This window comes from Microplitis mediator, chromosome 5 (assembly GCF_029852145.1).
Source record: "Microplitis mediator isolate UGA2020A chromosome 5, iyMicMedi2.1, whole genome shotgun sequence".
Classification (NCBI taxonomy): domain Eukaryota; kingdom Metazoa; phylum Arthropoda; class Insecta; order Hymenoptera; family Braconidae; genus Microplitis; species Microplitis mediator.
Window position 1 is genome coordinate 299,254 of NC_079973.1, and position 123,531 is coordinate 422,784.

General features: G+C 29.6%; 7 protein-coding genes, 2 long non-coding RNA genes and 4 other non-coding genes across 17 annotated transcripts in view; 8 read left to right on the forward strand and 5 right to left on the reverse strand.

Annotated features, from left to right (window-relative positions):
* Window positions 1–1,942: 1,942 nt before the first annotated feature.
* On the reverse strand, window positions 1,943–3,457 carry LOC130667987 (uncharacterized). 2 transcript variants are annotated; one of them, XM_057469950.1, is made up of 4 exons: window positions 3,278–3,457; window positions 3,004–3,201; window positions 2,649–2,928; window positions 1,943–2,566 (listed from the first exon to the last, which is right to left on the reverse strand). In XM_057469950.1, the coding sequence occupies exons 2-4, from the start codon at window positions 3,174–3,176 to the stop codon at window positions 2,321–2,323; spliced, it is 699 nt and encodes a 232-aa protein (XP_057325933.1). In that variant the 5' UTR covers window positions 3,177–3,201; window positions 3,278–3,457; the 3' UTR covers window positions 1,943–2,320. The 2 variants fall into 2 exon arrangements, with proteins under 2 accessions (XP_057325933.1, XP_057325932.1); XM_057469949.1 differs by having other exon boundaries at window positions 1,957–2,566; window positions 3,004–3,185; window positions 3,278–3,455.
* A 4,592-nt stretch (window positions 3,458–8,049) lies between these two features.
* On the forward strand, window positions 8,050–9,026 carry LOC130668258 (uncharacterized). The gene is made up of 2 exons (XR_008989978.1): window positions 8,050–8,317; window positions 8,798–9,026. It is a non-coding gene; the product is annotated as an uncharacterized LOC130668258 (long non-coding RNA).
* A 7,216-nt stretch (window positions 9,027–16,242) lies between these two features.
* Window positions 16,243–62,218, reverse strand: LOC130668236 (protein vestigial). 2 transcript variants are annotated; one of them, XM_057470418.1, is made up of 7 exons: window positions 61,676–62,218; window positions 61,019–61,589; window positions 31,459–31,684; window positions 31,224–31,376; window positions 27,246–27,366; window positions 26,923–27,149; window positions 16,243–16,705 (listed from the first exon to the last, which is right to left on the reverse strand). In XM_057470418.1, the coding sequence occupies exons 2-7, from the start codon at window positions 61,214–61,216 to the stop codon at window positions 16,659–16,661; spliced, it is 972 nt and encodes a 323-aa protein (XP_057326401.1). In that variant the 5' UTR covers window positions 61,217–61,589; window positions 61,676–62,218; the 3' UTR covers window positions 16,243–16,658. The 2 variants fall into 2 exon arrangements, with proteins under 2 accessions (XP_057326401.1, XP_057326400.1); XM_057470417.1 differs by having other exon boundaries at window positions 61,019–62,218.
* Trnas-uga (transfer RNA serine (anticodon UGA)) lies at window positions 42,701–42,782 on the forward strand. Its single transcript has one exon. It is a non-coding gene; the product is annotated as a tRNA-Ser (tRNA).
* On the forward strand, window positions 43,163–43,244 carry Trnas-uga (transfer RNA serine (anticodon UGA)). Its single transcript has one exon. It is a non-coding gene; the product is annotated as a tRNA-Ser (tRNA).
* Window positions 43,383–43,464, forward strand: Trnas-uga (transfer RNA serine (anticodon UGA)). The gene has a single exon. It is a non-coding gene; the product is annotated as a tRNA-Ser (tRNA).
* Window positions 43,603–43,684, forward strand: Trnas-cga (transfer RNA serine (anticodon CGA)). The gene has a single exon. It is a non-coding gene; the product is annotated as a tRNA-Ser (tRNA).
* A 2,533-nt stretch (window positions 62,219–64,751) lies between the features above and the next one.
* Window positions 64,752–84,378, reverse strand: LOC130669114 (HIV Tat-specific factor 1 homolog). Its single transcript, XM_057471829.1, has 6 exons — window positions 83,274–84,378; window positions 82,843–83,205; window positions 69,942–70,108; window positions 67,166–67,352; window positions 65,714–65,850; window positions 64,752–65,106 (listed from the first exon to the last, which is right to left on the reverse strand). The coding sequence occupies exons 1-6, from the start codon at window positions 83,985–83,987 to the stop codon at window positions 64,974–64,976; spliced, it is 1,701 nt and encodes a 566-aa protein (XP_057327812.1). The 5' UTR covers window positions 83,988–84,378; the 3' UTR covers window positions 64,752–64,973.
* Window positions 79,041–83,806, forward strand: LOC130669116 (uncharacterized protein DDB_G0287625-like). The gene is made up of 5 exons (XM_057471830.1): window positions 79,041–79,456; window positions 81,094–81,381; window positions 81,454–81,690; window positions 81,766–82,027; window positions 82,110–83,806. The coding sequence occupies exons 1-5, from the start codon at window positions 79,420–79,422 to the stop codon at window positions 82,348–82,350; spliced, it is 1,065 nt and encodes a 354-aa protein (XP_057327813.1). The 5' UTR covers window positions 79,041–79,419; the 3' UTR covers window positions 82,351–83,806.
* Window positions 84,379–86,265: 1,887 nt separating the features above from the next.
* LOC130669117 (solute carrier family 25 member 16-like) lies at window positions 86,266–89,221 on the forward strand. The gene is made up of 8 exons (XM_057471831.1): window positions 86,266–86,519; window positions 86,616–86,832; window positions 86,962–87,054; window positions 87,133–87,266; window positions 87,708–87,893; window positions 87,958–88,114; window positions 88,380–88,521; window positions 88,593–89,221. Exons 2-8 carry the CDS (start codon window positions 86,772–86,774, stop codon window positions 88,765–88,767), a joined length of 948 nt encoding a protein of 315 aa, XP_057327814.1. The 5' UTR covers window positions 86,266–86,519; window positions 86,616–86,771; the 3' UTR covers window positions 88,768–89,221.
* On the reverse strand, window positions 88,157–94,528 carry LOC130669118 (serine/threonine-protein phosphatase 2A catalytic subunit beta isoform). 2 transcript variants are annotated; one of them, XM_057471834.1, is made up of 7 exons: window positions 94,205–94,528; window positions 93,266–93,475; window positions 92,811–93,074; window positions 92,466–92,638; window positions 92,241–92,348; window positions 92,067–92,172; window positions 88,157–88,505 (listed from the first exon to the last, which is right to left on the reverse strand). In XM_057471834.1, exons 1-6 carry the CDS (start codon window positions 94,304–94,306, stop codon window positions 92,100–92,102), a joined length of 930 nt encoding a protein of 309 aa, XP_057327817.1. In that variant the 5' UTR covers window positions 94,307–94,528; the 3' UTR covers window positions 88,157–88,505; window positions 92,067–92,099. The 2 variants fall into 2 exon arrangements, with proteins under 2 accessions (XP_057327817.1, XP_057327815.1); XM_057471832.1 differs by lacking the exon at window positions 88,157–88,505 and having other exon boundaries at window positions 90,397–92,172.
* Window positions 94,529–95,274: 746 nt separating this feature from the next.
* Window positions 95,275–97,307, reverse strand: LOC130668351 (protein phosphatase 1 regulatory subunit 7-like). Of its 2 annotated transcripts, none has more exons than XM_057470597.1 (5): window positions 97,124–97,307; window positions 96,845–97,029; window positions 96,577–96,773; window positions 95,929–96,400; window positions 95,275–95,865 (listed from the first exon to the last, which is right to left on the reverse strand). In XM_057470597.1, the coding sequence occupies exons 1-5, from the start codon at window positions 97,155–97,157 to the stop codon at window positions 95,692–95,694; spliced, it is 1,062 nt and encodes a 353-aa protein (XP_057326580.1). In that variant the 5' UTR covers window positions 97,158–97,307; the 3' UTR covers window positions 95,275–95,691. The 2 variants fall into 2 exon arrangements, with proteins under 2 accessions (XP_057326580.1, XP_057326579.1); XM_057470596.1 differs by having other exon boundaries at window positions 96,845–97,032.
* Window positions 97,308–107,806: 10,499 nt separating this feature from the next.
* LOC130668007 (uncharacterized) overlaps window positions 107,807–123,531 on the forward strand; it is a 34,326-nt gene continuing 18,601 nt past the window's right edge. The window contains exons 1-2 of the long non-coding RNA XR_008989943.1: window positions 107,807–108,814; window positions 109,498–109,808. This is a non-coding gene — a long non-coding RNA (uncharacterized LOC130668007). The remainder of the gene's footprint in view (window positions 108,815–109,497; window positions 109,809–123,531) is intronic.

Here is a 123,531-nt window from a genome sequence, read left to right on the forward strand (position 1 = left end):
GCTATTTCTTTTCTCTCTTTTTTTTTTTTCACCAATTAACTTTTATTTTTTTGGTATTAGGGGAGGGTGGGGCAAAGTGGGCCCCTTGGGGCAAAGTAGGCCCCCCTAAAATTTAGAAAACCTCAAAAATTTTGGGGCAAAGTGGGCCCCCCTAAAATTTGAGAGCAAAGTGAGCACCCTGAAATTTTCTATGAACGAGGCTCATAATAAGTCACCGTTACTTTTTTACGACTATTCATTTATTACTTATTAGCTTATTTATGTCTTACCCATTTTTGCCCACTTTACCCCATATTTTAAAATTCGTAATTTATTATGAACGCAGCTTATTCATAACATTTTTAAAGTGAAGAATTTAAAAAAAGTAAAACAAGCAATAAATTTGTCTCACACAATTTTTTTAGATGGGGGCCCACCTTGCCTCTAATTTTCGATTTTTCAATTTCAATGGACACAGCTTATCAATGTTAAATAACAAACAAGGGCCTATAAAGTAGTGTAACGAGTAAAAAAAGTAAAGATAATCCCATTTCTAGCTTACGGGGCCCACTTTGCCCCACCCTCCCCTACTATCGAATGAATTTTGGCGTCTTGATTAGGCAACTACTTTCTAATGTGAAAAGTCTTTGAAATTAATATTTTTAAAAAATAAATGAGATGCTCATGCAAATTTTATGGTAAAATTTCTCAATTAATAGGTCAAGTGTACTAGGAACAAGTTATTTCATAAATATGTCAAGGAGTTTTCAACGACAATATTAATTATTGTGTACGTTCATTTTAATATCCAGTACGTTGATACATATTTGAATAAAATCATGTATAAATTTCTTATACAGATAAAATAAAATTTAAAATTTTTCTCACCATTGAGGAGGATAATGAGACAACTTCGGGCGACGTTTTTTCACTAGACTTTTATGTGAATGTGAATATCTGTGCCATTGTGATCGGCGATATCCCCAAGGTTTTGGACGATAATATTTTAAGGATCTCACAGGTTTGTACCCCACTGACAAATCTACCAAAGCCACAAAAATAATCACCAGTCCTAATATATATAAAAACTAAAATAAAAAAAAACACGTCCAATTTAATACACAATTTACGTTTTTTACTTTTATTTTTTGTACCTTTATTTTATATCACTCATACATACATTTTTATTCATTCTCTATCTGTATTAAAAAGTCTATCACCAGTAATATATTTCACTCATTTTAAAATATTTAATAATAATAAAATGTATTGATAAAATTAAAATGACAGAAAAAAAAAAATAAATAAATAAGATGAAACAAGTTGCCTGTTTAAAGTGCCAATAGATTTTAATAGTAAGTTCAGAATAGTGTCTTGGTTTTATACTTCCCCCTTTCGTGGTTCATTCACTACTCGACTATCAACTAGATGCTGCTGTTAGAATAGAGAGTTTTGTTTCTATGTAATTTTAATTTTTAGTGAAATAAGGAAATACTTCAATCAATCGTCTATTAAATTTCTATCCAATCTGATAGTTGCGATAAATATTGTCATTTTTAATTAGCAAATAATTATCAATTAAGGAAACTTATATATAGAAATATAATTTTAACAGATAAATAAATAATTATTTATTATAAACTAAACAATTACTATTAGGAGAAAGCAAATTTACTTTTATGTTGCTGGATATTTTTACTACTTTTGTTTTATAGCTGTTATAACTCAAGTCTTTTGAGTCTAGCGAAAGTCAAGGTGAATGTTAAAAATGTTTTAATAGATTATATTTTAGTAATGTTTATCCGAATGTCTTGTTATTTATAGTCTTTATATTTAACAACAAAAGAAAAGTTAAAAATTTGCTAAATAAATTAACTCTACATTATTCATTATTTGATATGATTTTTATTATATAACAATTAACTGGCATATTAATAATTAAATAAATGACTACATAATATTTGGTGTAATTAATCAGTTGATTGCAACTACAAATTGTGTGTACAACAATTATTTATTTAAATTATTAATTCTACTAAATTAATTAATTAATTACTAAATAAGAGAGTATAAAAATAACTCTCATTTAAATATTGCGGAATGACTAGATTTTAATACATATATTTTTTTTTTTTATCAAAAAGCAATTCTAATAAAAAAAAGTCTGTACTGTTATTATTATTACTATTAATAATAATAATAAATATATCAACGGAAGCAGTACGATATTTATATAAATTTAAAAAAATTATATTCCAATTGTATATAAGTCATTTACGTCCATACTTTATGTACTTTCATTGTAATAAATAAAAAATAATAATAATAATTATTATTATTATTATGTTGCTTGTTGATTGAGCTCAACGCAATCAGTTGGCTTTATTTCGAGCCACCAATTATTAGGATAGTGATACTTTTGCAATTCAATACCCTCTCTCGGAACGGGAATAAGTCTCCCGCCAAATTGCTTGGCCGGCAATGGCGGGATTACCAACTGTGGTGGGAAGCACTGAAGACTTGGTGATAATTCACAGTCTGGCGGTAATACTCTTCTTGTCCAACCAACTCTTCTCATCATCTGAGTCTTTTAACGATAAAATATTATTAAAAATAAATTTACATTCATTTCTGATTGGAGTAAAAAAGTAAAGAATAAGTAAACTTACCACAGTGTCTTGTTCAAAAACAATTATTTCAACTCTGGCTGACGCCTCTCCTATCTCATGCTCCTGAACACGATAAATACCAGAAGTATACATATAAGTGGCACTTAATCCAGCATCACGGAAGGCTTTTGTGATTAATACATCATCTCTCATTGTGTCCACAAGGCAAAGTTCTATTTTACGAGCCCAAGGAAGAGCTCGTCCAATTCTAACTTGACCCCATAGGGCTCCGAAACAAAGAAAATTAACAATACCCAATTTAGTCAACACCAAATGTACTCTGAAATTTATAAGATCGATGCCACTTATTTTTTTATTTTTTTTTTTCTACTAGGATGTTGTATTTTTTTATTACCTGTAAACTAATTCATGTAATCTCTCGGTAAATTCCTCTGGTACACTACACGGTGGCGGTGGTAAGTTTTCTCTTCCAAGATTATACCAGAAAAGAGCACTGATGAATAGAAAAGCACATAGCGCTCGTAGAGGTGTCACGCGAAAATATCTGCGTGAAGACCATGGACTCATTTTGATAAACTGTATCAAAATATTGCTATTATTATTTAATTTAAATAATTTTTGGTAAAAAAAGTATTTAGCTTTTGGAGCAAATATAAAATACTACTTACAGTTGTAATAGATACTCATGACCCAAATATATAATTGGGCCGAGAGTACTTTCTCTGATAAATAATTATTATGATCACTTAAATCTGACGGAATTATATTTTAATAGTTACTCTGTTGTGATTCGCCTGATCAGGTAATTAAAATAATCTGGAAATTTGACAACGCTGTCTCGCACGTTCAATCGATTTTTTTTATTTTTTATATATATATGATAATAGACGTATATATATACTCAATATTATCAGCGGATGGATAAAAGTTTTTCCAAGTATTGATGAAATTTTCGGATGAAAATATAAACTACGCTACGTCCTTCAGTCGTTAAGTCTTATGTACAAAATTGAATTTCAAAATATACCATAATGTTTGTGGTAACTCCAGAATGTGGCGCTCTCTATAGCTAGCGGGTTAAATTTATTTGTTGTAATTTTTTATGGAAAAAAAAATTTTTAAATTTACGGTATTAATTTTATTAATAATTAACTTTATCCTAATATATTTTTCATGATTTAAAATTTTTTTCTGTTTATAAAATGTTTTACAACCGCTTAAAAGTGATAATAAAAAAAAAAAAAAAAAAAAAAAAGAATAAATATTTCCTCACACGTGCCGCGAAAAAAATAAATGAAACAATAATGAGTTATTTTGGTAAATGAAATAATTAAAAAAATTATTAAATATTTAAACGAGTAAAATAAAAATTCTTTTCCTTGATATAAGATTTAAGTAAACAATAGATAATCTTATCAATGCTTTAAACTATTCTTTCTTTTTCTTGTATTTAAGGTAATTGATATACTCCAATATTTATTCAAGACTTATTAATACTATTATCCGTACTTGCTGTCGTCACTGATGATACGGCTTAGTAATTATAATTAAACAAAAAAAAAGTCACCTGACTAATGTGCCTAATCATTATCATTTTTATTTTATTAAGGTTTTTTATACATATATATATTAATCATTAACTCATTAATTGCGCCGTACATAATTTTAGCTGTGTGCGAATAACTTTTATTGGAAATTTCTAGAAAAATCGAGAATCGTCTGGTACCTTAAGCAAATAATTACTTTTTTTTATTACAGAAATTATCAAGATAAATGATGTTTAATTATTATAACAATTGACGGCAAGATTTAATTACTACTAGCATAATTACATCGACGATTGTCATCAAGCAGTAAACTATTTACACTCGGTATTTTATTTTTATATTTATCAATTAGTCTATTAAAAAAAATGATAACAATAATTATAATAACAATATTAAGTTGGTATATAATGAACATATCGTAGTTGTTATTGTTGAAAGGTCTCTTTCTCTTTCTCTTCCGCTCTTTTAATAAATGCCGACTGGTGGTTAGAAAGCGCGAATATTCGCATTAACAAGTATATATATATATATATATCTATATAGTGGAGTTACATTGCCAAGTCTGAATGGTATGTCACTACTTTAACCTTGATTAATGATACAATAAAAATTCCCCGTTTTCTCAAACGCAGTGCATCCTTTGATTCTTACAACTTATTGCGGAAGCACTCGTCAACTGTCTAGGTCATCGTTTAGGTCAAGTCAAAGGACGTGTACTGTATTTTTTAAAAATTTTCTGGCTCTAGTGACAATTATGAAAAAAATAAATAAAATTTATAAAATTTTTTATTTGGCCTTTATAATATTTTTTTTTTCAATCTCTGATATATACACACTGTCACACAAAGTACAAAGTCATGGTTATATTCTCTCAAACGATTAAACGTCGCTGCAATACTTAAAAACTACAACGTTGTCAACATCAGGGCATCAAATGCTGCAACAGGATCATAAAAAGTCTAAGATTGATCATCGCAGATCGCAGAGAGCACCCGAACTCACTACACGATGAGGATTAGTGGTTTATCGTCCAGTGAATCTTATACATCCACACACATGTATATAAATACGTTCTATAGCTAAATAAAAGTTGCGGGTGAACGAAAGAGGGAAAGAGAGAGCTCCTAAATGTATTAAGCTGGAGAAGGATGAGGGCTATAAAATGGACGACGGATGAGTAGGTGAGGGTGATGGACCAGTATAGGGAACGCGAGTTGCATTTCAATGGGTTTGAGCGCGTACGTAAAAGTGTTTCGTGGATTCCAACAGTAAGGGTAAAAACCCTCTGCCATGCCCGTACGAAAAGAACGACAAAGGACGCCGACCACTCAAACATCTGAACTATAATACTCTATATACTCCATTACATATCATCCATATATTCGATACATACTCAAAATATAAACAAATTTTGTTTTTGTCAACTCTATAATTATTACTATTCATAAATTACGCAGCAAGGTTAGCAATATTGAAGCTGACATATAATTGTCAAAAGATAGTTATACTAACAAATAATAAGAGATGAGTATGTGTGTTATCTATCTAGTCAATGCACTGACATTTTTAATATATAAGTATGTCTGTTGGACCAGATACCTTCGCGAGTATTTAACGTTCTTACCAAATATATATCAACACACACATACTTTAGTGTTGTGTAATGTTATATGTCAAATGCGTAATGCGTCGTACATTTATCTTTACACATTCCCAATAAAATTATTATTTGTTTAATTATATTAAGATTTTATTTATTGCTTACAGTACGTCAAATATTTTAACAACCGACAATTCATTTAAGTATTTTATGAATAAATGTACATTAAAAAAAAAGAAAATTGTTATTATTATTCAACTTAAATTTTCCATATTTTTTTTCCCTTGTAGGGGAGGGTGGGGCAGAGCGGCCCCCCTAAGCCAATGATTATTTTTTGTGGCTTTCAACCATAAGATCACTTTACTTTTGTCCTATTTCGAACAAATTTATGGACATTTTGCCAAAATTCTGAAAAAAAAAAATTTTTTTTGTGGGGCAGAGCGGCCCCCCTCCAAAAAGTGATAAAAAAATTTTTTTTTTTCGTTTTTTTTTTTTTTTTAAATTGTTTTCATCATTAAGAATGTATTTCTTTCTCTTGACAACTATTTTTGGCTTTATATTACTCGAAAAAAATTTTTTAAAGCGTAAAAAATCGTTCACTCTCGATTACCTTAATTACTAATTGTTATTTAATAAAAAAAAAATCAATTCTATAATTTTACTTTATTTCAAAAATTTATCAACTAAAAAAAAAAATTTAATTTTTATAAATTTTTAGTGACCAAATTTGCCTCTTACATAAAGAAACGGCCGAAAAATATGAAAAAATAATTTTTTCGGAAGTTTCGGCTGGTCCATTTTGCCCCAGGTGTTATGCGTAGGGCTAGAAATGTGGAATTATAATAATTTTTTTTTAATTTGACGATAAAAATATGAAAAAATCACTTTTTCGAAATTTTGGGCTTGTTCATTTTGCCCCAAATGTCATGCGTAGGGGTAAAAATGCGCAAACATATCGGATTTATAGTAATTAGTCGAAAAAAAAAATTTTTTTTTTGATCAAAATTTCAGGGGGGCCGCTCTGCCCCACCCTCCCCTATATTTATTTACAATAACGCCAATTTTTAAGTAAATAAATGATATTCACGCCAATCATTCTGAAAGTATTTTATTATTTTCATAAAGTGATAAATAGTTGAAATAACTTAAATATTTAACATGACACAACCTATAGGCAATATTAAAGAATTTACAATATTTGTCAACTTTGAATTTTTGATTTGATATAGACATAATCTATATCATGCTAACGATTAATAATGGAGTTAAAAAAAGATTAGTCAAAGTGCATCAGGAGTTAATTACAGTAATGGAAATAAATTTAAAAAAATAAAAAAGGAGTCATTATGGGATTTCGTAAGCCACTAGATATACTTAAAATAGGAGTACGATTTAATATATTATTTTATGACGGATTACGGGTGACGGGTATGTTTCAGTAGAAAGACCTATAGGCTATATCAGTACTGGTTGCTCTCATTCCGAGCCATCAACCCTCATAGTGCGTTTAATTTACGTGTTTTCACGAGTTATTCGCTTATTCTCGAGCGCTGTTTTCTCGTATATCTATATATCTATATATTGTATTGTATGTGTATGTGTAGTTGTGGTGGTTGTTAAAAGTGGTGGGTATACATTGAAATAGGGGTGAGTTGTTTCCATGGCGACAACAACCCTAACGCCCAATCGTATAGCTCGTTCTTGTCGTTGACGTGACCCATGTTACGATGACAACAGCAGGGATGAGACAATAAAAATTTATCAAAAAAATTATAAAAAAATATTTTTAAAATAAAGAAATTTTTTTTTTCCAAATTGAAAAAATATTTGTCACGAGTTGATTGCCTGCGTTGAGAAAAAAAATTTATGATGTAATGGCATTGAATTATATATATAATATATTTTTATGGTTCCAGTAAATCACATTGAGTGTAGCGACATGTATGTGACGTAATGAGGTTTAGTAAGTAAACTTGTTTTCTACTCTGACAGCAAACATCTAAACTTAGATTTTAGTAAATCTCTTACGAAATAACAAAGATAGTAAACTGATAAGACGTAATAAAATAATTAATCTGTAGGCTTTTAATTAATTTTCGTCGATTTTTTTAAATATTAATACGTTTTTTTTGTGCAAATTATAATATAAGTTCAAGTTTTTTAAAAGGAATTTAAAATGTGAAAAAAAAAGTGACTTATTGTTATAATTCTCAGTAAAAATTATACGTTTCAGAGAAATAAATATTTAGACTGATATTGTAGTGATCACTGACTAAATAATAAAATACGAAATAGAAGTGATAAGAGGCACTAAAATAATTAACCCAGCTTCCAAACTAAATTGACGTAGATAATCAAACAAATCCTACATGGGGGTACCGGAGGTATATTCACTTAAGTACACGTGTATCCATATATATATACTATAGATACTTATCCAGCGACAAGTCAGTATCAGTTGAAACCTCTTCAAGTGAAATACGTTAAATAAATCTGTGAAAATAATAATTACGATTATTTTAATATTTTGAATCCCAATTACTTGGAAAATTATGTCTCGCGTGAGTGTCATATTAACAATATATATTTTAAGTATAGTTATTAACGGAGTTTTAATAGTAATTAATTGTTAAAAAAAAATAATTGTGTAATGTGATTGCAGTTATCAATAAATTTTCTAAAATTTTAAATAAGTGAAAAATAATTTAATTGCACAAAAAAAAATACAGATGGATAAATTTAATTTTCGAATTATCATTTTAATAAATTATTGAGCTAGTAAAAAATTTTAATGCTGAGAAATTATAGTTTACTTTTTTATTTTTTATATAAAACTGCAATTTTTTAATTTTTTTTTTAACATTACGCCGAATTTATTAACGAAACATTCCACATTATTATTAGATTTATCTTTTTGAGATCTACTCATTTAAAAATTTCGTATTTTATAAATAATAGAGTTAATTTTATAGAATAAAAATATATTTTAGAATAATTTAACAAAACGATTCATATTGATGAACTTTTTTTTTTTTTTTCAGTTTTTGATAATTTGCTTAATCGCATTATGCCTACTTACAACATTGATGGCATTGCCACAGAGAAAATATCGACATGCAAATTGGGGAATCAGTCGAGACGATACAACAACTACGGAATGTCCATTGTGCCCTTTTAATATAACAAGAGTCTAACATACAGCTGCAGTATAAAATATATATATATATATATATATATATATATATATATATATATTTTTATTATTTATTTCAACCAAATATTTTATTTTATATTAAAATATAACATCACATCTGATCATTTAAGGCTTTTTGAGACAACACTTAAGTTTATTTAATCCAACAAAAATCAAACAATCCAGTTTAGTCAATTCATAATCCACTAAAGTCATAAATTTTTATTGTAAATTTAGATTACATTAACTAATGTTAAGTCAGTATAACAATAATTATATAATAAGCAATAACGAAAAATCTTAACTGCAACAAAAAAATATATATATATATTTAAGAAAAATTAAACAAAAAAATATATATATTTTCAGCTAAAAAGTATTAAATATAAATAACATATTTAAATGTATTTCAACGTATTTAAAAATATGTATTTTTTCTTTATTCAATGAATATTCGTAAATAATGAAAAAAAAAAATACATACATAATGGCGCTTTTAATTTACAATAATTAAATTTATATTTCTATGTTTTTAAGAATGAGCAGTTTTATTGTAACTATTATTGTTAATATTATTATGTATAATTAAATGCATATTGTAAAATAAAATATTGATATAAATCAAGTATTTAAAAAATATATGTATTTTTGTTTTTATTACATGAACTAAAAATAGTACTAATTACTCCTATTGCTCTAATAAGTATAGACATAAGTATTTTTCGGAAATTCGCTGGCTGAGACAGCAAATGAATTCTTAATTAGTGAATGAACTGTCATATTCTTATGTATAGAATATTTTTATACAGAAGGATTCAACAAAATCACAAGTTAACTTCTAAAAGTTGTCAATTACACATTTTGTGTAATTCTGATTAAAGTCTCAAAAATAGATGGAAGTAAAAATTAAATGATGTTCATTTACGAGTCGTGTTTATCCACTAGACTGATCCCCATAATAAAAATAAAAAAATTTTGAATATTTGGTAACGCATATACTTAGGCAAATATATATATAAACCTAAAATGTAAAGCATTTAAAAAGTATTTGTATATATTAGCGATGAGACATGTTGTAGACACCACAAGTAGCGTAAAGTACAAAAATAATAATCTGATGGTGTCTATCATCAACATGAGTGAGTGAGTAAATTTATCGTCGTATATGGTTTGCACTTATACGTATTTAATGTTATCTATATCGTAGTAATCGAATTCATCGTCTGGATTGTAGTACGACAGGAAGCTGTCAAGTCGGACATATACACAAGCATGTAGAGTTTAGCGTATACAAGACAGTAGGAGTAAAAGGAGAAGGATATGGGGAGGAGGAGAACAGTAGAGAGGCGTACAGAGACGTAGAGAGATATAGAGAGACGTAATGTAAGGAATGTCAAGCCTCACTATCGCGGTTTTCGACATGGACGGATGGCTTACGTCTCATTGTATGCATATTCCAACAGCTGGACGCCACAACCCAAACGGACTTTGCTATGTCGTCGTCGTCATTGCCATCATCGTCGTCGGCGTCGTTGGCGCTTTCCATATCCCTGATGCTCATACTCTCTTTCCCTCTATCCCTTACCTACTACTCCGCTGTTATGTTGAATTACGACCCTAACTCGTCTCTTATCACCCACTATCGCCCACTTTATGTACTTCCTATTATCATCCATCTCAACTCTATATAACTCACCAACAACTACCATTACTACTACTACTGCTACTAGAATATTGGGATACTATAGAGAATCTCACTTACTCTCATGACTGACAATAGCTTTTATCACTAATTCCGAAATATTTTATAATATTGTGTTTGGTGACAATCAATTTATTTAAAACAAAAAAAAAATTACAAAATCGATACATGAAATAACTAACAAGCAATACCTGATAAGAAACACGATAAAATTTTGAAAATCATGCGTCCTAATACTGAAATATGTAATAACATGGATCTTCCATCTCATCTTGATCTTGATCATTCTTTTTTTTTTTTTTTATGTATTCACTTGATGATCAAGAAACGTCTCGAGATTGTAGAGACTGTTGGAGACTGTAGAGACATGCGTCCCGTCGCGCTAGTCACCAAAATCTCGACGGGAGTTAGAAGTGACTTATCTAACAGTCGTATCTCACACTGATATTCTTGCTTTATTAAAGTTCCTAACCACTTAAAACTATATAACACTCTATATACACGTCATCATTATTAATAATATTTTGTTATCACTGTAGTATTTTTCTCTGTAATTATTTTTTCCCCGTGCAAATTTGATCCAATAATGTTTGTATATATCGGTATTTTATTTGAATGTATTGGTTTATAGTAATAAATCGAACTGATGGGAGAGTATGTCTTAACTCGTGTGGGGTCTATCGCAAAGACACAGGTTTTAGATAGATAGACACTAGAGGCCTGCTCAGACCAAATAAATAACAGATAAAATGTATTGATTTAGTATGCGTTATTCAAAATGAAAGGTAAGTAAGATCGATGATAATAATGACGATGATGATGATGATGATGACGATCGAGAGATCACGATGATTCTATAATTTTATTGCATTATTGTTCCCACGCCATCATAATCGTTATATTCATTATTATTTTTTATGACAAAGATAATAAATAAAAAGGGTAAATTAAATAATAATTCATAAGACGTGTATATATAAAAGTAAAAGCTTGTGTAGTAACTGTTGGAGCTGGTGATGATGGTGGTGTGATGGTGATGGTGCTACTGCTTTAGCATCAGCATCACTCTGCTCGTTTTTGCTCTGCATAAATGATGAGCTCGGGTATTTTAATGAAGACATTCCACGGGTGCTTACCCAAGTGGATGCTGCTGCTTCTGGTGCTTCTACTGCTGCAGCAACTCCTGATCCTCCTATATAGAGGTAAAGGTAGAGAGAATATAAACGCATTTTACGTCTTTCTAGTACGATAGAGAGTAAGGAAAAATAAGAGAGAAAGAAAAAAAAAGGTTTGTAAAGAAGGAGCTTGTATTCATGAGCACTCGATTTTTCCCTAGTTTTTAGTCTTTTTAACCTCATTCAATGTCCTTTTTTTTATTAGAAATAATAATAATATCAATTATTACAATTAATCACATTAATTTAATTTAATAAAAAAAAATCAATACGGGGTGATTTTTTTTTTTATTAAAAGTGAATTGAAAATAGTTTGAACAGGGAGTGTAATAAATAGATGAATCGTGTTGCACGTGTTTCTTATTAACTAGAACATTTAACATATACACCCTTCAAAAGACACTCGTCGGGGATCCATTCAACTGTTAAATGTATTTATACAAAAGACCATAAAAAATTCAATAATATATACAAATGACAGGTGTATCATGCATTGAAAGAAAAATTATTCAAATAATAATAATAATTATGATCATTATACTTTGGCATTATAAAATTAAAGTAAAAAAAAAAATGTAAATTAAATAAATTAAAAAAAAAATATGGTTCAAAACGGCGATCGGTAGTCCTTAGATAGATCGCCATAAAGATAAAACAAGAGGCGCATGGGACAGGACCTCTTATAGTAGGTGACACTGTTGAAATATGTCCGCCAACATTCCTAGACGTTTTTTCGTTCTTTGTTAACCGCGGCAACGTTACTACGTCATCGAGAGGATTGCCGACAACACGGCGCGCGATTAAACCCTCTCAGTTCATTTCATTATTATTATTATATTTTATTTTCTTCCGTCTACTACTACCAACTCTTACCAACTCCTACCGACTCCCTCATTCTCTCTTTTTGTTCATCAATAATCATTTTGCTGTCTATTTTTTATTTAACGCTACTTTTTAACCTGTAATATCATCATTCTGCATCAATAACTCATAATAATATAATGTTGTAGTATTTATTGTTTATTACATATAGTACTAATAATAATAATGTCAGCGGTTGGATCATTATTCTCATCCTCCTGATCAGCAGACATGTCTGCTGGGCAATATTCAATATTATTAAACCCCTGAAATGTATTCGAGGTCCACGCGAGGGATGTTTACACCCCCATGGTATTTAATTATCACAACCTCTATGTCTATTCAATCGGATGCTATCTATTTCACTAATGCTTTAATTATTTTCATTTATTATTTATCTACACGGAAAGAAAATTATGGGAAGTTTTGCTATGCATTATGGGAATGGTTCCCATAATGGTATGGGAATAGTACCTATACTACTATAGGGATGGTTCCCATATATTATAAGAACCATCCCCATAATAGTATGAGAATAGTTCCCATACCATTATGGGAATGGTTCCCATATCATTATGGGATCCATCCCATAATGGTATGGGAATCATTCCCATACTATTATAAGAATGGTTCCCATATTGGGATAGGAACTATTCCTATAATATTATGGGAACTATTCCCATAATGTTATGGGAACCATCCCTATAATATCATAAAATTTTTTTTTTGCACAATAGTGTAGAAATTTCCCAAAATTTGAATTTTCTTGAATGTTTTGTGCTGACAAAAAATTCTTGTTAAAAATTTTAATTTTTTTTTGCCAAATACGATTTTTTTTTTCAATGTTTGAATTTTTGTTTTTATGTATAATAATATTTCTGTGTATTGTAGAAGTGATTACCACACTTCTTTAAATTAATTTTTTCATGATAATATGGGAACCATTCCCATAATATTATAGGAATGGTTCCTATAATAGTATGGGAACTATTCCCATAATATTATGGGAATAGTTCCCATACTATTATAGGAACCATTCCCATAAATTATAGAAATGATTCCCATAATATTATAGAAAGTATTCCTAGAAATTATAGGAACCATTCCTATAATTATAGGAACCATTCCTATAGTGTTATGGGTATCATTCCCATAATTATAGGTACTATTCCTATAATTATGGGAAACATTCCTATAATTATAGGAAGCGCTCCCATAATTTATGGTCGTAATTCCTATGATGGTATAGGAAAAAATTTCACAAAATTATGGGAACCACTGCTATAATTTTCTTTCCGTGTATAATTATAATTGCCATTTAATTGAATGATCCCAATAAGTTATATTATTTTAATATACAATCTGTTTTAATGCAAGCATTAGTTATATAACAAGTCAACATATGTATATATTTAAATATTATAGTTTTATTTGTGTTCTCTGCACGTGGGCCTCACGTGGTTTCCTGCACCCGGTTTTTCCATGTCTTAAATACCAACATCGCACAACACACATGCTTTATTTCATAATACAAATGTGTCACATATTATATGCATCAATGAATTATGTATTTTTAAAAAATTCATATAAAAAATAAGTGTTGAAATAAAACTGCAATAAAAAAATTTGTCGCAAAAAGACCGGAAATTTGTATGCAGAAAAAAAAAGAATGTAATATATTAATTAAAAAAAACAAACATGAAAAAAAAATGATTAAAATTATGAATTTTTGGTAATTACAAAAGTGTGAATTTAAAATTAAAGACTCACGTAAATCTTACCGCCTATTATTTGTTTTAAATTCTGGACTTAAAAATTTCTCATGTTAGCCGGTATTTCTTTCTCTACATCCTTTTTATTTTTAATTCTTATGTCCGTTCTTTTATTCTTTATCTCTTAGCATCAAGACCACTATTTTCCCCTGCCAACAGCTTCTCTAAAACTCGACGACGATTTATTTTAGTGTCCCCGTAGATTTACCGGCCGACTACCGTTTATTAAATTTTTTTTATTACATTTAATATCATATTAATATAACCTATATTTTATTATTTTCATTATTAACGTATTTTTTATAATTAAAAAAAAAATGAATCTATTTTTAATTTATATGGTTCGCTATCATATACAACACACGAGTAAATAACACAAGTATAATTATTATTTTAAAGATAATTAAGTTGTTAAATATATTACCGTATCAATAATTAAACATTTCTTAATAATTACGCAAACAACAATTTATTTTTGTAATCTTAAATTATCGAGTATATTTGTACACCTGCCATAAATATCTATTTCAGAAATTAAAATGGGAAAAAAAATTAATTCATTAATTACTATTAAGCCAAATTAAGGGATCTTATGATAAAAAAAAGTAGAACAAAATTTCATCGAATTTAGATTTTTGAGATAATAATGAATTATATTTTATTCTTGAGGTATTTCCTGTATATTAATATTTATCATGAGAAATTTCTACCAATAAAATAAACTAAAGATATATTATATTAGGAATATTATTTCTAGTACCTGATTAATGATGATGCAGGGTCCTTTGAATATGGATTCCCGTGTGGAAAAAGGTCTGCTCGGGGATTGAGTTCTTTGTCATCCCTTTTCTCGGTCCACAGGCGGCATTATTAATACTAACGATTTTACTAAAGATGGATAAAGATACGAGCAAACAACGGTCAATTAAATATTTATCAACTGATATATGTTACAGTGTCGTCAAAAAACTAATATTCTTCCGGTAGAAGTTAAAAAAAAAAATTAAATATATATATGTCCCTTGAAATTGCTGACAAGTGAACAAGACAACACGTTATCCATGAGGCTTACTTCCGCAATGAGGTGTCCCAGTTAATTGCTAGTTTTCTCATCTCGTTAGTAACATATAATTATATATATATATATAGTCGGATGGTCTTTGAGGCTGATGCATTGACACTGAAATCCCAGCTCTTTAATTTAAAACCATGTGTGCTGAATGAAACGTCAATTTGACATTTGATTTTTAAAGACCAGATGTTTGTTTGAGCGGTTGAAATCAAAATTATATCATTTTTTTTAAATTTTTTATGCTTTATATATATACTGAGATGTATATTAATTAATAACTAAATTTAAAGAGCAAAAAAGGTCATTAACATTGACGACGAAATTTTAAAATATATTTTATCATTTTATATGATAGTCGACGGTTTTGTTTATTCAACACATATATGACGATAACATGAGATAGAAATTATTTATTTTAACGCCACAGAGACGCGTGGATATAATTAGAAAAGAAAAAAAAATGATTCAATTGTAGATTTTATAAAATGAATTTAAAAGAATTTCAACTGTTTTATTTTATTTATTTTTGTTTAAAATAATAATCTATAATATAAATTAAAGTTAATAGATCTGATGATGATATTTATGATAAATTGATCGATGAATAATTTTAATTAATTGATAACAAATTATTTTACTACTTTGTTACAGGAAAATTATTACACAGCGATAAGTGATATACATGGCAAAATTATTACTCAATAAATAATATTTTTTTTTTGACAATTTACAAATTTAATTTTTTTATTTATTTATTTAATCACTAATTTTCACACTACGTTAAATCAAAATCTCAGCATCAGTTCACAGCAGTCATTTTTGATAAATAGTGCACGCAAATTTACTAATATGTATTTAATAGTCTTAGTTTATGAATAACTAACACATTTCTTACAGTAATTAGGCAACACTATATACACTTGACATTACAACTTATTTTTTTTTCTTTCGTTCATTCACTTTTATCGATATTTATAACATTTTAACAAACAGTTCTTTCACTTTTGCGTTTTTCAAATTAAATATATATAAAAAAGTTTTTTATTTTATTCATTATTATTATTATTCAATTAATTAATTAATTATATTTTTCTAACTGCATCCTTTTTTATGACTCAGGATATTTTCTAGAACCAGTAGAGATCTTTGGAATCTTGAACTTGAGGATCAAGACCTGAAAAAAAAAACAAATAATAATATTAACACTTATAAATTTATAAAAATGATTTTATTATTACATATAGGGGAAGGGGGGGGGGGCAAAACAGGATACTTAACGAAAAATTTAGTTTTCAGGGACATAAATATCGTAAATTGGCTTCATTTTGATTCTATTTGAAATAAATATAACGAATTTTAGACTGCCATCGGAAAAAAAATTTTTATTTTCTGCGGGCAAAATGGGATACCCCAAAAAAAAGTAAATTTTTTTTTTTTTTTTTTAAGTGAATAAAATTGATGTAATAATGTCCTTCTAAATTGATGTAAGTAATAAAATTTACTCTCAACATATTTTTAAAGAAGTTTTTCCTTGTTATTTCTTTTCAAAATTTGAAATTGGCGCCAATATTATACTTTTCGCAAAAAATATAAAAATGTTATTTTTTAGCTTTTAATCGTGTAAAATGATACTAGATGTCATTTTTGACCATTTTCGAAAGTTTTTCGAGAAAAAAAAATTTTGACGAAATTTTGAGGATATCCCATTTTGCCGGCCTATCCCGTTTTGCCCCCCCCCCCCCCTTCCACTATTTTACAACAAATAAAAAAAAAGTGAAAATAAAAATAAGTAAATATTTGAGTGATGGTACGGAGGGTAAGTCTTTGTTGATGGCACCCGCTGTGAGACATGAGAGATAGTAGAGACCAAAGAAATCAAACGGACATTTTAATTCTCATACTCTACTCATCTATAAGTCATCGTATCATTCAATAAAAAGTTTAAAATAAAATAAAGATTGACAATCGAGTTAACATCTTATTTATGAGATCTGCTTTATATGTATATTCAAATTTATAATCTTGAATCTTTGAATAAAAGGTTCATACAAAATTTCGTTGTATTTATTGATACAAATTTTTGATTTATTATCGTTAATGATAATCTGCTATTTGGCATGCGGTAAGTGACAACTCTGTGACGATCTCACTAAAAACTTAAATAGACACCACTATATAACATATATTTGATCATTATAACTGTTTCAATGACTAAATATCATCATCAAGAACGAGATTATTAAAGATCTATATGATATATATCTTTTTAGCTCAGATGAGCACGTGTCGACTCGTGTCTAAAAATACATCCAAAAATACCTGCTCAACTTTACAAGCTATAAAATATAAAAATATATATATACAAATAAGGCTATCAATGGGAATTAATTTCAAGATGAGTGAGTTAATAAAACGATAGTTAAAACTCGACATAAAGTATGCACGTGTCAAACGCGTGCTCTATATATAAGAAACGTTTTATACCTGCTGCTGTTTCTATATGATTCTGTCGGTACTTTTGCTGATACGCTACTGATAATATATATACCACTCATCGTCATATTATTATTATTATTATTATTATACTTCAAAGTCAAAGCTATACATATATGTTTTATATACTATCTATATATACATGTTAGAAAATAGTCAAAAACGATTTTATCTTCAAGTGTATGAGTGATAAAAAAGAATGTCGGTGAGTGTTATTTGATTGAAATTCAGTGAATCGGAAAATTGATGATAGATATGCGCTAGGGGAAGTCGAGCTGAGACATTTTATTATTATATTTTAATTTTCATATATTTTTAGAGAAAATATTTAAATTGTTCAGATATTATAGTAAATGATGACAATAATAATAATAATAATAATGATGTCAATAAATATATGATTAGAATATTTAAGAATATAATAAGAGGAAATGATTTATGGGGATGATGGTATTACCAGCCCTATTAATTTCTCTCTCCCTACATCTTCCTGTACAATTATATATAGAGTACATATACAGTGTAGACACTGGGGTTGACTCCGTGACTTAGCAAATAGTAGCAATATTGTTCGGGTTAGCCAACACCCCTAGTAAATACTATTTCCAACCCTTAAAGGATAATAATTATAATAATAATAAGAGAAAGAAGAAAACACGATACACCGGCAAATAATATCAATGCATATCTATATATTTATATACAATTTAATGGATCATCAAAAGATATATTATCTCATCATTCACCATTATTATATGTAATCTGTCAAATATTTGTCTCTTCACTGCCATTATCTATCTCACGCATGTGTGTAATAAAATAATATTTTCCCAACTTCGACAAATTACAATTCACACGAGTATTTAACCTCATAACGATTGATATTAAATTAAAAGTTAAATATATCAGTTTTTATATATTTATTGAAGTAAACCTCAAAGCCAGCAGAGTTATTGTGTACAGAGGAATGGAAAAGCAATTGAAATCCTGAGGGTAAAGGAAATGGATTCACTTTAATGTTGAGAGTTGGTACGTGAATATAATATTCCTGTATATATATATCAAAGATATGAATGAAATTTTATTATTTATTCTTTTTATTTATTCCAACATTTAAATAATTTAGAGTATAATTAATTAATAGGTGTATTGTTACAAATCACTTGTTTTTTTAAAAGGACGATTTGACTATTTTTAATTCAGAAGATAATCAACACAAAGAAGACAACCGAACAAAGTATTGAATTTAAATATGAAAAAGTTTAATGAAATGTAAAACCCTCTGCTTCATGTCGAGTTTTTTTTTTCTTATTTCAGTCAGGGGTTGTATCTATGGAAGCATGATTATGTATATGCATGAGCATAAAAAAAAATAAGAACCATTGTGATGACCCTTATCAACAGGGGTCAAAAAAACTCTTGAGCTTAAATTGGAATCCAATAAACCAACTACTTGAATAGCGCAATAACTCTTTACTCATAAGTTGTTTTTTTTTCTAAATACTGTTAAATTATACCCGTATTACTATTTATCTGTATATTATTTAAAATTAGAGGAAGGGGGGCAAAACGGGATAGGCCGGCAAAATGGGATACCCTCAAAATTTCGTCAAAATTTTTTTTTATAGAAAAACTTTCGAAAATGGTCAAAAATGACATCTAGTATCATTTTACACTATTAAAAGCTAAAAAAAAACATTTTTATATTTTTTGCGAAAAGTACAATATTGGCGCCAATTTCAAATTTTGAAAAGAAATAACAAGGAAAAACTTCTTTAAAAATATGTTGAGAATAAATTTTATTACGTACATCAATTCAGAAAGACATTATTACATCAATTTTATTCACTTGAAAAAAAAAAAAAAAATTTACTTTTTTTTGGGGTATCCCATTTTGCCCGCAGAAAATAAAAATTTTTTTTCTGATGGCAGTCTAAAATTCGTTATATTTATTTCAAATAGAATCAAAATGAAGCCAATTTACGATATTTATGTCCCTAAAAACTAAATTTTTCGTTAAGTATCCCGTTTTGCCCCCCCTTCCCCTAAATAAAATCTTATTTCAAGAGGCCTCAATAATTAAAATTTTTTTTTTTAAATATGTATATGTATATATTTATGATGTTATATATATGCATAGAGATAGCAAAAATATAATAGAATGAGTGCATGAGTAGAGAATCGAGAGATCGATTTAGCGAAGCCCGTTTGCGACCACTCCCTCCACTTAAGCTGCTGACCAATCCTCGAATTGCTGGCCATCCCCGGATACGAGCTCATACACGCTTTTATTTCTATTCTCTTCTCTTTCTCTCCTCACATACATTCACACACCAACACCCCAAGAACCCTCATTTACTTGCTCACTAACCCTTACTAACATTTATACATGCACATGTAGATGGATGGATAGATATAGTAGTTTTTCTTTCTAACTTACTCATGGCGTTACCATCATATCTTTTTCTATCATCATGCACACTTACGTACTTGTATATGTATTGAAAACTTTACAGGAATCGCGTGACGTCAAGACGACGCCATTTTTGAGGCGCGTGCCAGGACGTGACGCCCGGCTGTATCAACACTTTCATATGCTATCAGGCTATCACCTTTCATCACTTTTCAATTTAAATATATATACATAATTTGCTTATGTTTTTTTTTTATTTTACACATTATAAGTTTTTTTTGAATAATTAATAAATATGAATATATAAGCACTGTAAAAAATCGGAAGTGAGTTTGGAGTGAATACGGATTTTTTTTCAATCCGAATTTACTCCGTCACTTGGAGTTCCGGAATTTTATAATAAACTTCACTCCGGAGTGAAATTTACTATCTAAGGAAATTAAATGAATAAAAAATCATCCACTTCGCATTCACTCCGGATTTGATTCGCGTTTACTCCGCAAATTTTTCACGGTGTTTATATACTAAGTATTTGAGTGTCGGTATCTACTGCCGCGTAAGTAGTAAGAGTACCACTTGTACATCCACTCTTTCGCCCTCTTTAAAATAATAATCTAACCCACGATGAGCTAGAGTTTTAAATTATATCGCGTCAAATGCCATAAGGGCGTACCAATAAATTTTTTTCGGGAATCGATGTAGTTATGCCCAAAACAGGCGGAAATGCAAAAAAAATTTTTGTACGCCCTTAAGGCACCCGGGATATCCACTAAGGGCCATAAGGGTGTACAAAAAAACATTTTTTCGGGAAACAACGAATTTTTACTTTAAATGCATAGAAATGATGAAAAAATTTTTTTTTCAAATTTGAAATTAACTTTGATCCCTTTATTTGTGATTGAGAGTGATCAGTTTGAATCAAAGTATTCCAAAAAATTTTGATCAAAGTTAATTTCAAATTTGAAAAAAAAATTTTCATCATTTCTATGCATTTAAAGTAAAAATACGTCGTTTCCCGAAAAAAATTTTTTTTGTACGCCCTTATGGCCCTTAGTGGATACCCCGGGTGCCATAAGGGCGTACAAAATTTTTTTTTTGCATTTCTGCCCGTTTCAGGCATAACTACGTCGATTCCCGGAAAAATTTTTTATACGCCCTTATGCCTTTTCAAGGGTATTTTTTTCGGGATACGCCCTTATGGCATCAGTAACGCGATATATTTTATTATCAGACCCCTTTATTTTCCTCAATCGTCACACTTAAATAACGTATTTAGTCTTATATTTTATCCACTCTATAATTTACGAAATTACATAATTACTCGAGAGTTTAAACGAGTACATATAAATATATGTAATGATTTGATGCCTAAATAGGTACTTGTGATGTATACCGAATATCTACTTGGGTAATGAAAGTTGAGTATTTAATTTAAACGTTAATTACTTTTCTAAATTAAAAAAAAAAACATGTTTCTAGCCGCAGAAATAATAATAAAAATAATGTTAATTTATATATTTATTTATTTATCGATTGTTCTACTGTCACTATTTATTTAGTATCACATGCGGAAGTACTTAATTCTTTAAGAAATAATTACATTATTTTGTATTAAGTACATATATAAGAAGTAAATTGTGAAACGAATATTAATCAGTAGCAGCAGCAGCAGTAGTAGCGGCAGCATCAGCACCAGGTGGCAATTGATCGAGAGATTTCTCGAGAGTAAGACACGACGTAATGACTATTACCAGGAATGACAGAGTAGTTGGATCCATACTACGGCAGTAGCGCACGCCAGTTTAAATAGTGAACGTAGTTTACATTCCTATAAGCAAATTCTTCAGAACCCGTTTGGTCAGTCTTGTATTCTGTATACCGTATATATATCCTACACCTATATATATGTATATATTGCATCGTGTATATCATGGTATAGACTTTCGCGAAATAATACCATTTTACTATTATCAGTGAGGAGATAAAACTCTTATTTAGTTGGACCATAATGAATCATCTTCAGTAATTTATATAATATATATTTGCTGTATCGTATAGGGGAGACCGGGGCAAGACGGCCCACCTGGGGCAAGAAGGCCCACCTCAAAAATTAACCAAAAATTTTTTTTCTTGTTTTCTTTTGATTATCACAAATTTAGATTATTTACTCATTTTTAGCCCGATACGTGAAACTTGGGGCAAAATGAACCACTCAAAAATTCTAAAAGAAAATGTATTTCATAGTATTATAACCTAGTCATGATTAATTTAATAGAAATATCATTTTTTGGTTAATTATATGGATTTGGATTAAAATAGAGCATTTGAAAAAGTTAAAAAAACCAATAATCAATTTTTTATTCAATAGAAAAATAATTATTAATCAATTGTTATTTTTTATTAAATAACTTTTAATTTGTTCATATAATTGGGGCAATTTTCGGCTGGAAAAATCAGTATCTAAGATAGCAATTCTTAATGTGACCAATCATTACTTTTTAATAGATTATGCCATAAATTCATTAACTTTCACTAATAAGACACGTAGTATACAAAAATCAAATTTGAAATCGAAATTCATTAAAAATGTCAAATGAAGTTTATTTTCAATTCACCAAAACACTCAATTTTTTTCTACAGAAGTGAAAAAATGACTCGTATTATATCAAAAAAGGTTATTTCGAGTAATATTAAAGTAAATACAGTTGTTAAAGAGAAAAATATAAACATTTGTTACGCGGGAAATTTTTTTACAATTAAAAAAAAAATTTTTTTTTTCATTTTTTTTCTGAGGGGGCCGTCTTGCCCCAAAAAAAAAATTTTTTTTTCAGGAGCTTCACCAAAATTTTGGTGAATTGAGTTCAAGTTGGACAAGAGTAAATCGACTTGATGGTTAAAAGCCACAAATAATAATAACCGGCTTAGGTGGGCCGTCTTGCCCCGGTCTCCCTACCAGTGACTTGAACTACTGATTTTAAAAAATTGGCAAATTTCAGTTGAGAAATTTGAATAATCAATTATGGAAGTAAAATTAACAGTAATATAAAAAATTTGGCTTTAAATGACAATAATTAAATTAAATAAATAAATATTTAAAGTTATTATAAGTAGAGTAAAAAATTTAACAAATCGGCAATTATATCAATTAGCTTCTCTGAAAATAAAATGTTACTTTAAACGAAATTATAAATTGTTGTTATTATTTTTAATCTTAATCTCACGTAACAATAAAAATAAAAATAATTCAATCGACATATATGAGCGTACAACAGGAAAGTAATGTGCAACAACGAGATAGGCGTGGTTTGTTTTCTCTGAAGGCGTGTCTTTGCTCGTCCTGAGTTAACCAAGTAGGAGAACGACAGCTGCTTTTACTGCTACTACTGATACTACTGCTATTGCTACTGCATTGCCAGAGTTTTCAGTTAAGAAAACGACGATACAATAAAGAGGAAAATATGGAAATAAAAAAACCCACCAGAACATCAAAAGCCCAAGAAATGATATAGCGATACACCCGCACCCGAACTGACCCCACCGACTGCCGGCAAACATTTACACCCTTTCTCTCTTTTCGTTCTTCTTCTTCTTTTCCATCTCCTTCTTATCCTAGTTCTCAATCTTTTTATTGTTTTAATATTGCTATTATTATTGGATACTTTTTTTAAGCACCAGCCCACCTCGTAAACTAGTTCTGGTTCTGTCTGACAAACAGGTACCGTATCTCCTTTGTCTTAAGCCGGCTCTTTGCACCCTCAATTGGCTGTCGCGTCGGGTTCTACTACTTATAATCCACGATATACTTTATGACACATTTATATATCGATCCATGTATAGACTACACGTATGATAAATTCAATAAAAAATTTAAAAGACAACTTTTTTGACGACTATCCAACCGGTTCCTAATCCTTAATCCCTAATACTTGTACATATTTATTTAAAACAATGTATAATATTGTATCTGGATGTGGCTGCTGCTTCCATTAGTTTCAATTATTCATTCGAGTTATTATTAAGTTGTTATGTTAATAATTATATTTATTGATGGTGATTTAATTGAGTAATATATTTTTTTAAATAACAAAAAAAAGCTGCATAAATTTAAAAATATACCTTTTTGATTAATGTAAACAAACATAAAACTCTTGATACAAATAAAAATAATTATGTGATGGACAAAACTGGTGCCGTGGGAGCAAGATCTTTAATATATATTAATAATAATAATCGAGCTGCTCGTGGTCTTATATAATCCTTAATAATATCGAGTTATTTGTGCTGTTCAGCAATGATGGCGGGAGACGCCTTTTTGCGGACGTGTCTCGAGCACCTTATTCCAGCTAAATGTTTTACGATGACCACACATATATCCGATCTAATACTACTACAACTACTGCTACTGCTACTACTCCCTTAGTCTTTTTGTCGCACGCGATCATTTTCGGTTGAGAAATAAGAGGCCGATATCGCTGAGAGCCTTCAAGAAGGAGATACTTGTTCCACAACGTTGATACACGAGTTGAGGGATATTGTATTATAAAGAACATTCGGGACAAGACAAACAAATAAATGACAAAAATCAACAATAACAAAAACAACAACAATAATAATATTTAAGTCTTTTTAGATAAAAATTTTCTCTTTTTCTCTCTTTTTCCTCTTACTTTTTCAACTAAAAGTATGATAAAGATAAATATATAATAAAATAAATGTCATAGAAAGAGATGAGTGTGGCTATCGGCCGCGGCCTCCATTAAGCTCTTATTAATTGCGGGGATCTGAAGGACCGCCCGTCTTTCTTGTTCTCTTCTACCTGTGCGTCAAGCCACACCGCGCCATTCTCCCATCATCCTCAAAATAAAACCCATCTTGATGACATATAATCTTATACACACTAATACTATATATACCAACACATCTCTATATCTTTATAAATTGTTATTATTATTGCCAGTCATTACAATTATTATCACTGTAATTACCCTGCTTACTTAACCCTCATCTGTAAAAATGAGTGATTAAAAAAACAGCATAGGGGAGACTGGGGCAAGACGGCCCACCTCAAAAATTAACCAAAATTTTTTTTTTCTTGTTTTCTTTTGATTATCACAAATTTAGATTATTTACTCATTTTTAGCCCAATACGTGAAACTTGGGGCAAAATGAACCACTCAAAAATTCTAAAAGAAAATGTATTTCATAGTATTATAACCTAGTCATGATTAATTTAATAGAAATATCATTTTTTGGTTAATTATATGGATTTGGATTAAAATAGAGCATTTGAAAAAGTTAAAAAAACCAATAATCAATTTTCTATAGAAGTGAAAAAATGACTCGTATTATATCAAAAAAGGTTATTTCGAGTAATATTAAAGTAAATACAGTTGTTAAAGAGAAAAATATAAACATTTGTTACGCGGGAAATTTTTTTACAATTAAAAAAAAAAAAAAATTTTTTTTCATTTTTTTTCTGAGGGGGCCGTCTTGCCCCAAAAAAAAAAAAATTTTTTTCAGGAGCTTCACCAAAATTTTGGTGAATTGAGTTCAAGTTGGACAAGAGTAAATCGACTTGATGGTTAAAAGCCACAAATAATAATAACCGGCTTAGGTGGGCCGTCTTGCCCCGGTCTCCCCTATTTATATTACTTTAATTTTAAAAAGTATTGTTGTTATTATTGTTATTGTCGTTGTTATGGTATTTAAGTTTGTGGTTGTTTTTATATCTAAGGTGATGTCTTTTATTATTAGGATTCAGCATGTCTTTTATTTTTTTATTGCGATTGTGATCAATAGCCATGCGGCCTAGCCGGCTTTCTTAATATCTCAATGCAGCGATCTTTAAGAGAGGACAAGATATATGTTATATTATAATGCTTGTTTTTTTATTTTATTTATTATTTTGTGGTCACTGATTGTTGGACGATCGACGATGTCACATAATGATGGGAGACTTTTAGTGAGAGGGATTGAAAAAAAGACTCGGGGCAAGAGGATCGGGGGCTGAGGGGCTGAGGGCCTAATAGGAGTAAGTGGGGCCAACACAACCCCACGCACTTGTTTCTGCACTGGGCTTAAGTTATTTTAAGATTGCATTTTTTTTACCTCTCGTTTAACAAAACCACTCAATAATAATAATAATAATTGTGAATTAAAATTATTTTAGTTTATGAGAGATGAAACAAAAAAAAAATAAAGACTAAAGACAACCTCTGAATAACAATTAACAATAATTATATATTTATATTATAATAATGTTTTACAAATAACAATTTTACAGAAAAAATAACCGGTAAAATTCTTTTATACAGCAGACATGGGGTTGGTGTTGGAAAAAAACCCCGAATTATTATTATTAATAATTAAATAATTGTTTAAAGTTAAAACTGTACATGTTTTTTTTTTTTATGAAAAGCAATAAACGTGTGTGTCATATATGTGTAGATCAAAAGGACCGTTTGATATTTAGGTCCAATACTCACCAGATAGGGGTGCGTAAGGGCCGTGATAGGGGGGTGCTGAGGATGCGTCTACGAGGGATTGCGAAGGCGTCGCAGACGTCCAGTCTTTGTATGAAGCTGCTGCTGCGTGTGCGTGATGAGCCGCATGATGTGACGTATGATGGCCTAGACTTCTTGCACCCCCGAGTAACAACCCTCCGTAGCTTGCGGCTGCCGCCATATTGTGATGATGATACTCATGGACGGCTCTAATCATAAACATTTCAAAAAAAATTATTAAACTTAAGCTTGTTAATTTTTTTCTTTTTATTATTTCTTAAAGTCAATCCTTTAAAAGTTTGTACCTGTGGTGATACTGAGGATAATGAGGATGCCAAGGATCCGTTGGGTATTCGTACACGTCACCCGGATGCTGACTATTCCAGAAAGACGGTGGGAAATTCCTCGTCGACATTGGAATATTTTCTGAAAGTCAATAATTATCATTTTTTTTTTTATTTTATTGATATAGAAGAATAATTATTTTATATTATAGATTTTTGGTTCAGAATAAGGATTAATAAACATAATATACATACATAGATATATTAAGTAAACGAATAAAAGAGAAAGAATTTTATAAAATAAAATAAAAGCACGCGAGTGGTTGTTTTACAAGCCGGGCACTTTGGAATATAAGCCAGAAGCTTGTCGTCCCTCTCTTTCTCTCTTTCTCTCTCCCATCACACGGATTTTAGGATTCCTATCTTTACTTATTTCACACGGGGCCATTCCTCTTCCGGCGATATCATCGAACCTGTTCCCTTACCCCCTAACTCGTTATTGTCGTTTTCGTCGTTGTCATTGTCATTGTCGTTGTTTGTTGTTGTTGTTGTTGTTGACTCATCGAGCTTTTGCGTTAACATCCAAGCCAACATATTTATTAATGTTGCCTTATATTAGCATCTATTGCGACTAATAAATAATATAATAGCAGCAATGAGAATACACTAAATTTTCCGGCAATCGTAAACGGCGATATTTTAATTCGCCGCGTGGCCCAGAGAGGGAGAATTAGAGTCCAGTCTGTCTGTAAGAAGATACAACCACCCGCAATAACAGATACTATAAAGAAGAACTACAACGGAGATAGACCGAATAAGAAAGAAGGACGAAGAAGCCAGGTCCGCATTGTTTCCCACGGATGGAATGCAGGCACTGGGGGAGAGAGAGACAGAAAGAAAGAAAGAGAGTCACGGGCTTTAGCTGCTGTTGCTGCTGCTGGTGATGGTACTGGTGCTGGTGCTGCTACACGGACATGCTTTGAAATATTCTTCTCGGACGCGCCGCTACGGATTTTGCGGATTGGCTTATTCTCTTATTCGTCTACATCACCACTATATTGCTAACTCACTATTAGTATAGATCCTTCCTCTTTATTTATTGTTCTCTTTTACCAACTGCTACTTTTATTTTTTAACATTTCAATACAACCTTTAACACCCTTTACTTTCCCATATCTTATTTACCTTCACGATCTCTTCTTATTGTTATCATCCAAAATTTATTTACTTTATTTAATAATAATAATATAATACTTGTACAAGTAACATGGTTGTTAATTATGATATTATGTATGTAGATCCTATATAAGGATTAATATAATATGTCTTTTAGTAGCACCCTTAATTTATCATTTGCTTTATAATATTCATTATGTTGGGTTATTACTTTGTATATGCATATATATATACTTATACTTATTCCATGTTGGTTATTTACCAAACTTTATTTAATTTTATTTGATAATACTTTTTCTTTTCTCCAGGTCTGTTGTTTTTCCTGCGGCGATCTCTCTCTTTAAGTACTGCCACCACGAAAGACGGTCTTTTATTTATTAACGCAATTAAAGAAACAGAGTGTCGGTTTTATCCAGTCGGCATTATTCTTGTGTCTTGTGTATGCATGTGCAGCATATCTTAACTGCGTGGTCTCAATGGGTCTGTTAATGCCCAAGAGTAAGACAGCCACACATATAAAAGGATTCCCATCAGGATTATTCCTCAAGAGATTATTTTATTTTATTTAAATAATAAGGCGGATTTAAAGACTACATATATATTTATATTAGAAATAGTGAAATTAGTGATGCGAAATGGCCGTCATTTTTGTCTTAAGTCAGATCACGAAAAATTTACTGACAATTGACGTTAAAAATTATTCGGTCAATTTTTCGCTGATCAATTGACATCAGTTAGTCAAATAGTTAAATTCAATGATAGATTCAAATATTATCGAATAAAAAAATGCATATGCAGATAAATTATAATATGACATCTCATTGATGCACACACACAGCTCATTTTATTTTACTGATATATATGTGTTAGTTAGATATATGCTTTTGGCAGCACTCCAAAAGTAGTTCACCATTATAAAGATGTCGTGAGTGCTGTTGATGCGTGCATGTTATTCATTTACTCACACTTGACAACACGTTCACGTCGTCTTTTGCCATATTCGCAATAACGACAATTAATCAAAACGTCTTGTGTGTATATCTATATACTTATCATCCTTTTTTTCTCTAAAGATTCATAATATTAAGTCGTTATTTATTTATTTTTTTTTTGTTTACTTTATTTTGCACTGTTGAAGACTACCAAAGTAGAGAAACCCAAAATTGATGTCCTCACACGACTCGATGGCTTGTTATTCCGATTTAGAGCGTTGTAACGTATGTCACCCGGTGTCTTTGATCGCAAGCCGTCGCGGCGGCGACGTCGTCGTTGTTCTACACTCTGTATGTGTCGTCAAGTAATTGCACATCCCATAAAATCTACACACTCATGCTGTACAAACTTAAATACCTTTAAATTTCACTCTCGTGATTTCTCTTAGTCATAAATCTTGATCGATATTTTTAAAAATCAGCAGCCAATAATATTACGAGTGAGAAACAACAAGAGCTCCTCTACTCGATGATGATGGCAATATTCATCAAGATGCACGCAACACCCCTCTCATCTTGTTATATATTATATATACACATGTCGAGTACATATATTAGTGAGGCGTTAATTTGACGCTACGACGCGTAACGACTACGCGCTCAATTTATCGGATAGAACTCGGTATTATTACTCAGTTTCAAATGCAACCCAACCGTAGCGAGCAAACGTATGTTACCCATTATAATCAACACATGCCCAACAAATAAATGTTTTTAAAAATAATACCCCTTTCTCTGGTTGTTATCCGTCATTTAATTACGATTTTTTTTTCAGAAATCAGTGTAATTTAGAAACTTTTACATTTATTGTACCACGACGTCATTGATAAATCTCTAATCCCGAAATACTTCAACTAACATTTATTTAAATTTGCGTATATATAAATAAACACTGGAATTAATTAACGTCATTTAGACATCATCACATATTTAATTGTGGAGCATTGTTGTAAATGGAGCTAAAACTCGATGCAATTCTGAAGTCGAGATAAAATCGCCAGCTTTTTCTGATACCAATTTCTTGAGTGTTTCCATTGATCTTATAAATTATATCATTTGATGATAAGTATAAATCAATTTAAAAGATTTTCAAACGTTAAACTGTACGAAAGTCTAGTGCATATATAAATATATATATATTCGTTCATTAGACTCTTGACATTCCACAGGCTAAAATCGTTCCTTAGTATTCATGCCTCCTCATTCTGCTCATCTACGTCACTTTTGTGGCTTGCAAGTAGAGACGAGAAGCTCTTAATTTACCGCTAGTGCGTGTACGGAAAAAGAACACGGAAAAATAAGAAAAAATAAATTGAGAGAATAACGTGGAGTGAAAAGAATGGCGTTTAAGAAAAAGAAGAATAAAAAAAAAGGAAGTGATGGTGAGGTTGGAAATAAGGGATGAAGGAATATAAAATAATGGCAGGAGTAAGGATAAAATGAAAAAGCAGAAGAATAAAAGCTAGGCACGTAACAATTAGGTCGTGTTGTCTTGAATTCTAACCAGGATAGTGAACCGATGATCCTGAGTTGCGGCCGGATAAATGTGGCCTTTAAACGACTCCGATATAGCCGCAATGCTGATCGTTTGCCAACCCCCTTTTTTATTTTTATTTATTTTAAAACACTTTCTCATTGTCTTCTTTGGCTTACCAGCTACTTACTTTTTTTTTTCTCTTTATATGCTTCTAGTGGTGACGTGGGTAGAATTTTAAGCTAGACATCACCACTCAACAATTAACAATAAAATACTGGGAGGCTTGTTAGTAGTGTTGTTCAAACAATAACAACAATAATACTAATAATGATAATAATAATTTTTTAAACAAACCTTTAACTTTGTCATGGGCTAAAGCTCTTTGAAAGTGTTCTTCAACTTCAGATGCAGCATCACCGCGGTAATGTGTAAAGACAACGCAATTAGCATTAACATACTGCGCTCTGCTTTCACCATCATCTGAATCATCGGCTGTCGTTCCTGGGCCTAGATTATTTATAGTAATTAATTATCCATTTTTATAAGACAAATCCATGGATTCAAAATATAATTATCAAGTTTACGTTACCATCCGTAGATCGGTCATCGTCTAAAGTTCTCGATGGCTGTGATGCGGCTGCTAACGATTGTTGTCTCGATTGGGGTGTAGGTCGTGGTGATGCTGGACTTGGTGCTGATCCTACTGATCCTGCACTACTTGGCTGACCTTGAGGTACACTACCACTTGCTACTGCTGCTGCTGCACATAATTCCAGGCCTGCTGCTGCTTCTAACGATCTTTGATGGACATTTATCTGTAATACATCATCATCATCATCATCCTTATTTTGATTTTAATTATTATTATTGTTGTTGTTGTTCTTATAAAAGTATTTCTAATCGCGTCAGTTGACATTGAGGTAAAAAGTTAATGAAACTGTTGATAAATGACAATGACAGAAGAATTGTGCGTACAAATGTATAGAATAGAATAAATAATGAAAAGAGGAATGTAAAACTTTCATAGATAGTTAGATCTTAGGTATCCAATTCACAAAGTTTAGTAGTCCATTGTCAAGTAGCATGCTAATAATACATACATTATATAAATCTCGGACTATTGCTTAGTAAGAACAATGGAATTTATTATAATCGTTACCACGGATCTAAGAAAAATAATTTATAACATAATTTTGAGATTTCAGAGCTTCAATCAAGTATTTAATTTTTAATTTATGTTGACACAATAGTTTAACGGATTACTCATTAACTATTCACTAGATGTCATCACCAGCAGCAGGAACGAAAGTGGTATCAAGTAAACAAAACAAAAAAAGATAATGATAATAATGAAAATAGCGGCTGTAAGCTCAAAATAGCTTTGACCAAATTCCTCGACGATTTAGTGTATTTGAAACATGGCATATATACCAAGGAACTATTCAACCATACCCAGCATCAGTATCATCAACATCAGTTGACACTTGAGGATTGTCGGACAAGAGAAACGATAAATGTGTGATATGATCACGATGTTAAAATAACGTCCAAGCATTTATCGTAAATGAAACGAGGAATAGTCATATTTATGTAGCGGTACAGCAAATTTAGCTGTTGGAGAGAGTTTCATTGAACGCATTGCGATGCTCACTGCCCGCCAGCGTCCATTGTACCTCGGGTACAGTTGGAATTAGGGAAGGAAATGAGTAGGATGTAGTGTACGAACGGGAAATTGCTGCAAATAGCTCTAAATGCTTATTCTATTTGCCGCAGGACTATATATATGTATATATGTACATAATATAATGGACATAATCTATTGGTTGTATGGGAAAGGCCTTTGGCTGAATACTAGATTTTGCAACACCAGAGACATGCTTTCGCTATTAATTAAATCCTACGGATGGAGATGATAAATTATTATGATGCTGTGGTGGTCTTATAAAATACTGGTAATAATCTATAAAGATAAAAAATATTTAAGTAGACATCATAACAGACATCAATCAGTATCGCTACAAACTACACGTAATATTATTTAACCCGACAGTTTTCGTATGTCATCAAGAGATACACAATCGCGATGATTAAGCGGCAGTAAGCATTCCTTTGAGGAGCTTCTAGACATTATTTTCAGCAGACTACAGATTTATACATGGAGACTGGTTTAGCTAAAAATATCTCTCTCACCTGTCTCATGACTACGCTTTCTCTCTTTTTCTCTCATTTCGGTTCTTGGGGGCTGAATATACATACGACTAAAGATTAAACCAAACTCCGTGGGCGGCAGTTTATCTCCGTGCTAAATACCGACACCTGGGTGTGGACACTAGTAAGCTTTGAGCGGCAGCTTATCTTACACATTTTAAGGGTGTTTATATTTTTATTTTATTTTTATAATTTATTGTTATTCATTTTTATTGTGAGTTTAGATATTTTTTCGACATGAAGCTCGTGCTGGGGCATCAATTAAATGTAGTCACCAATTATGTTGATGCTGAGTAGTGTCGCGTTATATTCTGCAGCGTTACAGCAGAAAATAAGTTGACGGTGATGTATGCTTTTCGTGATACGAGTAGGCAATAAACGGGGGTGTATAAGTGCGTTAATCTTATATGCTGCATGATAGTTTTTTTAGTTTTGCTCAATGTTCTGGTTGGTCTTGGCGCATTGCTCCGTTGGTAGAAAAAAGAAACAAAAAAAAAATAAAACTGGATACGCCTTCGAGATGTTATCATTATCTACTCTAATAAACCTCAAGCCGACATTCCATCAGGCTGTATATCACTTTTACGATAGATTATCAAAAACTCTACTTATTTATAGTTATATATATAGTTTATTTTTATATAAATAATAATAAATGTAATTTTAATAAAAATCATAGAAAGATGATGTACCGTAAGTTTGCCACTGGGACTTGATTATTACTGATAATGTGATAATTAATAAAGTGAATCTATAAAGGTAGTATGATTTTTCTTTGTCTATCATCAGCAGATCCTCAAGTTATTTTATTTTGAAACAAACGCTTTTGACTAAAACAACCAAGATCCAAGTCCTCTGGATTATAGAACGGGTAGGGCGTGAGTCGGTCTCTTCGCGGTCCTTCAAAGCATTCCACGACGTGAACAAGCTTGCTACCTAACCATCCTTATTTCTTTACTTCCCTCTCCCCTTCTTCCATCTTACAATTTCTCTTTCTCTCTCTCTCTACTCAACTACTTTCACTCCTCCCTTTTTTAACCCCAGGAGCTTACTACTACATACGTGTCTTTACTTAACTCTCCGTATTTATATAATTATTATTACTATTGCTAATATTAATTCTCTTAGAATTTTAATTATAATAAATATAAAAATTACGCAATAAATAAATGTATTTATTTAACTTATTTTATAATTTTAAAATAATAAATAAAAGTGCAGAAAGGAGTAATAAATAAATAGTAATAGGTGTATAAATCAGTGTGTATCAAGGACGCGAGAGATTGATTGATATTCGTATATGTGATGTCGATCATTGAATTTCACATTAATTCAAGTCAAGAGCAAGAAAAAAGTTAAGAGTAAAAGCTGCGTATAAAGTTTACATTTTTTTTTTTCTATTTAATAAAATATTTTCTGTCCCTATTATTTAAAAATTAATTATTTAAAACGTAAAATTTTATATGATAAAAAAAAATTGATAATCATGAAGAAAAAAAAAGGAAAAAGAAAGGTGAAGAAGTTAGTAACAAGCTACCATGAGGTATCGTGCAATTTGTTTGCCGGACACGACCATTCGTCGACACGATTCTCCTATCTTCGCCAAAGATGAGAGAAATCCGACTCATCGAGTTGTTATTTTATTTATTTTTTATCTTTTAACTTTTATTGCTAAAATTTTAAGTTTAATAAATCTATCGACTAAAATTTCATTTGCAATTGCGGCCGTTTGATTTTTATTTTTTTTATTCATCAATTTCAAGTATGAAAATTTGATTTATTTATATTTAGATATATATAGAACTGTAGTTGAAATAATTAAGACATATATTGAAATTGAAATGAGCGCGATGATTATTTATTTGATACAAGTAAATAAGATCCTAAAGGTAAACGATGAGTGCAGAAATGAAAAAAAAGAAAAAGAAAAAGAAAAAAAAAGGAGACAAGACAAGACAAGAGCAACAGGAGGTTGAGGATCAGGCGATTGGCAATGGCATCAATTAGCCCTGGGCTGTTACGCTAATGTCTATCGAATGACGATCGCGAGTGGATAAAAGTTGTCGCGCGGCTCTTTGATAAATTCCCTGAAATATTCATCGTATACATGTTCTCTCGCACGAGTTTAAAGACTCAAGTATGCATACATTTTTCTTCACCGCACTGTATAATGAGATACTTTTTTGATTTTATATAAATATATATAGCACGCAATATAAATGTTAATAAATCAGATTGTTACGAAAGTCAATTGACAAATTTAATCGTTATCACATTCACCGTCGGCGAGTCTTTATTGGAGCAGCTTAATGTTTTATATTATTTAATTAAATAATAAATTTAAAAAAAAAATGATATTGATTGTAGTATAGTTATTAGAATCTATTTATCATAAATATGTTTAATAAGAGGTTAAAAAGTATTTAATGATAAATAAATGGTCATTTTTAGTGTCTGTTATCAAGTCTAATACGATATGTCTAGTGATCAACTCAACTACCTACCGCAGAGAGTTGTCCCGGCAGCTAAACGATTATACCGTATACTCTGAATCGTTTCCCACAAGAAACTTTTATTTTATTTTATCGAATGTGGAAAGAAAAAAATATAAAAAGACACGACACTAAAAACTAAAAAACGTTTTTAATGGAAAAGAGAGAATAATATAAACTTTCAATTGTGTGGGGTTTTTAGAAATAGAAACAGTTGCATCTGGAACTAAAAGAAACGTCCTAGTGAGGTAGCAAGGACGTATGTTAATTTTATAATATAAACTCATCGTAAAATACAATACGAATTCACATTGACGATCAGAGAAGCTTATATATATACATATATACAAATATATCCAAGACGCCGTCATTAAAAGATCACGATAACGACCACACAACGTTTTGTCGTCAATGTTTATGTATTTTATTTTTTTTCTCATTTCGTTAATATATTTAAAGGGACATGAGAATTTCGTGATTTTTTTTTATTTTACGCTGCCCAATGTAGAACGATTTTCATGCTTTCTGTAGATATATATCTTCCGAATCGCTTTAAGTGAGTCCGTGACAAATTGAAAATTTTTCTTTTTTTTTGTTTGTTTCTACACGGAAAGAAAATTATAGGAAGTTTTGCTATGCATTATGGGAATGGTTCCCATAATGGTATGGGAATAGTACCTATACTACTATAGGGATGGTTCCTATATATTATGGGAACCATCCCCATAATAGTATGAGAATAGTTCCCATACCATTATGGGAATGGTTCCCATAGCATTATGGGAATAATTCCCATAATGGTATAGGAACTGTTCCTATAATATTATGGGAACTATTCCCATAATGTTATGGGAACCATCCCTATAATATCATAAAAATTTGTTTTTGCGCAATAGTGTAGAAATTTCCCAAAATTTGAATTTTCTTGAATGTTTTGTGCTGACAAAAAATTCTTGTTAAAAATTTAAATGTTTTTTTGCCAAATACGATTTTTTTTTTCAATGTTTGAATTTTTGTTTTTATGTTTAATAATATTTCTGTGTATTGTAGAAGTGAGTACCACACTTCTTTAAATTAATTTTTTCATGATAATATGGGAACCATTCCCATAATATTGTAGGAATGGGGGCATCCATTAATTACGTGAGCTATTTTTCGATCAGTTTAGACCCCCCCCCCCTCAGGTGAGATTTGCCTGAACCTCCCCTTCCCTTACGTGAGATTGACGCTAAAAATATTTTAATAGTATATATTACATACCTAGGCCAGTAAAATAAGAAAAGTCTCAGATTACATGTAATTGTTGGCCGGGGCGAAGCCGAGGCTGACAAACATGTGCTCTGAGGCTTCCCTAGTAGAAACGTTATCAAGTATCTGGCCAGTAACTGGCTAGTTTAACTAGACTTAAGCTAGGAACTGGCTAGTATAATATCCAGTAACTGTCTAGTAACTGGCCAGTTTTACTAGATAGCAAATAAAACATGGCGACTCTTGTTGATCTTGAGGTTATTGAGTTTAAATATTGATTTTATTACAATTAAAAATTATAATAATAACAACAACAACAACAACAACAATAATAATAATAATAATAATAATAATAATAATAATAATAATAATAATAATAATAATAATAATAATAATAATAATAATAATAATAATACACGGAAAAGTTATAAAATTTATTTATTAATTTATTATATTATATTTTTAAATATAAAACGAGAAACATTCATAACATAAAACAATAAAAATGATATTTATTTTTTTCAAATGATACACTGCATTTATTTAGAAATGTTTTTGCACACATTGGCAAATCTGGGATAACTCCTCGTAAAATTTTTAATAATTCGTCCAGATGACAATCTGGAGTATTTGTTTTGATTGCCCACAACCGTAATTCGTTTATTGTGTCGATTTTTTTAACTTCATCCATTTTTTAAAATATATTACCGATTATTTTTATTTTGAAAGACACAATTTTTATTTTTTGTTAATTATTTGTATTGTTTCTTGATGTTTACTAAATATTATTCAACTTACAGGTTAAAGTGAAAAAATAAACATACACATACACTAGTATAAGTAGAACATCAGTGTGACCAATGTTTACGATTCAGTTATAGGTGGCGCAACTTCCAGTTTTTACCTAGTTTCACTAGCCAGTTACTGGATAAGATTGCTGGCCAGTTACTAGATATGAACGCTAGCCAGATACTAGACTTAATCGAGTAAAAAATTGAACATTTCTACTAGGGTTTTCTTATTTTACTGGCCTAGGTATTTAATATACTATTCTTTTTACTATTCGGGAAAATAATAAACCGTAATGATTTTAATAGCCATGAGATTTTTTTAGCGGGCAAAATAAACATTCAAAATAATTTTTTTTTAATATCTGTAATATTTTATATTTTTTGAAGTGGAGGTGAGATTTCATTGGACCCCCCCCCCCCCCATTATGAGCTCACGTAATTAATGGATGTCCCCAATGGTTCCTATAATAGTACGGGAACTATTCCCATAATATTATGGGAATGATTCCCATAATGGTATACGAACCATTCCAATTGCATTATGGGAATCATTCCCATAATATTATAGAAAGTATTCCTATAAATTATAGGAACCATTCCTATAATTATAGGAACCATTCCTATAGTGTTATGGGTATCATTCCCATAATTATAGGAACTATTCCTATAATTATGGGAAACATTCCTATAATTATAGGAACCGCTCCCATAATTTATGGTCGTAATTCCTATGATGGTATAAGAAAAAATTTCACAAAATTATGGGAACCGCTGCCATAATTTTCTCTCCGTGTATATTTAAACAATTAATAGATTTCATAATAAATTATAAAAAAATATACATATATATCATGGATTTATATATAAACGAGTTGAACGGATATTGCACGAACGGAATATCATGTGCCCAAGGCTCTATAAATTCAATTAATTATTGAACGAATGGCAATACGTATATTACATGTAATGTAAGCAACGCGTATATATATACTTGTAAATTCTGTTTTCTAATACAAATCGAGTTTCTCAACGCGAGATTAAAGTCTCGAGTCTGCTCGTAATCGCAAGTTAAAGCGATTCGATGGACACTAGAAATCGTGTTGTGTGTTTATAGGCCGGTTGTAATATTTTTTCTCACCTGTTTCACTCTGTTTTTTATTCATTTATTTATTTATTTATTTAATTTTTTTTTTTTTACATGCTACCGCATCGCATTGGCCCCGTTGCTATCGAGGACGCACTGAAAGGCCGGCGCGTTTGATGCTGATGCAAGGACGTCTTCGTCGTCGTCGTTGCCGTCGTAGCAGTTGACTCGAGAGTGCGCCTTTACTTCGAGAGATCGATCCCTAAGGACGATCAGCCGGATTTATTTCTCTCTCACTCTGTCGCTATTTATTTTTTAAACATATTATGGACTTCGGTGAAATATGTAATTATGTACGCATTAAAAAATTATAAATTGCGCGTAAAAATTTAAAACTCGAAATTCTTAAGTACATTAAATTAAAAATTATTTAAAATAGCTGGTGGTCAAGTTTAATTGAAAAGAAAGTTAACGAAAAATTTTATATTAATAATTATAATTACTATTAAAATTAAAAAATATCATTATCTTCATTTATAGTTAAATGATAAAATTAAATTTAATTAGATTATTATTATGATTACGATTTTAGTAGCATGATAATTATTTCAAGATCAAAGTCATCAAGATTTATAAACTTAAATAATTACTACAGTATATTTCATATACATTTTCACGCATAAATTTCGTGGACAAGTCCCTTATTTTAATGATTATCAAGCTTATACTAATTTCATAAAGATAATTACTTAGTCTTGTCAAATAGTAACTAAAATAATATAATTTTTTTATGATGGTCTATTAGCTGAATATTTAAAATTTTTTTATTTTAAAGTCTATACATTTGAACAAGTAGATAATGTAATATACGTGATTGTTGTTGATAATTAAATGGTGAGACTTAACCTGAGAAAACCATGAGCAATCACCACAACCATATGATGAGAGTATTCTCACCACGTTTTCTGTCTCGCGAGAAGCTAAGCCGGATATCGCGGATCTTCAAAGAGCCGCAAACATCGTTAATATAAATTACCCATGCCATAGTCTACACACTACAATTTACTTTTTATTTTATTCATTTTTCTTATAATCCCACTTTTTTTTCTTTTTTTTTTATTCATTTAATTCTGCTGCTCGCACTTGTATAAAATACACTCATGTATGTATGTATGTATGTATGTTCTGTAAACCATGTTAGCTTCAAAGTCTCTTCATGTCGATACCAATCTCTTTAAAATGAAAAAATTATAATCAGTAAAATATACTGCAAAAAAAAAAATAATAAAGCATTTAATTTTGTAGTCGTTTTTCTTAATTTTATAATATTTTCTATTGACGTACGTAAAAATGCGTTGTATGAAGAATTTTTATCCAGTCTAATTTTATCAAACAAAATGTTATCGCAATTAGAAGAGTAAATAACTTATTTTTATGTAAGTTAAGATTAAATTAATCATATTAATCATTTTATGAAGTGCAAACATGTGACGTTACGGCGACAGTTATATTTACCGTCTGTTGAAAGAATATAATATTAACTTTTATAATTGATATTTTAATTTTATTTTTTTATTTCTTTATCTTTATTTTTTAATTAATTAATGAATAAAAAATTATTCAATATTCTATTTATATTTTATTGAAAATATATATAGATATACTTCATTTTAGTATTTAGCGGCTTAATGTTGATGTGTAAAAAATATTTTCACTGTAATTATACATATAAAGATTAATGACGTCGATTGGAAGATAGGGGACCGTAGAAAAGGAATTGTTAATTACCAACAGTATATATATAATCATTATTAATTAAATTAGGTGATAAGTGTATTATGTACTTCAATTACTCAATAGCACACTTGTTGCTTCGTCATGTGTAAATAAAGCTTAATAAAAACCTTCATTTATATACAAAACTAAAAATTAAATTTAAAAAAAGTAAATAAATAAATAAAACTAAAAGGGATCTCTCGTCACCTGTCAGTTGACAAACGTTCGTCACTTGTAACAGTTGCACCTTGTGATTTTTTTCCTCATCACAAAAGTCAGTCAGCTCACCAGAGTTTATTTAGGTAGAATGAAATTTTAAAAAAATTCAATTCAACTCTTAGGTAATTGGTAAAATACTTTGGTTTTTTTAAATTTAATTTTATTGTAATGTATATAAGGTACAGAGTAGCATCAGTCACATCCATTATTTAAATGATTATTTATGGGAGACATAAATAATTCGATCAGGGGCAACATTCGAATATGGTATCAATGACAAAAATACGTGGAAGCAGACGCGCATCATAATCAGATACAAACACACATACACATATTACATATATTTAGGTGCACATGCGAATGATGTATAATATAAGCTGCTCCGCCATCTATCGAATTTTTATTGTGATATAGGGGAGGGAGGGGCAGAAGGGGGTACTTAAGAAAATACCAAGTTTTCGAGGACTCAAATACGCTCAATCTTTTTTTTTTCAATGATATTCAAAGTAAATAGAAAAAATTTTCAGTTACCGTTGAAAAGAAAAATTTTTCATTTCTGCGGGCAAAGTGGGGTACCCCCTAAAAAAAGTAAAAAAAAAAAATTCTAGGTTTTAAACGAATTTGATTAAGTTGAATTTTTTTGTAAGTAATTTACATGAAGAAAAATTATATTTTACACGTTTATTGGATACAAAAGAAGAAAAAAAATTTTTAATAGTTTTTATCATAAAACAAACGTCATTAATATTTTTCAACTGACAATTGATTTTTGAAAAAGTTTACCAAAAAAAATTCAAAGTAACGCTTAATTATATTTACAGAAGTGATTTTGGAATGTACAAAAACCATTTAATATATAAAATTTTTTTTTATTAAATTTTGGGGGTACCCCGTTTTGCCTACCCTACCCCCTTTTGCCCCTTCTTCCCCTATGTATTTTATTGTTTTTTAATTTTTTATTCTATATATTATTTAAACATTTATCAACATAGTATATATATCTATCTATCTATATATATATTCTTAAACCAATGACTTGAAAAGTCGAGTTGGGTCTTTCGATTCGTCACTGTCAGACAATGCGATGTCACGAAAGGTGAGGTAACAACGCATTGTGTAGATGAAACTCAAGATTGTCCCGGTGAAAAATGATCCGCGAAATGGGGGAGGCATTCCAACAAGTCTCTACAGCAGCCAACAAAAGAGAATGGTAAATAGAAGAGATTAAGCCTAAAAATGTTTACTAAAACCTTTACAAGTTTTTTATAGACTTTGTAATGTAATGGAACTAAATAATTACGAAACGTCGTTACAAGTTATAGTATATATTTAATGAGCGTACATGTGTACAAAGATCGCCGGTTAATTTATTGTTAAGCATAATATAATGAGATGGGTTTGTTGTTATATTAATTAATTATTTGTATTTAAGAACGTTTAAGCAAAAATTAAAAAAAGTTTAAGAGATGTCACGAACATTTAATTTACAGTACGAGACAATGTGCAAGCTGCGTGTCACTAACGAGCTCGTCACGCTTCTCCTCTTTAAGGATGTGCCTCAATAATGACAAAAGCTTGTAGAGTATGCAACTTGTGAATATTCGTATCTGATACTTGATGCCTGCCAATCGCTCAACTCTTAATGACGTTAATAATGATAACAATAATGATTATTGTTATTTGTTGTGAATGACGAGTTAATTATCTTAATTACAATTATATCTATCAGATGTCCATATACATTAATGGTGATTAATGTTATCACACCACTATCAGCTCATTATACATTTAATGACGTATTTATGACATAAAGTCCAAATGAGAATATTTTATTACATCAAGTGCACTGTAACTTCCCTCATTAAAAGCTAATTGTTGAAATTTATGTAGAAATGATCTATTGTAGATATTTAATTCGAGTTGTCATCTAGCTTGAAGTGTTTTTACTTAAAAACAAAGCCTGCAGAAGTTCGTGAGATTAAGAGTGTCAACTAATGTTCGATTTACGTATCAGCTGCGGTGTCCGAGCGGTTAAGGAGATGGACTTGAAATCCATTGGGTTTTACCCGCACAGGTTCGAATCCTGTCCGCAGCGAATTCATTTTTTTTCATGTTACACACGGAAAAAAATTGTGGCTTTCCTAACCACGATAGGTAAAACATAGTAACGTGTACTCCAATCTGTAGTAAAAGGTACTAGATACATAAATAGAGCTGATAACTAAATATTGTAGTAAGCATTGATGATTGTAGCTGGCGTTACTACACGTGTGGCTCAGGTTATTCTAACTTGGAGTTGGTATTTCTTTACTCCAATTTGTGTTAACTTCAACTAAAACAGCTGTTATAGCAACTACAATTTTTTTTCGTGAACAATAATTTTTAATAATAACTTTTTCCTGATAAAATACTGTTTTATTGTACTTAAATATCACGCTTGGTTGTTATGTGTGTTGTAAGCGTCTTCTTTCGTGAGCTGCGGTGTCCGAGCGGTTAAGGAGATGGACTTGAAATCCATTGGGTTTTACCCGCACAGGTTCGAATCCTGTCCGCAGCGGAATTTTTTTTTTTTTTTTTTTTTTCATTTCATACGAAATTTTTATCGGTTGACATGCAACTGAACAAATACTGTTTTATACAATGTAAATTTAACGTTTATTAATAAATAAACTTTGTATTAAACGGAATTTCAAAAGCTGCGGTGTCCGAGCGGTTAAGGAGATGGACTTGAAATCCATTGGGTTTTACCCGCACAGGTTCGAATCCTGTCCGCAGCGGATTCATTTTTTTTTTTTTTTTTTTATCTCATGCGAAATTTTTATCGGCTGACATGCAACTGAACCAACATTGTTTTATACAACGTAAATTTAACGTTTATTAATCAAAAAACCGTTGTGTCAAACGAAATTTCAAAAGCTGCGGTGTCCGAGTGGTTAAGGAGATGGACTCGAAATCCATTGGGTTTTACCCGCACAGGTTCGAATCCTGTCCGCAGCGAATTCATTTTTTATGTTAATTTTCATAAAATCTTAAATTATTTATTTTTTGCTATCTTTTCTTTGTGTAATGTTGTGCATATGAATTTTTTGAGCGGCAGGAGCATCAAAAAAATTTTTCGGTAGACCATAAAGCTCAAAAAACTAAAAAGACCGTGGAAATTAGTCGAACAACAGAAGGCGGAGAATAAAAAAGAACCCGCCCAACCCGGTTGTCTAGACAATATAATTGAAGTAACAAAGAGTCTGCAATTACACTAATATAACTCTTGGTTTACTCGTATGTATATACCGGAAAAGAATGGCTGCTGCTTCTCAAGGGTCATTTTGATTAAATTACGAGAGCAATAGTCGTAAAACTGTCACTTTGTATTTTACCTTCAGTATCTAGAGTATAATATATACTCAACATTATAAATATAACATCATCGCCGGAAGTAATGCTATTCAATTAATACATATATATATTCTGTAATGAATATTAGTAATTTATTATTAAATAGCTCATGGTCAACGTGTTAGAAATGCAAAAATGATAATAAAAACTAATAACTCGGGTGATGTGTGTAAAACACTCTGATAAATATTTTTACAAACAAAAAAATATCATAAAGATGTCAGTATGCGGATGTATTAGCGTACTATATATTTTTTTTCTTCCTTTTTATGTCGAATCCTTAAAGAAAGGTATTGCATTGTTATTTTTAGTTGATTATACGTAAGGATTTGAATTATAACATATGTAGTTCCTTTTTTGTCTTGCTTTGCTCCGATAATCAACGAAACCTACTACTCATAATGTTTTATTTTTCTTAATTATATACTTTGAGAGTGCATTGAAAATAATAATTAACTAAATTCTTGACTAATAATTAATATACTCCGAGTATGATATATATATAGTTGTTATTATTGTACTAATGTGTACATAATTAGGATTTTGGATGAAAAAAATGAGAATTAAACGAATTAAAAAATAAAGTAGGAGTTTAATTGAAGAAACTGACAACGATAAAGCGAATAAAATTAAAGCAGTTTCAAGGGGTTGAAGGTAGATATAGTTTTGAGGGGGTAAAGTTTAATCTTGCGAAGAGGCTTTTCATCGCGTGAATATCGAAGAATTTGTCGCTCGGTTGGAGACGACCCGAGCGCAAATACATCAAAAGAATTTCCATCATCTCTTGTTTTCTATACCTACGGAAAACTCTTGCTCTCATTATCATACCCTAGACTGACGGGTTGTCTCTCTCTGCCGCCATACTCTTTTAAATAGTCTCTCTTTCTTTGTACTTATGATGATACTACCAAGACTCTTATAATCATTTATTATCTTTTACCGACAACATCCAGACACAAAACCTTGTTGTTCTGCTGATAGTATAAAGAACATCAAGAGCAAGAACAAGTTAAACATTGTTTGTATATATATATATTTATAATGTATAATAATTAGTTGAACGATGTGATCAAGTTGCGAAATTAATGCTTTGTTTAAAAATTATCCGGTGTTCTATTTTCTTAAATATCTTTTGTACTTGAGACGTCTTTATTATAAAGTTACTTTCTTAAGTAACCTCTCGGACTTGCTTAACAACTTTTCAATATACTTGTATACTTATTTTGTCGTAAACTTTTCCATTATTTTACGGCCGAAAAAAATATAGATGAAAAATTCATGAATTATATTTTCTCATTCGTTAAAAGAAAAAAATTTTAAGTCATATGCAGCAAAAATGTAAAAGAGGAAGTGTTAAGTTATTATTCAAAGTGTCTAAGCATGACATTTGGCTCATTTAATTTAAGAATTTCGCATCTGTTTTTCATTGTAAAATTACAGCAAAAGCATACTATCAGTAAGAGCATCGGCATAATCAGCGGTAGCATCTCAGCATCAAAAGTATTCACACCAGTATACTTAAACATCATTTATACTAAAAATCACACATCACTATATAAATTTAGTATGTGTATTTATATATGTACGTATATGTGTGTAAGAACGCGAGCTATCGCGTATCCTCCATTCGAATAAGTTCGGAGATTCAAAGCCCGTCGGGAATGTCTCCTCATTAATAAAAGTGATTCCATGCGCGTCTTTGTCGCCTATATACTGCTCTGTTGCTCGTTCGAATCTGCACAGATGCGTCGTTCACCAGGGGATACGCGTCTTATTGGTCGTTTGACGGTGAAAAGACCAAAGTGTACAAGATAATAATAAAAAAAAACTTACATACAATTGTATATATATGTGTGTATATGAAAGAGATAAAGAGATCTAAAGAATGAAAGAAAGAGAAAGAGAGATGGTGAGAAAGCAGGAAGAGTGTCTTCGTCATCGTGATACCAAAACTCCTGAAAAATTTTTGGCACGAGCATATTTTAATCAATTTCGCTTGCATACCACATGACGTGTGACTTTTCGCTTGTCTAAATTTTTAATGGTATAATTGGAAAAATTGAAGATTGGTTCATTGGAACTGATCTTGAACTTGTATCACTTCTGGCAGTGCACGGAGAAAAATGTTGGTTCAAAACCTACTAATTTTTATTATGCTGTCGACAAAACTTGAAACAGGAAGGGAAGCATCCAAAAAATGATTATGCTCTTATGAAAAATTATTATGCCGCATCACAATTATTATAATGTATGGAAGTAATTTTTATTAAATCTTATTGATAAGTGTCTCGCGCGTAGTAAGTATTATGATACAGCATAATAATTTTTCGTATGAGCATAATAATTTTTTGGATGCTTCCCTTCCTGTTTCAAGTTTCGTCGACAGCATAATAAAAATTAGTAGGTTTTGAACCAACATTTTTCTCCGTGTGGTAAAATTCTTGTTCTTGCATATTATTAATATATAATAGCTTATGGTAACTTGTATAGAAGATAATAAGCTGATGTGGATGTAGAAGAGAAGCTGAAGAGTTCTCTTAATTATGTCTCTTGGTTTTGGAAAGCCAAGGGAAAAGCTGGTTAGTACATAGAGCATACGTGCATTCATATGGAATTGAAAGGGTTGGATTAGTGAACTTAGCTAGCTTTACTATGTATTCTACAAGTACGGTGGGAATAAATAGAGAGAGACTCTACATTACCTTTAATCTATCTACTACTATACTATTAGTAGTAATAAGTAGACACTATACCTATGCATACACATATTAATAATGTTGGTGGTGTAATAGTTGTAGTAGTAATCCGAGTCTGAAAATTAACCGGCTAATTTGTGTCGAGGTGAGGGTCTTATTTAATTAGAACTACTGCCACCTTGGATGTATACTAACTCTCTTTTGTATATACGTATCTACATACTTGAGCAATCTATTGTATTAAACATAAGTAATATATAATATAACACTTTTTGAAGGTGCATACGAGAGAAGAAAAAAAAGAAGGATTTTTAAAGAAATGATTATTTAATAGCCAGTTAACATAAAGATTGTAAATGATAATAAATTAAAAGATTTTAATGATTAATCGTAAGGTTTAACATTTTATTTTTTTAAAATTACCACCACGTGAAACTTGACCTTGGGATATATGTTCAAGATTGGAGAAAGAACCGACTAAGAGATTGTTAGATAAGAAAATAATAAATGATTCTTGACCAAGTGACCGAGGTAAGGGCGAATGTGTGTTTCTTTAAATATATATAAAAAAAATAAATTAATTTTAAAAAATAATATAAAAAAAAGCAGAAGTGAAATACAACCCAAGCTATGCCTAAAACGGTATGAGAACGGTACAAGTATGGAAATTAAATGCGAAATGTCAATATTAATAACGTCGACTTTTATTTTTATTAAATCTTGTCAATACTTTTATTGACTTTTTTTTCATCGTACTCAATTAATTAATATCACTTCGTTATGATATATGACGAATAACTCTGTCAGTTATATGTTAGAATCTTTTGCCGACTCAATTTATGCTTAAGTAAATTAATTTGGCAATTACCTAATAATCAAATTTTTTTTCCAATAAGTATATTTATTTTTGATGAATTGAATTTTTTTGTAAGTCTTATTTAATCAATGCTCAAGTGCAGAAAGAGTTGGCAAAAGAACAAACACGCGATAATGATAAGCCAAGTCGAATATAAAATTATACAAGTGTACAGCAACTAATTAATGTTAATTTATCGTATTTGTATTAATTTATTCAAGCCTTGATAATATAGAAATTTAACGAATATATGTTAAAAACTTGTATTTATATATACAGTATTATTCTTTCCATCAGTATAAAAATAAAATATTTGATTTTGTAAAAAATTACTTATGTACAATTAAATATTGTGATACAATTAAGAATAAAAAAAATGTCGCGTGACCCACACACTTACATATATATGTATAAAGTATGTATTTAACGGTCCTCACCGCCGATAAATCATCAACTTTCCGCGGGATAACGATTTGAAGAATTCAAAACGGGCGCGAAGTGATTAAACGAGTAGTTGTCATCAGTGACGCTAACATATTACATGCACTGTAGACAAACTTAATGATTTATATTACTGAACGATCTTATGTCCGTTAACTTGCAAATTATCATCCTGACAAGCCTATGAGTACATTTTAGTTTAAATGAAAAAATTAATAATGAGGGTAGAAGTAGCATTGGTGGCCACTTCTCCATTTTTGGAGATTCAATACTTCATTTTATTTAATAAAAAAAAAAACGAAAATTTCTATCGTAATATTGTGATAAAAGTATCTTCGAATATACATTTAAAATTTGATTATGTCATTGCGAATTCAAAAAATTACTATATTTCAATTTTTCAAGTGCCCAGAACTAACCTTAGAGTCGCCAAAAACAGGACCTCTAGCTTATATTGCGTGCCAAATGCCAAAAGGGCGTATTACAGTAGTTAGATAGGGTTCCATGCCGAAAGGGCGTATAAAAAAATTTTTTTTGTCATTCTTTTTAGAATCGCTCGAAACGTAAAGATCTGCAGAAAAAAAATTTTTGACGTACTATCGCCAAAAGAGCGTATATCTTTAGATCTTTGTATCTTTGTATCTAAAGATATACGCCCTTTTGGCTTTGAAAAATTTTTTTTTATATTGAGGCTTAGAACATGTTTACAAAACGATTGGCACCAAAAACAAAAAAATTATACGCCCTTTTGGTTCTTCAAAGCCAAAAGGGCATATAACTTTTATACGCCCTTTTGGCATTTGGCACGCGATATTTAATAGACAATACTGTAAAAAATTCAGAGCGATTACGAATTTTATTTAAATCCGCATTCACTCCGGATTTAATCCGCGATCACTCCACAAATTTTTTACAGCGTAAACAGACAAGTAAGAAAAGAAAATTAATTATAGTTTTGATACATAACTAAGCTGTTAATGCAATCTATATTTGAATCATTTAAAGTATTCAATGAATTTCTTTTGTGAGCGAATAGTATAACTTTTTTGTTGCAATTTAAAGTTCTTAATCTTTATAGAATTGAATTTATTTCTCTCTTATTGAACTATAATTTTTCTGCTTTCTCTTTTGAAATGTACTGAGTTAATAGATTTCTAGACATCTAGAGTTGAATAAATCTGGCTTAAAGCCAGACAGTACGGTTTATTATAGTTTTGTTATGACAGTCTAACGTTTCGGTAAATTAATGCCGAAACAAATGTATCTTGTGACCCACGGCAACTGCGATGTACCCTTAATTGAATTGGTAAACATCGTAAGTTAACCAGTAAGTAGTCGCGTCGACGTAAATCACACTACGTTCTGTTGTAAATGCTGATGCTCTTTCACCATAAAAAAAAAAAAAGAAAAAAAAACACATCAACAAATTAAAATTTTTTGTTTAAAGATCTCAACCAACAATCTACATAGTCCATTTTTTTGTTATTTATATACTTATGTATACATAAATTGATAATGTACTTTTGATTTTATATATATACGTATATATGTATGCTCGTGTGTTAGATATTTAATTTTATTTATATAGAGTATCATAGTGGTTTCAGGAGAGTATGTTATTCTCACAAAAGCACTCTCAAATAATTCCTGGTGATTAATGACTTGTCACAGTTGAACTCAAAATAGAAATCGTCGAAGATAAATGATATATTTAATGAGTGTTATTTTGCTTAATAAATTAATCTCATGTAATTAAAAAACGCGGATGAGACTTTAATAAAAAAAAGTAACCCATATATTTCTTCGTTGTCTCGAATGTTAAATATTTTATTTAACTGAATTTGAGTAATACTTGATTTTCGTCTAATTAATTATATTTTTAAATATTTAAAATAACTAATTAACAAAATATTTATTTTATTTTTGTTTTTCCGACAAACTTATTGATAAAAATATTTAAACAAGCAATGAGAGAATGTACTGACAACAATTTTCAGTCGAATTAAACATTCCACCCAAGTGTACAGAGTATGAACTGACGAAAAAATTTATTTGAAATGTGAACCTCGTTGTAATGAATAGTAAAATAAAATAAAATAAATAAATAATGTTAACTTGCGTGGCAGCACTTTTGCAGGTACAGATAAACAAAGCTAATCCACCGAGAAAATCATCGAGAAGTAGCAAAAGTATGCGGGGTAAGTGGGAAATTAATAACGCCCATAAGAATTTACACATATATATATAAATATAAATAGTATATATCAGTACTAAGAGTAAAATCTAAAATTCTTTTATTCTTTTTCTCCCTTGCATCTTTTCTCTGAGCAACTAATGCAAGTACAGTCCAAGTAAAGCGGTAGCGGCAAAGAGATAAGACTCCCATTACTGAAATACCGACGACGGACATATATATAAATATATATATATGTAAGTATGTGTGTATTGACCGACGAGTCGGTCACACACGGAACTTTATTGCATTTTTTTATTATTATTCTTACTCGAGCAATTACTTTAAGGCATATATGCACTGCAATCGACGAGTACAAAACTTTAATAAATATATTTTTATAATACACACGTGTTTTCTAAATACATATATATATATTATTTAATATTTTTTGTCAACTGCTAAAGCAAAACGAGAGGATGAGAAAAATAAATAATATATGTAATGGAAGAGAAGAATAAGGTGGGAGAGCATAGGATATATATACATATATATGGATATGTATGTAATAGCAATGCGGATTCAACGAGGTAGAGGATAACGTAGCTGTCATGAGCATATGATTTGTCGCGACGTCGACCAGCTGCCGCCCTCGTTACGTTCCTGCGACTGTCCCTCTTCCTCTCTTTATTTCATTTTTACTTTATATGTATTTTGTCGTATTTATAAACATATATATACGTATCCTACTACTGATATAATATAGAAAAAAAAAAAAAAAGAAACAGCAGACCCCAACTATGAGGCCCGTGTGTCTGAGTTTGCAATATGTTCCTCGATCTGAACACAACCATCGTTAAAAAAAATAATATTCAGCTCTTTTTATTATATTTTAATATACTTGAGTACACAAAGTCTTATTAATTGGTTAATAATATAAAATATGCAATAAGAAACAAAGTCGTAAAGGAAACAATCAATTTGCAGAAGAATTCAAAAACAATCGATTTAAACTTTGGCGATCGTGCGAATCGATAACCTAAAGATCTCACGATCAGATCGAATACAAACTACATGGAGAAGACGTAGAATATAACGTAAAGCATGGGACAAAAGGCCCTTGAATCCCGGAAACGAGTAATCGAAAATAATAAAAAATAAAATAAAATGAAATAGACAAGTCAGGAAGAGATTTGCAGAACTTGTTCGATCTCAATACATCCCAATTATTCGAGTTTATTTTTTCAGTGTGTAAAATAAAACAAAGGATCATTTGAAGCATAAAAACCAAAGGATACATTTTTTTTCAACGTTAAATTTTTTAACTCAAAAACAAAAGGAGTTAATAGAAAAAACCGTTTGTCTTTATTTTTTTTTATTTTTTGTATTGTCTCTGATCCAACAAATCGACAATCAGCCGACTGTCGTGACTGACAAACCTTTAGACGCATTCGCCATTCGCGGCAATTGAATTGCAGATTATTTTCGACAGATGGACACGATATGGGCCTTTGCATCGGACTTTGGATGTTAGCCCAACAATACTATCATTATTATTACTTTTTTTATTTTATCATAAAGAAAATAATTTTTATTTTAATTACATAAATTTAATTTTTTACTGGACTGAAAGAATCATAGATGCAAAAATTTATTTTTATGTTCATTACTGTGAAGCTCAAAAGACTCTATATATATATATATATATATATAGGGATTTATTAATCATTTGATCAATGCCTTATATATAAGGATATATATATGTGACTTGAATGTAATATATATACAGTCAGCAGCAAGCCCGTTATCATTCAATATTAAAAACAAAGCTGATGCGACGACATGTCCATCGCTGTATATATATATATATATATATAGTTAAGTAAAGTGTAGATTTAACGGTGTGATATAAACCTGTGACGAACTTGACGTACTGCGTGTGCCAGAGTAGACCGAGTGATCGGATCTACAGCAGGAGACCAACTTGACACTGAATAAGTCAATGTCTCGATTGGAATTGTCGGATTGACCGTTATGGATTGCATTGCTAAGTCGTTGACGATTGTTGAATAAAAGTCTACAGAGTATATATAAATATATATTTGTATTGATTGATTTTAAAAAAATAAATAACTTTACTTATTTATTTATTTAAAAAATCTAAAAGTGTTATGTCTTGGGAGACCTACACACAAAAAAAAAATTCTCGACTGAAGGTAAATATTCTTGATTCAAGAAAATTTTTTTGGAGACCTAAATTTTCTCAGATAAAGTAGAAATCTTCTCCAACCAAGACGAATTCTCTTGGCTCAAAAAAATCTTGACTTGGTTCCCGAAAACGTTTGTCTTCAAAAATATTTTCTTGACTCAAGATATCTGTTTTTTCTGTGTAGTTTATTTAATCATCAACTAAAACTTAGATCTAATGTAATTTCACGTAGAAATCCATTGCGAACAGATACACTTCAGGTCCCTTTTGCACATACAGCTTGCTATCGAAAGTCTTTTATTGTAGTAGGTTGTACTTTTTGGAACTCACTTCCATTTGAGATTACGTCATCAGAATCACTAGATTTATTTCGTCAAAGATGCTTTAATTATTTAATCGATTTAGAAGAATCGAATGAACTATAAATAATAAGATTTATGAGTATGGAACTGTTAAAAGTCTGTTGGAGTGATTTGAATTGAGTCGGAGTTTTGAGATGAGTCTGGTTATGTGTTATAAGTTATAAACTATAGATTACAAATTATAAATTTAAGCTTTTCACTACATGTAATAATTATTTTGTATATGATCGAAAGAGGTCAAACCTTACGATTGAAAATAAATAAATAAATAAAAAAAATAAATAAAATAAAATGTTAAATGTTAAATATGCAATTACAGCGTTCTTTTAATGCATGCGTAAGATACATTCTAAGTATAAGCAAACATGAACATATATCGAACTTTAGGAGACAATTAGGCTGGCTATCCATTGAAAATAGGAGGTTATATCTACTTAGTACCTTAATTTATAAGTATCTATATCTAGGCAACATAGGGCTTTTTGTGGATAAATTAATATTCAAACATGATATGTATTTATTGAGAGTAGATCCAAATAAAACTAATACATTATGGGTACCACCATGTCATAGTAATCACTATCAGAAATCATTTCTAATAACTGGTATTAAATTTTGGAATTCGCTGCCTAAAAATATAACATCAGCTGATAGTTTGAGTATTTTTAAGAAATTATGCTATAGGCATTTAATGGTATTAAAGAAAAATAGTTAAAATTATTAAATTATATATGAAATGAATATGTTATGATGAATCTTTCTTTTATTAAATGGCTCTGAAAGGTATTTTCCTAGAGTCATTATTATTTATGCTTATTTACATTTACTATTAATAAACTTGTATTCTGTAAAATTATTCTTGTAAATAAGTTGATAAATAAATAAATAAATAAATAAATAAATAAATATTAAATTATTGAAGAGATTTGAATTAATAAAATGGAGTCAATGGTAAATAAAATAAATGAGAATATATTGTACATATATATTCATTATCGGCGGATTTTGGGCGTGGCAATGCTGACAATAAAATATATGTAGCGCCAAGTCACCTCGTTGATCTATTATCGTTCTACACATGTTTCACATCTTTACAATGTCTTGTAAAATTTAAAAAACTTTATTTAAAGTATGTAAAATTATATTGAAATTTAAAAAATATGATATATGTAATTTTAATTCGCGTACTTTCTTAAATTGATATTTAATTATTATTCTATCGTCGTATCGAAAGTACGATGGATGGTATAACTTGTAATTATAAATTTATATAAGTTGATCTTTCTTTGCAAAAACTATCGAGAAAAATTATATATACAATATATATAACACCGGTTAGCTTCAGCACTATATCGATTATAAGTTGAAATATTAATAAAAATTTAACGTAGCGACATAGTGCAAGAGACTTTATACTTTTTTACACATACTTGGATCTTCGAGTAAAGGCGGAGACAAAGTAAAATACATATATATGTTTTGAAAAAATACGAGAGAGACAGAGAAGGAGATGAGATGGGAATGGGAATGGGGACGTTGCGTCTTGAGCTTTAATTTATGTAGGAACCTAGAAAACTGAAGGCAAGATATGTACCAAGTATAACCCCGAGAGAGTTTAGAACAAGAAGGGAGTAGCGAAGATGAGAGTCAACATGTGACAGAAGCAAAAACTCAAGATCGTTATAATTTATACACTAAACGCCTTATTCTACGCGCGTTAAGATAACTTTGTTTTTATTTTTATTCTTAATTTTATTTTGATTCATTCCCCAGACGTCCTTCCATGCCACGTGGATAATGTGACAAATATATACGCATACACACACATATATTGGACTTGTTCATTTTTTATGGTAACAATTGGTGATACTCTGTGTATGTGTGTCTAAAGAAATTGACTTATCAATATGATAGACAACATTTACCGATAAATAAATAAACAAATAGCAATAAGTGCTGGTAGTCGGTTCGCGAGTATCAGCTGGATCAGTGGCTACAAAAGAATAAGAGAATAAATATATATAAAACAAACATCTCCATTCTTAGGATAAAATAAATAAGAATAACGTGTGTCTTATTTTTCTCCGGTCTCTCTTACGTACATACGATACGACCAAATTTGCAAGCACCGAGTTTAAGCATCCTTATATTTGCTGTGTACTCTCTTGTTTCTTATTCAATAAGTTGACATTCTACTCTCTTACTCTCTCAAGTCAGTTATAGAAAAAGATAAAACAGCCATATCCGTGCGCGTGTATTATTTTAGCCCTCGAATAACCAACACTGCTAATGTATATGTATATATATATAGTAACAAAGACCATGTAGCTGCTGATGTTGCTCGGTAACCACTGGCTAAGACACATCAAGTTTGTATATATATATAAACATATATAAGTAAGAGAGAAATAGTATGGGAATAAAAGAATAAGACTGGTGTAGTTTTGCCGGTCAGATCTCGTGGTACCGATAACCCAGGAGACACATCGCCACCTCGTCGAGACGATCGTAAAATTTGGTCAGCAGGTAAACACTTTTGCGGTCCGTTTGAAAATCTACAACCGCCGCAGCTATAAGACAGTAGACAGCATCAGCAGAAGCCAGTTATATAGACTAGTTAAGTAGCCAACTTGAGTATATAAATGTAAATATATAGATGTATTTAATCATTTTACAGCAGGGGATGCGCTGTCAATTTTATCAATTCTCTATCAAAAATTCGTGGATCGAATAATTTCAAAAACTAGATTTATTGAACTTATATTTTTATGGGAAAAATATAAAGTCATTTACAATATATATAAATAAATTATAGACAGCATAGAGACGAGTGATAAATATTTATTTAACTATATATAAATTGATCTAAGAATTTATGAGATTAAACAACAAACTTTCGCAACATTTATTGGTTATATAAACGGGTTTTCAGACTACTCCCGGTTTGTTTCCGTTCCATTCGGAGAAGATCGAGTATAAGACAGAAAAAGGGATGGATAAAAAAGTCACGTATATTATATATAGATATATATATATATATCGATAGACGAGTGTCTCACAAGTAAAGTTACTATCAATGGTTCCGGTCTGCTTGGTCGCGATCTATTGATTTCCCTTGGTATATATATATGTATGTGTGTATACGTATATATTTACTAGCACTACTAGCGCTCTTTTATAGATCTATCGGTCTCAATATATATTTTTTTATATGGTGTTTAATTGCGTAATGGAAAAGCGATAAATTCTTTAGGAAACCAGTGACGCAGGTATATAATAGACTGCTAGCTGAGTTGGTTCTGAGTCAATAATATCCTTTTTCTCTTGACGGAAATAATCATCGGCAAGGCCTTTCTCTTTTCTCAATGAAATCTATAATACTAATAAAAATCATTCAGCATCCTCATACCATTTACACAATTACTCACCGAGTCATTTTTTTAAAAATTCTTTAAAATCTAATAGCGCTGCGAAATTACCGTCACTTTTATGTTTTATCTCCAGCCAGATCACGAGAAATTTATTGACAATTGCTCGTAAAAAATTATTTCGCTCAATTTTTCATAAAATATTTTCTGGGCAGTATCAAGTTGACGCGGGAACCGGCATATAATTCAAAAAATGACCGTTGGTTAATTTTTCGCTGGCTAATTGACGTCAATTGTCTGACAATTTCTCTGCCTTACATCACTGATGTAAAAACATTTTCATTTACACATTTATAGAAAAAACTTATAATATTTTTAAGTAAGTAATTATTGTAGTTATTAAATATAATTATTGTATAAACATTGGAGTTCATATATATGTATATGTATGAGTGGAATGTTTTAATTCAGATACTTATACTTCAATTTACGTATACATATATATATAGCGCTTTGTTGCTGCCTACTTAAAAATTCTTCAAGATTTCCTTAAAACTTTTTTTTGCTATGCTTTTTTAGCCTGTTTTTATAGATCATAATGAAGTTAAGTAGACTTGTCGACATTTTTTAACCAAGGGGTTAAGGGAAAAGCTTCTTCTGCTTCTTTTTTTTTTTTTTCACTCTCAACATTGGATTTAGTTTACGGACAGTACTCGCTGTTGCTCGAATCCTGTATAGTAATATTATTTTTTATTTTTTTCTCATTTATGTTGCTGTGTGTGTTATACACTCGTCTTATTCAGTGATCTGTACGTCGACATTTCTCTCTACTCAAGCGGTCTCTCCGTTTGGAAGCGGCTCGTGAGCACTGTCGACAGCGATCGGTGAGACAAGACATTCGTCACATGTCAACAGTGACGATAGTATGAGAAAAAAAAATAAATAAATAAAATGAAAAAAAAATTAGCAACACATTAAAGCACAAAAGTGATAATCGATTCTTGTAAGTATACATAATGTAACGATTAGATGAAAACAATTTTTCTTATACTTTTATGGGTACAGATAATCCAATTTATAATATTAATAGGACGATAATAGCAATTAAATATATAAAAAAAAAAGAAATTTTGTATAAATTGAGGAAAAATGATAGGTATGTAATATCTCCCTGACCGCGAGAGAGAGAAAGAGAGAGAGGGAAAGATAAAAGGTGAGTGGTGAGCTTACGGACAATAATAATAAGAGGATATGCGACAGGTAAGGCAGCAGTGGCGGCGGCGATTCGAACTCGGTTCCAGTGAGTCGAGCTCGCAACTTGGCGACACAAGTTTACTTTTATTTAAATGTTTGTTCCTTTTATTTAGGGCCTGACCCAAGGCTCGGTTGGTTTTGCTTCTTTGCCACGCGGTGACCGTTGTGTGTCTCTCCTTAAGTTAACTCTTTTTCTCTTTCCCTCATTCCCTCAGGGACCCGGGAATTAATAGCCGAGCGTATTCCGGCGGTGTCGGACGAATACACGAGCGCGCTTACTCGTACACGGTGTGCGGAACGTTAAAAACTCGCGGGACGATCAACCCGTTTTCTCACGGCTGCCGCCTGCCACCGCCGCCAAACCTCTCTTTCTCTCTTTTCTTTCCTCATTTACTATCACCCATTTCATTTACTTATATCTCCCTCTCTCTCTTTTCGAATAATCTCTCTACCACTCAATCTCTCTTGTTCTTTTTAGTCTTTTATATATCTTTTATATACCTTTCTGTACAATCCCACAAGAATATAAGACACTTTTATACGTGCTTTATTGCTTGACTCGAAAAGTTCACAACTGACCACAAACAAAATTATCATCATTATTATTGTTATTATTATTCGCGATACCGGATAAAAAGTCTTTGGTGCATTCGCTCCTTTACATATCGCGGAATATTAAATTAAATGCATTATTTATTAACTTAATTATACCATAAATTAACTCGACTTGTGTACTTTACTATCACCATTACAATCATTTTTATAAAACGCCATAAGCCATTACTTTATTTTATATTTTTCTCATTCATAATTTGAGCTCCAACATTTGTGAGAAAAATTAAATTTTAATTCCCAATCATCAATCAAATCATCGGTGGTGACAAAAACAAAATTTAGTTTTATAAATTAACAAAGTTGTTGTTTGAGTTATGCGACATATATGTTATTGTTGACGAAAATTAAGTACCAATTAATTTTATTTATAAGAAAACACAGTAAATAATTAATAACTTTGAAAGGGACAAAATTTATGAAAAAATACGTATACAAATGACTCACGTCTTGCTTTAAATCACCCAGATGTATATTAAATTAAATAACTTTTAATCAACGCGACTATATATATACCCATGATAATTTATTCAAACCATCAGCTCGACCTAGAAAATAATTCGACGAGATTTGAATCTGCGATAGAGCGATGAGCGGCATTATTTACTTATTTAAGAAATTCATAAAATTACTTACACACATACATATATATACTACTCGTTCAAAAAAAAAAACATAATTAATGAACGAACTAATTCATCTGCTGCACCATTTAAATTTTAAACATGCATTTACCTAATGTTCCAATATTGTTATTTGTGATAATTTTCAAGTGTCAAATTAATAAAAAAAAAATTCTACGCGCAAAAATTTTCTTGGGAAGAGTCAAAATTTTTCGCGCCAAGAAATCCTTCTTTTCTGTGTATTCTTATTAGAGGAGGGAGGGGCAAAAGGGGGTACTTAAGAAAATACCAAGTTTTCAAGGACTCAAATACGCTCAATCTTTTTTTTTTCAATGATATTCAAAGTAAATAGAAGAAATTTTCAGTTACCGTTGAAAAAAAAAATTTTTCATTTCTGCGGGCAAAGTGGGGTACCCCCTAAAAAAGGTAAAAAATTTTTGGATTTTAAACGAATTTGATTAAGTTGAATTTTTTTTAAATTAATTTACATGAAGAAAAATTATATTTTACATGTTTATTGGATACAAAAAAGGAAAAAAAATTATAACAGTTTTTATCATAAAACAAACGTCATTAATATTTTTCAACTGACAATTGATTTTCGAAAAAGTTTATCAAAAAAAATTCAAAGTAACGCTTAATTATATTTACAGAAGTAATTTTGGAATATTTAAAAACCATTTAAAATATAAAATTTTTTTTTATCAAATTTTGGAGGTACCCCGTTTTGCCTACCCTACCCCCTTTTGCCTCCCTTCCCATAATACAAGACGATTAATCAATGAAATATTCATCAAAAAAAATTAGCAACTTAAAATGATACTTAATCACTCAACAATAACATTAAATACTGGCACTAAATCTTCCACTTCGCTGTAGGTTAAATAGTCTCTGAATATATTTATTACTAAATTTATGTTGATTCATAAAATTTTTAAAATAAAGTAATAAATACAACAAGAAGAGTGAGTAAGACACCGGTAAGAGCAAAAACGGCATTCGACACCCCGTCGCGAACGGATGGTCGCATGCATCACCTATAGAACGGGGGAGTGACCGGGAGCACACTTTACCTTCTACCAGATTGCATATTTAAATTTTGTACAGACGTAAAAAGATAAATAAAGTGAATGATTCGAGTGTCAGTGTCAATGTAATCCGATGTTGACGCATTCCCGAATTTTACATCCGCGAAGTACGGAAATCTCCGACGGACGCATGTTGTTTTACAACAAACACATAAAATTTGTCAGAACCATTATCAATTCATTTATACTCTTATGTGTAGATAAAAAATAATAGTGATATTAATAAACATAAAAATCAGTAGCAGTAGCAGTAGCAGTTATGTGATGGATATTAAAAATGAAATTTGAATTTGTTTGTTTAGCAAATAACAAACCCGCCAGCGTGTTTAACAAATACCGGGTATCACAATATATGATTAAATTCCCAGCATGATTATAATTAAGCTGGCATATATAATATGTGTATATATATATTATGATGGTGATGAGCAGATCCGACAGGTCCGGAGACCGCCTCCTTTGTGCTTCATTATTCACTCGGGAGGTGTTAATCCGATTATATACACCGTATTATAATACACCCGCCAACTTATATATACATATATATAAGAAAACATATTTGTCTGGGAGGATTATAATACTCAACTCCTATACATAATATTATATCATAACTCAATGGGGTTTTAACTACATAGTCACCTGCTGCGCGACAATAAGCTCCATTATCAATTAGTTTTATTAAAAGTTTAGTTAATAATTTGCTGGTATTTAGAATCAATTTATCTATGACACGTGTAATAAATTACCCTCTAAAATATAATATCTATATAAATATATTTGTTGATTTAAATATGATGCAAATAAATATTGTAAAAAATTTGTGTAAGACGCGGGTTGAATTTGGAGCGAACGCGGATTGAATTAAAATCCATTCCTACTCCGAATTCACTCCTAATTTTTTTCAGTGTAAGATGAGTGGTAGAGAAAAATTGTGGATAGTAAAAGTTGATCATAAAAAAGAATAGTACACAGAAAAAAAAAATTCTCGACTGAAGGTAAATATTCTTGACTCAAGAAAATTTTTTTGGAAACCTGAATTTTCTCAGATAAAGTAGAAATCTTTTCCGACCAAGATGCATTTTTTTTAACCAAGACGAATTCTCTTGGCTCAAGAAAATCTTGACTTGGTTCCCGTAAACGTTTGTCTTCAAAAATATTTTCTTGACTCAAGATAACTTTTTTTTCTGTGTAGTAATTAATGAATGAAAATGATTGATGATATTAAGGATAAATAAGGGGTGGATGTGAGTACTCACCCTATCATACTGATGAGCAGTTGCAGTAGCGGAAAATGGTTGAAAAGGTGCGGGCCTCGCAGGACTATGATGAGCAGTGTGTGGATTAGCATGGGGATGAGGATGCGGCGCCGCATGGGGATGACTCGGGTGCGGGGGTGGCGGTGGCCTCTGATAGAGGTAAGGATAATATTGATACATCACCTCGGAGCAGCTCATCACACCCCCCGGACCCGGCACCCCAGAGCCGGCCTGCCGACTAGCGTACCCGAACGTTGCACCCGCGTAACCCGCGCCCTTAACTTCCTCCACGCTCCTTAATTTTTTCACTTAACAAATTTAACCTTCAACCTGCTCGTGCTCTTCCTCCTGGTCCTGCTTCTGCCTTCGCTGTTATTGCTCTCGTTGATGCTGCTGCTGCTGCTATCTCAACTTGGCTTCCACACTTTCAATTATTATGTACATATAATACATCTATATATGTATATATAATATATTTATATATACATATATGTGTACTGTATTCAGTCAAGTGACATTATCATTAGGCCGCAATCAATTCATTGTAAATATGTACAATCAAATTTTTGGTCTGAAAATATTCACAATTATTTAATGACAACACTCACTATCACAAACAAAATAAATAAATAAATAAATATGATTGTAATTATATACTTTAATCACCCGACGGTTCTCACTCTGTTGACTCAATTAGTCATCTATATTTATAAATATTAATATTCGCCACTAGATTTAATTCACTTATATATATATAAATATATATGGCTTATTAATACACTAGCACAAAAATTCTTATTTAAATTTAACACCAGTAATTATCATCTTAATCGTTGGACACCTCATCCGTACGATTAATTACATGAGTATATTAAAGAATACTAGCGAGTTGTTGTTTATGTTATTGTTGTGATTGTTATTTTGAATAACTTTATTTTGACAAAATAAAATTGTAAAACCCCGATGCTGGGATTATTGTGTTGGATCAGATCCAGGACAAAACGGTACAGAGTCTCTGGTGGGCAAAGACAGACTGAATCGAGGGCCCGTGTCACCCTCTCCCACCACCACGATACTTTTTCTAGCTGATGCCTTTCCCCGATGTCTTTTTAGTCAGGCTGTCTCTCCTCTCCCTATAGCTATCTGCTATAAACTCACGACTCCACACTCCCTTTGAGTTCACACACTCACACACATGCATGTAGGAGTATACCCAACCCTAGGAAGGTATACAAGAGTGTATAGGATAATGTCGAGGAGTCGAGGGTCGAGAACCGCCTGATCACCCCCAGCTTCTACAACTACTACACGAACGGGATACGCCTCCTGGCAGTACCAACCGCAACCAATCGCATGCTACCTTTCTTCTGTCCAATGAGACTGCTGGTGTGCCACTCCTACAACACTGCTCTCCCGTTTGTATTGATCCCACAATGAACCCCTGGCTAGTTCTGCACCCGGTGGTATTAACAAGTTCCTTTGGATTAAAACTATCATCATACCCACCAGCAAAGTCCTTGTCCTTGTTCTTTTCTTATTGTCATTATTGTGCTCTTTATTATTTTCATCCTCCTTCAAATTTTTTAGGGTTGTTTGGTCTGATAATCCTGATGATCTTCGGGACATGCTAATGTCGAATACTTCGTTTCAATTCTCAGTAGTTATTGATTTTGTTTTCTTTGGCAGGATGATGATGATGATTGCTACTTCTTTAACTACCCCTAATAACTACCGGCAATTACTTCTTCCTCTTGTTCTTTTTCTTCTTCTTCCTCTTCTTATTTATCCTCTCCACTACCCGACACTCCAGACCAGGCGCATAATGAGTCTTAATTAACAGTTTCGTGGTGTTTCGGGAAGCTTAATTTCCTTCTTAAAATACTAAGGAACGAAACGATTAATCCGACTCAATTCTCAGATACTCATGATTTTTCTTCCATCCCTGTTTTTTATATTTTTTTAAAAAAGATTTAATTGCTAAAGTTGTGCTGCTGCATGGCTTTATTAGTGACATTCTGTTGAGAATATGACCATACACTGATGACTGATGTAATTACTAATTGCTATATATATACATCGAGTTTTTATCTCCATTATAAACAAAAATTTTTGCATTGAATACATTAAAAAAAAAATAATAATAATAATAATAATAAACAAACACTTGACCGTATCAAATGGTTTTCAAACATGTCCTGTGACTAATCCACTGTGTAATCTAACAGGTTCTAACAGTTTCACTTTGTACAGGGTGTCCAATCCAATAAAATCCCCATGACAAGCGTGAAATTGCACCCTGATAATAGTTTATACTTTTTTTCGCGACTCACGATCTCAGTATTTATCGCATACATATTTATCCATCGAATGTCTGGAACGATATTCGCTCCCGCTCACGTGTATATTTCGTATCTCGAAGCAAACGTGTATATCATTCAGTGTATGATGATAATGATAATAGTAATAGTAATATTGAGGGGAAACAAGCGCACGTGGCTCTTCCACTTGACAATGCTCAAAGTCGCACCCCCGCTGCTAATAGTCAAGCATTAAATTTGTCATTGATATTAGGGTATACAGGGTACAGAGGCTATAGATAGAGGGTGTATAGGGTGCGTTGGCCAGACAATCCGCGATGAATCAAGACAATGATGTGGGAAACATAATGCTTTGGTTGATAGATTGTACCAAAAGCTATTGTACGACTCCAGTTCTTTGAGAATTATATACAAAGATTACTATTTTGCGCGCGTGAATAATCCTTTTTTATTTGTCCATAAATAAATAAATATATAAACTTGCGTGTATGAGGTGGAGGATGACAGTGGATTCTCTTCTACACTAAAAACATGTTAAAGTAACTATTCATATGTTACTTTAACATGTTTCGAGTGTTAAAAAAAGTTACACACGTATACGTTAAAAATAAAAATTTTCCAAGAATTCTTTTGTGATACTCGACATTATTTTTAACATATTTTGTGTGTTGATTTCATAGTAACATATAAAAAGTGTTACTTTCGAATAAAATGGCATTTTTGTGTGTTAAAAAATCAATCGATTGCGACAGTTCAAACAAGATAAATACCGTGTGTTAAATTGACACACAAAAGTGTTAAAAATTCAACACTCAGATTTTTAACACACGTATTTTTTACACTTTGACGATTCGTTTTTTACTGTGTAAGATATCTTTGATAGATGAATCATGTACATATTTAACTGATAAATTACGTAATACTGGTATTATTAAAATAATAATAATTACTGTCGTTATTTAGTGAAAGTCACTATAAGATACTAGAGTTGTTTATCTCGGTGAAAAGGCTTTGAGGAGAATGAAGAAAACCAAGTAAAAGATTTAAAAGGAGGTTTTAAAAAAAAATAAAGTTGGAAACCGCGTGCTCGGAATAATCACGTTTTTTGACAATTCCAAAGTATAAAGTAGTCTCTCTCTCACGAAAGTGAGTCCCACGAAACCCATGAGCAACACAAAGATCGTATGGAATGTTGAAATAGCAAATTAGGAGATTCCTCAGCATCCGCCCCCTCTTCTTTAACGTCCAATTCTAAATTGTCGACCCAACTGATTTTTGCTCAAATCTTTTTATTTCTACTGACAGACTAACATTACTCTTAATTATTTTCTTTTATTTTATTTATTTATTATTATTATTACTTTACTTAAAGTAAATAAATTATAAATAATTTTTTAAAAATATAATATATTTATTAAAAAATTAATTAAATACTAGTAGCTATTACTATTAATATTATTTATTAATTAGTAAAATAATGCATTAATTAACGTTGTAATTATTGCCAATGATTGACTGGTAAGTCTGATTTAATTTTAGGTACAAGTACCTGTAAAAAGTATGATAACAATTTCGCTCGCACTATTGATGATAGATTAATTATTTTATCTGTACTTATATACTGTTTGACATAAATCTTAGCTCGATGGTTGATCGGAGTTGATTTCTGCAAGATTAGTTTTAGATTGATTTTGCTTTTCATACTCATCCTCCAAGAATTTGTCCCATTTATTTATCCGTGCTTCAGCTTCTGCTTCTGTTTCCGCAACACTGCAATAAAAATTTCATAATAAATGATAAAATATTTTTATGGGCTTTTTTTTACTAATAAACTGATTTTAGTTATCGGTTTATTATTCATTGATATAATAGAAAATTTTAAAATTGTATTCATGTTGTCAGGTGATTATTGTCAGCCAGTAACTTATCATCAGTCGGTATTACAGTCAATTGACTAGTTTAAATTCTTTTTCCCAAAAATTATAATAATTTATGTCTACATCCCTGATAGCCAGAGTTTCCGATCAGAAAGTTGGTGTACCTGAGTTGCGACCAACTTGACGACAAGTTGTCGACAACTTTCAGCTTGTGTAACTGTTGCCGACAACTTGGCTACAAGTTGCTCAGCAACTTGGCGACAATCTACTGCCGCAACCTGTCACCAAGTTTCTGAGCAACTTGTAGCCAAGTTGTCGGCAACAGTTACACGAGCTGAAAGTTGTCGACAAGTTGCTCGGAAAGTTGCCGTCAACTTATGGAAATGCTGACTTTTGCGGCCAACTTGGCGACAGGTTGCGGCAGTAGATTGTCGACAAGTTGCGGGCAACTTGGCTATCAGGGATATTATGTTAATATGTAAAATATGTATGTTACTAACTGGTATTTTGTTTTTCCGTCCCATAACTCAGCAGTGATTTTCCTTTTACCAAACCAACGTCCATTCAATAATTTAATACAAGCTTCAGCTTCATTTGGTTCACTGAATATTATCTTGGCAACTCCTTCAGGATTTGTCTGTTTGAAAAAAAAATGCATTAGATAAATTTCCAATTTTGTATTAAAAACACCAATTAGTAATATTGTTAACAGGGGTCAGATATTTTCGACTGGGTTTTTTTCGGAAACGAAATCTCCCAATACAAAACACAGACCGCACTTTGATGCATTACTGTCTAATCTAGCGAAGTGCGCTTTAATTGTTTCATAATATTTCTTTGTTTAAGAGAAAAACTCGGTCAAAGTTTCCATCTACTTTGTACCTGAAGATAGGAACGTTTTTTACGAAATGAAAATAAAAAGTAAAAAATTCACTGGATCTAGATTTTTGAAATGATTCGCATTCGCGCTAGTATATCAGCGGAAAATTACAGGCCGACCCCGAATACCCCTTAAACAGTCAAATTACATAAATTTTTCATTTTCGTTGTGCGAAAAACGTTCCGATCTTCAGCTACATCATTTACCGTACAAGTGGAACAAAAATAATACTGTACGTGGACTTGAGTGTAATAGAGAGAAAAGCGAACCCCTGTCAACATAATTTTATTTTTATATTTATTTTTCGCCTAAGGATTACGGGGCTTTAATTATATTTTTCTGGCTCTCTCCAGTTAGGGCCTTGAGATACTTACATTACTTTGCTTGCTAAATAAACTTAATAAATGGCAAGAATAAACGCGATGTAAATAAATCAACAACGACCTGGTCTTATAAATTCGTCTTCAAACACTCCCATCGTCGCGCCTCTACTGTAAATCCATTCAATATTTACGTATAATAATAATGTATATATTCATTTATTTATCCAAAACTTTTAATTTCAATTATAGTTTTTTTTTATTAAAATTAATTATCACCTTTTTCATGTAAATACAAAATAGAAAAATTGAAACAGTAGTTTAAAAAAATAAACATCACGTACTACAATTAAAGTAATAAATTTCATTTAATTTAAATTAACAAATCATAAGACGTGTTTTAAAAGTTAGACATATAATATATGTCAATGGCGCCAATTTTCGACATTTTTCAGCCCATAAAATAATTAAACCGAGAAGCCAATTAATTAAATAGCTAAAAGCTTTATGATACAAACGTTTGCTCTTAACATACATTTCATATGAGGGAATTTTTTTCCCGACTACAAAAATGCTTTAATTTCAACAATCGTTTGTTGACTTTTGAATTAAAAAAAAAAAAAGATTAAACATCTGAACAAGGGGTCAAAAACTTTCAGCGAGACTGGAGCACAATGACGCTTCCGCGCCTAAGGTGTATGAAAATAGTTATTTTTAGAATATATATATGAGTTAAATAGATAAAAACTTACATCATAGATTGTGACCTTTCTTACGTCACCGCACTTGGCACATTCAGATTGTATGTCCTGTTTATATTCAAGACTAAGTGTTACATCTTGTTCAAAATCACTCAGTGTAAATAAATTTTTTAATATCACAATTCTTTCGCATTTTTGTGGCTCGCCTGGTAAACGTTCCGGTCTCCAATCAAATAGCCTGTTAACAATATTTTTATTTAAATTTCTGCGTCAACATTTTTTATAATAACAATAGATGGCTATAGTGAAATAGAATTCATGCAATATTTCACTGAGTCTTCAAATGAATCTTCGTATTATTAATTGTAATAGCGATAATAATAATAATACAATCTAGCATTTATAAATCTAATTGCTCTACTCGTGTGTTCTTACGCCTGGTATAGATTAATTTATCGCAGTAGTATAGACTGACAGTATCCCGCAGTGCAATGCGTTGTATGGTATGTCATCCAAACATACAAGAGTAAATAAAACCTGATAGTGTATAGAGCACAAATAATAATAATAACAAATGTTAAAAAAATTAAAAAATTAGAAGTTATGAATCCATATTGCACGCCTCGGAAGCGAAGCGGAGAGGTTGTGCTTTATAACCGACCTGTCAAGGTCACGCGATTTCCACTCATTAAAGTGCATATATTTTTTTTCTATTACTCTTACACATTATGAAAAGCACATCAATATAAAGCTGAAACACTAATAAATAATCCTGATACTTTTTTTAATTTGTCTAATATGTATTAATATAAAAAAAAGTTCATTAAAAAAAATTTATCGTGGACGTCCATTAGTCTGTGGTTCAAAAAAACGGCGTGGTACGGATATCTCGAGAACGACTTGACGAAACTACTTAATTTTTTTTTCAAAATTTTCAGAAATAAGCAAAGAAAGTTCCTTTCAAAAATCACTACTGTAGGCCTTCTCGTTTTTTTAAAAATAAATCATTACGGTTAAAACCGGCAATCTTACATGTAAACAAACACACACTGCCGCCATTTTTCATTAGGAATGTTCTCCTTATTTATTTTTTTTTTTTACTTTTGTTACCGTATATTTACCATGGAAATTTCTATGGGAAAAGAGCGGGATATTCAATTTTATTCGAAATTTAACTTTTAAAAAAAAACATAACATGAGCGTTCGAGGCGTGCACTTTTGGATTTTCCAAATTTTTTTAGTCAACAATAGTAATGGCAGAAATTATTGAACTGTATCATCTGAATTCAATTTAATATAATCGTTTCTAGTAGTAGATGCATTGAGTCGAAGACTATTAACAATTTATTATTACCATCATCATCATCATCATCATCATCATCATGATTATTATTATTATTATATGTAAATATTTCAAGGGATTGGTCGCAAACTCTCGTCATATCTGTAACCGCTAATAGAAAATTTATGTATCATTGATTGATAATGAAAAATATAAGACCAATTACTCCCCTTTTTTTTAAGACCAATGATAATAATTAATTAAAATGAAATAAACTGATAAAAAATGATTTTGTAATTTTTATTATAAATTTGATGTAATTGACTCCACGTGTCGATTGCATTACGAATTATAAATTACTGTAGTTATACTACTCGCCCACACTGACAACACATTATTTTCGTAGATGGCAATCAACATTTTTACGTCATCATCCAATTCAACTTGCCCAATTTTTTTTATTTATCGCTATAATAACTTTACCAAAAATTCCTTGTAGTATTTTTTTTGTAACTTGTAATTCGCTGTATATTAGTCTAACATGTTGTAAAAAGGGTTTATTGCTCGTAGTTTGAGTTATAAAATCGTTAAACGGTTCTATGTCATAATAAAAAGAAAAAAGAAATAAATAAGATAATGTATGTGAGATTTACTGGAGACGAGTGAATGAAAGCTTCCGGTTGGATCTCATACCTTCTCGAACATGTCTGAGTAAATATGTATTATAAGTGGCTTTTACTTTATGCCCTCGAGACAAATAACGAGACTCGCAGTCTCGCTGATGCGATTTAAAAGGTTCGAAAAAGTTTGTATTCTTATAATTTTCAAAATATTTAAACGATCGGAAAAAAAAGATCAAGTAAAACAAAATACTGAATTTAAATTGTATTTTAATTTAAAAATAAAATATAATATCGCGTATTAAGTAATATAAAGACATATGTAATGTATATGAATTGAGCTAAATACAAGTAATTAGGCAACAAGCCAACTGGATAAATAAATTGTTAACCAGCCCATAAATGGAGTCATTTGCATGGACTCTTTTTCATGACTGGTTTCCTTGCCCGAATACAGACCATACAGACACTCATCGTCAGTGGTTCTGATTTAATGTACAGATGTAAAAGCACATGGAGGTCTGAATTATAAATATGTATATATATATATTTGTTGCTGATAATCAGACTGCACAGCTGGTGCTCTTTTGCCAGAAAAACCAACGCCAAGCAGTCTAGTATAAACGAAAGTAATCTTTAAATATAATAAACGGGTATTTAACTAGTTTGCATAGCGTAGGTATCACTTATGACATTTCCTTTACTCATCATGATAATCAACGGAGCTAAACACGAGCGAAGAAACAAATAGAATTTAAAATCCTTGAGTTCCAAAAATATTATTGTAATAGTTGAATTAAATAGCTGGGCGCCAGACTGCCAAGTTCAATAGCAATATGTGTGTACATAGTTTTAAAATAACCGTTATCTTTGTTGTTATTCTTATGATTTAATAGAATTTGATCAACTCTTTTTTATTACTTACTTCTCTTGGATTTTCTTTTGACGATCCTTGTCCTTTTTTCTACGTTTTGGTTTTAGCGATGGGTCGTATGAACCTTTCATTTGAAATTTAGCCCGCTGGACTGATACTGTTTTATTACCGAGTCGAGTACCGTCGAGAAATTTTAGTGCAAGGTCTACAGACTCCACCTGTAAATATTATTTATTTATCAATTTAATACATTTTACTAGAATCAAAATCAACGGCTATTGCGCAGAAGTGAAATTTTTCATATTTTGGGCGGGAAAAAATCAGGAAAAGAGCTGACCTCACAGTTAAAATACTGCCCATTTAAAGAAATAATAACTTGTTATTGTTATTTATATACACTGTTAAAAATAATTTGAAAATTACAATACAAAAGGAATTGAATTTTCATAACTAGATGTTTGAATTGTATTTTCAATGAAAAAAGCTTTAAATTTAATATACGTAATTTAATAATCAAGCTGGTATTCAAAATTAAGAAAAAAAATATGAATTTTAAGAAACGTACTTAAAATTTATACTTGATTTTTAAATTTTCAAAGCAAGTATTGAAAATTCTCAAACACATATTGAATTTCAAAAATTCTATTTGAAATTTCATAATACTTATTTGAAAATTAAAAAAAAAGTATTTGAAAATCCAAAGTGTTAGTTTGAAAATTCAAAAACGTGTATTTTAAATTCTATATGAAATTAGTAATGAAATTTCAAGCACAAATGTATGTGTTTATTGCGTTATATACAATCTTTGAAAATTCAAACAATTTTTTTTACAGTGTACAATAGGTGAGTTAACGCGGGTTAAATGAATAACGGCAAAATAATAATTAAAAAAAAATCTCGCTCAATTGACCGTACTTCCGAGTAAATTATAATTATGTAATCATTGTATATATTTAGTAAGCATTGTTATGATGAAAATAAATAAATTATTATAATCCGACAATTGAATAATTTTTATTTTTTCATCCTCACAACAAAAACTATAAAAATAAAAATTTTTGTATTTGAAGTAAATTTAAATAAAAATAGAAACCAAATGTATTTACATGACTATACGTAGAAAATATTTATCCAGCAGAAAAAACTCTAAAAAATAAACAATAACATTAAAAATACTTAAGTATTCACAAAGAGATATTTTCAAACTGGCAATAAAAAAATTTACGAGCTACGTCTTGAAGATATTTTTTATACTTTTCGATTATTTTTACGAATAGAGAATGAGACTCTGCATAAGCTAAAGTATTGAATGCACAACATAAAATCGATGAGGAAAAATGAATAAAAAAATTACAAGATGAAAGATACTGTAAACTGTATGGTAATGACATTATTACCAGAGTGTACATATGTCGAGAATAAGTTTTATGCACTATTAAATGGGAACGTGGTTAGAGTGACGAATGCCTAAATATGCACGTATTAAACTGGCGCCGGCTTTTATGGTGATGATGATGCAATGCCACTTCTTCCTATACAAAATACAACAACAACAACAACAACAACAACAATAAAATAGCATAATTGTTCATTTATATCGACATTATGCACGAGCATCACTCAATATTATCATCATATATATCTGATGGTAGCCTTGGAATATTTATAGTTAACATTTATTACATCTTGAGACTTGACTTGGATGAAACTACCCAGATATATAACGATAAATTATTAGTTATACTTGCATAAAATTATGAACTATAAATTGATACTGACTAATAAGAGAAAAATCAGCAAAATTTTGAATTTTTTAATATTTTGTATTAAAAAAATTTTTTCATTCAATTTGTATAGAATATATGGCATCGCGTAGGCGTGTTATCAGTATATGAGCAGTTTAACACGTTGTGATAAAAAAAAATGTAAAAGCTACATATCCTTGGAGGAGGGTGTGCCAAGTTACAGTGTCTGAAAAAGTAGCGTGGGTTCATTCAAGACTCATCGTCACCACTTATTTCTTTCTCTCCTCTGCTATCTCAATATAAGACAAAGCTGAATTACTCTTTTACTTATTTTCTTTCTCTCTCTTACTTGTTACAGAGCAAATAATATACATTACATTACGTACAAACTTCAGAGCGTCATTGTGTGGGAGGTTTAACGTTACTCCAACCAACGACAGGGTAATCTACCATCGTACATATCGTAGGAAAAATTTAATTTTTCTGTTATAAAATAAATAATAAAATTTTTTTGACACAGTATATATGTCAGGTTCAAGTTCGCAATGGCTAGTAATTTTTACGGAAAATTAATTGAGTAATTTGCATATTTATCTATCGATAAAATTAAAATTGATATTTATTTTTACATATTTGTAAGGCTGTGCTACTTTTGTAATGTGCTAAATTAATCTTAATTTGAATATATGCAAATATATGTATAATTAAACGAGTTTTAGTATTACATGTTAATTTTACTGGAAAATGAAAGTTTTTTTTTTTTAAATTAAATTGAAATAATCCTGAAAAATGTTGTCACTGATGATTAGATTGTACGGATAACCGATAATTTAGTATAGTAATTAAGTAATTATTTCAACTAAACGTGTCTTCATTCTTAAAAACAGGTTATACATATATATGTATATGTATATTAAATATCAATGCTGATTTGAAAGATAAGAATCACTTGGTGCAATAGACTTGTAAACAAATAATTGACATATAAACTTGGATTACTCATCTTTGATGTATCAAACCAGTTGAATTTAATTAATCAACCTCTGTTTGTATATAAATAGTTATGATTTTATCGATTACTTGCCATTGTAGCTTTTTAAATTAATTATAAAAATAATCCATAAATATTTATAAAATAGGCGTTAAAATAATACGCCGATGACAATTGCTATTGTAACAAAATAAATAAATATCAAGGACAATAAATATAAATAACAATGATAATAATAGTAAATCATTGCTTTGGAACTCTATAGAATTAATACTCCTTATTTTTTATTATTCCATATAGTCAACGATTATTATAGACATGACGAATCTAAGTAGTATAACTATCTCGATATCTGAGCACGTGTTTTATGTCTTGTAAAATGTCAGTTAATTTATTACCGAGAAAAAAAAGCCATTTAAATTTTAAATAAATCATATTTTTATAAATTATTCTGTCCTACAGGTCATCGAAATATGTTTTTTTATGGTTATTATGCCGTTTTATTCCTTTAACACAGATATATATTCGTCGAACCACAGAAACTCAACAATTTCCGAACGTGTTAACTCTAAATTAAATTTTGTTTATTATTATTACACATTTCTTCCACGAGACCATAGCTTCGAGGAATAATGCTATAATTATATCTTATAAATACTTGATCATTTCACTTTTTAAAATTGTTATTGTTATTTTATCCTACGGCTTTTTTTTTTATTCACTAAATTTAGTCAAGGAATTTCGTAAAAAAATTGACGTCGCATTTTAATAAAATAAATAATAAAACATAAAGGGCAGAAGAAATCTTTGAAAAAAATGAGAGAGAGCACAACAGTAAAATATATATCTATATATACAGTGAAAGGAATGAATCATTCAGACCACCCGTATGATCATCCCCAAGCGCACTTTAAATTACAGTAATTATTTTCCCGAGTATAAAGCGTAGATGGGAATTCAAAGAGTGTATAAGTAAAAGTAGACACTTTTAGCGGATATGACCATTAAAATACAATCCGCTGTAGCTTTTTTTTTGTTTTTGAGTATACAGGCCATATACCACCAGCAATCAAGCCTTAGATTATTCAGCTTCTAGATCCGTCGATGATACGTAAATGTATATATGTTATATATAGATATATGTATGCTGAATGTAGTGAATTCACGGTACAATAATACTACGGGTGAGTATATTTGGCACATGATGCTATTATATGCGCTATACATATTTCTACCATGTATTTATCAAATTCTAACAGCCAGCAATTATTATTATCTGAAAATATATTTTTAGCGAAAGTAAAATCATTATTTATCACCGCATCAGTAAATTTTCTATTTCAAATTTTACTAGTGTGTTCGTAATGCACAGTAAATAATATTGTGTATCTGTGTTAAAAACGGTCCGTGTTAAAATTTTTGTGTTGATTATTTTGTGTCAAATCAACACAATTCTTTGTGTTACTTTAAAATTGTTAATCGATTTACTCTTCAACACTTTAAAAGTGTTGAAATTTTAACACAAATTTTGTGTTAAAATTCAACACAAATAGTCTGTGTTGAAAAATAACACAAAAATTGTGTGGACCGTTTCTAACACACAGATTGTGTTGATTTTAACACAATATTTTTTACTGTGTGTAACATTTATAAAGTTGCTCGAATGTAATTCCTCACGGAAAAAAAATATTAGTAAATATTATTGAGTAAAACGTAAAAAATTAATAACAGATGCATTTTTTTGACAAGTGTCTTGTAGTTTTTTAAGGTTTAATTAGTAATTTTAACGATTAACTGTTAATTATAGCAGTTTAAAAATTAAAATCATAATTTTATTAACTGAAACGACGTTAGCTATTGAACATAACATAAATAATTACAAGTTGAACTACAATTATTGTCGATCATTTTTTTCCGGGCTATTTTCCAAAAAATTTTTAGATTTGTTTTAAATATATATGTATGTAATAGGACTTCTGATCGATATATATTGCTAATGACTTTTAATTAATCGAGCTGGTTGATAAAAAATGAAAATATATGTGTAAATCTAAAAATGACATAAAAGTTTAATCTAGATTGATCTGATTAAAAATAATGAATTTTATGATGTCAAATAGAGACGACCACCCAAGGAATTTAGCGACGTAGTAAAAATCAAGTAATTTCTTTACTTACATCAGAGAATTTCTAGCTTCAAAGCTACTCTACCGCTGCCACTACTGACAAGCATATATCCTACACTTGCGCAATATATAAGGCCTTAGATTTATGATAACAAAAATTAAACATATATCTGCTTAGTCTGGATACAATTTTTTGTTGCCATAAAATTAAAAAAAATTATATATATATTTAGCTGTAATGCCCAATAAAATTTAAGGCATCACATCTGGAGTTATATATCTGAGGAAAATAAATAAGTAGGTAATGTCGTGTAGATTCAAAGATATCTGGCTGTTGCTGCTGTTATGTTTGCGATTTAATGATGACAAAAATATTCGTCGGAATGAAAATTTATCCCGTCAATTTTCAGCCGTTGAAGCATTGCAAATTTTATTATATATGTAAAGTTGATGCAATACGTGATATTATTTTGAAAAGTAAAAATAATTTGAGTCGTTAACTCGACAAGCTTGTTATCGTGTATTATTACTACTAGTCAAATAGTTGTATATATAAGCAACATTCTGAGTTTGAGGTAAAATCGACAGTTTAATTAAATTGCCTGATAACTCAGTTAAACAATTTCCGCCTGATTGAGGAGTGGCACTTTTTTTTTGACAAACCCACCAGCGTTTATTATTACTATCAATCTATATGTAATTTATAATGTCCAAGCAACCTCTGTAATACTAGTTTAATTTAATCATGATTTATATTATAAAAATAGTCCAAGATTGTATAAAATTCCCGCGAGCGATTTTTTTTTCTTCTTACTTTTAATACAGTAAGTACTAGTTTAATTAAGTAAAGAATAAATATTTTAGATAACAAAATATAACTCGGCTTTAATTTTATCAAAATAAAAGTCTATGTATGTGTGGGTTAAATATTAGTACAATCATAACTGCAACAATCTTTTATGTATTGATTGATTTATAAATTGATCAATTAGTTTCTCGCATATCGAAATCAATTAGGGGCAATCACTCACGATAAACTTTAATAATATATTTAATTTCTTGTACAAATTAAACTTAACTGACGTGTACTTAAGTTTGTGTATAACAAATATACTTTACTTGAGCATACATTTGAACTAATAACGTCAGACTCATTAACACTTATTATATCTACATAGTAGATTACAGCGGTTACATGAACTAATTACTGGTAATGCTCAGATCAGTAATTAACAACAGAAAATTTGAAAAGTGTTATCAAAGTTTTTTATTTTTCTTGTTGCTAATTACTGTTGATAATTAAACTCTTTGTAGATGACCTAATGAAAGCCATACATAAAATGAAGACAGATATGATCCTTCTGAGAAAACTGACGGTAATATATATGAGTACAAATGGTGATTCTTTGTAATTTCGCAATTATTTTATCGCAAACTTTATTTTCTTTATCGTGTCAATTATAATTAAAAAATTGGATTAAAATTTTAAACATATTATTTAAAAAATAAATATTTCCTTATTAAATTAATAGGAAAAAAAGTTTCATAAGTTTTTTATCTTAGAAATAAATTAGATCAGTAGATTTAAAAAAAAGAAGTTGTAAATAAAAAAAGACAATGGGATAAAAATTTCGCAAGGTCTGACTCATCGTTATGTCATGCCGAAATCCAAAAAAAGTACCGCCAGTCATAAACTGTGTTTTTGAATGTTCTCGTGGACATTGGTGGTGATTTTAACCAGTGGTGCTCTTATACTGCGTTATTCGCTTTACTCTCACCGTTTGTTGACTAACCGGTTTTAATTTCGAGTGAGTTTCGCGGATGGAACAAGAGACAGAAGGTCGTGACTCGTCTGTCTGTTGCTGTAAATTTTTTTATTATCATCCTCATTTAATAGTATTGCTTTTTTTTTTTTTAACGTTAGCATGACTAGTTTGATTTTATGTTTTCACGGTAAATTGGTCAGCTCCAAAAGCACAATAACATATATTTTAAAAATATATGTTGATACGCGATGGCTAGAGAAATTCTATCATGACAGCAATCTACGGTAGTACTGTCCATTGTGGTATTAAATATTAATAATGCACGAGTTTTAATTTATTTATATGAACTGACGTATATTCTGACGGCATCACATTGATGACCCACTTCAAGTTTCAAGCTTCATTATGACATTCCCTCTGACCTGACCTTTCATGAACAAAATATCACTCCCTTGAGCGTTTGCTACTTACTCACCCTCAAGGAAAATCAAAACTTTAGATAGTTTTGTATAATAACTTAATTAGTATACAAATTTAGTCCAATTACCAAGTTTTATACTTTCTTCATCTATTTTCATGATAAATTAATGATAATAAATTCAATAAACGATCTCTAGTAACTTGTATGTGTCAATTATTTATACCAACGATCAGTATTTTTAATGCGAGAGACTACTGAGGAAAAGTTGACTTCAGTAGAATATTTTCATAAGCATATTTGTTTCTATTCTAGTGTTAACTGTAATATACGGTTGATACTCTTGAGAAAAGCAAGAAAATTTTTTTGAATAATGATTTAAAAGTTATTGCTAAAAGACCGTGAGTGAATGTGGTAAAGAAAAGTACCGGAAAACTATATAATACAGTCACTTATGCTGATGGAATTGTTAGTTTGAACATAAAAACCGATGAGGAGTTTTGCATAAACCCACTTTCAGATTATATCATTGAGACGCAAAGTGCAAATAAATGGCCAGGTGCCAATTGGACGCATATCGGAGTCGAACATTCAAGTGACAACTTGTAAATATATTTAAGATATATCAAATAACAATAAAAATATTTATACTCAAGTTTTATGACCTTCTCCCACCACGTATAACAATGAGTGTACTCTAAACATATACATATGTATTTTAGAACAAAATGAATTCAGAGGCGGAAGTTTAAACTTGCAAGTCGTTAAACTTGCAAATGTTAATTCTTTATGTATTAAATTCTAATTTTAAACTTATTTATTTTGTCAGTTTAATTGATTCTATTTATTTTTATTATAATCTATACCTGTTGAAAAATTTGAACGTGCAAAATTTTCTAGATTATCTCGAAATAGACAGAAGTCAAGTAGAGACGATGTCACGTAAGTAATAAACAATTCACGAAAATAGAATTCAATAGAATTTTGTGTAAACGATAGTCATAAAGAATGCAGATATAGGAGAGATTTTAAAAATTTAGTTCAAGTGGATAAAGTTGAAAAATAAATTTTCATTTATATTGCACACCTCAAACATCAACTCACTGCTCTATTTTCTCTCTATTTTTTTCATCTTCTTATTTTTATTTCAAATTTTTATAAAATAACTTCGACTTTCGTCATGTAGAATTTTTATTTTTTTTCTCTATTATTACAAATGTTTTTATTATTTTTTTAACTAAATAATTTTTAATAAAAAATATCTATCGTCAATTTAGTTTTTCCACTTACATACAAAGTGTACGTAAGTCGTGTAGTATACAAATTAATTATAATAAAAAATAAACATGTCAAAAAAGAATTAAGAATATGGAACACCGATAACTTATAATTTTCTTAAAAAAACATGTATGCCTCATTGCCAATTGTCGACGTACATACATATATAAATATAAATATGTGTAAACAAAACGGTATATTTATTACCGAGACCACACTCAATAAATTTAAAAATATATCAGAATATATGAAATTTATCATTTTAAATTTATAATTTTTCTTAAAAGCTCTCCGTTAGATTTAAATAAAAAAAAAAATGATGTTGGTGTAAGTACTTGGGAAACTAAAACTTTGAACACCATAAAGTTTCAGTAATACTCTGATAGTTCGTAATGCCCTAGAATATTAAGTTGCAAATATATAAAAAAAAAAATTGAGCCTTACAATAATAAACTTTACGGTAAAAAAATTGACAGTTTTAATGATAGAAAAAAAAATGCGCGGGTAAAATGACCGACTTTAATTTATAAGCTGATAGTTACGGGATTTAAGTAAACACAGAAATTATGAATTGATCAAACACGAGTAAATTAAACGTTTTCGATACAAGACACTGAGGAAAAAAAACTTTTGTAAAAACAATGAGTATCGCATAGTCCATAGTAGGGTAGATTGATTTATAATATGACAATTAATAATAAACTATGATCTAGTGAACTGTTAATGTAGAAACATATACTGGTACAGAACGATGTACCTAGTGTGTTTAATATAACGACACCTAACCAGTACATAGTGGAAGTTGCTGACACAGCTTCAGTTTTATTCAGTCTGTTGCGAACCTCCACCGTAGACTGTTCTTTATATATTTTATCCTGCAAATACTATCAAGTAAAATACTATTATTATTTTTTTTTAAATTATCCTCGAAGTAAATAAAAGAAAGAAACAAAATACAATGTCTATAATTATTTAAATTACAAAGTAAAATTTAGTTTTTTTTTTATTGATATTTTTGAACTTAAATTTTTAAATTAAACATTTAAAAATTTTGCTGATATATTTGTATCAACATTTTGAATTTTAATAAATATTATTGATAGTGATGATGGGACTTTGTTGGGAGTTTTTCTCTATTAAAACGACAAGTAAAATAAATTGATTGTAAATAATTGAATTTAAAAAATTACTGAAAAAAAATCGTCATGTGGAAGTGTTGGATTTTATTATTATGCTCAACAGGTAAGACCAGCTTTTTTTAGTTTATTTTGTATATTTTTATAAGATTATGTAATTTAAAAAAAGACAGCGATATAAATAATGATAATAACAATTATTTTTATCATAATTTTTAATTAAACTTTAAAAACCTGAGGAAATAAAATAGTTTTTTTAGATAAGAGATGAGATACGTTTATAAAATAAATATAATATATTTTTTAGTTGTTGAGATATAATTATATGAGCAAATGACAAATGTTACTGATTATGATATTAAAATATAAATATTTTAATTTAAATTTGAATGTATGAATTTACTATCGATATTTAAATAAAGAAAGTCAAAAACTCTACGATTTTTTAGAGTTAAATAATATATAGATATATATTACTAAAGTTGCGATTCGCATATTTATATAAAACGACTATTTGATAATCATATCTTGTGTGTTGAATAAAAACTATTCAGGTAACGCGTAAATTTACATTGAATATCGTTATATTTTCCAAGTTTGCGAATCCCTTGACAATGAAATCACTAACGACAGCACATTGACCCTCGCTCACATCGATCTAATACATCACTCAGGTATCTCTGCCTTATATGTAAATTAAAACGAGTAGGAATAGAAACGTATTATTGTCCGAATCAATTTCTTGAATGAAAATTTTTTTTTTTTATCAATAATTAATTGGTAATATATTCACAATGAATTATTGATGACAAATACCGTCGAGCTCATTAACTTGTAACATAGCGTAGTATTATTATCATTCATTAGTTTTTTTTTATAGCAAATCATTAAAGAAAAATTTTTTTTTTTAATAACAAGTGAGAAAAAAAAAATTATGAATAACTTGTATGATAAAAAAGACGAAACATGAATAAAAGTTACAATTGAATAAATATTAATCGTGTAGATAATAATCGTCACCTTACAACACATTCAAAAAAAAAAAAAAAAAAAAAAATGAGTTATCTTAAATATATTTAAACGACAGTGTCATGATGTGACAGGTCGAATTTCATTGTTATTATTATTACTTATTATTTAATTTCTCACATAAGAACAAGAGTATTGTATTTATTTGTAACGCGACCTTATTCTTTTGCAAATGCTCAAATAATAATTATGATAAATAATACAATATGATAAAAATTTTGATATTTATATGAGAATAAAATAGTAGAAATTTATTTCTATGAAAATTTTGAGTTTTACTAAATTTTAGAAATTTTATTTTATTTAATTAGAAAAATTTAATAAGAGATTTAATATTTTATGAAATATAAATTTTTATTGAAACTGAGAAACGTAAATTTGAGCGATTTAAAGTCTGACTATCAATGCGATATTTTAAAAGTTATGTTAATTGACTTGTTTATAAAATATGTTGATATTTATTTATCGGAGAATATTAAATAACCGAAGGTTATTGATCGACTAGAATGTTACATTTAAATTTAATAAAGAGCTATTGACGAGTGATGCATAACCATCTAATTGCTTATATATGACGAGCAGATATATATGTATTTAATGACGTTACTGAAATGCACTCACCCGTTAAATTTTAATATTTAATAAATAGTGATATTGAAAAATTTTCTGATTTATTTTAGATCTAATGATAATTATTATTATTTTTATATTAAGGCTTGTCATGGAGTAACTATGTAGCGGGGCCACAGAGTGTAAGTGTAAATTTATCTGAAAACAATCACGTGGATAATGAAGATAAAAAAGAAATTCGTGTGATACGACGTTTTGCTTGTCCCGTTGGATTCTTCCGGTTAAAGAGGAATTGTTACTATTTAAGTGCTGGTATGGCGCCTTGGAGAGAAGCGCATTTTCATTGTAAGGATAGAAATTCCACACTGGCTATTCTTGATAGAAAAGCGAAAAATCGCAGACTGAGAAAGTATTTAATGGGCGATCAATTTAGTGAGTTTTAAATAGATTTTAAATAATTATTCAAAATCATTGTGCTGATTATATATATATTTTTTTTTATAGCAAAGCTCGAAAGATGGATTGGCGGTATTTATAATTGGCAGCAAATGTCATGGGAATGGGGCGTATCGGGTGAAAAAATAAAATTTCAAAATTTTGATAATTCAAGTCACAGCAACTCAAATGAAGAATACGCTTGGCACTGTGTGGTATTAGATCCATTGGTTAAATATAAATGGAGCCCTAGAAGTTGTGTTAAAAAAAAACATTACATATGTCAAGTACCCGCTGGACGAATAGGTATCAATAATGATTTTAATTTTGCGGGAATAGAAATAATAAAAAAGGGTATAAATAATTTTATTGTTATTTCAGGACGTAGAAAAAAGAAAATTGCAGACCCTAATGGTGAGCTACAGAACCAAAGAGATAAACCGAAAAAGAGAGGAAAAAAATATAACAGAGAAAAGGATAATAGTGAAGAACGTCGACGTAATAAAAACCAAAGAGAGTCGAAACGTAATTGGGCAGTAGAAAATAATAATAATAATGATTTTAAAAATAATAATAACAGAAACAACAATCAAGATAATCAAGAGTGGGCACACGGAGTTAATATTGGCTCAAGACCTCCTACGTAAATATTTTTTAAATTTAATTAATATGTATTTATATATTTTATATCCTATTGATAATATGATAATTTAAAAAAAAAACAGATCGAGATCAGGACAACCGAAACCAATCAACAAAACTCGTCATCAATCAAACAAAATTCGCCAACATGATGGTACACCCAAGATAACTCAAATTATACCACAAGGTTACGAGCATGGTGCATTCCTGAGAGATGGACCATTTGATATGAACCCTCAATCTTTGTCAGACGACAAAACTCTATCGCAGTATCACAATAAAATAAATGATCTATCACTAGAAGAAGTCTTGTTAAAAACATGAATCTTTACAAAAATTACTAGGTATTTTTAAAAAAATGTCTATGAAAAATAATAAAAATAATATATCGCTTAAATATTTATCTATATTATAAAAAATATGTGCTTGCGAATCTATGAAAGATATATATTATAAAATGCTCTCTCCGACTCATAGTTAATCAGTGTAAGAACATAAATAATTTAAAAGTTGTCGTTTGAATGTTTATTTTTTTACAAACTAAATAATCTAAAGCTTATATTTTTTTTTGTTTATTTATTAATTACTAAAAATGAATAATTAATAGGGTAATAATAATTTAATTATTTATAATTTAATGCTTCATTTGTAAATATCGTTTCATGTTAATCACCGATTATTTTAACATTGTAATTGTAAAAACAATAACAATAATAATAAATAATAATATTAACTCGATTAATTGATTCATTTTCGTAAAATTTCAAATTCCTCGGGCGTTTTTTAATATAATTATCGTAAAAAAATATGGCTTACCTTTATGTATGTACAGAGAGCATCACCCTTGGGATTACCTTCCGAATCTCGGTACAATTTTATTTTGTCTTTATTTTTGTCATCCCGCGCAATGAGACCGTATTTTCCCACTAGCTCGACAAGTTGCTCCATCGTAATATCTAACGGCAACCCGGAAATGTAAACAGCTGTATTGTGAACTGGATCAATTTCGAACCACGTCGGTGGCTCCGTTGCTTTCTTTTTTGCTTCAACTTTGTTTCGTTCCTTTTCTGCTTTAGGATCAGTTTTTTTTACTTCTGGTTGAGGCGCTGAATTTGGAGTAGTACTTTGATCCGTAAAACCATAATTCAATTGATACATTGCTATGAAATCATCATCCACCTGCAATAATAATATATTTTTTTAAATGAAAGCATTTAAATATTAATAATAATAATGTCTATAGTAACCTTAGGAAACCAGGCATTTTTTTCTCTATCCCAGAAATAAACGGTGCCATCAGTGGTATCAGTGTAAGTATGGGTATCATTTTCAAAACCATAAACGACACTGTCGTTATTGCTACCACTGGGATTATTAGCATCGGGTCCAGCAGAACTGTCATCAGCTTTTACTTCTTTATCATCTTTTACAACCCACTCATTTTTACTTTCGTTAAATTTATATGTTACATTTGTTACTTTATCAGTGTATATATAATTGTTACCATCAAATTCATAATCTTTCATTGGATTGTCGTCTTTATTTTCGGTTACTTCACCTCTGGGAATCCAACTATTTTTCTTAGCGTCCCAAATTAACTGTCTTCCAGTTTTTGGTTCTGTGTAAATGCATAAATCTCCTTCATACGTCAAATGCTTTGAATAATTTGATGAATTATCTACTGATGAATCTGATTGTTTATTTGCTTTATCGTCTTTTTCAATTGGCTCGTCTTCATCTGTATCAAACTCTTCAATGTCATCGTCGTTCTTACTGTTATCATCATTTATTTCTATTTTTGATACTTTTTTAGTTTGATAACAGGGTAAATCTGGTGTTTTATCATTCGATTTATGATTATCGTTGTCTGAAGAAATTAATTCTTGAGATTCTGAATTACTTTCATTGAACTTTGGAGACTTTGACGACTCACCGTCAATTGAACTATTTGAATCTGACATTTTTATTTGTTTACTCAATTTAATAAACGTTATTTTCTGTCGCGTTTATTGATATGCCGAAAATTTTTGACGAATACTCTTGACAATTAAAATTTAAAAAACAAAATTCTGTTATTGTTATTGTTAATTTACTCGTGTTGAGAAAAACAGCTGACGATTACAACACTAACGAAATTAACCTCACAATCAACGTTTCTGTAAACTAGTGTTTGATGATCATCTTGCTGATATTGATAACTATATAAATAATATTTATTAAATAAATAAAATTTATTTGTAATTAACAGTTATTTTATTTAATGTAAATAAAATAAAGGGAATGAACAATCTAGCTGATTACAACACAACGTTTTTAAATGTTTATCATTTTGATTATTAATTTTTACTTGTCGAACTGACTTGCTCAGTGCGCTCTCTACATTTGAATTGTGAACTTTTTTAGCGCGCATGCGCAAGTTGTTAAAATCAAATGGCGGCAGAATATGATGGAAAAATATTTGAAATATTAAAAAAAAACACTTGAGTGTTTGAACAAACCTTGGCGGAGAAATAATATGCAGAAGGGAGTCCTAATACACTTGGAGATTTAAATTAAATTGCTCCAAGTGTATTGCAGCTAAAAAACGTCACTTAACTGCTATTTCCCCACCAGACGATGCCAGATGAGTTTATTCAGGAACTTGGAAGTTATCAGCATCAGCCATCAGCAACATTTTACACTAGCACTGAACACTCAACACTTAACGACACCACAGACACTTTGCACAATTCAAATTTTACAAACACTGCACAATTTAATTAAACAATAACTATGAGCAAAAAATTTTTTGGATAATTACACGACGCCACTGCACTACTGTTTCAATTTAAACGTAAAGAAAGATCTGGACTACTACTGCCATTGTCAATGATACTGACAGTCGCTATCGAACCGCCTGTTGATACAAACCAATCGACTTTGCGATTCATTCTCCCTCCCCCCACTTCAGCAAAAATTGGAACGACTACAGCGCCGCGCAACAGCGACGCGCAGTAGTGCCTACGGCGCGAAATTTAAAAATTGAAATTTAATAATTTTATTAAAATTCATTTGTATCAATAATTATATTAATTTGACTAAAAAATATGATCCTGAAGTTAGCAGACAATTCAAAATTTTTGGATTTTTTTTTCAACAAATCAATTACAAAAAAATAAAAAATAAAAATACGCACATGTAGAAAATTTAAAAAACTACAGGTGCAATTTTTTCAAATTTTTTTTTTTTTCAAATTTACCGTCTATAAGAAAATCCAAAAATTATTAGACGTCTGCTAACTTCAGTATCATCTAAAAAATATGCTCTAAATTTTTTATTTTTCATTGATAATTTGATATTTATTCTTATTACTTACGCGGTAAATTTAAATATTCTAAAACTAAATTATTAAAAATTGAAGAAAAATTAAAAATCGTAAGTCAAAATAAAATGATGGCAGAATATGTTAGAAAAAAATTTTACATATTAAAAAAAAAAACACTTAAGTGTTTGAACAAACCTTGGCGGGAAAATAATATGCAGAAGGGTGTCCTAATACACTTGGAGATTTGAATTAAATTGCTCCAAGTGTATTGCAGCTAAAAAACGTCACTTAACTGCTATTTCCCCACCAGACGATGCCAGATGAGTTTGCTCAGGAACTTGGAAGTTATCAGCATCAGCCATCAGTAACACTTTTCACTAGCACTGAACACTCAACACTTAACGACACCATAGACACTTTGCACAATTTAAATTTTACAAATACTGCACAATTTAATTAAAAAATAACTATGAGCAAAAAATTTAATGGATAATTACACGACGCCACTGCACTACTGTTTCAATTCAAACGTAAAGAACAAAGAAAGATCTGGACACTACTACTGAAGTTGTCGATGATACTGACTGCCGCTATCGAACCGTCAGTTGATTACACAGCAATCGATTTTGCGATTTATTCGACCCCTCCCCCCTACTTTGGCAAAAATTTGAACGGTGAGTACAGCGACGCCGCGCAGTAGCGCCAACTTGGCGCGAAATTTCAAAATTAAAATTTAATATTCTTATCAAAATTTGATTGTGGGTGCATTCGGAAATGATCTAGCTCTAGCTCTGGCCAATTGTTGCCATAAAGAGCTAGAGCATTTCCAAATGCACCCTGACTCGCTGCAACAGAACGCGCGCGCAATCTATTCAAATCTGCGCAGACGCCGTCTTATCTTAAATAAAGTAACAAAAATAAAATGATGTAACCCGGAGGAAATAATTCATTAAATTAACTGTGATAACTAAATGACATGTTATGGCTATCATTCGAGCTAATAAACAATAACAATACTTTGCGATTAAAACAACAAAGCTCAAGCCATCGAAAGTACTTATTTTAACATACTTCCAACACAAACAGTGTTGGTTATCTCGTACTTTCACCAGCAGCTACGGTACAACTTCCATAACCTGGATTATTGCGGGCACACATGACACGTCTTGTGTGCTCTGTCCGCTCTGTCGTAAGTGTACACTATAGATGATTTTGAGTCTGTGTTGTTTTGTATTTGTCTGTGTAAAAAAAACAAGGTCAACGTTCTTTTTTCTTTATGCTTTAGAAGAAAAAAAATTCTCCAAAGACGCGTGCGCGTATGAACATGACAGTTGTGTTGTTAGTGAGTGATCACCATCATCATCATCATCAGCAGTAGCAAGACCTATAAGAATTTTACCCACTTTCTAAATTAATAAAATTATAAAATTAGTTTTCCAAAATGGAGTTAATCGACAAACAAAACAATTATGTTTTTGTTTTTAAAAGTTTATTTGCTGGTGGTATGTTTGTTGTTTTAAATGTTATTATTATTTTACGCGGGAGTTATAAATTATAAATTTAAATTCCCATTGTTTTATTTTAATTTGTATTCAAGAGTAATTATTTAATGATTTGTTTTTTAATTGCAGGTGTCGCTGGAATGTGTTCGAAAACTGCTGTCGCTCCTTTAGACAGAATTAAAATACTTTTACAAGCTCACAGTAATCATTATAAACATTTTGGTATTTTCATATTATATGTACACATATATTTTTTTCATCAACTTATATGAGATTATTGATATGAGTTTATTTTTGCAGGGGTTTTTTCCGGTCTGAAAGAAATAATTCAGAAAGAAAAATTCCTGGCACTCTACAAAGGAAATTTTGCTCAAATGATTAGAATATTTCCTTATGCAGCCACACAGTATACGTCATTTGAAATATATAAAAAGGTTTCATGCTTATTTTTATTGTTATTTAAATTATTTACGCAAATAGTTATTTTATTACAACAGATATTTGACCCCAAGTCATTTTTTATTTTGGAGTAAATTTTTTCTGCCACTTGAACTAAAATTACATTACAACTATTGAGTTTACGTACAAAGGTGCAAATATCTTTTTTTCTCAGAATTAAATTCTCTACAAAAGTGTTTCAGTATATTTTTATCGTATCTCTAAGATTTGAATCATAGTTTTAGATAAAAGATAAAATTTTCATAGAATTGTTTATTTGCTGATGCAATAAACTCGAATAGCGGCTAAACTATTGAAGATACGATAAAAATACATGAGACCAAATTTGTAGAGAATTAAATTTCCTACAAAAAAGGTATCTGCAACTTTTTTCATAAATCCAGTATTTTAAGAGTTATTTGATTAAATGATTGCAGTATTTAGGAACGGTGTTTGGTAAAAATTCTCATATAGACAAATTTATCGCTGGATCATGTGCTGGAGTGACGTCAGTAACTCTGACATATCCTCTGGATACTATCAGAGCTAGACTTGCATTTCAAGTGACCGGTGAGCATATTTACACCGGTATTGTCCATACCGCGATGTCTATTTTCAAAGATGTGAGTTTTACAAGTCAGTTAAAAAATATAATTATATTTATTTATCATAATATAATTATTTTAGGAAGGAGGATTAACGGCATTATATCGTGGATTTTGGCCAACTATACTGGGCATGATACCATATGCTGGTTTTTCATTCTACTCATTTGAATATCTCAAATTTTTCTGTATGAAGTACCTGCCTCACTATTTATGCAACGACTGTCCAAGAAATACCGGTAAATAATAATAATAATAGATAAAAAAAAAATGAAAATTAATTATCAGTACAGGTTTGTTTTATTATGAATTCAATCAGCGTCAGATAATACAAGACATCAAATGAAATGCAATAGAAATGTTGAATATTAATAGAGATAATTTTAATGAAAAAAATATTAATAATAGTTGTAGTAATAAATAATTAATAAAATAGACAATAGAGACGTAGAAAAATTAATGCTCAGTAAAATAATCGACCCATTAATTTTTTTTTGTTACCAGGTGGCCTTGTTTTAACATTACCGGCAAAATTACTCTGTGGGGGAATTGCTGGTGCTGTTGCACAAAGCTTCTCTTATCCACTCGATGTCACCAGGAGACGTATGCAATTAGCCATGATGGATCCAGCTACGCACAAATACGGGTACATTATTTTTTTATTCGATTTTTGGAAGATAAAAAAAAAATACAACATCTTTATTTTAAAATTTATAGATCGGGAATGGTGTCGACGATTAAATTAATTTACTTTGAAAACGGAGTAACAAAAGGACTTTACAGGGGGATGAGTATAAATTATCTTCGTGCTATACCAATGGTGTCTGTTAGCTTCACGACTTATGAACTGATGAAACAACTGCTGGATTTAGACACCGGAATGAAAATTTAGTAGCTTAATTTATTTATTCTGATTATTATTTAACGGATTGAAGTTTACTTCAGGAAATTAATTTTATTCCTCAAAAAGACATAGTCTATTTATATTTAGTATCGATTGTAATTGTAAGTGTTGCATTAGCTAAAATAATAATTGCACTTTTATACCTCAAGTAAATGTTAAAAATAATAGTAATATATTTTATATGCTGACTTTTATATAAATAAATTTACCTTTTGTATTAATAATTGAAAAATTGTTTTAATTTAATAAATTATTTAGATAATTACAAGTATTAAATTCCAATAATGACCTTTTTATTTTTTTTTTGACTAAATTAAATTTAATGTGCAAGCGAAAAAAAAGTTAACGCGTCAGCGTTAAAAAAACGCATAGTAAGCATAACTAGATAAGTAAAAACATAAATTACGTCTTATCCAAGTAATTGCCCGCTATAGAAATATTAAAATTTGACAACTTAATTTGTGATAAAAAACTTACAAAAAGTTAAATATATAAATTTAAAATGCATTTATTTTTATAATTATAATTTATAATAATTAATAAATGTCTTGTATAAGAAAAAAATTTAATTATGTTTCATATGTGTAGATTGTTTAATTGTTTTATTTCATTTTTTTTTAATATAAAATGAAAAAAAAAATGCACCGCTGATAGCGGCAAGATTTTTTTTTTTTTAAATATATATACTTTAGTTGTATATTATTTTACAATTAAAACCTAATAATGCGCATCTACACATTTTACGTTCATCTCAGTACTCATACCTAATTTTTTATTTAAAAGCCGCTCTACGCTATCATGATTTTATAATAATTCAAATAAAAATTAGTAATTAAAAAAATAAAAAAAAAAGTGAATTTAATGAATGTTTATTTTACAACGCCAATAATTGTAAGCACACGCGATTGTTAAACACAATTATACTTATTAAATATAATTATATTTAAAGTATAATCACTAGGGCCAGGATGTTTGCGTTAATTTAAAAATAATTAATAATTAGTGGTGTGAAATTTTCTTTATTTCGGGAAAAATATTGGTCTTATGAAAAAACTTTTCAAACAAAAGTTGTAGGAAATCTAATTTCCAAAAAAAAATGTCTCTTATGATTTTTTCTTAGGACTAATAAGAAAGCCGTAATTTCAAAATTAAGATTTTCATAGTTAAAAAAATTTTGAATCATTCATTATGAATCCTAATTTTTGAATTACAGTGAAAGTATTGATCGTATAAGAAAATCATAAGAGACATTTTTTTAATAAAATTAAATTTCCTACAACTTTTGTTCGAAAACTTTTTTCATAAGACGAATATTTTTCCCGTAGTATCAAAAATTTGAACTATTCAATTTAAAAAATAAGGCAAAAATCTTGTCCCTAATAATCACGTATGAATTTTAATAAAAATAATTATTATTTGTTCATAATTTATTTAATAATTTGACACAACGCAGGGTTGGTTTGGCTTTCAGTACACACGTTTGCTTCGATTAAATTTTTTATCTTTTTTATTCACCATAAGCATAAATTTATCATTAATAACTTTTATTTATAATCTTAATCAGTAAAAAGATCATCAATTATTTATTATGAACAATTGGAAATTAATTATTGTTTATGTTTATTTAATTAAATTATAAATATGCTATTTAAAAAATGCACATTTGCTTTTATTTATTTTTTTTTATTAATTCTCATAGCTCGTTTACGGGGGACTTGATGCAAAAGTGTTTTTACTACGTCTTATTACCTATTACATTGTCTTACATTCATTATTATTATTGTTATTTTAATTATTGTATTAATTTATTATTTTTTTAGTTTCAAGACTTAAATTATTTATTTATTTCTCAATAATTAATCAGTGAAAAAATTTTTTTTACATAGAAAGTGTACAAGAAAATGATCCAATGATTTTTTTTAGACAAAATGAAATTTTAATAATGATAATGTATATGTATATTTATAGTTATTATTGTAATATATAATAATTATTAAATAATGGACAGAAAATAATAAATCAAGGCAGGAAAAAGTGCAATGATTGAATAAAAAAAGAAAATTCTAAACCGTCGTAAAAAATATCTGACTCTGTTTTTTTTTAAATTTTCAAAGTTGTTTCTTTAATATGAATTATAATAAAAATTACAGTAAAACTTATAAACAACTCTGTTACATTTGAATCGATAAAACGACAGCTCAAAAATAATTTATCGTGTCTGAAGATTTAAATAATAAATTACCAAAAAAAATAAGTGATAATTATAAATAATGTTAAGTCAATTAAATTTTATAAAATTATTTATTAATAACTTTGACTGGTACCTTTAATTATTTTAAATATATAATAAAGTAATTAATATAAATGAGTATTTTAATTATAAAAACAGTTAATTACCAAGTGCGTATTAAAACCATCGTAGTGGTAATTTAAATAATTTAAATCTTCAATAACACGATTGTTTATAAATTTTCAAATTTTTTAAATTACGAGTCAACTCACTATTGCATCAATCCGTATCCGTATTGTGTTTGTTTATTTAATTAGTTTACATACTGAAATACCTTCGCGATTATACAATTAATTAATGCGGATTGGATTGAATGAGCTGACACACGAGCACATGCGCTTATTATTATTTCTTATTATTTTCTTTCTTTTAACTAAAATTACAATTTTCATTTTAAATAAAATATTTAAAAATAAAAATTATATTTTAAATTCAAATAATAACGTATGCTCATAATAATAATAATAATAATTAAACGGAGACTCTTGGGCACTAATTAGAATCGAGATGTGTGTACGGTTCACTTGTTCAAATTTAGTAGTTTAATTTTTAAAAAATCAAAGCGACTGATAATTACGTAATTTAATAAAATAAAAAAAGAATTATCGTACCGGTAGAGTTGTTACAAGTGTACAATATTATTAATTATTAATTATTAATTATTATTATTATTACTTAATGTGTAAAATAGTTGTGTCTACATGTCTAGTATGTGTGTGGTGTGTACATGTTAATGGAGACGCAGGCGTTTATTTAATTAGTCACATTACTCGGCGACATGTTGATCAAGGGCCATGTAATAGTGATTATACAATACTTGGGATCTATGGAGTTTTATGTAAGAAAATAGCTCGGGATTGCTAACCCACGAGCTCAACACATCTCTTACACTTATTACCGATGTTTACACATTTTATTATTATTATTATTATTATTATTTATTAAAGATTATGTTTAGTGGCTTCACTATTAAACCAGCGTCGTTCCATGCCCCTACCTTATTTAAAATCTATCTGGATATTTAAACTCCTTAGAGGAAGTAATCCGGTGTCCGCCTAGTGACATGTGGTTCTCCACGTCGTGGTGCCGGATCAAACTGTAGGCTATTTAATAACAAAAAAAAAAATTATTAGACATAAATTATAATTCATCAATCAACTAGTAGACTTACAATGAATATTTCAATGCGTCATCCAATTCCATAATTGCAGCTTGATTACCACAACGATAACAATAATTTGGTGCAGAAAATATTGTTACAACATTACGATCATGACACCTAGAAAAATTTTTTAATCATTACAAATTTAATTCATTAGTAGACTCAGTATTTTCTTAAATACTCTGTTTTGACCCCCCTCCCCTTCTCTATAATAGAATAATTAAAAAAATATACCAATTGTAGCCTTCCATGACAAGCTGATGAGCTCGTGATACCAGAGTCAGGCCATTAGAGTGATTAAATGTTTCAGAGATGTCCTGGCCAAAGGTGTAACCGGCACCACGAGGCGAGATACCCCATCCTCCTCTGTCATCAGGGTCTGACCATAATAGATCGCACATTGGTCCCTGGTTTATATAAATAATTGAATTATTAATAAATGTCATTCATAGTGTACTTTGTTATGATTCATTCATTGATTATTAATAAAATCGCACGGCAATTTATTTATAAAAAAAGTTGGCCGGTGAATTGTAAGTAGTGGATAGTAAGCAGTGAGTAAACGATCAGGCATCTTACCTCGTGTGGTACTTCTTGGAGACGGTCCAAAGCACGAATGTGATCCAAGGTATCAATGGAAGGTGATAGACCACCGTGCAAACAAAATATTTGACCGTCTACCAGCGCAGTCAAGGGTAGGTAATCGAATAAATCGGTAAAAAATTTCCAAACGTTTGCGTTACCGTATTTACGTAGACACTCATCGTAAAAACCGTACACTTGTGTGATTTGTCTTGACTCGTGATTCCCTCTTAAAATAGTTATTCTCTCTCTGTATCTCACCTACATCAACAAATAAAATAACATTTTATAAACAATTCGTCATTTAATTTGCGCGGCATTCTAAAAATAAATAAATAAATCATTCGATTATTTTCGTGTTTATTTTATATGTAAAAAAATTAACTCCGGAAATCGATTGGTAAAAAATATGATTTATAACTTAATTAAATAAATAAAAAAATATTTATTACCTTAAGTGCCACTAGAAGAGTAACAGTTTCCACAGAATAGTAACCTCTGTCAACATAATCGCCCATAAACAGATAATTTGTATCCGGTGATTTTCCACCTATTCTAAACAATTCCATAAGATCATGAAATTGTCCATGAACGTCCCCACATACTGTCACCGGGCATTTAACTTCCTGGACATTTGACTCCTTTGCCAAAATTTCTTTAGCCTAAAAAACATTAAATTACCACATGAGTGCATTGGATCCATTAAATATCCATAAATAAAATCTATATACATGTACATCTCTATATCTATATATACATATTGATGTAAGTTATCTTTTATCGTATATTTTATAGAGGATGTGATACGTTTAGTGATGACACATCAATTATTGATTACATTTTTATCCTGTATACAATTACAGCTTTTAAAACTTTAACTCAAATAATTTATAACTTAATCTTTAATCAATATCAATAAAAAGAAAAAACCAACTAATTAATTATGACTAATTACAATGTCAATATAATACCTTGATCCAATTATTGCTATTTAAGTTAATTATTTAATCAATAATTGATGTAACTGTTTGAATTTAAATTTGAATTTTTTTACTTAATTATTCACCAACAAACTGGTTTTTTTTTTTCTGAACTAAAAATAAATAATTGTAGAAATAATTAACGGGAAAAAAGGAATATATGAGCGGCGACTAAATTTGAAAATGAATTTTATGAAATTATTATTATTATTTGTAAAATATTATTTGAATGCGTGGTCAGAATTAAAAATTATGACATGCCGCCCAATATTGGTGTCTGAGTTGCTCTCAGGACGTTCAATACCTGGTACTAGATAAACTGACAATCGACTCGGGTACAATGTACTCGTAAAATATAAGTATGCAAATGAGTATGAAAATAATGAAAAAAAATAAGAGATGAGTGGATACCTTGTCGCAGAGAGTTTTCACTTGGCTTTCTGTCAATTGTTTGCAGTCATTTAGCTGCTCTATCCACTGATCAAGCTCTTTTAGAGACGCTTTATCCTCCATTGTAGAAATCTAAATATATGAATTTACAAGGAAACCTAACACTTGGTACATATATGCCGACAAGACCAGATAATTAAGCTTTATTTACTATTGTATCATTAAGATTAAGATTATTGTTATAAAATTATCAATCCACTCAACACCAAACAATAATCACGATCCTCGATATTAACACAGTCACAAAATGGCTGACTCTTTATCTGATACTTTAGTTTAGTGCTGTCGGTCCATGACGTCACGACTAATTCGCGCATGCGCTCGGCCAGAGACGGAATTTACCAATTGGGTACGTTCTTAAATTTTCGGTACTTGGTAGTGGTAGTGGAAACTTGGCGGCAAATTTTAAAATTGATATTTCGAAATTTATCCATGACTTATTCAAGTGACAACTATTGTGTCTATTGGACTTGAAAATTATATTTACTTGAACTTAAATTTTGAAGTTTCGCGCCAAGTTGCCGTTACTACGCATCGTCGTATTCAACGTTAATTTTTGCTAAGAAGGGGGGGGGGGGGGTTGCAAGCAGGCTTCCAATTACATTTACCCCCAAATACTTAGCTAAACTGACTATGAGCGGTAGTGACATCTAGCCGAATTGACAAGAAGTAAATGGAAAGCGGCCCAAAAATTCAAATAGCTAACCAACGCAAAATGCGCATGAACAAAAATTTTAAACCACAAAGCAGGTGTCGGATTAAAAGTTTATTGCATATATTTATTATATATTAAAATTTTGTTTCATTTGTTCAATTTATTTTCCAAATTTTTAAATTTACCGCGCAAGTAATAATTATACTCAATAAATCAATGACTTTGGGTGCACTCGAAAATGCGTTAGCTCTAGCTGTCCCTATGTCGCGCAAATAATTTAGACGGTTTAAAAATCGGGTATGAGGTTTGAAAAATGAAATAAAAAATCAGTTATCAATTTTATAATTTATTCAATTACATAACGTTTTTAAAGAAATTACAATAACTATTTAAAGTGACTTTGGTCAAAAAGTTTGAATAATACATCAGTACACAATTATGATAAATAAATTTTCATCAAAGTGAGTATTATTTAAAAAAGTATATATAAATATTATTTATTCGATAATAATTAACTTAGTTAACATTTAACATTTTTTTATTCAAATTACTGACAGGAAGCTGCGGATAAACTTGAGGTAATTCCAATTACTTTCAGTACATTATTTTATTAATTAATTATTTATTTATTAAATACTATTTAAAATGGAAAGTATTTATTTTTTCAAAGATATAATATTTGGTTTAAATATTTTTAAATATTCAAGTAAAAAAAAGGACCCAAGTTCTGAGTAATTGCGAATAAGGTTTAGAGTTTTGGACGATTTGATTTTTTTTTAAGGCTATCAACAGTTTACCTGCAAAGTGTGGCATCTAATTGGACCAACCAGGGCAAGAGTAATTTTATTTTTCTTCTGTAATTCGGATCACTTGCAATCGGATTATGTTCCAGATAAACTGTCTGTAGCTTTTTATTCTCAGCCAGAGTGTCGATTGCGGTCCAATCTTCGATTTGATTATTATTTATCTAAAAAAAAAATTAAATCAATCAAACAAATGATGAATTTAAGAAAATAAAAAAAATAGTTACCCAGAACTCTTCCAATAACTCCAAATGTTTTATGTTTTCGATCTTCTTGATTTGATTATTGGCAATGTCGAGTGTAGTCAGCAACTTGCAGGACTCCAGTCCCTCGATGCAAGTCAGCCCGTTCTCCGACAAGTACAACTGGTCAAGTTGGCTCAGAGTTTCCAAGTTTTCGATCTTCGTAATGCGGTTGCTCTGCAAGCTCAGCAGCTGGAGGTTGACCAAGTGGCTCAAGTTTTCTATTTTCGATATTTTGTTTTTTCCCAAAAATAAATTTTTCAAGTTTGTCAGCTCGTCCAGGTTTTCAATGCTGCGTATTTTGTTGTCACCCAACTCCAGCATCGTCAGATTTTTCAAGTGCGAAATATTTTCAATTTTCGTTATTTTATTGGAAGATAGAAATAATTTATTTAAATTTGTCAGTCGGTCGAGATTCTCTATTTTTTTAATTCGATTGAATGAAACATCTAGAACTCTGTAAGAAAAAAAAACATATTCAATTTGTGGAAAATAATAATCAAACCTCAACTATTATTTATATTAATATCTGACGTATTGAAAAATGACTTGAATAATTTAATCGTTTTTAAATGGGGACAGTGTCAGAGATTGCCCTTAATCAGTATGACTTGTATGACATTGATAACTTACTGAAGATTCACCAGAGAATCGAGATTTTCAATTACTGTTATCTGGTTATCACGTAATTCCAACTCAACTAAAGTGACAAGTGTATCGAGATTTTCAATCTTGGAGATCAGGTTCCAATCAAAACATAATTTTTTTATTTTTGTCAGCGGCTCGAGATTCTCCAGCTTACTCAGTCTCGAATGATTGAAATCAAGCTCCTGTAATTCATCAACTAGATAACGCCCATAGTCTATACGTTCAGAAAATTGACAGGAAAATTTTGAATTACCTCTGACTCAGGATCCAGGATACAAATTCGCTCAGCTCCGATAGTAGAATCGCCGTTGTCACACTCTACTTGATCATCACTGTCGAAGTTAGCACTATTAAAAAAATCCGGGTCAGCAGAGTTACCATTGTCACATACTTCGGAACTGCTGTCGTCGCCCTCGGCTTCAACTTCTTCAGCTTTGTCTGCTAAATCAAAATTTCATTTACTCAGTTTGAATCTGATACAACTTTTCGCGTTATTATAACCTAAATGAGTAGTATAAAACAATAATAATACCTGCAGAGACGGGATCGTCAGCTTTATTCTCCATTATATAAGTTGTCACGTACAAAAATAAGAGCACCAATTAATTATGAGAGTGCTTATAAATTATATCTATTACAATAACTCTATTTTATTGGATTGTTGCTTTTTTTTTCATTGATCATAATCTTTTGTACATGCATATGCCAAAAAAAAAAAATAATCGTTTCTATGTGTGAGGTTATTACGACGTTACATGAAAATTCGACTTGCTGCGAGTAGCGGTAAGTTTGAATTTTTCCCGCGCAATAACGCAGTCGACGATTGACGGGGATAAGGAAATTGTATATTAAAGAATAATCGTGGGCAAACAGTAAGTCAGATTTTACATGTGTGAAAAACACATCGGGTAATCAATTAAAAGCACGGAATGTGCAATACACTGTAAAAAGAGCGGTGTTAAAAATTGACTCGTTTTAACTCCACCCGGTGTAAAAATGAAATTACACCGGTGTTAAAAATACCGGTGTTAAAGCGGGGTAACCGGAGTAAAAGCGGAGTAATACCGGTGTAAAAGCGGGGTAACAGGTGTAAAAGCGGAGTAATGCCGGTGTAAAAGCGGGGTAAATTGCGTCCGCTTGGAGTATTAACTTTAAAGATTATAAAACACAAAAAATGTCAGTTCTTTATGAAAAATAATAAAAAATATCATTTATTAATAAGTATAGTGATCGAGTAAGTAAAAATATTCACAAAGTAAAATATTTTAACACCGGTAAAGAATATCTACACCGGCGGCAGCGTTATTTTAACACCGGTCTGGAATATTTACACCGGTGGCGGCGTTATTTTAACACCGGTACAGAATATTTACACCGGTGGCGGCGTTATTTTCACACCGCTTTCGGGGGTAAAGTTAACACCGATAATTTTAACACCTACACCGCTTGGACTTACCCCGGTGATTTTTTACAGTGTATGAAATGGCCCGAATCAGCCTTTTTGCCCATTTTCGAAGCCAATAGCTCTCCTGCTAGGACTCCACGGCTCCATTTAATTGCTTTTATCAATTTTCTAGTGCAGGAGGTCGCCCTGAACGCACCTGTGCAGTTGTCATCCTGTAACTTGATATTTTGATATTTTTTTCTAAGAGTTTGGGGCCAGAATCGGCATTTTCGCCCATTTTAGCCCATTCTCGAGGCTGATAATTCTCCTGCTAGAACTCCACGGCTTCATTTAATTGCTTTTATCATTTTTCTAGTGCAGGAGGTCACCCTGAACGCACCTGTGCAGTTGTCATCCTGTAACTTGATATTTTGATATTTTTTTCTAAGAGTCTGGGACCAGAATCGGCATTTTCGAAGCCAATAGCTTTCTTTCAATTACCGAGCCCTTATTCTAAATTTTCTCTGGGATTTCCATAAAATTTCTTGGTATCAGAAAAGTCTTCTGTAAGACCCTAGGACATAAAAGTGAAGGAAATAAATTCATACTTTTTATGAAATCAAAAGCGTTCGGGTCCTTGTTCCATGTCGTTGATGCTCAACTCTGATAACAAACTAGGAAGTAGTGACAGTTTTAGGAAAAAACATTATTTTCAACTATTTCTCAAGTCCGGTTACTCGTTGGCAAAAGTTTAATCTGTAAAATCGTTACTGACACTAAAGCTTTCTGATAAAAAAGGGGAAATAATTCCTTCCTTCAGTGACACTGCTCGAGCAATCCTCCTCTCTATACGCACCACCGATTGTTGCCAACTAGAAATCACGAGATAACAGAAAGTTAAATCCAATCATCCGAGCCTACTCTTGAAACATCCAAGAGTTCCATAATTCATAAAATATTAGCCTCAAAGATCCTTCTACCGCAGCTTAAGTTTATCAAAAAAATAATAAATTCTCTTCAGTACAGAAGTCGCGTCTCCTTTCATTTCAACGCATGGTCGCACACCCGTATCGACCTGCAACACACCCACTAATCTGTAATCCGTTAGTATCTCTTGCCAGCTCTTTTGCCGCGGCCTCACTTCACTTCTCACATCTACAGATACTTATTCTATATATATATATATGAAGAAGTGTGACGGAGCGGTTGAGAGAATGAGAGACAGTAATGAGCACTTGGGCCCAATATTTCTGTGCTCTGAATTAGTCCAGACACTCACAAATAAATTTAATTATTAATTTACGTAATTAATTTTTTTTTTTAAATGCAGTGATGATCCAAATTAAAAGGTAAGACTTGAGATAATTGTTCCATGGACATCTCAATGGCCTTAACAGGTTGATGATGCTAATTATCTCGAAGAAGATTTATGTAATATATATTTATATTTTTCATAAATGTTTGATCGTAATAAATACGTTTAAATTTGCATGCTGAGCAGCTCCAATGATTCAAATGCCCACGCAGCATGTATCTTCCAGCCTCATATTTATTTATTTATTTATATATATCAACTGCAAACTACAAACTCGATTATTTTGAGTACGTGTAAGTGAATTTAATTGTACCTGAGAGCTTCCGCTTTGACTTAGTTATAACTAGTATTATATTTTATAGTTTTAAAATTCCCACGATTTTTCTTTGCGTGTTCGATCTGCAGAGTTTTATAATACTGACTGACTGGTCAGCTGTCTGCGATTATCAACGCTTCTACTACACAACTCTTGGATTTCATTTCGTCATCTTTATTAAATAAAAAAATATCCGACGTCTCATTTAATTACTTAATTATTATTATTACTATTAATTTTTTTTTTATATTCCTGATTTTTATAAATGTAAAATATTTACATTGAGAGCTAAATATTAAATGAAATAAATTTTGAAATGTCAAAGCAACCGAGTAAAAAATTGCCAAAGAACTCGTGACGGTGGTACCGGTATCGAATAAACGGAATAATCGGGACGTAGTTTCTGCTCTGTACCAGAGTAAGTAGATGTAATAAGAATAACAAAAACAACAAACTACATATATATGTATATAGAGATAGAGATATAGATATAGATGAATTTATATATTTGTATGTGTTGAAGCTTACATAAAACCAACCACGCCCTGATCTCCGCGTATCCATCTGATCCTCGTATTCCATGAGAAGTTCTGAGTAAAACGAGTATGATCTTCAACAGAATTTAAATCACACATGTGTGCAAGCCACCAATACTCTGACAAAGGTATTCGCTCTCAGACATACGTCTAAATCATCAAGTGTTTTCCGGAATATTTTCTAGAACTGATATATCAGTACCTACGCCTTGACGTCTTCAAGTCTACAATCTATCCAGCATTTGTGCTGCTACAAAATTCTCTTCTGTCTAGCTCGTTTATACGTGGGTGTTTTGAGACAAGGAAATACGCGTTTACGCAACCGAGATCTACATTTTTTAAATAAACTACTTTGTATTACCAGTAGGGAAAAGAAGCCGGGGCAGAATGGTTCTGAATTACTTCGTAATTTTTTTAACATTCAAAAATTTTTTATACTTATACTGATTTGGGAACTGGAGATAAAAAACTCATGTGAAATTTTTTTTTTCCCTATTTCATTTGTAATTTTTTTACTGCAAAAAAAAAATTAAGTAAACAAATTTATAAAATTGGATAATGCAAGGTAATTATTTATTCAAGTATTGAAAGTATAATGGGTAAGTTATGTAACAACTGACAATTGATTCGTGATGATTTTGGCCCAGAAAATGACTGAATTATCCAGGCCCTACGGGTTTCATTAAAAATTCTTATGACCTCACGACTGGATTTTTAAATTCGATTTAATGTTTTTATTAGCTCAGTTATTTATTATTATTATTATTATTATAATAATATTTTTTTAAAGTATAACGACAATGAAAAACCCACATAATTAAATAATAAAGATATTTTTAAAAATGTAAATCAACCGGCGGAATGCCAAGATCGGGAAGCCAACGGCCTCTGAGTGATCCACGACATCGATCGATCGACTTAACGGCGTTTCGAAAGCGAAATTAAACTACCTTCTCCTCACATTACATAGTTACACACCAGATATAGTTATTTTTATTATCATTATCATTATTATTATTATTATTATTATTATTATTATTATTATAATTATTGCACTCCCGATTCGGCTTCAGGGAGGAGTTACGTTAGACTCTTTTTATTCTACACTCTCCTATCATTACATTTTAATTTTATAATCTTCTCGCTTGATCGATCACTCGAGACACGAAAAAATCTTAAATCTATAATATAAATATCGACAATCACCAGCATTAACTATTTAATTGCTTTGCCTCTCAATCTTTAGTTATTTTTAAAAAACTTTCTAATAAAAAAAAAACAGTAATTATTAACATTAATCAATTTTATTTTAGACTCGGGTTGAGATAAATAAAATGTAACTGGAGACAAGATTTTAAGTGATCAATAATGTCAGATAAAGTCTTAATCCGATGGAAAGACGAATGTGGTACCGCTGGATAAGTTGGAGCTTGAAGGCGTACTTAGGCTTTGCTCATCGTTTAATTACATGCCCAGTAACAGAGCCCAGCAGTCTCTGGGAATGTTTATTTGGAAGTTCCTTTTAACGTAAGTGTAATCGACGCGTCAATTAATCTGCTTTTCGCCACAAGTCTTTGGAGAAGAAAAAAAGAAAGATATTGCGCAAATCCTACTCACAATTCGCAACTCACGAGTCAAGTCAGGGTGGCATCAGCAGTCTTGTTGCTGTTGTTTTACACATGAAATACGTCAACGGAGCCCAGTGAATTCTTATTAAAACTTTCATCTGTCCATCAAGGGCGTAAAAAATAACCGAGCAGACCTCGGTAATGACGGAATTAATAATAAGAAACAAAAAGCTAAATTAAGAATAAAAACCCGGCATAAACTGATCGGGGAATAATCATCTTGTATATTGCCGGTACGGGATTTGAGAAGAGCGTGACTGCCCTTGGCCGGACTTTATTGAGCAGAGGAGTTAAGTGTACCAACACGAGACCACTTGACTTTATTTTCTTAGCTTTTATTTTATTTTATTCTTTTCTCTTCTCTTCTCTTTACTTTGGAGTACACACGTCCATATTAAAAGAAGTTACGAAATATAAAATACTCCTCGAAAGATCTCTCACGAGTGTTCTGCCGAACCGGCAATTCGGTGCATCAATTATCTTTATAAACCTCTCGGTTGTCGAGTAGAGAGACTTTGCCTGGATCTGGATACACCTCGGATACGGACTTGCCAATGCATCTCTACTCTGTTATTGTGAACGGTGCATGGCTGGGATGCAAATCCTACCAAGGCCTCGCCCATCAATGATTCACATTCACATTCACCTTCTCTCCTTTTTATCTCCATTTTTATCGGCATTTGCATAATGTATCAATAAACAAACTACATCATTTTTGGCTCCTGAATTATTATAACTTTTTTATTCATTTAATTGTCCGACATTTATTTTATTCACTTGAATTTATTAGACTCGAGTTATTTTTTCCAGCAGCTGCGGCGAGGGTCTAGATGGAGCGGAACTGCATAATTACCAAAAAAAAATTATTTAAACGGCATTAAATCGTCTTGGGAACTCAAAAGATGTCAACTACTAGAAAATAAATCTAAAAGTTTCATAATTCGACGTGCAATCATCAGCATCCGGTTCTGCAATAAAATAATTTTAAAAATCCGCAAAAAGTACTGAAAATTAAATGAACATTGCTTAAACATAAATAAATATATAATTGTCTAAATTACCTCGACGCAAATAAAAATAGTGGATAAAAAAAAATTGCGTGTCTGAGGACGAAAGTCAGCATAAAAATATCCGAGGCAGGCAGAGGCTGGATATCAGCAGAGCGGTAGGTCGATCTACTTGGATCCCATGCACGAGTGATCTCGATTCCCGGTTGCTGTAGCTGTTGTATACGTATCAGTACTGTACGGGTGGAGTCACGTAGGAGTACATAACGTAGTCTTGCTCTACAACAACGTTAAAACGTCTCGAGCACACTTTGTCTAGAAAGCCAAATAGCTGTGCTCCTACACTGGCACCAGACTCACACATTCCCTGTGTACGTTAGTCTGGATTGGTTGGCACACACGTGTGTCCGTGTGTGATTCCTCTTTCTCTTCACCGTCATTAAATACATTAAATGTGTTCTGTTGCTGTTACTGTTGTTGTTGTCGTCGTTGTCGTCCACTATTTTATTATTATACTTGCACGGCACTCGGTACAGTCGGTACTCGGCACATGGCACACGTTATGCTCCATACGGCATACGGTAATTTAAAATACCTACTGATAAATAGAATAAAATAAAGGTCCAGGTGAGGTGATCTGCGTGTTTGTATATCCGCAAGTAGACGAATAAAAGACCAATGTATACATTTATCCTTGTTGATTAAAATAAAAAGAGTTAACTTGGCTCTCTCGCGTCTCTCGGTGAAAGTGAGCGCATTCCATGGCCACCGGGACCACGCCCGACTAACACAACTTGTGCTCTATAGATATACATCCACATCTACATCCACCTTATTAAATATATGGATTACTTTTACACTATACTACATATACATACATTTAAAAGTAGAGTAGTGTTATGTAGGGATTTGTAATGTATAAAATCATCGGCGTGGTCCATGCCGCGTTTTCCCTTGCGCCATCGCATGTACATATCACGACCACAGCCTTTACTCAGCTTAAACATACCAATCTACACCAATGTACCTACCTAAGTACGTAAATACCTATGTACATATGTGTGCATGTATGTATGTATGGGTAGAAAAAAAATTGATGCACTAAATCGCCGGGATTACGCAACAGCATTCGACGGACAGCGTAAGCAGCTGACCCGCGGTTTTAAATCGCGTGTGTGAATACTCTCTTCCTTACTAGCTTATATATATTTTACGTTGTATTATTTGGTATTACACGGTCTAATTTATGGGTTTTATGGATTTGGTAGGATGTAAATTACTCTCTAAAACTAAATTAGTGAAAAACCACTAATTACTTGTGAATATTCACTAATCTAAATTGTCCAAAGTATACGACTATGAATTAGTGACTATTAACTTTTTGAATTAGTGAAAAAAACAACATATAGAATTAGTGAAAATTTCACTGATTGAATTAGTCAAAAATGTACTAATTCACTTGTTGACGAGGATTTATTTGGAAATATATTATCGTTGCTAATAATATTGTATCAAAATATTATTATTATTATTATTATTATTATTTGTAATTGATTATAAAATTTTTTTAGCAACTTGATCGACTAAATTAACAATTAAAATTATTTTCGTATGGTAAATATTTATATCATAATTATACTCATAACCTGATTCTATTGTCAATGATGGTTTTGATTAAGGTTCGGTAAAAAAAGTTGGAGTAAAAATATAAAGCTATTAAAAAATAACAAGATGTATTATTTAGCAACTAAATTAGGTTTTATTTAATTAACTTACCTTAATTACTACTGTTCAGTTGTATTTAAAAATTATCGTAATTAATTTTGCCCTGAATTTGATAATTCTATGACAGAATAAAAAGTCCTTAAGCGAGGCACCACTAGTAATCATTGTAGAATCCGGGGAATCACTAATGAATTAGTGAATCTAATTCAAAATCACTAATTTTGTAGTGAATTTTAAGATCACTATTTCAATTAGTGAAATTTTCACTTATTTAGTTTTAGAGAGTACGGCGCTAATGTTGAGATTTCGTTAAAAGCATTTTAAAACGCTGGGTAAATTTATAATTAAATTACGGGTAGTTAATTAGATGAAAATAATAATATAAATAAGGCGGGAAGTTTAGATTTAATTTAGGTTTCAGTTTGATCTGTAGGATGAGTGTTTGATGAGACGTCAAACCAGTTTTATAATTCGAACCATCGCTTTTTCCATTTATATATTTATAATCTCCGAATCAAGTGTTTAATCTATTTAGCTTTTATTCTATACTTAGTTACTTTTATTCTCTACTCAGTGGTATCCTTTCTGTATCGGTACTTAACTCCGAGACTAATGACACCGCCGATACTTGACTAATGACGACAAGCTGATAAAAAAAAAATAAAAAAGCCAAGAAGAGTGTGTTGGTACTTGTTAATTCACACTTTTTGACATTAATCTGAATTTATTATTTACATTTTATTTTAAATTAAATTAATTTAATTAATCACTTTTCTTTTTTTTTTTTTTATTGCTTGTAAATATTTCTATAAAACATGATAAATAGAATAATAATATATATAAAATAATTATGGGAGTATAATAGTAGAGCATCTGAATAAGGAATGAATTTAGTACCGTTATGATTGCAGGACACCACACGGTGACTATACAACAAGAAGAAGAAGATGAAGAAGAAGAAGAAAAAGAAGAAGAAGAAGAACAACAACTACTAGTGGGTTTAATGCTACTCGTTGTCCAGCCTACTGTTATAATAATAATCGAGGCAACGTAAGAATGGACGAGAGAATAGAAATAAATGAAATGAAAGAAGATAAGCTGAGCAGACTCTGTCGGGTTACGAGTACACAAGTACAAGTAAAGAGGAATGCGAGAATCTGGACTGAGCACATCTTTTATAATATTATATTTTATTTTATTTTGTTATAGAGGCTTCTTCACAAAAGGTATAATGCTACTGCTATTATCGTAATTATGTGCACTTATCAATTTCTCAGGAGTCTTTATCAATTACGAAACTATCTCGAGTCGTGACCAACTCGGATCGGTTTACGACAATAGTTATTGTTTAGATAGATAATTGTTATGAATAATTTCATGAGGAATTTTAGATAAATCGGAAAATTTTCCTTTTGTTTTCTCAGTTTTTTTATTATTATTTTTATTTTTATGGTAATTGTGAGGTAGAGAAACAAATGTGTGAATGTGTCGAGGCCTGGTTTAACGACTCTGTTTACGACAACAGACAGGTCTGAAGTTTTGCTGATCATGCTCTTGCTACTCATGTGCAAATACTTTTAATTAACAGTATTTGTTATTGCGTAAACATTTAACAGTACTTGCTATCATTAAATAATTATTTTATCAATTTTTTTTTTTTTATGATAAAAAGCTTGATGACGATTTTGGAAAGTAGGATTTTTGGGCTCGATATAAGTTTTCATAATTCAGTAAATGAAAGTCATAGAAAGCTTGAAAACCCCCTCTAGGGATCGGAAAAAGTCTGAGTTTTTCAATAAAATCAATAAATCGAAGCTAAAAAAATTTCCTCAAAAGTTACAGCCCAAAACAAAAAATTGAAAATTCTGAAATTTTTGATATACAAGCTGACAAGATAATTTTTTCCATAAATTTAATAAAAAGTATGTTAAAGTAGAGACTCAAAGCTTATAAAATTATCTTTTTTGCGGCGCGTGTAATTTCAATAATAATATAAATTATGAACTAGTCGCTATTATGGAAAGTAGACAGCGCAGACAGAAAAAGATAATAAATAAAATAAAAAGTGAAGAAACTGGATCAGTGACGAATCCGCATGGATCTAAATTTCTCGATCGAATCGTCGATCCCGTTCCCCATCGAGGAAATCACCATCGGGATATCGATCGCCCGAACACTTCCGCAATCACGCGTATTTCTTTTTTTAAAAAAACTTTTCCTTATATTCGCCGTCTCCCGATTTATTTCGGTCTCAATATTAACACAGGGCTTTGTTGCTTTGTTCCCAGTGCACTCTGACACACAACAACGGACAATTGGACTCGAGAAACTGCCGCGTTATGTATTTTGTCCAAGTGTTTCACGCCGCGGCGGTTATTCACGATAACAAAAAATAACTAAAGACACATTAAAGTCCATTGTACTCGGAATTTATTGGATTAAATTCATTGTCGATGTTACCATGTGTAAACATTATTGTCTCCAGGTAAATTGTTGTCGTCGAGCTATGAGTTTGCTTCGCCTTACAACTGGGCTTTGCTTTTTATTCAACCGACTATTCATCGGAAATTTTTAAAATAACTTTAAATATATTCAGAATTTAAGATAAATTTTAAAATTAGCCGACAATTTTTTTCCTCTGTACAGTTGAGGAGATAGATCATGGATATAAACAATAAAAATGTCTATCCGAGTAATACAAAAGTGGAGATAATTATTGGAGACGCAAATGGATGTTGACGTTAATCTGTTCACCTCGAGCATAAGTAATCACCTTGCGATTTTTATTTAAGTAAATAACATAAAGAGATTTCTATTTTGTGCATTAATAGCCGATGTCCAAGGCGTCTGCATAAAAGATACTGATATCAATGATACTAAATATATATAACTTCCGGCAGGGACCTTGGATAAACTTTTATTCTCATCCTTCCCACGAATAAGCGACGCGTTGCACCGCCGGTTTACCTCAATCTCAAACTCTATCTCAACATTTATTTCGAGGGATCCTTGAGCACATATCGCTCCGAGCGGTTAAATACAACAGCAACAGCAACAGCAACAGCACCGCGCCTCCACAAAGATAGATGATCTCCAACTTTCCAAAACCGACTGGATATAACACTCGAGGTTACGTGTCGATCTCAAAGAATGCCAACAATTATAAAAATTACGAGGGGTGTGGAGTCTCGAGTCATTCAGGATTCAGGGTCGGGAATTTTAAATTTAAAATATATTTAGAACCCAACAAACAATTTAACAGTAAATTAACAATTTCACCGAACCGATCATCAATAGAGAAGTTGTTTTAATAAAACAAACAAACAACAATCATTTTTTATTATTGAGCACGCTGGTGGCTATTAGCCTCAATTAGCCGCAAATAAAAGTCAGGAACTGTAGAATTGGAAAAGTCGTTCGGGATTAACGAGCATGCATGAAAACGATACGTGCAGTGTCTCTCTTCTGATAATATGTGAGGCTCTGTTGTGAGCTGGTATTCTGCTGGCTCGGACGGTTCGATCTTAAACCGGAAGCCACATTATAACCAAGACAACCAAGACTATCGCCAGTAACCACAACATTAAACCCTAAGCTTTAATCTCAGCTTTATTTAGCGGTAAAAGCTACAGCCGGGTCTATAGGAGATTAACAGACGATCTTTCTCCAGTGAACGTGTTAATTTGATAGCTCTCCGGCATCGAAATGGAAAATGGAGCAGCATGCACGCATATTTACACGTACAGCAGTATAGCTGTGCAGTAAGTAGTCAACTGTGTGTTAAATCTCTCTTTATTTTTATTTATAGTGCTCGAGAAACTGCATTAGTATAGTTAAGTTATGTATAGAAGCTATAAGCTAGCACAATCCAAGGCGTAGATGCTGCACTGATAGCGAGTCCACGACTCGACTAGTTTAACTTGTGTCCAGTATAAAACACGCCTGCTTTTTTTTTCATTTTATGTTGATCGTGTGTGAGTGTGTGTGTGTGTGCTATTCGCAGGTGATGCAGACACGAACCGAGAAGTTGAGGCATAGAGAGTAGAGCGGGATAGGAGTGGACGTTGCTGGGTGGACGTCTTCAAAAAATCAGGAAGTGGATCAGCACGTATATCGCCTCGTAGGGGGTCGCAATTTCTAATGCTACGGTGTACTAGACTACATTACGCTATCCACTGCACTAGGACTCTCTCCTCGGCTGAAAAAGGATGACGATGCGTCTTTCTCTTTATGCGGCTCAGAAAGACCTCAAGAGAGAGGAAGAAATTTTATTATTTTACTTTGCATACGCAAATGTGACTTTGGTCGAGAGGTGAATGTACAAACACCTTATTTATACTTACTTTTTATATTTATATATATATTTATACAAGTTTATTGAGTTATTACATCATTTATAATTGTCTCGTTATAACACACTTATAATTAATTAAACGATGTAATAGATAATTGTTAATCAAGTTTTATATTTTAAATTATATATTTATTACTTTGTTGCCGCATTTATGGCCCATTAATATTTTTTGTTTAAACAAATTATTTGTCACGTTTCAGTTGATTTAAAATTTTTTTGGAGCTTTGCGTTAATTTTTTTTTCATTAATTGATCGATGGAATTTTAAACTCACGGGGTTTGAATTTTTTTTCGGAGCCCGCTCTGAAAAAGACTTCGAGCGGGCATTAATTTGGTGTTGAATATTAAATATGTAATTGAAACTGTTATATGTTTATTAACATACAGGTGGTATTTAATCTGACGTGACATGTGGGTCAGCTTACAAAACATAAAACACGCAATTATAAATAATATTAAAAATTTCGAGGCACAGGTCAACTGAAATAAAGACACGATTATTATTATTGTTATTATATATGTATATAATGATATGAGTAAATGACGATAGTTAAAAGTGATTGGTTTCAATTTCCCGTTTTCTCATAATATAAAAGCTTCAATTTAATGGACATTAATTGCTTTACTCTCGATACTTTCCAGATTGATGTATCCAGTATCATTTTATTCATCCAAAGTCGGACTTATAGAGATCGAGTAGTCTTCGCTTTCATCGCGGAACAGCCAGAGCGAGCTAATATGAAACTGAAACTAGATCGACCGGATGTTCTCTACTGGCTCGTCCTGATGGGATTTTAAATTTCCCGATATGTTTGTATACACGCACATACATTGAAACCATCGCTCGGACTAATGCCGAGCTACTATTTAATGACATCGATGATACCTTATACCTTCTACGTCGCTTCTAACTTCATTAAACGGCTGACATTTAAATCGTTACCGCTTACAAGGTAATCAACTCTATCGACTTTATTAACTATATTTATTTTTTTAGTTTTTATTCAATTACAGAAAAAAAATTAACCTGATCAAGACGTTCGGACTAGTCGGACTGTCATTTCTTTTATTAATTTATCAATTACAATTAATCCGCAGGATTTTTTTTAATTATTTAGCACCAGGGCTACACCCCATAGGGTTCCTCGAAAATTAAAAGAAAAATTAAGTCCATTACTTAGGTAATGTCTCTTGGATTTCCAGAGAATTCAACTGCCGATAATTCTACTTTTTTTTACAACACCGAGTGCTGGGTCCATATTTTCTCTGAGATTTCTATGGAATTTCTCTGGGATTTCCAGAGAATTCAACTGGCGATAATTCTATTCTAAACTTCCCGCTAAGAAAATTGTGGATTTTCAAAAATTCGGGAAGTTATTGGTTTCGGTCCGATTTACGAAAATCGAATTTCCATCAGATGTCGACGTTTCGAGGTCCTAGGAAGCTATCCTGACTAATTTCACGATGATGTCCGAGTGTATGTATGTGTGTACGTACGTAAGTACGTATGTATGTATGTAAATATTCATAACTCTTGAACGAATGAACCGATTTTGATCGTTGAGGTGTCATTCGACGCGGCTTGTTAATGTCTTGAAGCCGTAAAGATTTGAGATTAATCGGTAGGGTGCGTTCAGAGATATTTCAAAAATAAAATTTTTTCAAAAATGTTTTATTTGGATAACTTTTGATTTGCTCGATAGATTGATTCCAAAATCTAATCAGCTCTAAAGCTCTATAAGCCGCGTCGAATGCCACCTCAACCATCGAAATCGGTTTATTCGTTCAAGAGAAACCGTTGACGAAAGAATTCAAAAAAAATTTTTTCCTTGGTATTTTTGAAATTTCTCAAAAACGGCTAAATAAATCGATTTCAAAATTTGAACAGCTTCAAAACTTGATAAAACTCGTCGATTGCCACCTCAACCATCAAAATCGGTTAATTCGTTCGCGGGATATCGTGGGAGAAGGAAATTCTAAAAAATGGTTTTTTACAAAACAATGGCAAACAAAAGTATTTGCGAGCTCAAAGAGCTCGGAAATGTAATCACAATAATGTTTTCGAGCTCAACAAGCTCGAGAACAGCAGGGAGTTTTGGGGCTGGCCCGCAGGGTCAACTGACAGACCGATTTTCTATTGATTTTCTATCGATTTTCTATCACAGCAACAGGTTTATGTTTTATATCAATTTTCTATGGGTTTTCTATCGAATTTCTATCACAGCAACAAGTTTATGTAATAATACCATACCATACAAATTCTATATAAAATTTATACCCATAGTAATACCATACAAATTCTATATAAAATTTATACCCATAGTAATACCATACAAATTCTATATAAAATTTATACCCATAGTAATACCATACAAATTCTATATAAAATTTATACCCATAGTAATACCATACAAATTCTATATAAAATTTATACCCATAGTAATACCATACAAATTCTATATAAAATTTATACCCATAGTAATACCATACAAATTCTATATAAAATTTATACCCATAGTAATACCATACAAATTCTATATAAAATTTATACCCATAGTAATACCATACAAATTCTATATAAAATTTATACCCATAGTAATACCATACAAATTCTATATAAAATTTATACCCATAGTAATACCATACAAATTCTATATAAAATTTATACCCATAGTAATACCATACAAATTCTATATAAAATTTATACCCATAGTAATACCATACAAATTCTATATAAAATTTATACCCATAGTAATACCATACAAATTCTATATAAAATTTATACCCATAGTAATACCATACAAATTCTATATAAAATTTATACCCATAGTAATACCATACAAATTCTATATAAAATTTATACCCATAGTAATACCATACAAATTCTATATAAAATTTATACCCATAGTAATACCATACAAATTCTATATAAAATTTATACCCATAGTAATACCATACAAATTCTATATAAAATTTATACCCATAGTAATACCATACAAATTCTATATAAAATTTATACCCATAGTAATACCATACAAATTCTATATAAAATTTATACCCATAGTAATACCATACAAATTCTATATAAAATTTATACCCATAGTAATACCATACAAATTCTATATAAAATTTATACCCATAGTAATACCATACAAATTCTATATAAAATTTATACCCATAGTAATACCATACAAATTCTATATAAAATTTATACCCATAGTAATACCATACAAATTCTATATAAAATTTATACCCATAGTAATACCATACAAATTCTATATAAAATTTATACCCATAGTAATACCATACAAATTCTATATAAAATTTATACCCATAGTAATACCATACAAATTCTATATAAAATTTATACCCATAGTAATACCATACAAATTCTATATAAAATTTATACCCATAGTAATACCATACAAATTCTATATAAAATTTATACCCATAGTAATACCATACAAATTCTATATAAAATTTATACCCATAGTAATACCATACAAATTCTATATAAAATTTATACCCATAGTAATACCATACAAATTCTATATAAAATTTATACCCATAGTAATACCATACAAATTCTATATAAAATTTATACCCATAGTAATACCATACAAATTCTATATAAAATTTATACCCATAGTAATACCATACAAATTCTATATAAAATTTATACCCATAGTAATACCATACAAATTCTATATAAAATTTATACCCATAGTAATACCATACAAATTCTATATAAAATTTATACCCATAGTAATACCATACAAATTCTATATAAAATTTATACCCATAGTAATACCATACAAATTCTATATAAAATTTATACCCATAGTAATACCATACAAATTCTATATAAAATTTATACCCATAGTAATACCATACAAATTCTATATAAAATTTATACCCATAGTAATACCATACAAATTCTATATAAAATTTATACCCATAGTAATACCATACAAATTCTATATAAAATTTATACCCATAGTAATACCATACAAATTCTATATAAAATTTATACCCATAGTAATACCATACAAATTCTATATAAAATTTATACCCATAGTAATACCATACAAATTCTATATAAAATTTATACCCATAGTAATACCATACAAATTCTATATAAAATTTATACCCATAGTAATACCATACAAATTCTATATAAAATTTATACCCATAGTAATACCATACAAATTCTATATAAAATTTATACCCATAGTAATACCATACAAATTCTATATAAAATTTATACCCATAGTAATACCATACAAATTCTATATAAAATTTATACCCATAGTAATACCATACAAATTCTATATAAAATTTATACCCATAGTAATACCATACAAATTCTATATAAAATTTATACCCATAGTAATACCATACAAATTCTATATAAAATTTATACCCATAGTAATACCATACAAATTCTATATAAAATTTATACCCATAGTAATACCATACAAATTCTATATAAAATTTATACCCATAGTAATACCATACAAATTCTATATAAAATTTATACCCATAGTAATACCATACAAATTCTATATAAAATTTATACCCATAGTAATACCATACAAATTCTATATAAAATTTATACCCATAGTAATACCATACAAATTCTATATAAAATTTATACCCATAGTAATACCATACAAATTCTATATAAAATTTATACCCATAGTAATACCATACAAATTCTATATAAAATTTATACCCATAGTAATACCATACAAATTCTATATAAAATTTATACCCATAGTAATACCATACAAATTCTATATAAAATTTATACCCATAGTAATACCATACAAATTCTATATAAAATTTATACCCATAGTAATACCATACAAATTCTATATAAAATTTATACCCATAGTAATACCATACAAATTCTATATAAAATTTATACCCATAGTAATACCATACAAATTCTATATAAAATTTATACCCATAGTAATACCATACAAATTCTATATAAAATTTATACCCATAGTAATACCATACAAATTCTATATAAAATTTATACCCATAGTAATACCATACAAATTCTATATAAAATTTATACCCATAGTAATACCATACAAATTCTATATAAAATTTATACCCATAGTAATACCATACAAATTCTATATAAAATTTATACCCATAGTAATACCATACAAATTCTATATAAAATTTATACCCATAGTAATACCATACAAATTCTATATAAAATTTATACCCATAGTAATACCATACAAATTCTATATAAAATTTATACCCATAGTAATACCATACAAATTCTATATAAAATTTATACCCATAGTAATACCATACAAATTCTATATAAAATTTATACCCATAGTAATACCATACAAATTCTATATAAAATTTATACCCATAGTAATACCATACAAATTCTATATAAAATTTATACCCATAGTAATACCATACAAATTCTATATAAAATTTATACCCATAGTAATACCATACAAATTCTATATAAAATTTATACCCATAGTAATACCATACAAATTCTATATAAAATTTATACCCATAGTAATACCATACAAATTCTATATAAAATTTATACCCATAGTAATACCATACAAATTCTATATAAAATTTATACCCATAGTAATACCATACAAATTCTATATAAAATTTATACCCATAGTAATACCATACAAATTCTATATAAAATTTATACCCATAGTAATACCATACAAATTCTATATAAAATTTATACCCATAGTAATACCATACAAATTCTATATAAAATTTATACCCATAGTAATACCATACAAATTCTATATAAAATTTATACCCATAGTAATACCATACAAATTCTATATAAAATTTATACCCATAGTAATACCATACAAATTCTATATAAAATTTATACCCATAGTAATACCATACAAATTCTATATAAAATTTATACCCATAGTAATACCATACAAATTCTATATAAAATTTATACCCATAGTAATACCATACAAATTCTATATAAAATTTATACCCATAGTAATACCATACAAATTCTATATAAAATTTATACCCATAGTAATACCATACAAATTCTATATAAAATTTATACCCATAGTAATACCATACAAATTCTATATAAAATTTATACCCATAGTAATACCATACAAATTCTATATAAAATTTATACCCATAGTAATACCATACAAATTCTATATAAAATTTATACCCATAGTAATACCATACAAATTCTATATAAAATTTATACCCATAGTAATACCATACAAATTCTATATAAAATTTATACCCATAGTAATACCATACAAATTCTATATAAAATTTATACCCATAGTAATACCATACAAATTCTATATAAAATTTATACCCATAGTAATACCATACAAATTCTATATAAAATTTATACCCATAGTAATACCATACAAATTCTATATAAAATTTATACCCATAGTAATACCATACAAATTCTATATAAAATTTATACCCATAGTAATACCATACAAATTCTATATAAAATTTATACCCATAGTAATACCATACAAATTCTATATAAAATTTATACCCATAGTAATACCATACAAATTCTATATAAAATTTATACCCATAGTAATACCATACAAATTCTATATAAAATTTATACCCATAGTAATACCATACAAATTCTATATAAAATTTATACCCATAGTAATACCATACAAATTCTATATAAAATTTATACCCATAGTAATACCATACAAATTCTATATAAAATTTATACCCATAGTAATACCATACAAATTCTATATAAAATTTATACCCATAGTAATACCATACAAATTCTATATAAAATTTATACCCATAGTAATACCATACAAATTCTATATAAAATTTATACCCATAGTAATACCATACAAATTCTATATAAAATTTATACCCATAGTAATACCATACAAATTCTATATAAAATTTATACCCATAGTAATACCATACAAATTCTATATAAAATTTATACCCATAGTAATACCATACAAATTCTATATAAAATTTATACCCATAGTAATACCATACAAATTCTATATAAAATTTATACCCATAGTAATACCATACAAATTCTATATAAAATTTATACCCATAGTAATACCATACAAATTCTATATAAAATTTATACCCATAGTAATACCATACAAATTCTATATAAAATTTATACCCATAGTAATACCATACAAATTCTATATAAAATTTATACCCATAGTAATACCATACAAATTCTATATAAAATTTATACCCATAGTAATACCATACAAATTCTATATAAAATTTATACCCATAGTAATACCATACAAATTCTATATAAAATTTATACCCATAGTAATACCATACAAATTCTATATAAAATTTATACCCATAGTAATACCATACAAATTCTATATAAAATTTATACCCATAGTAATACCATACAAATTCTATATAAAATTTATACCCATAGTAATACCATACAAATTCTATATAAAATTTATACCCATAGTAATACCATACAAATTCTATATAAAATTTATACCCATAGTAATACCATACAAATTCTATATAAAATTTATACCCATAGTAATACCATACAAATTCTATATAAAATTTATACCCATAGTAATACCATACAAATTCTATATAAAATTTATACCCATAGTAATACCATACAAATTCTATATAAAATTTATACCCATAGTAATACCATACAAATTCTATATAAAATTTATACCCATAGTAATACCATACAAATTCTATATAAAATTTATACCCATAGTAATACCATACAAATTCTATATAAAATTTATACCCATAGTAATACCATACAAATTCTATATAAAATTTATACCCATAGTAATACCATACAAATTCTATATAAAATTTATACCCATAGTAATACCATACAAATTCTATATAAAATTTATACCCATAGTAATACCATACAAATTCTATATAAAATTTATACCCATAGTAATACCATACAAATTCTATATAAAATTTATACCCATAGTAATACCATACAAATTCTATATAAAATTTATACCCATAGTAATACCATACAAATTCTATATAAAATTTATACCCATAGTAATACCATACAAATTCTATATAAAATTTATACCCATAGTAATACCATACAAATTCTATATAAAATTTATACCCATAGTAATACCATACAAATTCTATATAAAATTTATACCCATAGTAATACCATACAAATTCTATATAAAATTTATACCCATAGTAATACCATACAAATTCTATATAAAATTTATACCCATAGTAATACCATACAAATTCTATATAAAATTTATACCCATAGTAATACCATACAAATTCTATATAAAATTTATACCCATAGTAATACCATACAAATTCTATATAAAATTTATACCCATAGTAATACCATACAAATTCTATATAAAATTTATACCCATAGTAATACCATACAAATTCTATATAAAATTTATACCCATAGTAATACCATACAAATTCTATATAAAATTTATACCCATAGTAATACCATACAAATTCTATATAAAATTTATACCCATAGTAATACCATACAAATTCTATATAAAATTTATACCCATAGTAATACCATACAAATTCTATATAAAATTTATACCCATAGTAATACCATACAAATTCTATATAAAATTTATACCCATAGTAATACCATACAAATTCTATATAAAATTTATACCCATAGTAATACCATACAAATTCTATATAAAATTTATACCCATAGTAATACCATACAAATTCTATATAAAATTTATACCCATAGTAATACCATACAAATTCTATATAAAATTTATACCCATAGTAATACCATACAAATTCTATATAAAATTTATACCCATAGTAATACCATACAAATTCTATATAAAATTTATACCCATAGTAATACCATACAAATTCTATATAAAATTTATACCCATAGTAATACCATACAAATTCTATATAAAATTTATACCCATAGTAATACCATACAAATTCTATATAAAATTTATACCCATAGTAATACCATACAAATTCTATATAAAATTTATACCCATAGTAATACCATACAAATTCTATATAAAATTTATACCCATAGTAATACCATACAAATTCTATATAAAATTTATACCCATAGTAATACCATACAAATTCTATATAAAATTTATACCCATAGTAATACCATACAAATTCTATATAAAATTTATACCCATAGTAATACCATACAAATTCTATATAAAATTTATACCCATAGTAATACCATACAAATTCTATATAAAATTTATACCCATAGTAATACCATACAAATTCTATATAAAATTTATACCCATAGTAATACCATACAAATTCTATATAAAATTTATACCCATAGTAATACCATACAAATTCTATATAAAATTTATACCCATAGTAATACCATACAAATTCTATATAAAATTTATACCCATAGTAATACCATACAAATTCTATATAAAATTTATACCCATAGTAATACCATACAAATTCTATATAAAATTTATACCCATAGTAATACCATACAAATTCTATATAAAATTTATACCCATAGTAATACCATACAAATTCTATATAAAATTTATACCCATAGTAATACCATACAAATTCTATATAAAATTTATACCCATAGTAATACCATACAAATTCTATATAAAATTTATACCCATAGTAATACCATACAAATTCTATATAAAATTTATACCCATAGTAATACCATACAAATTCTATATAAAATTTATACCCATAGTAATACCATACAAATTCTATATAAAATTTATACCCATAGTAATACCATACAAATTCTATATAAAATTTATACCCATAGTAATACCATACAAATTCTATATAAAATTTATACCCATAGTAATACCATACAAATTCTATATAAAATTTATACCCATAGTAATACCATACAAATTCTATATAAAATTTATACCCATAGTAATACCATACAAATTCTATATAAAATTTATACCCATAGTAATACCATACAAATTCTATATAAAATTTATACCCATAGTAATACCATACAAATTCTATATAAAATTTATACCCATAGTAATACCATACAAATTCTATATAAAATTTATACCCATAGTAATACCATACAAATTCTATATAAAATTTATACCCATAGTAATACCATACAAATTCTATATAAAATTTATACCCATAGTAATACCATACAAATTCTATATAAAATTTATACCCATAGTAATACCATACAAATTCTATATAAAATTTATACCCATAGTAATACCATACAAATTCTATATAAAATTTATACCCATAGTAATACCATACAAATTCTATATAAAATTTATACCCATAGTAATACCATACAAATTCTATATAAAATTTATACCCATAGTAATACCATACAAATTCTATATAAAATTTATACCCATAGTAATACCATACAAATTCTATATAAAATTTATACCCATAGTAATACCATACAAATTCTATATAAAATTTATACCCATAGTAATACCATACAAATTCTATATAAAATTTATACCCATAGTAATACCATACAAATTCTATATAAAATTTATACCCATAGTAATACCATACAAATTCTATATAAAATTTATACCCATAGTAATACCATACAAATTCTATATAAAATTTATACCATAGTAATACCATACAAATTCTATATAAAATTTATACCCATAGTAATACCATACAAATTCTATATAAAATTTATACCCATAGTAATACCATACAAATTCTATATAAAATTTATACCCATAGTAATACCATACAAATTCTATATAAAATTTATACCCATAGTAATACCATACAAATTCTATATAAAATTTATACCCATAGTAATACCATACAAATTCTATATAAAATTTATACCCATAGTAATACCATACAAATTCTATATAAAATTTATACCCATAGTAATACCATACAAATTCTATATAAAATTTATACCCATAGTAATACCATACAAATTCTATATAAAATTTATACCCATAGTAATACCATACAAATTCTATATAAAATTTATACCCATAGTAATACCATACAAATTCTATATAAAATTTATACCCATAGTAATACCATACAAATTCTATATAAAATTTATACCCATAGTAATACCATACAAATTCTATATAAAATTTATACCCATAGTAATACCATACAAATTCTATATAAAATTTATACCCATAGTAATACCATACAAATTCTATATAAAATTTATACCCATAGTAATACCATACAAATTCTATATAAAATTTATACCCATAGTAATACCATACAAATTCTATTATAAAATTTATACCCATAGTAATACCATACAAATTCTATATAAAATTTATACCCATAGTAATACCATACAAATTCTATATAAAATTTATACCCATAGTAATACCATACAAATTCTATATAAAATTTATACCCATAGTAATACCATACAAATTCTATATAAAATTTATACCCATAGTAATACCATACAAATTCTATATAAAATTTATACCCATAGTAATACCATACAAATTCTATATAAAATTTATACCCATAGTAATACCATACAAATTCTATATAAAATTTATACCCATAGTAATACCATACAAATTCTATATAAAATTTATACCCATAGTAATACCATACAAATTCTATATAAAATTTATACCCATAGTAATACCATACAAATTCTATATAAAATTTATACCCATAGTAATACCATACAAATTCTATATAAAATTTATACCCATAGTAATACCATACAAATTCTATATAAAATTTATACCCATAGTAATACCATACAAATTCTATATAAAATTTATACCCATAGTAATACCATACAAATTCTATATAAAATTTATACCCATAGTAATACCATACAAATTCTATATAAAATTTATACCCATAGTAATACCATACAAATTCTATATAAAATTTATACCCATAGTAATACCATACAAATTCTATATAAAATTTATACCCATAGTAATACCATACAAATTCTATATAAAATTTATACCCATAGTAATACCATACAAATTCTATATAAAATTTATACCCATAGTAATACCATACAAATTCTATATAAAATTTATACCCATAGTAATACCATACAAATTCTATATAAAATTTATACCCATAGTAATACCAAATTAAATTACCCATAATACATACAATTCTATATAAAATTTATACCCATAGTAATACCATACAAATTCTATATAAAATTTATACCCATAGTAATACCATACAAATTCTATATAAAATTTATACCCATAGTAATACCATACAAATTCTATATAAAATTTATACCCATAGTAATACCATACAAATTCTATATAAAATTTATACCCATAGTAATACCATACAAATTCTATATAAAATTTATACCCATAGTAATACCATACAAATTCTATATAAAATTTATACCCATAGTAATACCATACAAATTCTATATAAAATTTATACCCATAGTAATACCATACAAATTCTATATAAAATTTATACCCATAGTAATACCATACAAATTCTATATAAAATTTATACCCATAGTAATACCATACAAATTCTATATAAAATTTATACCCATAGTAATACCATACAAATTCTATATAAAATTTATACCCATAGTAATACCATACAAATTCTATATAAAATTTATACCCATAGTAATACCATACAAATTCTATATAAAATTTATACCCATAGTAATACCATACAAATTCTATATAAAATTTATACCCATAGTAATACCATACAAATTCTATATAAAATTTATACCCATAGTAATACCATACAAATTCTATATAAAATTTATACCCATAGTAATACCATACAAATTCTATATAAAATTTATACCCATAGTAATACCATACAAATTCTATATAAAATTTATACCCATAGTAATACCATACAAATTCTATATAAAATTTATACCCATAGTAATACCATACAAATTCTATATAAAATTTATACCCATAGTAATACCATACAAATTCTATATAAAATTTATACCCATAGTAATACCATACAAATTCTATATAAAATTTATACCCATAGTAATACCATACAAATTCTATATAAAATTTATACCCATAGTAATACCATACAAATTCTATATAAAATTTATACCCATAGTAATACCATACAAATTCTATATAAAATTTATACCCATAGTAATACCATACAAATTCTATATAAAATTTATACCCATAGTAATACCATACAAATTCTATATAAAATTTATACCCATAGTAATACCATACAAATTCTATATAAAATTTATACCCATAGTAATACCATACAAATTCTATATAAAATTTATACCCATAGTAATACCATACAAATTCTATATAAAATTTATACCCATAGTAATACCATACAAATTCTATATAAAATTTATACCCATAGTAATACCATACAAATTCTATATAAAATTTATACCCATAGTAATACCATACAAATTCTATATAAAATTTATACCCATAGTAATACCATACAAATTCTATATAAAATTTATACCCATAGTAATACCATACAAATTCTATATAAAATTTATACCCATAGTAATACCATACAAATTCTATATAAAATTTATACCCATAGTAATACCATACAAATTCTATATAAAATTTATACCCATAGTAATACCATACAAATTCTATATAAAATTTATACCCATAGTAATACCATACAAATTCTATATAAAATTTATACCCATAGTAATACCATACAAATTCTATATAAAATTTATACCCATAGTAATACCATACAAATTCTATATAAAATTTATACCCATAGTAATACCATACAAATTCTATATAAAATTTATACCCATAGTAATACCATACAAATTCTATATAAAATTTATACCCATAGTAATACCATACAAATTCTATATAAAATTTATACCCATAGTAATACCATACAAATTCTATATAAAATTTATACCCATAGTAATACCATACAAATTCTATATAAAATTTATACCCATAGTAATACCATACAAATTCTATATAAAATTTATACCCATAGTAATACCATACAAATTCTATATAAAATTTATACCCATAGTAATACCATACAAATTCTATATAAAATTTATACCCATAGTAATACCATACAAATTCTATATAAAATTTATACCCATAGTAATACCATACAAATTCTATATAAAATTTATACCCATAGTAATACCATACAAATTCTATATAAAATTTATACCCATAGTAATACCATACAAATTCTATATAAAATTTATACCCATAGTAATACCATACAAATTCTATATAAAATTTATACCCATAGTAATACCATACAAATTCTATATAAAATTTATACCCATAGTAATACCATACAAATTCTATATAAAATTTATACCCATAGTAATACCATAGCAAATTCTATATAAAATTTATACCCATAGTAATACCATACAAATTCTATATAAAATTTATACCCATAGTAATACCATACAAATTCTATATAAAATTTATACCCATAGTAATACCATACAAATTCTATATAAAATTTATACCCATAGTAATACCATACAAATTCTATATAAAATTTATACCCATAGTAATACCATACAAATTCTATATAAAATTTATACCCATAGTAATACCATACAAATTCTATATAAAATTTATACCATAGTAATACCAT

Bases quoted from the DNA above. Each gene is read 5' to 3' on its own strand.
- LOC130667987 (XM_057469950.1), bottom strand. From the start codon at position 3,176: ATGAGTCCATGGTCTTCACGCAGATATTTTCGCGTGACACCTCTACGA. The intron at 2,929-3,003 runs GTAATAAAAAAA...TATAAATTTCAG, and splicing joins TTACATGAATTAGTTTACAG to AGTACATTTGGTGTTGACTA. The intron at 2,567-2,648 runs GTAAGTTTACTT...TATCGTTAAAAG, and splicing joins TTTTTGAACAAGACACTGTG to ACTCAGATGATGAGAAGAGT.
- LOC130668236 (XM_057470418.1), bottom strand. From the start codon at position 61,216: ATGAGCTGCTCCGAGGTGATGTATCAATATTATCCTTACCTCTATCAG. The intron at 31,377-31,458 runs GTAACGTAAACT...TAAATAATCTAG, and splicing joins CGATGACCGATCTACGGATG to GCCCAGGAACGACAGCCGAT. The intron at 16,706-26,922 runs GTGAGTATTGGA...TTTTTTTTTCAG, and splicing joins CCCTTACGCACCCCTATCTG to GTCTTGATCCTCAAGTTCAA.
- LOC130669116 (XM_057471830.1), top strand. From the start codon at position 79,420: ATGTGGAAGTGTTGGATTTTATTATTATGCTCAACAG. The intron at 81,382-81,453 runs GTGAGTTTTAAA...TTTTTTTTATAG, and splicing joins TTTAATGGGCGATCAATTTA to CAAAGCTCGAAAGATGGATT. The intron at 82,028-82,109 runs GTAAATATTTTT...AAAAAAAAACAG, and splicing joins ATTGGCTCAAGACCTCCTAC to ATCGAGATCAGGACAACCGA.
- LOC130669114 (XM_057471829.1), bottom strand. From the start codon at position 83,987: ATGTCAGATTCAAATAGTTCAATTGACGGTGAGTCGTCAAAGTCTCCA. The intron at 83,206-83,273 runs GTTACTATAGAC...TTATTATTGCAG, and splicing joins AAAATGCCTGGTTTCCTAAG to GTGGATGATGATTTCATAGC. The intron at 65,851-67,165 runs GTAAGTTTTTAT...TTTTTCAAACAG, and splicing joins GAAAGGTCACAATCTATGAT to ACAAATCCTGAAGGAGTTGC.
- LOC130669117 (XM_057471831.1), top strand. From the start codon at position 86,772: ATGGAGTTAATCGACAAACAAAACAATTATGTTTTTGTTTTTAAAAGT. The intron at 87,055-87,132 runs GTATTTTCATAT...TTATTTTTGCAG, and splicing joins TAATCATTATAAACATTTTG to GGGTTTTTTCCGGTCTGAAA. The intron at 87,267-87,707 runs GTTTCATGCTTA...AAATGATTGCAG, and splicing joins CATTTGAAATATATAAAAAG to TATTTAGGAACGGTGTTTGG.
- LOC130669118 (XM_057471834.1), bottom strand. From the start codon at position 94,306: ATGGAGGATAAAGCGTCTCTAAAAGAGCTTGATCAGTGGATAGAGCAG. The intron at 93,476-94,204 runs GTATCCACTCAT...AATGTTTTTTAG, and splicing joins TGAAAACTCTCTGCGACAAG to GCTAAAGAAATTTTGGCAAA. The intron at 92,639-92,810 runs GTAAGATGCCTG...TATATAAACCAG, and splicing joins TCCAAGAAGTACCACACGAG to GGACCAATGTGCGATCTATT.
- LOC130668351 (XM_057470596.1), bottom strand. From the start codon at position 97,157: ATGGAGAATAAAGCTGACGATCCCGTCTCTGCAG. The intron at 97,033-97,123 runs GTATTATTATTG...ATTTTGATTTAG, and splicing joins TGACGATCCCGTCTCTGCAG to CAGACAAAGCTGAAGAAGTT. The intron at 96,774-96,844 runs GTAATTCAAAAT...GATGAATTACAG, and splicing joins TCCTGGATCCTGAGTCAGAG to GAGCTTGATTTCAATCATTC.